Source organism: Clarias gariepinus, chromosome 5, assembly GCF_024256425.1.
Source record: "Clarias gariepinus isolate MV-2021 ecotype Netherlands chromosome 5, CGAR_prim_01v2, whole genome shotgun sequence".
Taxonomy (NCBI): Eukaryota; Metazoa; Chordata; class Actinopteri; order Siluriformes; family Clariidae; genus Clarias; species Clarias gariepinus.
In genome coordinates, this window is record NC_071104.1 from 20,615,767 (window position 1) to 20,759,945 (window position 144,179).

The following is a 144,179-nucleotide window of genomic DNA, read 5'->3' on the forward strand; positions in this document are numbered from 1 at the left end:
TAATAGGGATAGGGTCTGGACTCTGTGGTTGCCAATCCATGTATAAAAATTATGTCTCATGCTTCCTGAACCACTCTTTCACAATTTAAGCCAGAGGAATCCTTTCATTATCATCTTGGAATATGTCCGTGACATCAGGAAAGGAAAAAAATTCATTAATGAAAAAAAAACTGGTCTTTCAATATATTCAGGCAGTCAGCTCACCTTTTTTTTTGGGCACATAACATTGCTGAACCTAGACAAACAGGAGCAAATCCAGATCATAACACTGCCCCCCACATGCTTGTACAGTTGGCATCATTTCAGCCGCCTCTCTTCTTACCCTGGTGTGCCCACCACCATGGCAAATGGTAATATGGACTCATCAGACTACATGACCTTTTCTCACTGCTCCACAGTCTATTCCTTATGCTTCCCCGTGAACTGAAGCCTGTTTTAGAAATTAGCCTCACTGAAAAGGGGTTTTTGTGAAGCTACACAGCTGTTTAGTCCCAATCGACTGAGTTCTATTCGTACTGAAACATTCTTACTTTCACTATTAAACATAGCTGTTTTAAACATAACTATTTAGCACTATTTAGCATTTTTTCCTCAATGATGGTACACCACTGGTTCACCACTATCTTCTCAGGTTTTAATAATGTATTTTTCACTTCTTAACACAATTTTAGACAAATTTGAAATCTCCTTTCTTTGCTTAGGGCATGACAATAATTTTGCCCTTCTGACACAGAGTAACATCTTTGGCACGACCACAGGATATGTCCCCTGACATGGATTTTGTAATGTGTAATGATGTAAGAATTAAGAAACTACTCACTGCATCAGTTAGGTTTAAATAACTTGTTTGCCAGCTGAACCATATTAATCATTGTGGTAATAATTTAATGCAAGGCCCCTACCTATTTGCTTAATTAAATACAGGGGGTGACTTTTTTCTTTTGACACGGCAGTGTATATAACAAAAATACAACTACTGTACTATAAAGTAAAGAAATAGGTTTATGTTAATTCTTTAAACCTAATAAACAGTTAAACGTAGAAAATTGGTTAAAACATATTTAAATGTTAAGAGTTTAAAGAGCACTAAATAAAAAGACTTAAGCTCTGTTGAAATGATGATCTAATAGTACGTCTCTCTCTCCACCCAGCCTAAAAAGTAAAGGAGGAAGAATACAGAATTACTATTACTGTCTTTAGATGCTAACTATTATATTAAGGGATAAGACAGATAGGAAACTTTGGTACTTACCTCCAGGATAGCGTCTAAGAATAAGCTTTCTGATTTCATCATAGATAAAGATGAGGAGAGAGTATGGGAAAGCACAGAACCACCAGTTGGGTCTAAAAAAATAAATAAATAGCCAATCATTTAAAAATGAAAATCTTTACATGATCAAGAGATGTTGTCGTAACTCATTTAATACCAAATACATTATATTTAAAGAAATTATATATAACTTAGCTTACTTAAGAGGATACATTCTCAGCGCCACATCCATCCCTGGGCAGTAAGACAAGAAGGCTGCAAGGGCAGTTTCCTCAAACAGTCCAAATATGAGAATTTTATTTCTGTAAAAAAAAAAAAAGAAGCATATTTTAGCCAAGTAACCATATGGAAAATATCCCCTTTAAAACCATGGTCCGTGGATCTTATATTCTCAGATAACTATCTCTTTTTATTTTATGTAACTCACTTCATTCCTTGCTGGAAGACAGAGTTCCTTCTAGTCTTGCAGATGATCAAGTCAGCCCACTGCACAATCACAATGCTGGCAAAGAAAGCAGTGTGGCAGGTGAACTCCACAATCTTTCTCTGTTCGTACGTCTGTAATGATGCAAGAAAGGAGATGTGTTCACAACCAGTTAGAAAAAAGGGTGATATGAGGAAAAACTGTGTTCTCCTTACCCACTGCTGCCCATAGCTGTCCTCGAGGTCATTGACATTTTTATCATCCCAATGCACACGGATTCCAAGTAGTCTTGGTGGCAGGAACCCATTTTCAGCCAGGATCACAAAATATGCGAAAAAGCCAGCTAGCGCCTGTATCATACCTGAGAAGATGGAACCAATTTACATGATTGAATAAAAAAGAGACTTTAATCATATTATATGGCTGATTTGTCTTTCAGCTAAGTTGTGTGTATCATTTATTGTATCAAGGTGTGGCAAACTTATATTTCCCCAAAAATTATAAATGTATCGAATTTGCAGATCAGTACGGCTGAAAAAGAGTATGTTGACTAACATTAAAACATAATATACATGAAGTGCACTAAATCTTCCAGTAATGCAGCTCAGCCCCAGCAGCATATTGGCTACAGCAGCCACCCAATAAATCTTCCTTATATATGGAGGCATTTGAGTTTCATATTAATGATTCTCTTTATATGTACATTTACACATACTCATAAACTCTTATAGTATATAAATATTTTCCTGACCTAAGTATATTTCCTCAGAATATCATGTAAACAATAGGAATAAATGTGGTTATACACATTTTGAAAAATGAGTGTTTAAGTGTTCAGTTTTTAACATTTCCTGCACATAGACACACATCTCCAAAAATGATAATTGTGAAATTAACTAGGCACTAAAGCTTGCTTCGTAGGAAACCATTTCGAGTCATTTAATTTTACCAATAAAATCAGGAAAATTACAGCATCCTCACCTATTTGGCCATATGCAATGCTAATGAGTCTTTCATTTACTAGCTTGTCTGTTTTGGGGTTTCTCGGCTGTCTCTTCATGATATCACTTTCAGCAGCTTCATATGCCAGAGAAATAGCAGGAACCTTAATACAAAGACACAATGAATAGTATTAGCTGCAATCACAATTACAAGCATACAGTTAAAGCGAGGCTTTACACTGACCATGTCTGTTCCAAGGTCAATACACAGAATGGTGACAGTTCCCAGTGGCAGAGGGATATTAGCAATGATGAAGAGCAGAAAAGGGGTGATCTCAGGGATGTTACTGGTCAGAGTGTATGCAATGGACTTCTTCAGGTTGTCAAAGATCAGCCGACCTAAACGAAAGAAATGCATATACATTATCTATCTTTTATAATATATAAAACCTTGGCAGGTTTCAGCAAATACAATAATGTACCTTCTTCTACTCCAGTCACAATTGATGCAAAGTTGTCATCAAGAAGGATCATATCAGCAGCCTGCTTGGAGACATCTGAACCAGCAATGCCCATAGCAACACCAATATCAGCTTTCTTTAGTGCGGGGGAATCATTCACACCATCACCTGTAACTGCCACAATGGCTCCCTGTGGTACAAAGCAAATTATGTTTTAATGAGATTTAGTATGACAGATTTCTAGCCTACTGCAATAAGAAGTCAAAACCTATACAAATATCATGGTTGTTACTAAACAGCTCTTATATTTTCCTGTATGTTTATTATAATATGCCACATACTTTATTCTTGCATAGTACACAAGAAAGCAGAAATTGGGCCTAACATTTTCCAATCATAAGGTGTACCAACTTAACAGGGAAAAAAAAAGAATTACCTGCCGTTGACACCCTTCAACAATGATTAGTTTCTGCTGGGGCGAAGTTCTAGCAAACACAATCTCTGTATGGTATTTTAGGATGTCATCTAGCTGCTCCGCAGTAAGGTCTTTAAGATCTCCCCCATGGACCACGCATGCTTTAGCATCTCTAAAAAAATAAGAAAGAAAACTCTTTATTCATCCATAGTAAAAGATGTAGTGATGCATTTATAGCTTCCGCTTTTACAGTGCATAAGTAACTCCTACTTGAATTGTGGTGCCCTGCTCTTAGTAATCTAAGTGCATGTTAGTTATAGTAGAGTCTCTCAATATATATTGACGACAGCCCAAGTATATTTTCGCATCCTTTTTAAAAATCGGTTCAGCAGAATGACGGCATTTCACCAATTAACTAGAAGTACACCACCACTTGCAGAATAAACAGGTATATATGATGGGTAGCACAAGAGTGGTGTAATGTCCTAATAATGAATCGATTGCGGATGGTAAAATGTATAAGAAGGGCGTACTGACGGTTGCACATCCTCTGCAGAGACACACAGTTGCACACGGTGAACGGCTCCCCTTTATAAAACCCAAAAAGAGTAATAAAACGTCTCGGGTTACTTTGCTGTAACCCTGTTCCCTGAAAAGGCATGAACGAAATGCTGCGTGAAAACGCTATGGGAACATCTGTCCGTGTTGCCGGTTGTGAAGCATGTGTGTATCAAACACGCCAAATTTTGGCTTATATAACCTCGGTCAGATGACTTCGTCTGATCAGACGCACCTGCAGGTTATAAATAGGAGTAAACCGGAAACATTTCTCAGATTGATTTTGTCTGAAGGGACATCCGGTCACGTGGGCAGTGCGGCATTGGAGCGCAGCATCTCGTTCCCGCCTTTTCAGGGAACAGGGTTACAGTAAAGTAACCCGAGACGTTCCCTTTCAAAGGCTACACTCGATGCTGCGTGAAAACGCTATGGGAACGAGAATACCAACACCCGAGGAGGTCTCTGAACTATCTCTGGGAAGCTGACTCGAGGACCCGTGAACCCGGAGTAGCAGGCACATCCAGGCTATAAAATCTAACAAATGTGTGCAGAGGGCAATAGCATCCCTCACCCAGAGTCTGTGTAGTGGCGGCCGCCCCCCGGTTTCGGTCCCCATAGCATATATAGAGCTGCTCTGACTTATGCCACTGGCCGGTGCGGTGGACGTAAATTTGAAGAGCACGTACTGAACAACAGGGTGCATGGTTGAGAATGGAACTTTTGGAAGATAGTTCTGGTGAGGATGCAGAACAGTCCTGACTAGCCCAGGGGAAAAGTCTAGACAGGATGGGGAGACTGACAAGGCGTGCATGTCTCCAACTCTCTTCAGAGAGGTAATGGCCATAAGAAAAACCATCTTAAGGGTCAGAAACCTGACAGGCACTGACTCTAGAGGTTCGAAAGGGGTGTCAATTAGACCTTCGAGCACGACAGATAAATCCCATGAAGGGTCAGTGGCTCTAGTGGGTGGCCTCAACCATTTAGCTCCACGAATGAAACGGGCAACTGAAGGGTGCTTTCCCACCATTACCCAATCAGTCGGAACGTGGCAGGCTGAAATAGCGGCTACGTACGTCCTGAGAGTACTAGGGCACAAGCCCGAGGACAACTTTTCCTGCAGGAACTCCAGTACTGAAACAATTCGGCAGTGAACTAGGTCTACCTGCTTCGTCATGCACCAACTTCCAAATACATTCCATTTGAGGGCATAGGCTTTCCTAGTGGAGGGAGCCCTAATATTTAAAATAGTGTCAATAACGCTGGCTGAAAAAGCAGCTTGACTTAGTTGGTCACGTTCAGGAGCCAAACGTGAAGGTTCCAAAGCTCTGACCGGGGATGAAATATTGTCCCCTGCGCCTGAGACAGGAGATCCCTCCTCACTGAAATCACCCATGGTGAGCCGTCGAGGAAAGATATTAGGTCCAAGAACCACACTCTGGTCGGCCAACAGGGCGCTATCATAAGAGGCGTAAACGCTGTTGACGGACCCTCACCAGGACTCCCGGGAGCAGATCTATCGGAGGAAACGCATAAAGGCGTAATTTGGGCCACGTATGGGCCATGGCGTCCAGACCCAGGGGAGCTGGACAAGTCAGAGAGTAGTAGAGGGGACATTATGCTGTCTCTTGGGAGGCAAAGAGGTCCACCTCTGCTGTAAAGAATTTTTTCCAGATCTGACTGATTACTTCAGGATGGAGCTTCTATTCCCCATGTGTCACAGCTTGTCTGGACAATAAGTCTGCTCCCACATTCATGTGCGCTGGAATGTAAATCACCCTGAGGGACAGGAACTCCAAAGCAGAACCTGGTGTGCTAGCTTGTTCAAGCGGCGCGAGCACAGTCCGCCCTGGCGATTTATGTAGGAGACTACCGATGTGTTGTGCACCCGCACTAGAACATGGTAGCCCCTCAACTGCTGGAGGAAATTCTGTAGGGCCAAAAATAGAGCCATCATTTCGAGGCAATTGATGTGCCATGCGAGAATATGGCCTCTCCAGCTCCCTTGGGCTGGACGGCCATCCAAGAACGCACCCCAGCCGGTGAGGAAAAGCGTCTCTCGTTAGCATTTTGCGACGACAAGACGGGCCTAGAGTGGGACACAAAGTAGAAACCACATAGAAAGGGTACGAAGTCCTCTGCGCGTAACCCTCATTTACCCCGGGGATTGGCCCTTGCATGAAGTCCCCTGGCTCTTAGCCACAACTAAAAAGCTCTCATGTGCAGAAGGCCCAAAGTTATCATCGTGGATGCAGCTGCCATGAGGCCTAAACATTTTTGAAAGTGATGTACAGTCACTCTCCGGTCTAGCCTGATTTCCTTCAGGGCGTTAAGAATGGATTCGATATAAGCAGGAGACATCTGTGCCCGCATAACGTTATTATCCCAAATAACACCCAAGTATGTTGTCCTCTGAGCTGGAAAGAGAATGCTTTTCGCAGCATTGAGTCTCAATCCTAATGAATGAAGATGAGCAAGGACGACATCCCGATGTTGAAGCGCTAGCTCCTGAGACTGGGCCAGAATGAGCCAGTCGTCTATGTAATTTAAAATACGGATGCCCTGGAGTCGCAAGGGAGCCAGGACTACATCCATGCACTTTGTGTATGTGTGGGGTGATAGAGCTAGACCAAATGAAAGGACCCAATATTGGTAAGCTTTTCCCCTGGAAGCGAACCTCAGGAACTTCCTGTGTTGTGGCAAAATTTCTATGTGAAAATATGCATCCTTCAGATCTATTGTCACAAACCAATCCCTTGGTTGAATTTGTGAAACAATGCTTTTGACAGTCAACATCTTGAATCTGTACTTTTTGAGATAGCGGTTCAGTCCGCGAAGATCTAGGATTGAACGCAGCCCCCCGTCTTTCTTGGGAATCAGGAATAACGACTGTAGTAGCCTGACTATGTCTGGAAGGAGAACCTGTTCTATGGTCCCTTTTTCCAGCAATGCCTGCAGTTCGAGAGTCAACAGATGCGCCCTTTCCGGTATCACGGAGGTGGTAATCACGCCGTTAAAACGCGGAGGGCGATGTGCAAACTGAATCTTGTAGCCCATTTCTACAGTCTTTAACACCCAGGGAGATATGCTTGGCAGTAGCTTCCACTCTGCCAGCTTCTCCGAAAGGTGCACAAGTTTTAGCACTTCAGCTACGCTGGGTGTTAGTGGTTCGGCATCCTGGATTACAGCAGGATCGAAGGACTAACATACTGTTGGAGGTCGGTGTTGTCCGAAACATCAAAGGCAGCGGAAACTGAGAACCGACCCCCTGGGGGTGCCAGGGAGGGCGTCTTCCTATGTGAAATGGTGTTACGCGCCCCTCCCCGGGGGGGTCCACCCCCATGGTCCTGGGCACATAAGCTTTAGGACGACTTCTTTGAAAAGAAAACAGTGCGGCGATCTGACCTCTTTGAGGCGGCCTGTGAGGGGCGGCGAGCCGTACCCCAGTCTTTACGAGGGGGTGCCCGGCTGCTGACGGTTTCTTTCTGCGCCTCCCGACTGGCGAGAATCAGATCTAAACGAGACTGGGTGGCCGACAGTCCTTATGCCTGTCAAATTTAACCATAGGTGCTTTCCTGCGGACACCAGGGAGGCCGTGGAACGGCCGATAGCACGGGCCGTCTGTTTGGTCGCACGAAGGGACGAAGTCAGTCACCCGGTATAATTCTGTGAAGGCTAACACATTCACAGTGCTGCTTATGTTCAAATCCTTTAGCAGGTCGGCCTGATACAACTGCAAGACCGCCATGGTGTGCAAAGAAGCGCCAGCTTGACCTCCTGCTTAAAACGCCTTACCTACCAGGGTAGAAGAAGTTCTACACGGCTTGGAGGGAAATGTTGGCTTCTTTAATGAGGATGATGTCCCAGGAGAGAGAGCGTCTCCTCTATCTGAGTCATCACCATGTAACCACATGCTTTTGCATCAACAATATTCGCATAAAACGAAGTTGATGGTACAAAAATACGGGATGAATAAGGCTTGCTCCATGAACGAGTTAATTCTTTGTAGAGGTCGTCAAAAAAGGGGAGAGAGTGATGTTGTGGCTTCATCTCCTGGCCACCCGACAAAAATCTGTCATCTAATTTTGAGCGTTTGGGGAAGGCTTGCTCCTGTGGCCAATCAATGTGCAGCCGCTCGACTCCACGCATTATGACTTCAAGCAGCTCCTCATACTCTCTATCTTCTTTAGAGGAGCGTTCTGAGGTAGCTACTTCCATTTCCACAGAAGCAAGAGAGCAAGCCTCTTCTACACACTACACGCTCACAATGCTGACCGGAAGACAAAAGATCTGAGAAATGTTTCCGGTTTAGTCCTATTTATAATCTGCAGGTGCGTCTGATCAGACGACGTCACCTGACCGAGGTTATATACAGTAAGCCAAAATTTGGCGTGTTATGCTTCACAACCGGCAACACAAAAAGATGTTCCCATAGCGTTTACACGCAGCATCAAGTGTAGTCTTTGAAAGGGAACTGAAGCAGCACGGATCCCTGTGGCAACACAGCACTGGTCAATGAATGACCGGTTAAAAAAATAGCTTTTGTTTTGTCAGTGTGTAACTCAAGTGATTTTTATGAATCTGTGCTATATCTTTACTTTTCTTTATTATTATTTATGATTGCTTAGTTGGTTAAAATAAAATTAAATTTCTCATAATGCCTATGTTGTGCTTAAAGAAATTATATATCTAAAGAGAATATATTATCTGTATTGCACGATTCTGACCACATATATATTTATTAAATTATAGTAACGCAAATGGCTAAAACGCTAGTTTTTCAGGGCCGTGTGCTCTGACAAACCACCTCTATCTGAAGTGCCATCATTATTCACAAAAGAGTGCTTAGTTCCCACAGTAATTTTTTTTTTTTTTACATTGTGTTACTCTTCACATATGGGTAGATGGAAGGGAAGGTTTGTAGGTTTGATCTCTGAAATATAAAATTAATAGAAATATCAAATAAATAAAAAATTCTGTTAATGGTTTTATGTATTTGTTGCTTATTGTATGTAGTAGACCACTTTTGTGCTCGAGACCGGCTCTACGGGGAGGCAAGAGGGGGAATGTCTTGCCCCCTTAAATCAAAATTTTAAAATGTTGAGAAAGCACATGTTAATATACTCACAAAATTAATATATTACAACTTGATAAAATGATCTGCGGTAGCGGAAAAATCAGCTGAAAAAGGGACACTACACAATATGGTATTAGATTTCCCTCAAGTCTCTGTCTCTCTGCTGTGTGTATTCATCACACATACACGCGCGTGCGTGCACACATGATGCCCCCTTCACATTTCTGACAGGGGCTTATACAGGGGCTATACAGGGGCTTGCAAAAGTATTCGGTCCTCTTGAACTTTTCCACATTTTGTTACATTACAGCCACAAACATGAATCAATTTCATTGGAATTCCACGTGAAAGACCAATACAAAGTATTGTAGACGTGAGAAGTGGAACGAAAATCATACATGATTCCAAACATTTTTTACAAAAAAATAACTGCAAAGTGGGGTGTGCGTAATTATTCAGCCCCCTTTGGTCTGAGTGCAGTCAGTTGCCCATAGACATTGCCTGATGAGTGCTAATGACTAAATAGAGTGCATCTGTGTGTAAGCTAATGTCAGTACAAATGCAGCTGCTCTGTGACGGCCTCAGAGGTTGTCTAAGAGAATATTGGGAGCAACAACACCATGAAGTCCAAAGAACACACCAGACAGGTCAGGGATAAAGTTATTGAGAAATTTAAAGCAGGCTTAGGCTACAAAAAAGATTTCCAAAGCCTTGAACATCCCACGGAGCACTGTTCAAGCGATCATTCAGAAATAGAAGGAGTATGGCACAACTGTAAACCTATCAAGACAAGGCCGTCCACCTAAACTCACAGGCCGAACAAGTAGAGCGCTGATCAGAAATGCAGCCAAGAGGCCAATGGTGACTCTGGACGAGTTGCAGAGATCTACAGCTCAGGTGGGGGAATCTGTCCATAGGACCACTATTAGTCATGCACTGCACAAAGTTTATGGAAGAGTGGCAAGAAGAAAGCCATTGTTAACAGAAAACCATAAGAAGTCCCGTTTGCAGTTTGCCACAAGCCATGTGGGGGACACAGCAAACATGTGGAAGAAGGTGCTCTGGTCAGATGAGACCAAAATGGAACTTTTTGGCCAAAATGCAAAATGTGTGGCGGAAAACTAACACTGTACATCACTCTGAACACACCATCCCCACTGTCAAATATGGTGGTGGCAGCATCATGCTCTGGGGGTGCTTCTCTTCAGCAAGGACAGGGAAGCTGGTCGAAGTTAATGGGAAGATGGATGGAGCCAAATACAGGGCAATCTTGGAAGAAAACCTCCTGGAGTCTGCAAAAGACTTGAGACTGGGGCAGAGGTTCACCTTTCAGCAGGACAACGACCCTAAACATAAAGCCAGGGCAACAATAGAATGGTTTAAAACAAAACATATCCCTGTATTAGAATGGCCCAGTCAAAGTCCAGATCCAAATCCAATCGAGAATCTGTGGCAAGATCTAAAAACACTGTTCACAAACGCTGTCTATCTAATTTGATGCCTGTCTAGAACCGGCCCGTTTGTGCTCGCAGGTAATGACGGCCCATTCCGCTGGCAACTGTACCACCATAAGTATATTTCAGACCTGTGGAAAACATTGTCTGTACCCCTCCAGCTAGCACAAGATGCAGCCAGTTCACAGTTAAAAATGCTGAGAAAAAAAATACTAGCCAGGATTTAATATCTTATGTGCAATGATAACAAAAAACAACACAGCCTCTAGCCACAGGTTGGTCAACAGTTTTCTGACCTTTTACCAAGGGTGAAAAACTTGTGCTACTTCAAAAGATGTTCTTTATGCCGCAAACCTTTTCTCACACACTCTGCCCACTTCATTTTGACTTGAGACTGGCACTGAAAGTGCACTACATTTTTATCCTATCGCTGGGCAAACAAATCTCAATGTTCTTTGAGAAAGGTGGAATTATTGTACTAAAGAGTCAATGTGCTATCTGAAAATTTTACTTTCAAAAAGATAACTATTTTACCATTTGTCCCACTGTACCTAGATATTTTTAGTCTAGTTAAGTAGGTTTTTGAGAAAATATAATTTTGGACTGGGCATTAAAATGAACAATTATACCTTGGATTGACTTCATTGACAGGAATGTTCAAGCGAGCAGCAATGTCTTCAACAGTCTCATTGCCCTCAGAGATAATCCCAACACCTTTTGCAATAGCCTTAGCAGTAATTGGATGGTCACCGGTGACCATTATAACCTAAAAAAAAGCAAAATATTTAAACATTCAACAGTAACAAATAAAACACTAATTCACTACATGTGATAGCCACATCAAATGCAATGGTTGACACAGTCATTTGGCCATACCTTAATACCAGCACTCCTGCATTTTCCCACAGCATCTGGCACCGCTGCACGTGGGGGATCAATCATGGACATGAGACCAACAAAGCATAGATTCTCGGTAGGAAAGTTCACATCATCCGCATCAAACTGGAAGCCCTCCGGAAATTGTTCCTCAGGCAAGTACAAGTGGCAAAAGCCTGATAGCAAAAGTATCAATAGTCAATTGTTGGTTGCTAAATGACTAAATCTTAATTACAGGCTTAGTCCCTTTTCTTTTTCTATTTTCCCTTTATTACCTAATACTCTCTCTCCAAGCCCTCCCAGCTCCAGGTAAGCATTCTGAAATGACTCTTTCATGTCTTCATCCAGAGGCTGATCTTTTCCCTGTATCATTATGGTGCTGCAGCGATCCAGAATTCTCTCTGGTGCTCCTTTCATAACAAGCAAGTACTTTGAATCTGATGCAGAGTCTGGGTTCTTGTGCACTGAAAGCTGCATATTTAAATAAAAATGCATTAAATAAGAAATTAATTATTATTTTTCAGAAATGTCATTGTTTGCTTAGCTGTTTTGTACTGACACATACATCATGCATTATTCAACTAAGTGCTCATCCGTCTTGAAATAAGATCTGGCCTCATCATGAAAAATTAAGCCCCATGTAAGGAAGTTTGACGAAGGGTCCTTCTCAGTTTTGGATGATATAATACAACAAATTAAGCCACTTTGGGAACTGGTACTGCTAATAATTTGAAACAATAAAATGCTAAAAGATATCTTTTTAGGCGAACCTGGTATTTATTAGTTGAGTTGAAGGGAATTTCTGCCACTTTCATATATCTGTCCCTCATCTCTTTCACAGATCCACAACAAAGTTCGATACACTTCAGGAGGGCAGACTCTGAGGCATCTCCAGCAACATCTCTCTTTAAGAAAGATCAGAACATGATTGTGGTAATCACTACACATTTGCTAACAAAACTGAAACAGTATTTTTTTGGCAAATATCAAATTGCTATTGAATTGCTATATAGTTATGACAGGCTCAAGTCCAAACCTAAATACTTTCATTATTTTCCTATATGCACACACAGCAGAAGCAAGTATAACTGTATTAGCACTGTGCTATAATATGTGAATACCTTTAAAATAGGAACTTCGGTTTGCTCTGCTAAGAAAACAGCCCTATTGCAAAGACCAGCAATGCGTGCCAGGGAGGCCCAGGTGGGTGAGCTTCGATCAAAGCTGGTTCCACTCTGGTTTTCTGTGGTGTCAGCTTCGTGAATCTGGTTGTCAAACCACATGTGTGCAACAGTCATGCGGTTCTGGGTCAGAGTTCCAGTTTTGTCTGAGCAGATAGTCGAGGTTGAGCCTAAGGTTTCCACAGCCTCAAGGTTCTTCACCAGGCAATTTTTCTTTGCCATGCGTTTTGCTGTCAATGTTAGACACACCTAAAGAAACACACAAAAAACAAACAAATAAATAAATAGGAATGTCTTTTATTAAGGTTTACTTTAATTTAAGGTTTTAACACAGACCTAAAGCTAAAATTTCACAATTTTATTTTTACTTACAGTAACAGTAGCGAGAAGACCTTCAGGCACATTAGCAACAATGATTCCAATAAGGAATATGACTGCTTCAAGCCAGCTGTAGCCCAAGACAAGTGAGAGGATAAAAAAGGAAAGTCCAAGGAAGACAGCCACTCCTGTTATAATGTGGATGAAGTGCTCGATTTCTAGAGAGATTGGTGTCCTTCCCACCTCAAGGCCAGAAGCAAGTGTAGCAATTCGGCCCATGACAGTACGATCCCCAGTGCTGATGACAATACCACGAGCAGTACCTAAAGATAAATCACTACCATTAGCAGACTTGTCTCTACTGAATTGCAAAATGTATTATAAACATTGCAAAATCCGATGCACCTCATGCCTAAAATTACTGTGAAATACACCGTACCTTCCACACAATTGGTTGAGAAGAAAGCAATATTCCTAGTCTCCAGAGGGTTATCGTTGGAGAAATCTGGAGAACGGGTCTGAGGTTCTGACTCTCCAGTGAGAGATGAGTTGTCCACCTATACAATGGTTAAAAAGAGTGTTATGCACAAAGATGCAATGTAAACGTTTTGGTCTCAGAACTAAAAGGGGTTTTCTACAATAAACTTGTTAAACTGCTCTAAAAAAACCCTACCTTACAACCATGAGAGGAAATTATACGCAGGTCTGCTGGTATCCTGTCGCCACCTTTTACCTCCACCAGATCACCCACAACCACATCCTCAGCATTAATGTGGTTTTTCTCACCATCACGGATAACCAAAGCTTGCTGAAAAGATTTGTGTCAAATTAAAAGGTTTAAGGATTATTATGATATTTTCATCTACTGTATGTCTAACTACATTAGATGATTACATTACTTTATAATAACAATTATATGGTGTTAATCAATTGTGTTTGTTACACAATTCTTCAGAAATCGAGGAAATACTACTTATTGTGCAGGTTCTGATATGTTTCTGTTCATATTATTGTTTATCTTCAAAAAAACAATCTTAGAAAAATTTCTCTCTGTATGTGTCTGTATGTCCGTATATATGTGTGTTTCTCCAGACGATTTTGTTACAGGATCACGCAAAACTGGGTCAACAGAATTTGATGAAACTTTGCCAGTCCGTTGGTATTTGCATGAAGTTAAATCTGTGCCATATATAGTTATACTTTACTGTTTTATACTTTTACCACATAAAAGTCAATAAAATATCCATTTATATCTGTAATTCAGCAGTGGGAAAGTTACCTGAGGCACAAGGTTCTTGAAAGAGTCCATGATTTTTGAGCTCTTGGCCTCTTGGTAGTATGAGAAGCAACCAGTGACGATGACAACAGCTGAAAGCACAACTCCCAAATACAGCTGCATAGCAAAGCAAAAGGTAGAATGTGACAAAATATTTATTATAACAACATAAATCAAACTAAATCTAACGTTTGTTTATTTTTTTGCTCACATTATCATTTGCAGGTTCATCTTCCATTGCAGCTTGAATACCGTAAGCAAGGAAGCAGAGAACTGCGCCAGTCCACAGCAGCATGGAGAAGCCTCCAAACATCTGCTTACAGAACTTCACCCACTCCGGTGTGGTCGGTGGAGGAGTGAGGGCATTGGGGCCATCACGGGCAAGAATTTCTTGTGCACGTGGGTATGAGAGGCCCTGGGAGAGATTTCATTCCCTTTAACTATCTTGTTCTATGCCAAACAGATTACCTTAATTGCTAAAAATATTATTAATTCACTTACCTTGCTCAAGTCTGTACCATATTTACGATGAAGCTCATCTAAGCTCAGCTTGTGATCATCCTTAATGGAAATATCAATAAAAACTAATTTTCAAACTTTTGACTGATGTTCCAGTTTTAAGCGTTAATAAAACAAGATCAAATGCTTACCAAATTCACTTCTTTTTTCAGCTCATCCATATCTTTTCTGTTCTTGTTTTTTTTCTTCCCACTTTGCTCTGATGATGCTGCCGGGTCATACTGATCACGTCCTCCTCCCTGTGATGACACAGACCATGCAAAGATTTATTGTGGAATAAATGGTTATTTTATTATTTAATGACCCTCGTAAATTAAAATTACCCTCCATAGATTAAACTTGTTCTTCAATCAAGTCTGTTAATCAGACTGCATTTGGCAATTTTGGACACCAAGTCAAAAACCAAGACATTTAAGTCATGTTCCTTAAACCGTTTCTGAATATTTTTTTGCAGCATTGCAATGTGCATTATACTGATGAAAGAAGCAACTGACATTAGGCAACAATGTTGCCACAAAAGGATGTACTTAGTCTGCAACAAAGTTTAGTTAGATGGTATGTGTCAAAGTAACAGCCACATGATAGCCATGACCCAAGATTTCCCAGCAGAAAATTGTCTAGAACACTTTGACACTGCCTGATAGGCCTGTCAAGGGTCAGCTTTGGCACTCTGACCTTTTTGTGTGATGCACTATGTTTACTAACACCTTGCTATTATAGATTACAGTAGCTCTTCTGTGGGACTAGACCAGACAAGAAAGCATTTGTTCCCCAAGACAAACATCAACCCATCACCAGTTTACTGGTTGTTCTTCCTTGGATCACTTTTGGTAGGTACTGTTTTGGAGTTGCTTTAACCCAGTTACAGTGTTTCTCATCAAATTGTTTTTCAGGCACAGTGGCAAGATAATGATAGAGGTTTTGACACACAAGCTAATATTTTTGGTTCTTCATTTCTTGTACAACACAAGACTTTTGGGGGTTAATTCCATATGTGTACTCCAGAGTGCTAATTTGGACAGGCCAAACCCTTTCTTCAATAATTCTATTTTTAGCAGCCCTTATTATATGCTATAATTAGAATATACAAATCTAATATTTATGTAATTTTCTCTGTCCTCTTTTAAAACACACAGTGATATGTGAAATGAGTACACATTTAAAATGGATGAGTCTGGTTGGGAAATTACAACAGGATTAAACATTGTCTATACTGTACAAGCCAGTTGTCCATAATGTTACATGCGTTATGAACTGCAGCAATCATACCATACACCTCTTATTACTGAGGAAAACAAGTTTAGCAAAAGTCTAATCAGAGCGACAATGTAACTTAAATATTTTAAAATTCTGAAATTAATATGTTATTAGAAATTTACTATATTTAGAAATTTACTTTCTCAAAATTAACCCAGTTTAACAGGTCAAATAGCGATACAGTGCTTACAAGGCAAGCACTATAATAACATTTGAATTGTAGCAAAATGACCATCTGAACTATGCACACATGCAGCTATTACATTGAAATGGTGTAATTTTAAGTGGAACAAATGACTGGAAGCAGCACTAAAAATTGCACGTCAGGACATAAAAGTCATCCCTGTCTTTGATGAGTGTCTTGGTTAGGTATTTTAATACTCAATCATCACTAACTACTCTCTGGATACCTAAAACTGAGAGTTTCACAGTGGACAAAGACCCTCAGATGGCCTTTCTCCCTCACGCTTAACTCAAACGGCAACCACTGTTCACGGCTCAACCGCTGTTCACGGCTGAAGTGCTGAGGTAGTAAGGATGCTTGTTTTTGCAAAGGAAACTGAATCACCACCTTAAAATTGCCTTATAGTCAGATTACAATAATTGATAAAAAGCAGCAATTGGATAAAGAATCTGCGAGCAATGATTATCAAAGATGATATAAATAGCATGAACTACATGATTCTAATTTTGTTATCCATACATGACATAATACATTTATCATTTAAGTAAAAACCAATCCCAATACAATTAACAGAATACAAATACAATTAGCAGACTAATATCTTTTACTAATTCCTTACAACATTCCAGAATATTTCATCATTCTCATGAGTAAGTAAAAGCTACTATGGGGTGGAATAATTTTATTAAGTATAATCACAATGTTCCACTTTGAAGGAAATAACTCATTCAATCGTAACATACTGAGCACAATATGTCCCAAAGTGTAGCAGCAACAACAACCCGTAAGACTGCAGTAAGCTCTGTGATAGAGATCACACAACACTATTAGACAATGGCCAAAAGAGAGCCTCGGGGAGTTAAAAAAAAGGAGCTGCTGTGCATTTCAGAAACACGATGGAAGTTGTGTGAGCACTCAAGCAGCAGTCCTCTCACAGTAAGGGGTTGTTCAGTTGCCATGGATGATAAGACCATTTGTAAAGGCATTTGAGTGGACTACTAGATTAGTCAACACCACTTTTAAAAGCATGTTAGGCTAAATCCTACATGTATCTTTTCGATTTTTTTTTTTTTATCAGATTAGGTCTAGATCCCACCAGTTAACCCAAATAAAACTTTTACCCATAATATTAATACTAATTAATCCTAAAATAAATTAATGAATACACAAAAAAAAAATCACACAGTTTATAGTCATAACATAACAAGATTGTGAGGATAAAGACTACTGAAATACACACCTGCATGCATATAAAAAATTTCTTATAATATTATTTTATTATTTCTTTCCCCACATAAGTGGCTCTTAAAAAAGAAACTAACAATGATTTTTACGATAAAATATTTAAGTATATAGTAAATATTTACTTGGTATATAGGACCGATGGATGAGGATGGCACTTAGAATGCTTTTTTGTTTTACATTTGTTGTCTCTGAATAGTGTAGCCTGTGTCTATGCCAAATAATCCGTACATAGAGAGAAAACTATATTCCTTAACATGGAGACATTACATGGGCACTATTATTATACCATAGTATTTTTTTAACTAATACAATGATTTCCGATTCTCATGTATTTCTTCTAAGGCTGTTTGAAATGACAGTCATGTTGGCATAGTCAGTACACTCACTTTCAGCCATTTCAAAGTTTTGAACATTCTATCCACCATTATGCAAAAAAAAAAAAAAAAAAAAAAAACAGTAAAAGAAGATTCTTTCCACAGTGAAGCTTTTACATATTGATATTATGTCTATTTTAGTAAAAGAAATTACGTTGTAATGTAATAAGTTCTATTTAATTTGTTTGACCTAAACATACCGAACTTATCATTAAATATAAATGTTTGTTCAACTAACATATTAAACTTTAATTTGACTAATTCTGGTGTTAATTCAATTACTGTACGTTGATACATGAATCGGGTTTTTTTCGCTATATTTAATGAATTATTTGATTAAATGACAGCTGAATGTGTGAAGGAAACCGCAGACTGTCTCTTCTACACTGGCAGTAAGTAAGTTCCCCATGAACCCCCAGCTCTCCCTGCACACTCCATATCTTTCTCTTTAACGGCGTTAAAGCACCTCAGGTGGAACTGCTCACTAACACATATTTTGTCTCGTTCACTCCGAACACGTTTAGAACTAGTTGTCTAGTTTTACTCACTCCGCGTCCCATCTTTGCTAGCGAAGTTCCAACTTTCTCAGATGTATTTCTGTTGCTCCCAGAACTTGTTCCTGACGCCTTTAGACAGTTGAAATTCTGCACAGTACCAGAAACTCTTCGAAGTTTTATAGCTGAATCTGCTGCTCGGATGACGTGTGCTGTGGTTGCCGTAGTAACACAAAGGGGCGTGGTTTGGGTTCTCGCAAGGCTAACTTCATCCCAAGTGATAAACTGTCCCTGTTTCTGAGGATGGCCATGGAGCAGAATTATCGAAATAATGTATCAAATATAACAATGACATAACTTTTAAAACTTTTGTGTACTACATGTTAAGTAGTTGTGTTAGAACAGAGAAAGTTGGATACTGGCTGGTACGTAACATTGTCTATTTTGAGCACATGTTACTATCTGTGTGGAGTTTTCTATATTTATATCTGTACAGGGTGGGCCATAGGTTTCCATACATAGGAAAAATAAATATTTTTTATAAGAAACAATTTATTCATATAATATGCTCTATAAGGTTACCATTGTTTTGAAAACACATTGCCATGTGTGATGTTCATTCCATGTTTTCTGTTAAATTTTGTTGCAACCATGCAACTGACTCCTGGCCTGGCCATCAGTATGATTTTAACTTGTTGCTGTTTTGTCAAACACATCTTGTTGGGGTATCTAAAACATTTAAAAAAAACATGTTTTAAAAAATATATATATAATTTTTTCCTATGTTTGGAAACTTATGACCCATCCTGTATATATCCCCACATCTCTACACATTTCAACTGACTTAGCTCACTATAGATGAAGAAAAACGAATTAAATCCTTAACAACTCACTGCATAGGCCCAATATTATTTTAGCCAATCCTGTGTCAGTTGTTAACTTGGCCACAATATGGGTACACTGGATTGTTCAGGGTCCATTTAAAGATAACAAGATCAGCAGGTAAATTTATTACCTCCAGCCAAGTTGCATTAATCAAATAAATAATTATTGTAAAATTTACCCTTAAATATGTGTGGATGTGTGGATGACACAGTGGCTAAGTGGCTTGCACTGTTGACTTGCACCTTAAGGGTCCGGGTTCGATTCCCTCCTTGCGTTCGTATGCATGGACTTTACATGTTCTCCCCATGTTTCCTCTGGGTTCCTCTCACAGTCCAATGACATGCAGATTAGGTTAATTGACATTCCTAGAATGTGAATAAACGTTTAAGTGTGGGTATGTGTGTGCCTTGTGATGGATTGGCACCCCGTCCAGTGTGTACCCCTCCTTGTCCCCTAAGTCTCCTGGCATGTCCCCTAGGCTCCAGTATACAGGACAAAGCGGTGTAGGCAATGAGTGAGTGAATGCGATGTCTATAGGATCTTTCTTTTGCTTCTAAGTTGTCAGGTAAATTAAAAGAGCTCTTTTTTTTTGTTTCTCATAAAATGTAAAGCATACTTTAGAAAATTGAATATCTGTAGCTATGAAAGAAGCTTATATAAATATCAATTTATATTCTTACCTTTTCTGCTTTTTTCCCTCCTTTTCTATTCTACACTCGTTGTGCATCTATTAAATGTTTGTCAGTTCTCCTGTTTTAATCTGTTCCTATTCAACTGTAAGAACTGATACCCAAAGTGCATCTCAGTGCATTTTTGCTTTCTGTTCCAATAGAAATTGAAAAAGACACATATTATCTATGGCTTGATGCTGTGGAATGCACATTTCACAGGAATGTCAGCTTGGACAGCACTGAAATATCCAGAGATTTATCTTCTTAAGGCTCGTGTTGTATAGTTGTGAATGTTGTGGCATGCTGCAGACAGAACCTTAAGATAACAGCATGGTAAGAAAATGGCCTTTCAGAATGGCTACTTGAAAAAAAAAAAAACTTTTTGTAACAAAATGTTCTATCTGAGAATGGCTTTTGTTTGTAATACACTACAAAAATGTGTTAAACACCACAAGTAATATTGTGACAATGAAATTGAGTACAGGACATTATGGGGTCTAACTGACTCATTCATAAGCAATCTTATTAAGTTATTGTTTATAAAATAACCTAAAAGTGAAGTCATACCAGGCAATGGTAGAGACTTGCAAATTATATAATCTATCATTATTGCTAACAACAATATTTTCAATGATAACTTATATTTTGTGATTGGGGCATTATAATCCTGGAAAAGATCACTTCCATCAAGATAGAAATGTTTCATTACAAGATAAAGGTGAACAATCTGAATTACAATGCACTTTCAGTGTTCTCACACTCTAAAGGATTTAATGGACCCAAATCATGGCGGCAAAAGACACCCACAGCTGTGTCCCCACATGTGTTGTTTGTTTCTTTCTTTTTGGTTTAAAATGTGTCTATATGTATTTGAGGTTATAAACTGGCATGTGATAGTGTTGATTACAGTAGGTCAGATAAGCCTGGTGCAGGCATTGGGCAGGGTATGAGGATAAGCAGCTTTGCAAGTCTACAGCCGAAACAAAGCAGAAAGTTTAGTTTGCCATTCTTAAATACATTACACATAAAGTTTATAATGTCATTTAAAGTGACTGTGATATTTGATGAAGTGCTATGTCTAACTACTGTTGTTATTTCATTTCTACATCATATCAGTGGATAAGCATTTTAGTTTAAACTAGTTTATGGTATCCAGTACATATCTAAAAACATTGTCTAATGCAGAATTGACATATTTACTGATACAACAAGCCACACAATCAGATAAATAAAAACTAAAGCACTCAAGTTAAAAGACAAAATGTCTGGCCCAAATTTGCCAATTTTTTTTGCTTCATCTGAAGTTAGAGAGTTAGTACCCTAAACTCAAGAAACCAGCTTTATTTACTATTTTATCTTTTAAGCTCGTGCTTGCTGTGGTGTCTCCCATGGTTATTTTTTACCTTTGTGAATCAGTGCAACTGCAATGCCTCCTATATCACTTCTCTCTCAGTTCTGTTCCTTGCTATGACGTCTACATACAGTATCAGTAGATGTCAGTCAATACTTCATCTTTGAGTCATCTTTTTGTGTGGCATGCCAGCTGGCCCCGTCTCCATTTTTCTCCGTCTCTATTCCCTCATACTACTTCCTCTTGTTGCTGTCAGTAAATTGTTCGCTGCCTGACATCTCAGGCTGTTAAGGTCCTCACCTACCTTTTGTGAAGAAGTTATGTTCAGGATATGTTCAGTAAGATTTTTTATTTCATTTGTAGGACAGTAAAGTATTTTACCGTAGAAAATTACAGCTACTTCCTGAGTTTGTATAAGCATTCATTTATATAGCAGTCAAAATTCTGCAGCAGAAATGTTTAAAGGCATGACTGGAAGTAAAGACAAAGCGTCAGATGAAAGCAAAAATCTTTATATATGTAATGCTCCAAAGGATCAATCCAGGATTATATTTATCATTTATTCTGGCCGTGTGTAAAGACCTTCATATGCCTAAGTGCCTGTGGCTTACTGTATGTGTCAAAATTAATAGTGCTATTTCTGATGGGCTAAAAACACTACTTGTGAATATTGCTGGAGGGCAGAAATAATTTAATCTGTATGTGTTAAATAAATTGCAAATGTACATCAATAAATAAATACATACATTTACCCACACTTACTGGTGTTTCTGTTATATAAGGCTTTTTTAAGAGTTTACACCATACAATCACAAACTGTATATTTTCCAAATATGATTGAAGTATTAAAATTATTATAAAAAGACAAACCAATCAAGTGGAATTTAGTCCTGCAAAAGTAAATCTATTCTAAAATTCTTGATGACGAGACAAAAAGAATAAAAAATAAATGTGACTGTTAAGACTAATTTGGTCTACCAATGTAAAGACCTTAAATAAAAATAAGATAATAAATTCTTAAAATCCTTAGGATTGTTAAAATAAGTTCTTAAGTCTATTCAACCCATTGTTTTTGTTTTGTTTAGAGAAAATGAGAATGAGCATAGAGAAATGAGGAGGATAAGAATGTTTCACTTGGTGTGAATGTCCTTGAATCTGAACAAACACATTCACATGCACTTCTTGTTCTTAAGACGTAGAACTGATATGGACGTTTATGGAATGAGCATTTTTTTGTGTCTTTAAGAGAATCTTTGTTATAAATTGTGGTTTAAAGGAAACAGCAGCAGCAACAACAACAACAACAATAATAATAATAATAATAATAATTATTATTATTATTATTGTTGTTGTTGTTGTTATTGTTATTGTTATTATTATTATTATTATTATTATTATTATTATTATTATTATTATTATTATTATCATCATCATCATCATCATTATTATTATTATTAATATTATTGTTATTATTTGACTATAACAAATTGTAAGTGAACCCAGAGAAAACCATTCACCAAACACCAAAACACTAGCCGGATGTGAATCAGGGGTTGTGTTGAATTGCTTTTATTCTTTACTTAACATAAAAGGATGGGGCCCTATGTAACCATCCAAGAAAATGTTCCCTGCACCGTGTGTGTAACCAGGCAGTCACTATTCACTTCCATTACTTTCAGTTGCTCTTTTAACCACAGCATGCCATCAGTCTGTCAAGACACTGAAAAATTCAAGATTACATTAATCAGATTACAATAATCAGAGCAAGTGTGTGTGTGTGTGTGTGTGTGTGTGTGAGAGAGAGAGAGAGAGAGAGAGAAAGCAATACATTGCCTACTCTAAGCCCGGGACCTGAAACAAAGAGCAGCTTGTTTTTGGGCACTCAATTATGGGAGACAGCACAGCACTGAAAACACATCCACACACAAGCACACACACACACACACACACACACACACACACACACACACATAAATACAAATGCACATAATAAACAGTTAAATACTCTCTCGTGGCAACACTAATAATACTTTAAAGATTAGAGGGTCAGCTCTTTCCAGCAAAGGCACCTGGGAATTTTACATGGAGGAAGTTAAGCTCCTTTGGGACTGTGAGCATGACAAAATCAGTCACATTTTAATCACAAAGTCACAAATAAATATGCTTAGATATTTCTAAATAAATAATGTCTTAATAAATAACTGCACTTCTAAAACAAGTTAAATGTCTAAAGTGTGCTATATTTCTTCGTTTTGCCTGACCGCCACACTAAGTGTACTTAACAGTGAAAGTAAACGTTCAGCAGGGTTTTAGCTCATGAATCTCTATTATCTTTGGCATGGGTTACTGGCAATTGGGGAAGAGAATTTTGAAAGAAAGTGGTCGTTACTGTGAATCTGCTATACTGTTGCCAGGCAACATATACCTTAAGCCATGGATCGTTAAAATACATTCACACGGCTTTGTTATTTTAATAATCTCCTTGATGATTTGGACAGCCAAGAGTTGATTTACTGCTGGCAGTCAGAAAGCATTCTCAGAGCCTGCCAGCACCTTATTTACAACCTCTAAATCTGTTTTAAACACCTACAGCATTTAGAAGTAAATTATAGAATGGATGGACCAACAAAGGAGCTCAGCTCTTTTCATTTATTAGTAAATAGCAATAATATAATGTAACGTAATATAAAATCTGTGTGTATTATGTACATTGTACGTACATTAATATGTACATTATTATAAGCAATATGAGTCTGTAATGAGTTAAGTAATGGTATCCACTACAGGAACAGTTACACTTGTACAATACATTTCTAAGTATTTACCTTTTCATATATTTATATAATTTTTGATAAGTTAAATGATCATCAGAACTGGACCAGGTTGTTTTTAAATGTGAATTATTGAGCTATAGCGTTTAAATCAGGCTTTTTCATGTAATCTCCAAAAAGTGACTTGATATCATTGAATTATGTAACATACATGAGAGATAATTTCAATATTTTCTACAGATGTATTTGCTCATAAATTAGGTTTATTTTAAATAGGTGTGAACAATCTAGCATATACAGTACTAATGTGTACTAAATACAGTACTAATGTGCAGTATACAGTACTAATACAGTACTAATGTGTACAAAAATTATTTGTTGTTACAAAATAAGCTACACATCTTAACAGTGAATAATAAAATATTTTAAAAAAGAAGGCGGGAAAAGAAAGGAGGCAAAGAGACTATGGTAGCGGCGCTAGTCCAGACTGAGTTTTGGCATAACCTACTGCTGCATTTGTGGCAGGGTTAGCTTGGTGGTTAAGGTGTTGGACTGCTGATCTGAAGGTCTCGCGTTCAAGCCTCGATGCCACCGTGGACCTTCGAGCAAAGTCCTTCACCACAAAGTGGTCATAAACAATGCGGCACATGGACAGACCTTATACCACTTTATTACTTCATTTACTTCATAAAATACTACATATAAAGTATTTTACATAAACATGTTACCACCATAACCCTTACATTTACTGTATCTTTTTAGGGTTTATTAAAACTCAATCTAATGTAAATGGTTAAATTCTGATTTTTAGATTAGCCATCTCATCTAAAGCAGATGTTCGATTGGAGGTATACTTATACAGACTGTAAATGGCGAGAGAGAGAGAGAGAGAGAGAGAGAAAGAGAGAATAATATTTCAGAATAAACACATTACGCAATCATAGTTGTAAAGGCAGGCAAAATCAAAGAGACAAACAATAGGCAACCAAAACAAGAGAGAAAAGAAAAATACACCAATTAGTAAACAAATCCACCATTATCAAAAACCAGACAAATCGATTCAGAATATAATGGCTTTGTACGGTGATAATAAAGAGTGGCAGGATTTTGCAATGGGCTAATAAAAACCTGACTTTAGATATACAGCCCAGCAGGAATATTTGATTTGTCAAAATGTTGTGGCAGCAGTAATTTGGCAATTTTATAGACTTTGGAAAACCCTTGGTATCAGGTTGCTTTTGAAAGTTAGAATTACTTTGATGAAATGATGTTAAACCAGAATTGACTATATGACATTGAGAAAAAATAGAATGAAAGACCCCAAAACAAAGTTGCAGATACACATTCTGAAACACTCACTTACTCATTGCTAGGGGGCTGGAGGCTACCCCAAGAGAATTAGGGCACGGGGCGGGGTACACCCTGAACAAGGTGCAAATCCATTGCAGGGCACACGCACACATACACACACTCACTCACACACTACGGGCAATTTGGGATTGTGGGAGTACCCGGAGGAAACCCATCAAGCACGGGCAGAACATGTAAACTCCATGCACACAGAGGCAAGTATCGGACCCAGCTGGGAATTGAACCTGGACCCTGGAGGTACAAGGCGACAGTGCTAACCACTAAGTTACCTTGCTGTCCCAAACTGAAACAATATTTATTAGTACGATTTACTCCATATATAACTCTCATTTTAAAAAAATGCTAAAATGCTGGAACTAGTTTATTTTTGGTAACTAAAGCTGTTCCATGACCAGGAATTGAACCCAGATGGCAGTCGTGAAATGCTGAAAGTTAGCCACTGTTCACTATAAAACTGCCTCTGAGTTCACATATAATGCTTTGTCAAACAAACGAAACAAAACAATTGCAAGTCAACAATATGTGACTGATGCAATTTACTAAAACATTTAATCTTTAAGCAGCCAGAAAAAAAATCGGAAGAACAATGTAGATCTGTGAAAATGGACATTGTTTGAATGATGTTGGAGCCGTATCAAACTACAACAGTGTGGAGACTTATCGTATGTAATGTATGAGTGGGACATGGATAAATCATAAGGGATGGCCTTCACTGATTTTCCATCCTGTTGTTTTTTTTCCATTTACTTCCAATGATAGCAACCATGATATAGGTGACTCTATTATGTTCAAATTAAATTCAAACAGAAAAATAACTTAGGAGACGCTTTGTGTACAGGAGGCACATAATACAGGCACAGTGTGCAAGAAGCTGTTGTATTTGTTCTGTTTTCTACTTAGGGCTTCTGAACTCTGAACTTAAAAGATCAAAGGACCATAGATCAGTACTGTATGTTGGCAGACATAGTGCACTCACACTGTTTAGTACAATGCTGTTTGGTTGACACAATGCGCACCCAATTCAAAATCTTAAATTGACCCAACTTGTAATTAAATTATTTAGGTCAGCTCAAGTAGTATTGGTTGTGAGCTCAATTTATTATATTTCTCGAGAGTTGACATATCCTAACTTTTCATCTACTTAAAAAGGTAAGTTGTCTCCCATCGTAGCCCATTGATGTAATTGGTTTAGTATTTGTTTTTCCAATAAAAAACGAATTGGCCTAACAATACCCCAACAATTTAACCACACAAACATTACTTATAAACTGTATACTTCCAAAACTGGTCAAACTTAAAACAGTGATCTGCATAAAACAGATTTTTGTAAGGGTCAATTAAATACCTGAATAACACCCACTGCTTATCAGTATCTTACTGATTCTTTATATTACAATATCATAATCATTTTTGAAAACTAGCAAAGATGAACAGTTTTTTTTCCATTGTGTCAAACACACAACAAGGGTTGCAACAAGAGTTTGTTTCTTAACATCCAGTATGAATCTGAGGGGAACATGTCTCTCCAGATTGTTTGGATGGTTCAAAGGTGTACGTCTGCTCCTTTTGGGATTCAATGTTCAGAGCACAGACATGACCAGATATCACTCCTAAAGCTGGTGCATAGTCACCCAGGCACTGCTACAACCTCAACAGCTTGTTCATGCTCCTCCAGTATCTCCAAAAGGCCAGTCGTCACCCCTCTGACACAATCCTTTACAGCAGAGCTCTGGTTAAACAAGCACAAGAGAAGAATTGTAAAGGAAAAGATAAATACATTTTCTAAATGAATTCTAATAATAGGTTAGAGCTATGTGTTGTTTCATATTTAAAAGGGTTTGATATTTTTAAGGGTTTTACTTTGTCATTCTTAGGATTAAATGCATGTTTGGAGTGATGTTTCAAATTAACCGGGTATTTACTCAACTGGGTTTTCATACAAATAAGTTAACAGATATAACATTCATAGATGAGCGTTAGTAACTCTGGCAGTTTTCATATGCCTTAACTTACCCAATACTGAGGCATCACTACTCCTTAACTGTTAAGCATTTCTGGAGATTTCTCGGACTTTTGTTAGCTAAGCACCATGTGTGCTGGGGTGGAGCAGGACTCTATTGCTGGGCAAAAGTCAGGACAAAAGTGGGGGAAAAGATAGATACGGTTATCTGCGGTAACATGAAGCCTAACATAAGCTAAGCTAAATCATGTGATTGCATCTCAGTGAAGGTAAATTGCGAGCTCAAGTTGGTTTTTGATTTTTTTTTTTTAGGTTTATCTACTATGTGTCTTCTTGAACAAATTTCACAGTAAGAAGTTGGGCCAACAATACAATATTAATTCATTCAACATTTATCTGGTTGGAGTTTTTACAGTGCAGGCATTAAACAGCATTAATACTATAAGTAAATGTTGAAATGTTGAGCTTTAAGGTTGTACTTGAAATATTGTTTTTTGTGCTCATGGAGCATATATTATATTTTCCCAATGTTGGGTTTTGGTTGGATGACGTTTCAACCTACAGTAAGTTGTTGTTGAGGGGTCACAAAAGCGGACCAACTGATCCGCACAACAACTTGGCACAAGTTTTATGCCGGATGCCCTTCCTGATGCAACCCTCCCAGAACAGCTATGTAAAACTATTAAATAATATGATTATATAATATATTGTACAGTACATATAGTAGTATTCACATTTTACAGGACCATATGTACAGTATGTGGATAATTGAACAGATCAGTACAGAACAGATTTATCTTGGTTATTGATGTGTCATTATATTCTTAGTTTATGCACTAGAGAAAAAAAGGAAAGATGCTAATGCCAGTAATGCATACTATTACATAACTATATGTCCAGAAGTCTAAAACATACTGACTCTTCCCATATATCTGTAAATAGGTTGCAGCTGAAGATTAATGTCTTTTCGTTTCATATTTTGCTGCAACACAGAGCCAAGAATGACACTAAATGTTAAAATAACACTATATGATTTCATTATACACATAATATGATTATGACAAAGTGCTAATTGCCATAACATCATCTGGCAACCCAGTCACTTATATATGGTATAAAAAGGATATTAACCTCTTCTATGCTTACTTTAGGAGAACATCACATATTTATAAGCTCACAAAGCTGAGAAGAGTGTAGCAGAACAACCAAAATTGCTTTTGATGGTTTCAGCATAACTCTGTATGATGTGGATTAGTTAAAAAAGAAAATAAAGACTATGGGTGTTTTCATACCCATTTCATTTCAATTTAAGTTCCTTGGTATCTTTTGCTCAAACCTTTATCCAATATGCCACATTGTTCATGAATCCTTGCAAAATGTCCCAGTGTGTATATATGTAAATATACTTACTGATCTTAAGCAATTTTCTCCAAATGTTATGTTCATATGGCAATTTTCAGGGGCCTGCATGTGTTTAAATGATTGCGAAACATCTTCCCAAAATCACTCGATACCATCTCCATTGAACAAAACTCTGCCTTAAAAACACCTCCTTTCTCTCCTCGGGGACACTTTTCACTAATATAGTCATTATATTTCTGCTGCTTTGGAAGAATATGTTCTCATGAAGACTAGGTGTAACCCTTCTCTCACTCCTCTTTATATTTTTTTCATAAAGCTTCAAGTCATAAAAAGAACTAGTAGCCTTGAAGAAATCCAGCCATAATGTTCTATTATTGTAAGCTAATTCTGCATAAGGAACTGTCTAAAATGTAACTCAATGATTAACAGTGTTAGTTGAAAACCTAAAGTATTTTAGCTGCCATAAACACATCATATATTCCCAAGATGTTACTCCTTAAGCTCTTCTATGCTGTCTGGCTAATTTCTGCTTTCCTTTATTTAATTCATTAATCATTTTTAGTCCAGACTTTATCTATATATCCATATTATCTATTTGCAGTTTTCGTTCATAGCACTGTGTGCATCTTCATGTCTGCTTATATTTTTTTGTACTTTACATTTATTATTTCAGAAAGTATCTGCATCTCCCTTAATCACTGCTTCCCCTTCGCCATTTGATTATTCTTAGCCTAACCTCTAGCATTATTCCTTCTGAACTCAAATTCCTAGAAAATGCTGCCGCTCAGCTACAGTCTCATTTAGTTTCTTTCAGTCAATATATATTTTTTCAATATGATTTTTATCTATTCATCAGTACAGAAATAGGGTTGTTTCCTTTTTAGGTTTGCTCTTAATAAATTCAATAACAGACTTCTGATAAAGTCCTTGAGACATGTCCTGTCTTCCCCCTTAGCTCACTTCCTGTATAACTGACAAACACTCCTTTATAATTTATACCCTTTATTTTGGTTAGTTTACCCAGCATCACATCTAGTAACATGTTAATAAACGTTTTACAGATGCCTCCCTATATTTGACATCAGTTTTTTCCGTCTCTGTTTTTACTTAATAAATTGTACAGTGGACGTTGAGTAACAAGCATAAGATTCTTTAACATTATATTGTGTACAACCTGATTAGCCTTAACATTAAAATCACTGACGTGATGTAAATAACATTGATTATCTCTTTACTTTGGCTCATGTAAAGGGTGCGCAGCAAGTGAACATTCAGGTATTAAAGTTAATGTGATGGAATCAGGAAAAGTGGCCTAGTGTAAGGACCTAAGACACCACAAGGGCCAATTTTTGATAACTAGACAACTGGGTCAAAGCATCCATAAACAACAGGTCTTTTGAGTTGTATCCTGCACTATTTCACAGGAATTCAGGACTTCACAAATGATTTGAAAAACCAGACAAAGTGTTTTAGGTATTGACCTGGCTTCCAAATTCCCTAGATGTCAATCTGATGGAAGAGCTGTGAAATAGGCTGGACATACAAGTCTGATCAATAGATGCCTACCATTTAACTGCCAGATGGTGCCAGATACCACAGCACATCTTCATAATAACAGACACTTAGGCACTATTTAGATTAACTCTTAAACAAAATTCTTTTTTAAACAAAAAATTCTTTTTTTTTTTTTGCAAACAATAGTGATGTAACCCTAATTGACCAGCGCTTCTCTCAATTTTCCTCCTTACCAATTAACAATAAGCTGGACATCTTCAAACTATCTAGAATAAACTCAGGATGCAACCATTCACTTAGCCAGTTGTAAGGTTTTCTGAGTGTGTGCAAATTTTCCCATGCCTCTATGTCCAAAAACAACCCCCTTATTGTGCTTCCTGATTTCTTATATGGCTATTCTTACTATAGCCTATGTCCAGGAGAATATACATGAATACATTTTAGAAAATGCTAATGTGTTTTTTTTTTTTGTTTTGTTTTTTTACATCTGTTTGTTTCCAGGTCTCTCTATGACTTACATGATAATTATTATTATTATTATTATTGCTTATTATTGTTATTATTATTTTTAATGTACGAGACATAAGTGACTCAGGACATCTGGCCAAAAGCTTGAATATGCTCCCTTTGCTGTCTATGAGATGAGATTGGTATTTTGGTCTCTAAAAAGAGTGTACCATTGTGCTCATTGTTGCAGTGAATATTTCACCTGGTGCTAAGGCGAAGAATCTCTACGAGTTTATCAGTAACTTAAACACCTCAATAGATCTTTTTAATTTGTCCCATGGACTTGCAAGCATGCAAACTTAAAGTCATTGCTAACAGAATTCTACCAGCATATTACATTTGCAGCCTGGAAACACACACTTTAGAACTTGTTAACACCAACATCCCCAGTACTCACAAAGACAATCTTTAAACACAGAAAAAAATCGCGTAGTTCGAAGCAAAGATTCAAACCTCTAATTTCTATGTAATGGAACTGTTATGGAATTTCTCTCTCTTCTACATTATTATCTATACATATGATTTTATCATTGCGCATTCACTATGTATTTCTATCATGTGCTGAACTATTAATTTATTACACATTATTATATAATGCAATGTTGTATTGCAATGTTGTATGAGAAGCAAAAAGAGTTGCTAATGAATATAGGTGCTTGGATTGTTGAGAAACTCTGAGATCTTCTTGGCCATATCATCTAGCTCGTTTGTGTTGGTGTATTTCAGTAGGTTGTAGGCGCACACAAAATAGTGCCTGAGGTAGCGCTGTGACACACATTTATGCAGCTTCTGCACCAAACGTAGCACACACTCTCGTAAGTTGCACCAATCCTTGGTGCTTGGATACTTCTCACATGTCCAGAACAGCAGAGTCTAAAGCAGAACCAACAAAAAACATTAAAGTACACCAAATTGGAACTCCAGAAGAACAATTACATGTCAAAAGCTGTGTACATACACATACAAGCTGAAAAATTTGCATATATTTTATATCAGCCATAACATTAAAATCCAACTACAGTACCTAATATTGCATTGGCCACCAAAACAGCTGACTTTTTGAGCCATGGACTCCACGAGACCTCTGAAGGTGTGCTGTGGTATTTGGCACCAAGATCTTAGCAGTACATATTTGTCCAACGCATCCCACAGATGCTTGATTGGATTGATGTCTTGGGGCTAAGTCAACAGCTTAAACTTATGTTCATTAAACCATCCCTGAACAGTGTTTGCAATGTGTCAATACAAATTATCCTGCTGAAAGAGACCACAGTCATTAGGGAACACTGTTTCCCTGAAGGGGTGTCTTTGGTCAGCAACAGTAATTAGGTAGGTGGTATGTGTCAGGGCAACATCCACATGAATGCCAGGACCTATTGTCTTTTCTTCTTCCCATAGTGCACCATGGTGTTATCTTTTCCACAGGTGAGAGTAACACACATGCACACTCAGCTGTCTATATAATGTAAAAGAAAATGTGATTTATCGGACCAGACCACATTCTGCCATTGCTGCATGTTCCAGTTCTGACGCAAATGTGCAAACAATACATACCACCTGATCTGTGGGATCACAGCAGACAAGGACACCTACATGCAAATCACGCATTAATGAACCTTAAGTGCCCATAACCCTGTTACTGGTTCCCCTGGTTGTTCTTCCTTGGACCTCTTTTGATATGTAATAACCACAAACACACCACAAGACCTGTTGTTTTGATCAGATCTTGTCACATGCTCACCTTTTCTGCATTCACCAGATCAAACTATTAAAAAAAGATAATAAATGATGTTTACTTGTCAAGGGAGTTAATATTATGGCTGATCAGTGTATGTGCATACACTAGTAAACACACATAGATAGATAGATAGATAGATAGATAGATAGATAGATAGATAGCATCTTAAACAAAGTTCATAATAAAATGTCTCATTAAGTTATTAAAGTGAATGATATAACTAGCTGCAGAGTCAAGATGTTAATCAGAGCTAGAGCAACCTCTAGTGGAGTTCAGAGGTACTGTCTGAGTATGGGTTTTATGACTGCAGTCCATTTTTAACACATTTCATGCAGTCAGACTGCCAATTAGGAAGGTAGGTTGCACACAGCCAAGGTGGACAGAGCAATAATCTGGATAATAAGATACTTGTAAATGGTGGGTAGTGATGACAGGTTTGCTCCCTGGACACCATATATCCTCCTTCAGCTGTCGCACCACCCTATAACACTTGCGCCGACAGCCACCATCCTCATCTATACCAGCCAGCAGCACCTGCTCTGCCCGTGAGAATGAGAGCAGCCAGTGGTAATTAGAAGTTGCCATGAGGTTGAAGCCGAAAGACTGCAAATAAGGGACATGCATGTAGAAAGAAATTACAATTGTGACATTACATTTTCATTTATATTATTTATTATCTTTTTCTTGTTCAGTCTATTTAATTGAGCTCTTAGCATGGACAATGGCCAATCTCTTTTTTAAAGGGTTTATTGTCTAACTTTACTTCTTAAAGGAGACATTTTGGTAAAATGTCAGCCATCCAATTAGCTTTAGCTATAGCACTGTAGCTATACCCATAGTTGCAAGTTTTTTTTTTTTTTTTTAGGTATTGTTAGTCATGTTTGTTAAATAATATTAACTGGCTGTTACAATAATAGTGTTTGTTTATCTAGCATTATTATTATTTTTGCCATAAGTGTATGTATAAAAGTGTATGAAATAAAATTTGAATTTGAATGTATATTATTAACAATTTTTAAATTGTTGTCTATGTCTTTAGATATAGGCTTTCAACAGCAGGAAATGTTCACCATCTACACAATTTACCTACTTAACACTGTTTGATATGATGTCCACGATACCAAAAGGAAGAAAAGTAATTGACAAAGTCCCAGTTGCACAATAATGATGCAGTTCATCCTTAAAATTAATCGCTATACCACATTTCACAGGTCAAGAGTAGGGCAGAGAAAATCTCTGCAGACCCTTTTACAGGCCCTTAATTTAGACCCATATACAGAACACTGTATACAAGAACCAGCAGACCTGTTAACCATATGAACAGGTAGAACATTCAGTAAAATACACCTCCCCCCCTTCCAGGGCAATAACTGTAAATAAACCCCCCTTGTATATTCATATCTGTAGGCTGATTGTAGTTCTTATTTATCCTGCTGTATTTCACATGTATTTTTTTTCTTAAGTTATTCCTGAAAAAATTGGTGGCTCAGTGGCTCAAATAGGTTTCTAGCCTGTCATGCGGAAGGCCCGGGTTCAACTTCAACATAAACCCCAGCTGCTGGATTTAATGTGGGTCCCAGGACCGGATAAAATAGGAGGGTTGCATCAGGAAGAGCATCCAGCATAAAACCTGTGCCAAGCTGTTTGTGCAGATCAGATGGTCTGCTTTGGTGACCCTTCGACAGGAGCAGCTGAAATTAGTAGTTCTCCTAACAACTAGTAATTCATATATTATAGTTTGTTTCTATTTTAAATGGATATTTGTTTCTTTCTATGTTTACATTCATAAATAGATTCACATCCTTTTCCAGACATTGTCCCACTTTGCTGTAATTATAACCTCCACTGTTTGTGTTAGGATCACCATTAGATTTTGGTCTGCGGCTGTGGGGATTTATTTATTCGACCACAAGAGCATTAGTGAGGTCCTGCATTTACATTCAAGCATTTGGCAGATGCCCTCACCCAGAGCGACTTAAATTTCTTTCTCATTAAGAGCCTTGCTCAAGGGCTGGTCATGGGGTTTAAACCTGGGACCTTCAGAACCATAGTCCATTGCCTTAACCACTGACCCAGCCACGGAGATACCCCTGACCCCATGCATGGATCTCAAAGGTGGTCACAGGGGTTGAGGTCAGGGCTCTGTACAAGCCACCTGAGTTTTTCCATTCCTTCCTGGGCAAACAATGTGTTTTTGTGCATTGCCATGTTCCAATCGGTTTAGGCCCATTAGTCTCAGCAAAGGGAAAGTGAAGTGCTACAGCATACAGACAGTCTATACAATTGTGTGCTTGTGTGCTGAAAGTATAATATCCCCACTTTACTTTCTCACCTTAATACAGCGAGTGCACTCTGCAGAAGGCCACCTCTGTAGTAGACGAGGCCAGCGGGCTCTTTTGGGCCAGCAGTTCATCACCTCCACCGTGGGTACCAGCTCCACTTCAATCTGTCCATCTGATATCTCCACTACTACACGTACCACTGAGCCCAATGACTCCTGTATGCTCAATTTCTCTATCACAGCAAATGTAAGAAAACAGCCAAATCAAACCAAGAGGATGTAGAATTGATTTAAGGCCAGATTACAAAATGTATTTTTTTTTATAATAGTAAGGAAAGGTCATGGAGTATTGTGAAGTGATGATGCTAGACTTGTGTAACACCACAGTGGGAATCTGAAACCTTCTCTCTCTCTCTCTCTCTCTCTCTCTATATATATATATATATATATATATATAGAGAGAGAGAGGATATATATATATATATATATATATATATATATATATATATATATATATATATATATATATATATATGTCTTTCTCTGTATGTGTGCGTGCCTGAGGCCAGTGTAGGCAGCAATGCTAATCGTCAAAGCACAGACCTCCCATGGTATCCTTACTATAGATTTGCACTTTGCTATAGATTCCTGATTAGCATTACAGATTAACTGAGCACCAAGAAACTGTAATTATAGCCCATAAAACATTACTGAATACAACACTGAACATTGTACATAAGCACTATCTGTGTAATGTTTCAAATATATAAAACCAACAGCAAATTCAAACTGAAATGCAAAATTCAGTCAAGTGGCAGACAAAGCCCACTTGTTATTACAGGATTTTGACTTTTTTCCATCTGATTTTACAAGTTTCCATTTATTAGATTTGATACCTTAAGGTTATATCATATTATATATATATATATAAAAAAAAAGCTTACCTGTCAGACCACAGGTCTTAATAGCTGCCTCTAACTGCTCCTTAAAGACACTCACTACTTTTGTTGGCACAAGATCACCTTCAATTGCCACACGGGTATCATGCCACTCCTGAATGGGGTTAGTAAAACTTTCCAGTTCCAGCCACTGGTGCAACTTCTCTGGTTCTCGAACTGGTGAAAGAAGCTGTGAACCACTCAGCGTGTAATATCGCCACTGACGTGTCCGTCTCTCTTTATAACCTGTCAGGCCCCGTACTGGCACAGAAATCAGGAACAGAGTGGGAGTCAGCACCTGCAGGGACACATTCAGTAGCAAGGTCAACCTCACCTGTAATTTTTCTTCATTCTAAAGTGATTGGTAAATTGCCTAAAAAGCACATGCATATTTAATATTTACAAAATTCACATGTGATTTTTTTCTGAGAGATTAATAGCATTCACTTTAGTGGCTTTACCTGAATGGCAGGATTGAAAGTAGCCCTTCCCTGGAGTAATGCAGCCCATTTGGATGCTAGAGCAGGATGATCCTAGAGATAACACAAAGAAGTTACAATAAATCTGCCAACCTATAGTAATTACTGTATAGTAAATAATCATTACAATAATAAAAAAAATACTTTGAAGCTGTTATTGTGAACTCCTGTGTTGGTAATGGAATGAAAGCGTGTATCCTTTGAGCTGATCTCAGTAGTTAATTCTTTGACTATTTTTTGCACCTCCTCGACAGATTTTGAGACCTGACGATGTCTGAGGTCCACCTAAACAGAATGCATTAATGCCACCACTTTGCCACAAAATTATTTCAATTATGCTTTCCAAATCTCATTCAAATGCAAACCCACACCATTTCTTCTTATTTTTAATTTGTTACAATTCATCTAAAAAGCAAATACAATTCTATACATTATATACTCAAATTATATAAATTATTGCAAATCTTTTTAATTATTTGTATGACCTGATTCTGTAAATAATGGTCCAGGTCTTCGTCAGTAAAAGTCGTCATTTCCCAATCCTATAATGCCGTGGCTTCTTCCTTGCTGTTATATTCTCTTTGTGCTTCTGAGCTTGAGAGGTCTGTGTCCCAATCTGTGCCACTTTTCTTTTGTAGCCCAACATGGACACAACCAATGGAAAAGCACTCCAACAGATTGATCTAAGTGCATTGATCTTTTTTTTCAGATTGTAAAATGTCCCCGTGGTCCTCTGGGGAACCAAATGAACAATGATCCACTTACACGACCTACATTATACTGACCAGACATGTGAACACAGACAAATAATCAACATATGTCGATGTAAATTTGTTCTACAGATGTGCTAGATAAACTGTTCTTTTCATTTGAAATTAATACATAAATGCACTTCATGTTACAAAATTCTACACGATTAGTATTTTTAGAGAGATTATCTGAGAGTGTGTGGTGTGTATTTTATGCAAAAAAAAGTGTATGTGTGTGTGTCCTGATTAAGCTTTAATTGTATATAGGATGCATTTTAATAACGAGCAACGCATTCTAAATTAATTTAATAATTTGTAAAGTAACGGTATTCTTAATATTGCATTTTCAGTAGGTTTTATATACTGAATGCAAACATCCAACAATCCAACGTTGCTTTTTTATGCTTTTGAATATCACCATTTGACAGTACTCTAGCAGAGAAAATCAGGATTGATTCCAAAAGCCCTGATGGACAGGAATTCCAACTGATCCATGAAAAAGTGTTAAAAAAAAGAAAAAAAAAAAGAAATATATATAAATATATTTTTTAAATGTCTTTGGCAGAAAGCCCAGAGCATTTACCTGTCAGCAGGTCCAAGATGGTCCACTGGTACCACTGATCGTTGTTACTGGACCACCTGCTCCAAATCTGCTTTAAATATCTGCAGTCAGTGCATTTATGTTTGAATAGTCTTTCATTACATCAATATGTAAGCATAGATAACATGATTAGAGCCACTATATTTGTGAGTAATAGCCTACAAATTAACTATACTCAGCTATTTTATATAAAGTGAAAAGGCTTCTTGAAGCTTCATCGGTTTAATGGCTAATCACAATCCAGTGTTATTGGTCATTGTATGTGTAGAAGTGCATCAATTAAATTCATTGCACATTAACTTCTAAATTACTATGCACAAAGGGTAAGTTATCTGAGGCTCACTTACGCACTCATCATCTATACCGCTTTATTCTGTATACAGCCTTGCAGGGGCTTGGAGCATATGAGGTGGGGTGCTCATTCACACATTATGGGTAATTTGGGAAAGTCAGTTAGCCTAACCTGCATGTCTTTGACTGTGGGAGGAAACCGGAGTACTAGGAGGAAACCCACCAAGCACAGAGAAAACATGCAAACTCCATGCATATCGACATAGACATAATGTGAGGTTAAAATGATTAATAATTTAATATAACCACAACATTTCCCACTGCCGGTTCAAGTAGAGGTACGTGGTGTTTGGCTCCATCTAGAGGTTAGTTTGCGACACTGCAGCCTCTGGATGGTTCCGACTTTGAGTTTAACTACAAATCCCAGCAAGCATTTCTTCTTTTCACACGACAACAAAACGCGATTTCCGGGGCACAAGGTCGTTTCACTTGAGTTTCACTGTAAATAAGGGGATTTGGAAAGTCATCTGAGGTACGCCACAATACGCGAAACCTATCATAGGCTTGGTTTTTAGCAGGGGCTAAATATACACCAGCGGAGGTCAAATCAGGGTGTAAAGTCGCTCTTAAACCGAGTGCTGAGAGCGAGAGAGAGTTTCAATATGACTACAGTTAATAATAATAATAATAATAATAATAATGAACAAAATGAAGATGATTGAGAAAATGATGATGATGGAGGACAAGATAATTACGATAATGGTGGTGGTGACAGTGAAGCAGAAGATAAAGAAGGTGATTGAGAAAATAATTATGATGATGATGATGGTAAAGATGAAGATAATGATGGTGAAAAATGTGATCATGGTGAATGTGATGAAAAAGAAGAAGATGATGACTGTGATGGCATATATGATGATGATGATGAAGGTGATGTAAAAATGATGGTGATTAAGAAGATGATGGTGGTGAAGGTAATTGAGGAAAAGATTATGACGATGAAGAGAAAGGTGATGGAGAAAAAGATGATGATGATGATGATGATGGCGACCATGACACATCATACAATTTCAGTAGGGCTCATTAAGCATGTTCTGTGCTTGGCCCTGTAAAGTAATGCATTGCAGCACTGATTAATGTATACAGAAGGTCAAGGCAGAAAGATCGATGTGCTAAGTGTAAACAAATCTTTCTTTTTGTGTGTTTGATATAATTTGCACTCATAGAAGGAAAGTGTTCTTTAAGAGTCGAGGGTTCTTCAGAGAATTAACAGGGTCTTAGCTTTTTTTTACAGCCATTAGTACTACGTACTGTTTAAAGCTTCTCCTTGTTTGCGAAGGGTTTTCCAAGAGCACTCTAACAAATTAGAGACTTCTTCCCAAGAGCACTCTAACACCAACAAAGAAGAGACTTCTTCATCCTAACTAGAACTGCACGATTTAATTAAAAAAAATAAAAATCACATTGAGGTCATTTTAACACATATTGCGAGTTATACTGCGATATGTGACGATTAGTTAAATATTCCATTTTGTATTTAATTGTATTTTTCTAGGCTAACAGCAAATATATACCTTGAAAATTACAACTATGTGTAAATTGCAGCTTTTTGAGTTTAGAAAACTGCACTAGTAATATTGTGAGCATTTTGATTGTTAAGCACAAAGTTTTAAGCTCTATTCCTAACATTACAATCTTTTGACCATTTTAATGTCTGTGTCCTCTCCCAATGTTTGCATTTGTTCTTCTTTTCAGCACGATGAGCTGTTCTGCATTACTGCGACTTAACCCTGGAGACCGTCACAGACTGCCTTTTGTCTACAGCGCCATCACTTTTCGCCTGCTCACCTCTAGTCCTGGACATGGCCGTGGTTTAAAAGAAAGTCTGCGTTTACTGCAGTTGCCCAAGGACAAAGTCAGCAGCCATGCTGCAGTCAAAGAAGCCTACTTGCGCATGGCCAAACTCCACCACCCTGATTCTGGAGCCCCCACTGCTGACGCTGCTTTATTCTCACAAATAGAAGAAGCATATAGATTTGTACTAGCCCACCTAGCACAGCAAAAGTCTAGCTTCCAGAGCACTCAGGAAGAGGAGGAGGAGGAGGAGGAGGAAAAGGTTAAAAGGCATACACCACAGCACAGACACTACCTCAACTATGAAGGCGTGGGCTCTGGAACACCAAGCCAGCGTGAACGACAGTATCAGCAGTTCCGTATGGACAGAGCTACAGATGAGGTGTTGGAATATCGCTACAAATGCATGGAAAAAGCAGCGGCAGAAGAGGGAGCCATGGTTTTGAGGGATACACGTTTGCGAAGCAAGAAGATCAAGATAACACAGGCTGTAGAGAGGCTGGTCGAGGATCTTATCCAGGAGTCGATGGCGCGCGGTGACTTCCGTAACCTAAGCGGTGCTGGCAAACCACTAAGCAAGTTTGATTACAACCCCTATGCTGATCCCATGACCCACAACCTTAACCGCATCCTTATAGATAACGGTTACCAGCATGAATGGATAGTGGCTCAGAAAGAGATTAAAGAGACCATTGGGAAGATGCGCAAGAGATTGCTTGAAGTCCGGGCCAGACTAGGAAACCCTATGAAACACTCGGAGCAGATCAAGTGGCAAGAACACTGTGCTACTTTCTCTGACGAACTGGCCAAGCTTAACAAGAAAGTGGATGACTTCAACTTGATTGTGCCTCTAATTAGTTGGCAGATGGTTCATTTTAATATAAACAAAGAGATGGAGATAGTACTGAAAGCTGATCAACAACATCGAAAGGAAAAGGAGAAAGAGAATGAGAAAAAGCTCATGGAGGAGAAAGAAAATGCAGCTGCCTTTCAGCAAAACTCTTGGCAAAGATTAATTATGTGGATGAAAAATCTTCTCAAATGTAATGATGTCTGAATAACACTGTATTTTAAAACAAACTGAGGAGGCTGCACAAGACGGTTTACAATGATTATTATTTATTTATTGCATACATGGATATATGTGTATATAGAGTATATATTATTAAAAAATCTGTTTTAAAAAAGAATTTATATTAAATATGGCTCAGATGAATCACTATGATGTACATTACAATTATGTTTTAAATAATACTTAAATTAACCAAATCAACCAAACAGAGGAGATTGCACAAGACATTTAATTTATTGTTTATTATTATTTGTGTATATAAGAATATAGGATATATGGCTCAGACAAATCATTATAATGTAAATAAAACGTCTTTTTAAAATAATGCTTACACTGTTATATTTATAAGTAAGTAGGCCTTCTACTTTAGATATACAGTGTCATTGTGAATATTATATATTATATGATATTTTCTTGGGAAATGTACAATTTAATCTTTTGATTAGTTTGACCTTCTAATTACTTTAAAAGCATTTTTATTTTTCCACAGAGCAATAATCATCGGTTATCCATGTTTATTGCCCCAGTTTCTTTCCATGTCATCCTGGTAAGTGCTCCAGGGCTGCAGGGTTTCCAATAACCACAGATTCCTTTTTGAGAGCCCGTGTTATGACTGCAGATGGAGCCAACACACTCGCCCAGTCTCTGGCTATGTACTGGTGGTATGGATCCTGCGAATTCTCCAGCTTTTTAGAGCGGATGTAACTGAACATAATGCCGAAGGTGAAAAAGCTGAAGAGCCCGACCATCAGTAAAATGTAGATGAATCCTTGGTTTTGCGCTTGAATTGGCACTGCACTGAAAGGCTTAGCTGGCTGGTGAACAGAAGGAGGCAGAGCAACTGCTGGAAATTTCCAGGTTTCATTAAGATAATGCTGAAGCAAGGAGAGCAGGAGAGATTGCACATCTGAACGATTTTGTGGTAGCATATTCGCCCTTGCTATTTATAAAAAAAGAAAACCATGAGTTGATTTTGCTTTTGAATACAGCACTTAAATTATTTTCAGTTCAATGTCAGGAAACGTATCAAATGAAATTTCTGATTTAAACGCACAGATTTAAAAAATAGTCACACAGAAAACTAAAAAAATACATACAACATACCTTTAAATCTCCAGTGGGTTGATACTGTACATAAAACGATTTAATGAAGCAAAACCTGTAGGTTATAGTAACCTCCTTCAGACTCATAAATTATAGGAACAAGGCGACTCTTGAGCTTATACTAAGAGACTATGAGATCCACCCACATATATGAAAGTCTCACACACACACATATCCCTCAAGTCATCAGCACATTTAATGAGTCTAAAAAAGAGTGAAGGTCGGTGAGGGCAACGTCCTCATGTCATCACTACTGTTTAATGAGCAGACTCTGAACCAAAAACGTGCTAACATTTCCCCGAGCCATGAATTGAATTGCATGACCTTTAAAAAGTAGATGTGGGGAAAAATATTAATTTGAAATAATTTAAACCAGTATAACATTGGTAAAGCTAATATAGTGGCTTGATACACACAGTGTAAGTAATAAGCTTTCCTTAGATCTTATTATGTAGATGTAATAAAGAAGAAATGCCAGAAAGCAGACAGGGCTTATTGAGATCAGACAGAAAACAGAGTGTACAGACATCCATTTGACCTTGTGGATTAATAGCTCTACAGCAGAGGGAACAATGCTGCACATTGAGATAGGCATTGTTGATGACATGCGAGGTCTTTTTATCCTCATGGATTCTATTTCTAGATTAATCCACGCTTCACATTGAAAAGTCCTTTACATGCATCATTACCTCATTATAGAGATTTATACGTTTTTTTTTTATGAATGAGTGAAAAAAAATCATCTCACATGCGGCTTGGGCTCAAAATTATAAAGTTAAATGATGGAAAAAAAAAAAAACCCACAGGTTAAAATCCTAATTTATTATTTTGCTTGTTAAGGTACAAATCACAAGATGACATACATCCAAGCAAAAACTCAACAGTGTGGAAACTGACTCATACATTACGGAAACCAAGCTGGTCCTTTCGAATTTCTAAACAGTCAGACAATTAAGACATTACAACAAGATGAACATACATACAGTCAAACAACACAAATTGATTGCTTTATTCAAACACTTGATTTTTTACCATGTAACAAATGTAACCTGTGCAAATCCTAATAAAGGGCATAAAGGCTGTCCCTCATTACAACTGATTGTATTACAGTGTTATGGTCAAAGAGAATCAATGCAAATTTCAGTCATACAAATATTATCATCAGGATAATGTGTCAGGATGTCTGATAAACATTTCATTTCTACTGACCAAAAACATTTGTTAAATCAGTGGTAAACAAGCTGTTATTCCACACAACATGATTTTTTTTTAAAAAGGAAGCTTACTAAATTCAATTTGTATTTTAACTTCCTTGTGTTTTCTTACAACCAACATATAAAATAATGATTAAAAATACCCATTACCACAAATGTTTCAAGTCTAAGATTAACAAACAGTCATACTAAGGCTTTGTATTAATACCTCATATTTCCACTGATTAAAGGAAAACGTCTTGTGTAGAAAGGAGGCTATTGATAAAACAAAAAGAAAAGAAAAAACAGGACAACAAATTCCATCCTAAAAATGCACCTTGATCTGCCCTAAAACATGCTTCTCAAATGAAAGAAAATTAATAAAGCCACAATGGGAGGCTTTTGTTCTCTGTAGCCATAGACTTAATGGAAACATCCATAAAACCCCATTGACCTTTAGATGTAGGGAAATGAGCCACATTATCAACAAATGCATGCAATAAAACTCACTTTCCCCTGAAAGACACTGCAAATGTAGTGTGCCTTTCTCTCCAGACTGAGCTCTGACTGAACACTTCCTCTATGGAGACAGACTACCTGCACGTCCAACAGTCCAGAGACAAAAACGAACTTAACAGCATAAGGACGCACTCCTCATGCTCACTGGGTGATGGTGGAGCTGTAATCCGGACGCCGGGTCTGGATGATTTTGGGTCGTGGCCGTCTGAAGCTGTCCGTATCATCCTCAGCACCAGAGCTGTCCTGGTCACTCTCGCACACATGCACCACCACGCTGGGGGTAGTCGGGGTTCCAGAGTGTAGCTCGTATTTCTCCCCTAAAGGAGACAATGAGTAAGGCACGTGAAAGGATACTCTACTACTCTATAAAACCAAGTAGATTATTTTTATTGTATGCATAAAGGTACCTGGGCCAAGTCTGGCGATAGCACAAAGAAGGTCATAGTTAATAACAGGTGTGGAATCCTGAGCCTGTTCCCATCCCACAGGAGGAGATGGAGGTGGCGAGAGAAGGAACTGCTTATCTGGTTTCGGGGGCTCCAGTCGTGCACTTCCTATATGTACTGACTATAGAGAGAAAGATGACATTCAAAGAGAGGAAGCAACAATTCAGAGTAATCTGTGACTGAATGAATCTTTTGCTGCCTGTCAAAAAGAGAACAAAAGAAAGATTTGACAGATAAAAATTTGAATTTAAAATAGCATTAACATACTTGGGCAAAATAAAGTCGGAGCTCTGAGCCATTAAAGTCACTCTTGTGGAGTCTTGCTCTCGCCTCTGCAGCTGCCAGAGCATTGCTGAAATTAATTCTCACTCTCCTGAAGCTCTTAAAAAACTGAAAGGTAACTTCACCATCAAAGGCACGGAAGAGCTCTTCGAAACTAACCTGAGAGAAAGCACAAACAGAAATAAATACACAGATACTCGAAAAATACATTTCACATAGAAGCATAGCCAGGCCATCTGAAGCTGCAATTAGTAAGTTATTATTATTGTTGCTGTTTTCAATCAAGCTAAAAAAGACTGACATTTTGTTAGCCTGTCTATATTAATCCTCAGTGACGCACAAAATTCTACTGCTAAATAAGGCCTGTAATCGACTGGCTCTGGGAACATGCCACAAGATCCTGGTTTCCAAGGTAACAAGGGAGACTCACTGAAGGATGCAGGAGCACAGACAAATGATGGTGGTAAACTGGATCAGCCCCCATGCAAAAAGATTGCCTTATGAGCCAACCGCCTGAAAACCAGCCGTTTACCAACTGTATGTAAACGTGAGCGTTTGAGCATTACTCACGTCAGACTCAAGTCTGAATCGCTCCTCATTCGTCATTCCACCCCTGCTCATTTTCATAATTTTCCATTCTTTTCTTTTCTTTCTTTTTTTTTTTAGACAACATGACTAACCAGTAGTGATTGGACAAAAGTATTTTAAAGAAGCATAGCAGAACAGTCTCATAAATTAGCATAGTCCCAGACCAAGAAGAAATCAATTCTGACGTATTGACCATCATGTCTGTCTGAAATCCCTCAGGAAAGTCACTGAAACCTGACTACCGAATTTATGTTAAACTGGGTATTAAATAAATATTGCTTTACTAGCTTTTGTCATGTATTGAACAAAATCTTATGCTGTTAAACAGTTACACAATTGTTGTTTTCAGATGTTTCTGGATCATTAGCAATTCTGTGACTTAACCTCTGAAAAATTACATACATGTATAAACCTAGGATAGGTTTCTGTAATCACATTGGCAAATCGAAACTAGCTAAGTAATTTTAAGTCAGAAATTTGCGGTACAATTTTTATATCTGTACTAATCCCCCTAAAATGTTTATACAAAAGTGCTGAGCAAAAGCAGGTACATTTTACCAGTCTACTCTTACTAGACCAGTCAGTCACATTTAGGTGTTTTTTTGTTGCACAGAAAAGATGCTTGGCTGAAAGCACTAAAAGCACTACAGTACCCTGGCCTCAGGTCTGTTAAACAAATCCAGGTCCTCTAGAGATGCAATAAGGCAGAAGGGGTTGCACTTCATGGTTTTCAGGTGCATGATGGATGCTCGCTGAATCCTGCAGCGGACTTGAGAAGTGAGAAATCTCAAAGGGGTCCGTTTTGTCTTCCCCAGGGTGAGAGCGGAATAAGATCTGGATGAGAAATAAATGGTAGTCGTCTTTGGTTTTCCTGATAGGAAGACTTTTCTTTCTCTTCAATCTTCCTCTTATTGCGTGTTGAAGTCAAGGTTGTGGTTAAAACAAGAGTTCGATGCAGGAAATGGGTCGCAGGCGAAACGAGCAACACGTAAAACCAGATCAAAGGCTGAATTTACCAGAGCATGAGAAAGCTGTTATCCGAAAAAAGAATCTTCAAAGGGTCCGTGTTTCTACACCACTGATTAAACGTCTCTGAGGCTCAGCCAGACTGCAGACTTGTGTGTTTGCTGCTCTTTATGCAAGAGCGTCAGTAGCACAGTGACAGGCCCAGCCCCTTCAGGAAGGGAGGGAGTGAAACTACAGTCCTCCTTCCTCAATTGCTCTTTAACCTGACTGCTGTCTATGCTGACTCATCTCCAGTCAAACCAAGAGCACAAGGGCTGGAAAATGTGTGTCACTGCTGACTATAGCCTAAACTCAATTTTACCAACCTCAGTTTGCTCCGTTCTGACATATTCCTGTTGGGCATGTCGAGCTGGAAAACTGTAATCTATCACACACAACTGTGATCCTCTCTCTCTCTCTCACACTCCCTGAACACCCTCCCTTGATGAGCGGGATGGAAAATCCAAATCAGCTGAGCTGTGCAATGAGGCAGCTGTGTTATCGAGAGTTCCCTGCAGCATACTTTCCATGGGTGTTAATTCCCTTCATCTCTCTCATGCTCTCTGTTTCTGCTCTATCCATTTGCTCCCCCACCCTTTCTTTCTGACTCCAGAGCCAGTGGATTTGTCCCTTCATTGCGGCACAGTCAGCCCATCATTTTAAGTGGTGTTCAGCACGAAGACGTCAGACTTATTTTTACACTACATGACGTCTTTCTCTCTGTGTCTGCCAAGCCAAACAAATACAACCTAAAGCCTCTCAGGTAAAAATCCATTGTGTCAGTCACCGAGATGAGCGTAACTATATCTTAACACTCATTTGTGTGCGTTCGCTTAGCGAGACCATTATTCAAATGAAGCCAGTCCACTTGTGCAGTGGAAAGATAGAAATATGAAACCAACATTAAACAAAGGGAAAGAATGTAGGTGACGTGAGACAGGGTTATGAGGCTTTTAACAGAGTGGCATTTGACAAATCACCACACTTTCTGTTCAACTCAAACAGCTCATTTACAACGGCTTTAAAGGATTTCAAAAGCTTTAAAAAATGTGGAAATTTCTGTAAACAGAGGCTTTGGAGAAGGTACAGTGAAAACAGCATTTTAACCAAATGACAGATAATACACTCAACACCAACAACAAAGTCTGTTATTTATTGACCACCTGATTCTATATTATTATACACTGAGATCCTTTTTAACCACTTAGGAATTTGACTGTCAACACACCTTTTAGAAAACCTCACATTAGTAGAACACTAAATAATCACAGCTGGAAGGGGAGCTAAACAATAATAATAATAATAATAATAATAATAATACAGTAAGACCTCGACTGGAAATGTTTCACATAGGAAACACACATCACATAGGAAGACCACATCAAGTCCACCAGTACACAAGTCTTACAGTGACAATGTTAAATTGTTGAGCTCCTACACAAAACTTCCTGATAAGCAGTCTGGTCTCCTTCCAACTGTCCTTTACAGCACTTTCCTGATTGAGAACAGCAACGACTTGCACTTTCCACTGACTGAACAGTTTATGAGCTTTAAGGAATCATATCGCAATCCAACTGTGCATTTCCAGACTTTCCAGAGACACTAAAACCCAGTGGAATCTTCCGTCACACGACTATCAGCTGACCGAGTCCAGCTGCAGCCTGATTTATAACATTTCTTTTTATCTTAAGATGCCATGATAAGAATATCAGTCAACACATTCAGTATAACAAACAATGACACAGTTCTTTCTATTTAACCATGAAATCAATCGCATTACAAACCAGATAAGCCCCCTGGATTAATCAAAGCAGAATTTAGTATAATAATGAAAAGTGTTTTAAAGTCATCAGATGTTTTTATTATATAAAGACAATTATTATAAAATAAAAATAATGTTAAAGTTATCAAACAAACTAACTTATAAATACTGTATCAATCATCTTGTAAATTTATTTTTCATTTTTGCTTTATAAGCTTTGACCAAAACCCGGAGTGCTTTAATTTAAGCAACAATTTTTACAGGTCATAAAAGCTTACACATGGCTTACATACAATACAATACAATTACATACAATATTAGTATCAATACTATATGAAATATAAATAATTTGCATTTGAAAAATTGTTGTTTAAAGCGAGGCAGTATAACGCTGAAAATTGTTTTATTTTTGCGGCAAATATAAAATCATCTTTCCAAAAATTGCTGACGTTGGCAACATTTAGTTAGCAAGAAATTTTTAGGGAAGCAAGATTGAACAGTTCCATGTTACATAGACTTCTGAAGTTTCTTAGCTTCTTTGGCACACACATTTTCTGTGTTATATGTACAACATAAAAAATTTAATCAGCACTAATACATGTTTCGGCTGTCTGTATTAATTATACATTTTAAAATGCTAATGGATTTCTGTACAGAACATCACACTGTTTATGTTTTTCTTTATCTTTTTAACCTCTGCAATATAGAGACCTGCTGCTATAACCAGTGTATCTGGTGTAAGACTGAGTTACTATACTTCACCTATTTATCTGAAAAGAATAAAAATGCAATATGAAAATTGTGACATCAAATGTGCAATTAAGCCTTCAAGACAAAGTGCAATTTGTAAACCTAAAGTAGTACAATTGTTTAATATCTGGAGATCATGTCCAAAACATCCCACAGTGTACTAGATAGTTATTATAGAAGTATTATAGTATTTTTTTTTTTTTTACAGATTCAAAGGGGCCAGGGGTAGCTCAAACCCCACAACCACCAAGTTGCCACTGTTGGGCCCTTGAGCAAGGCCCTTAACCCTCAACTGCTCAGATGTGTAATGAGATAAAAATGTAAGTCGCTCTGGATAAGAGCATCTGCCAAATGCACAAATGTAAATGTTAAGTGTTTCTAAACCGAAAATTCCAATGGAATAATACTATTGGTATGTGTACAAATGGCAAACACAGTCTCCTCAATCTGGAAGCTAATTAGGTTTGGAAATTTCAGTTCCAGTTGTTTCAGGTACTGCAAAGTATGTCTTAAAGGTAAAGATTAAGACATAATGGCAGCTTTCGGCGTAGCGGCACACTGAACCACACAAACGGACAAGATGAATTTAAGAAACTTTAATAATATATGACATTTCCATTTTGTTTGTTCCACTCAACCACACCTCTTGTTTCCTCTTGGTTGGGGTATCTGTCTAACAAGCAAGCAAGCAAGCATGACTGCATTTTGTTGTTGTTAAATATGGCACTTTTAAAGGAAAACAATATCATAATTATTTTCTGTCACAAGCAATGTGTTTTGCAAAATAACAATGGACCAATAGAGGTCATTCACACTTAAACCACTCTTTGACTAATAATTTTAAACAATTTAAATCTATACAATTCAGCAACAATTTTACACAGTTATACACCAAAACAACCATCTACATTCTAGCAATGAATAGTTTTACCAAATTAACAACCTTGCTGCAAGATTTAGAAACTAATTAAGAAATTCAATGACTTTGTGTCAAATCTAGTAAGTTTTTTAGTTAAACTATTCTGCACTTGATATGTGACCCATTTTCCCCTCAACATTTAACCCCCCCCCCTCTAGTTTGAGTCGTTCGTTCTTTTGAATCTATTGCACCGCATAGCGTCTATGAGAGTCACGTGACAAGACCTAACGACCGGGACTTGAGGACTCATTGAGGAGAACCGTTCAATTCTGTTTTCTGTGTACTGTACTGCATATGGGAGTCACGTGACAAACGAACGAACGACTCGGAGTAGAAGAGTCATTAAGAAAGAATCGCTCAATTCTGTTTCCAGTACATACGCACAGTTAATCTCGTTCTTCTGAGTCACGTTAAAGATTCGTTTAAAGAGAACGAATCGTTTATGAACGACCCATTATGTGTACTGTCACCTCTTTGCACAGTTCCTTATAATTACATTCCTTAAATTAAATATCCTTTCTGTTGTTTCCAGACCACTTGTTGCCACAGCTACATTTTTCATGTTCTAGACAGTAATTTTAACAATACGTACATGTATAATTAGTCTATGAATTATAAAGAATTCTTTCTACAATAAACGTGAACATGTATCAATTTGGAACGCACGTTTTGCTATGCAAAAACAAGATTAGCTAAATTTGTACATTATGTGAGTCTGTGATGTCATCCGGTAATTGGTGACGTTTGTGCGTGCATTATATATCAAAAACATCAAAGCGAACAGAATACAAATAAAACTGAATCGAACTGAATTATAACAGGAACAAATGTGCAGGCTACACAGCCGTGAACTGCTCGCCCGGTTAACGCAAACAATGCCAATTAAACAAAGTGTAAGGATTAATTGATGTGCACCTGTGTTTAAGTAGATATTTATACAAAAGCCCTTCAGAAATCTCAGTTCCAGGGTGTCTTTCATTTTTCAGCTAACAAGTGAAGTTAGCATAAAGACAACGCTAGCTAGCAGGCTAAAGGTAATTTGGTCACTCACTCGCAGCTGTCCGTGTCGGAGCACGTCTTCATCAACTTTACACGCGATTAGAGAATCGGGAACGGCGGTGAAGTGCACATTAACCAGCTCCTCTTCCTCGGCCATGTCCACTTGCTGCATGTCAGGGGAAAGTAACGGGAAAGCTAGCTAATGTCAGCCCGCTAGCTTCACCCCGGCTTGCTGGTTAGCTAGCTGCTAAAGCCTGCCACTTACAGCACACTTCAAACGAGGGGGGGGGACAGATCGTATAACACTGGGTAATAATGTATCTAAATGCACAACATAAGCGTTTAACTTAAAGCAAAAAGTCGTTTTATTATGGAGACGATAAAGTTAAGCCATAACATCGCTCGTTTTATATGTGAACCGTATCGCGTTTTCAGACAACTACCGGCAGAGCGAATTTCAAAATTAAAGCCTCCGAACTAATTGTTTAATATACATTCTAATACTTCATATTTAATACGTAAAAAAGATAAGGTCCATCAGGGGAAAAAAAAAACTGTTATTCTGGGTTAGGGATTATATTCTGGAATTTCTATCGGAATCAATTAATCAATAAAGTAATTCAGTAATTAATCTTTCTTTCTATCTATCCATCCATCTTTTTCCTCAGGTATTTACCTACGCAGTAAATGTCATTATTTACAATTAAATGCACAGTAAAAACATTTATAGGGACCAAACACTTATTTGGAAGTCAGCCTGCTCCTTATGCGTCTGAGAGAAGACTCCACACAGCTCTGCGCACATAACCCTGATTCAAATTTGCACTTTAACACCCAGTAGTGCCATCTCTTCTCAGGAGAAAGTACCTAATGCAGCACTCCAAGTCCCCAAATGACATGACACTTTCCATAATTTGCATGTTGACTCCACATTATTTGCAAGCTAGTCTTGGAGAAAGGGCAGAATAGAATAGAAAACCTTTTATTGTTGAGGGAAGAAATCTTCATTAATGGGGTAACAAATCATGTACATATTAACAACATTAAATAATTAAGTCCACAGGTAAAAAAATAAAAAATAAGGAAGCAGGGTTAGTGAGTGTCTGAAAAATTAATACAACTGCTGGTAGAGCAGTACAGCCTCTGTCAGATCAACCAGATTAAGGAAATGAGCATTGAGACTTCTCAATTAATTACAATGTAAATATTTTATCAAGCAAGTTTTTAAGTGTACACATACACCCTTGTAGTTTATACTGCACATATATATATATTATATATATACACACACACACACACTATATCCTCACTCATTCATCACAAGTGCAGTGAAACAACAGTTAGAGTGTTTTGGATATTTAGTTACGAGCATTTCATGAGACGCAGCAGTGTGGGAATCTGGCACTAGCATTACATCAGACATGAGTGCACGTACCACACAGAGTGGAAAACGTGCTCAACTAAGATATTGCATTTGAACTTGAACACTGAGTAGGAGCGACACATTTGGCCATACTAAGCGCCAGAGAAACCAAAAATCGCTAAATCCAGAATAAATGTACCACACAGCACAGGTTCTAAAGTCCCTTTAAATTTCTAACCATTTGAAATGTCAGACCTTAGTAAATGGTTAAATGAGCATTAGAATTGAGCGTCAAGAGAAACAATAATCAGTGGTCATGGGCATTTATTTTAATAATCATATGGTGCATTATGTACAAAGCAGGCTTGTCTTACAGCAGAGGAAAATCCAAACCATACTGTGTAATCAAAAATGTGAATATGACACCATGATAGGAACATGGAACTTATACAAAGTGTACAATAACACACTGCATCACATAGGTCAAGTACCACTTATTTTAAATATTTCAAGTGGATTACATTCCTATTACAGAGTGGCTTATAAATGAGATGTTAAAAAACTGAAGAAAAAAAAAAGAGAGGGGGGGGGGGGGGTCATAGAGGAAGAGAAGTCCTGGTCAATAATTTGGGTAGTATGTTACTGGGCCTAGCTTTCTTGAAACCAAACTGTTAACCTGTACTAATCCTAACCACAAGTGAGAGTGTAATCTGTATAATTATTTGAAGTGAAAAAAGTGGCAAAAAGCTGTGTTTATTCCACACAGATTAATTGTACTAAGGGATTCTATTACAAGAAGCATTGCTTTAACTGTTTCAGAACTTCCAGTTACAAATCGGTCCTCATTTTAAGTGTTAAACCAAGTCTGTGTATCAGTTTTGTGTTTAATTTCAAAACTAGGGTAAAAAAAATAGGTCTGGATGGGGATAAGAAATTTAACCATCTTTTTAAAAAAAAAAAGTTTGCCAACACAAATATTTCCTAAGGAGTAGCCTGACTGGTGATGTCTCACCCACAAAATACTGAAACTGTACCAAGAGGGGAAAAAAGAGACACAAAGTGGGAGCAGGAGGGAGGGGTGGAATTAGAACAGAATAAATGCACCAAAATTAACTTGAACACCTAGAAAGTCAATGAAGATGTAGCAAGAAGTACAGGTGTCTCAACAGGAGCAGTTCTCTTCAGTACATTTTACGCACTCTTATTTTAATCTGATCATTCTGAGAATATTGAATAGCATAAACAAAGCACTCCGTCAACCTCTACTGGCCATATGCACATCTAATTCAAATAAGATAAAACAGCACTATACACCCATCAGGGTCTAAAATCCAGTAAGTGTGACCGTTTTTTTTTTTTATTCCCAGATTCCCTCAGATCACATACAACTGCAACCCTGCACAAATAAAATATCACCTATGAAGCATAGCATTTAGTGACGATTCATCCTTACATTTTAGTTTCTTAAAAAAAAAAAGAAGAAATTAGCACAAAAGAGTTAAGAACAAATAACAATGGAATCCTGATCACAAAAGTACTTTATAAATGAGATTTACATTTCTTATGGGATTTACATGTGAAGCGAGTCATGGTGCTTGCTGGTCTGAAATTGACACAGTTAATCAAAAAAATCCACAAGAGTGCAGCTTGAAAAAATGTTGATTCTTTCAACTGTCAAGAGACCATGTTGAAATTCAAACAATACTTCACTGTGAATCTGACCAAGCAGTGCATTTCTTTCATATACAAGGAAGTCCCTTAATCTTCCCGAAGACACATCTAGCAGATTAAGTCCTGTGTTTGAGAATAACTGCCACCTACAGTGGTGTCAGAAAATTAGACTGTTGAGTTATCCATGAGAATCAGTACGGTTTCCTAGATTGACAGTGTAAAATCCAGTGGTGTCTTCACTTCATCTTCTCATTTATCTTTACACTGGATTACTACCAAGGTACGTTACTGTTAACCAGGACATCACTTACTGGAAAATAAACAAAATGTGAGTGAGGTCAAGCAATTAACAGAAAAAGTAAATATAAAATTTAAGGACTGATACTACTATAACCGAGTGAATAACTTATTTTTAGGGATGCACCGAAATTTCGGCCGCCGAAAATTTTCGGCCGAAATAGCATTATCGGTTTCGGCCGAAACGTAAGAAAGCGCCGAAAATAAAAGCCGAAATTGTTGCCACGCCTCTCCCATCCTCCCGTCTCGTTCGCGCTGTCATTACGCATCAAACACGGAGTATGTCGGCGGTTTGGAAGCACTTGGAAGCAAGTTTTGTTATTGTTAAACAGCCTTATTACTGTTATTTATTATCAATAAATTTTAATTGCTTATTAATTGCTTAATAAAGTTTGATTGCTTAATTAATTTGTAGTTTTTTTAATACAAACAAAAAGAAAATATTTTAAACATGTTTTTTAATGAAGCCATTTTCGGTTTCGGTATCGGTTTTCGGCCAAGTGCATCCAAAAATTTCGGTTTCGTTTTCGGCCCAGAATTTTCATTTCGGTGCATCCCTACTTATTTTTAAACAATTCAGACAGGAAACACATATATTGCATCTCACAAAACTAGATTATTTCTTTATATTTTACAGACAGATCTCTACTTAAGAGATCATGAAAACCAAACACCATTAGCTCAGAATATTAGAATATTAATTTTGAGCTCAAGTAAATGACTATAATAAATTACTACTCATTCAGTATAAATACCAGGCATCTCTTGGTCTAGTTCAGTACATGCATGGAGGAGACTGCTGATTTGACAGTTATCCAGAAAATGAACAATGACACCCTTCATAAGCAAGGTGAGCCACAGGTCATCGCTGAAGGAGCTGAATGTTTAGAGAAAGCTATTTTAAAGCATATTTATGAAAAGATTCAAGTTTTCAAGGGAAAAGTATGAAAGAAAAAGGGATGACCGCAGCCTTAAGAGGATTGTCAAGGAAAGCCTATTCAAAAACATGGGGCAGCTCCACAAGGAATGGAGTGAGGCTGGATTTCCTGAACCAATGCTTTCTGCCTTTCAGATAAAAAAAACATTTGGCATTTCTTTTGGAAGTCAAGCTGAAGTCTACCAGAAAAACAACCTGGTCTTCAAAAACATCTCAACAGTGCCACAGGCTGGTCATCTCCATGCAAATGCTGCACTGATGCAGTAATACATTCTAAAGGAGCCCAGACCAAGTGCATCAATGAACATACTACTTTTCAGAATCACAACATTTCTATCTCTTTAATAATTTTATGATTGATCTTAGGAAGCATTTTGCGATGTTTAATAAATCAACTAAATTTAAACGAAAAAAAAGGCTTGAAATGTTTCACATGTAGGTATATATGTGCAACCATTTCTACTACTATATTTATTTATATGGATTTTTAAAATAATTTATCTGTGCCAACTGTTTTCCTGAGGTGGCAAAGATTATTTAATAATTGCCACCCAATTTATTTTATAAATAATGGAATATAGTATGCTTGCATAAAAAGAGAAAAATGGGGAGGGGGGGCACTATGGCTACATCTGCTTTTTCATTTAAATAGTTGTGTATAGATTGAGATTATTTATGTCAATTTTAGCATTATTTATTTACAAATAAATTTACACAGAAAAAAAACACTTTATATCTTTACATTTTTAAAGGCTTCATTGAGCATTTTTTTTTTTATGGTTATGTTTTTTTATGGTTAAGGCAACTTACCTGTTTTCCCATAGTCTTCATCATTAGAGACCCATCTCCTCTTTACTTTCTGCTATCTGCTTACATTTCTAAAAACACAGAAATGCCACATGAAACAGTACAGCATTTATTTGATAAATATATAACTTTACGGCATTTTTGACATAATCGCTATACAAGGAATACAAAAACTCCTGGGCATGCTGTAACAGGAAATCACAGCTCTCCAGTTTGAGTTTGTGTTTAATTAAGCCTCTTAGCCTTGTTATTTTCCTATATCAGCACTAGAGCTGGGCGATTTAATTGATCTTTTGTTATTGGCTCAATTAACTATTTCAATGGGTTGGTTTTTAATTCAGAATCAATCCATATTTAAAATTAAGTAAACTTGTCTATGTTAAACTGCCTAAAATTGAACAAATCCTTATAACTATACCACAGATCTTGCAAAAATGCAGTTTTATGAGCGTTTCACTTTTTAGCATTTGAGCTTATGGGCAGAACCACCACTTACTAGACTGGAGTGTGAAGCAGAAGACTGGTAAAAAGATTAAGGCTTTGTACAAGACATAATATAAACAACCACTAAACACAACTTAGCGTTTCACTGTTCATTAGATACTTTTAGTAGTTTTTTAAAATATTTTAAAACTTGTAGGAAACATAGGTGCTCGAGAGAAATTTAAACTGAATCAAAAATCGCAGTGCCCCTAAAGCTGAAAAACTAAATTATCAATAGTGTACCAATGATTTAAAGCTCAATTCAGCATAGCCGTTTTTTTTTCATTCTTTAAATTGTGCATACACATAGTCCAAGTTTACCTCTGTCAGCTCCTTAATACTGATGCTGTTAGCCTGCTGAGCCACTTTTCTCTTGACTTCTTCAATGTTTGCGAGATTTGGAGTAGGAGCTGGTGGAGGTTTGTTGGTAATGGTGGGCAGTGGAGGCATAGGGGGCATGGCTGCCAAGGCTCCCATGTTAGAAAGTGCTGCAGTCATGGTGGCAGCTGTCATACTAGCCATAGCAGCATTCATGGGCATGTTTGGTATTGCAGGCATACCAGGTATTCCCATCGGGATGTTCATGGGCATGTTAGGAACTGGAAGGGGCAGCGGCAAAGACAGAGGGGCTGGAGCAGGAGTTGGCAAAGGCAACTGGAGGATAGCCTTGGGTCTAAGGCTCTCTGGGATGGGCATCCCTGCTTTAGCACACATTGCTGCAGCATTAGCCTTAGCAATCTCCAACAGCTGATCCTTATCTGTGAAGAGAAAAGGTAACAATACAAATTAATTTTTAAGGCGCCTTAAACAAAGCTGAAGTATTATAGATACACAAACTGCACAGATGCAAATCTCAATGTTCATACCTAGCTCAGTGAGTCGTGGTGGTGTCTTGCTAACACTACGACGTGTTCTTGAGGCAGACCGTCTTTTACGGAGGATGAGAATAGGAGAATGGCTTGGCTCCCGTTTCCAGCGGTCCCGTCTATCAAAAGAATGACCTCGAAACACAGGTCTTCTCCTGCGAGATGCAGAGCGAGATCTTTTAGATCGTGAGTGACGGACCCTTGACCATGATCGTGACCTTCTCTTCCTGGTAGGGGAACGAGATTTTGACCGTTTGCTTTTTTCTGGAGTTTTTGACCTCTTTCTCCGAGCAGGAGAACGGGATTTAGACCGCCTTTTTCGTACTGGCGATCTAGACTTAGAGCGCTTTCTTTTGGGAGATTTAGACTTTGAACGCTTGGTCCTGGTACGAGATTTGGACCTCGATTTCCCTCTTTGTGTGACCGATCTTGAACGCGATTTTCTTCGCCGGGCAGGGGACCTAGATATCGACCTCTTTCTTGGGCTATGTGAGGAAGATCTAGATCTTCGTTTCCTTATCGATGGAGATTTCGACTTTTCCCTACCACTAACAGACTTTGATTTGGACCTTGCCTTATAGGTTGAAGAAGCAGACCTAGAGCGTTTCCTTCGAATGGGTGACTTAGACACCCTGCTGGTCTTTAAACCAGTTTTTTTCTTGGCTGGGCTTGGTGTTCGAGATCTTGAGTTGTCAGACTGCTCATCATCTGACGCAGAACTCTCATCCTGAGCTAATGGTTCTGATGAAGAAGACCTTGACCTGGATGCAGTTTGTCTCCCACTGCCCTCCTGGGTACTCTTAGACTCTTTACTGGAGTTTTTATTTTTTAATTCAAGTTTTTTTTGTTCCATGTCCTCATTTGAGGATATTTTCGGGGACTGATGTTTATCCGGGGACTGTTCTTTATCCATCAATGGTTTCCACCTTTCTGTGGTAGCTGTTTGTTCTACTTCTTGGGGAGCTTCTATTTTAGACTCTGATATTTCCTTATAATCACGTTGAACTGACGGGTCTTGGTCTTTGGCCAGTGACGAAGATCTAGACCTGATCTTAGCTGGAGACTGACTTCTATCTGAGGAAAGTCTTCCTCTGGAATTAGATCTAGACCTAGAGTTGTTTTTCGGCGAATTTGATCTTGATTGCTTGGTTTTGCTTTTTTTGGCTCCTCTACTAAATTTAGGCGAGGCAGTCTTTGAATTACGAGATCGTGATTTTGACCGCCTACTGCGCTTAGGAGATCTTGATTCTGACCTTGTCCTACGTGGAGACTTGGATCTCTTTTGCCGAACAGGGGATTTAGATTTAGAGCGCCTGGAGCGGAGTGGAGAGCTAGATCTGCTTCGTCTTCTTGGGTTTCTAGACCTTGATCTAGATCTTCTGTTTCTTCTCATTCTGGATTTAGATCGCCTGAGAATTACAATGGACCTTGAACGGGTTCTCCTTCTTCTCCTGATTGACCTGGACCGAGACCTTCGTGTACGAGATGGTGGTGTCCTCCTCCGTGAGCGTGATTGTGAGCGCCTGCCTCTCCGAACAGACCTTGAGCGGGACCTCGAACGATTCTTTCTGCGAGAAAGTGATTGTTTTGACCTTGACCGTGAACGGCGTAGCTTTACAACAGACCGAGATCTTGTTCGCCGACCACGTCGTGGGGACTTGGTTCTGGATCTTTTGGTTCTGGTATTGGACCTAGAGTTAGAGCGACGCCTTCTTTTTGCAGACAGGGACCTGGATTTGCGCTTTGGTGCTCTGACAGATCTTGACCGTGACCTGTGACTTTCTGATGGTGACCTCGAATATCTTTTTTTAGTACTACTGTTCCTTCTTGGGCTAGAAACAGACCTTTCTCTGGACTGTGATCTATCTTTTCGACGTGCTGATATAGCAGAGGATTGCTTTGGAGTTCTTGAACGACTGTGGCCAGATTTATCATCAGAATGCGATCGAGACCTTAATCTAGAGACTGTTACCTGATCTCCCTTTCCTTTCTGATTCTCATGTGGTTCTTTTTCTATGTTCTTTAATACAAGTTGCTCTTTGTGCACATTTTCCTGCTTAGGGATTATATCAGGGAGCTCCTGTGTTTTGCTAAAACCTCCATTCTTTTCAAGGTTCTCGGTTTTTATGCGATTTTCATTGTGCTCTTCTTGATGTACAGTCTGCAAATTCTGAGGAGACCCATCCTCCCTCCATGCTGGTTTTATACATTCCTCTTCAGTATGCTCAGATTTGCTAGTGATTTCTCCCTTCTTATCATCTGGAAGTGGCAGCTTATCCTTACATCTGTCATTTGAAAGCTTCAACACAGTCACTGGTGACTTTTGATCCAAGCTAGAGGTGTCCAATAGTTGTGGCAACTTTGACTCAGATTCCGATTCAGACTCGGATTCAGATGTACTCACTGAGCGTGAACAAGGAGAATTTTTCTGTTGCTTTTCTTCTTTTCGTTTCTTTTTTTTCTTCTTCTTGCTTGTATGACGCTTTGTTTTTCTGGCCTTATGGTCATCATCACGTGGTTCTGTTGGAAAAACAAAAATATGCGAGTCCACAAAACTCACAAGGAAGGAAACCCTGACATGCAATATTAGTTAAGGAAGGACACAGATAAACTCACCTGCATTTTTTGCTAGTTCTTTTTCTTCATCACGTTCACCAGACTCAAATTTGGAAAGGTCTCCTTTTTTTAAACTGGGATAAATAACATATCTAATTACCCAATTGTAAAATGTGTGTTTACTTTAATCGCACATCGCACAAACCCCTACCTTGACTTTAATTGAGATTCCTGGTCTGATTCCACTCCAGATTCAGAGCTGCTATCTTTTTCATCCTTCTTCTTCTTGCGCTTCTTTTTACTTTTGTGCTTTTTGTGCTTCTTGTTTTTCTTTCTTGGTGTTTCACTGCCATCCCTGAGGACATTATCTCCATGTCGAATAGGATCAGTTGGATCCCTGCTTTCTGTGGGGAATAAATATTCACAGCTTTATTTTGCATTGTATTTCTGCAACAGCACATGAAAGGTCAATCTGTTGTGCTAAATATCAGATAGTGTGATCTTGCTTTTATACAACAAACACGATTTATCATCAACAGATTATGATTTGTTGGTTTATTTAACAATTTTGCTCCTCAACAAAGATCCTTCCGTGACCAGTGGAAATGACTAAAGGCAATTGGCCAAGCTGGGGGTCAACACTTCCACATCAACACTTGGGGTCAACATGGTAAAAGTTTTAAATTTTAAAAGGATAAACCATGGAGTTAGTAGACAATCCTTAAAAAAAAAAATTTATAGTGGCACTGATTAGGTTAGTTTTTTTGGGTTCTGGGGCTGAATCCCCAATAGCTCTCAGGGTTGTATTAGCAGCTACTTAGCTTTGTAGCTTGTGTTAGCCATTAACAGAATAACACAGGCGGTTTAGAGACAATTCTGAATGACTTAAAAGTCATTACTAAGGAGACAAAGTTAGATGTGTCTTCTTGCTGAATGCGTTTCCACATCCGATTTTAAACATCAGTTTTGGAAGGCAAGTGCTCTCTTCTCTTAACTCATGCTGGCAACCAAGAGTCAGTGTAGCTTGTGCAATACTTGTGATGCGAAATGAAGCATGCAATTAAGTTAGTTGTGCTATGCTCTATTATCACCACTCGCGAAATGCCTCTCGTCCTATCACATTAATGAGTCAGCACTAAATTTTGTATATTAAAAGGTTTGTAAATGCTTAATCTAGTATACGCAAAGGTGAGCTCTGATAAGATATACTGAAAGCTTCAACACAGTCACTGGCGTCATTTTTACAGCACATTTTGATTCTGAAACGGTCAATGCAATAAAATTCACAATTTATATTTCACAGTTTTATATTTCAGAGTCTGTTACTTTTTGACCACCATGTACTTGTCAATCTTGGTCCCCAACTTACAATGCAGTTACATAAAAAGAATAATACCCCACAATAACCCATTACTAGCACTAGCCAACTTTTACTATGCTCAAAACACTTACCTTAAATTACATTTCGATAAAATAATTTACCAAAGCCTTACCACAAACATGCAAAAACAATTATCCAATTGTAAAATGCTATATATTTTTTTAAAAAACTAAAAAAAAACTTGGCATAAACAGTAAGAAATATACATGCAGTTTTTTAAAGTGTACATACCAAGACCTATAAACATGCTAAAACTATCTATTTTTAGCCTTGTTCATAAGCGCATTGTTTGCTTAAAGTTTGTGCCACGTGTGGTTTTGGAGACCATGAAAGGTTTATCTTCTGATTTTCGAATACTAATAAAAATACAGAAATGGAAAGATTGTGATGACAAAATGACATCATGCCTCTTATATAATTCTTTAGTACTTCAGATTTAAAAGCAATGACGCTGCTCAGACTCATGTATCATCTTAAACCCCAGCATTATACATACATATGAATTTTAAAATAAAGGAAAAATCAAACTGAATACCTATGAAAGCCTGGCCTGAAAAAAAAAAAACGTGCCCGCACTTGACTGTATAGAAGTTGCTTTCTTGCACCTCTCTCTCGGGACTTCTGAACTATATGACGAGTGCAACTTTTTAGAAATCTTTATTTTAAAGATTAACTTGGGGACATTTGTAAAAATTGTAAAATGCTTGATTGAATAAAAAAAACTTGATTGTTTCATTCCTTTGAGCGCAATAATTTGTTTATATAAAATTTCTCTCTATTCACACCATAGAAGGTTTGTCCATTGAGGAAAAAGAGAACCATCATTCGAAATATATGATTCGAAATTTAAAGAGATAATAATAAATTTAAATAATGTTGCTGTTTCACTGCCGAATTACCAACAACCTCCAACACACACGTGTGTATATCACACATGGGCAACCCAGATCATTAGCATCACAATAGAGTTTTAAAAATATAAATACATATATATACGCCTTTTCACCATCATAAAGTGGAATCATTATAAGTCAGCAACCATCTGTACATGAGTGCACTCCAGTTTCTCTGTATGACCCTGTATGCTGTCATAATGTCAGTTTGGCGACAAGCGCACAAATTCGAAGTAGACTACAGAATATGATATAAATACCACAGTCGCTGAGCAGAAAGAAAAAATACCTATAGACCATGATGGATTTTTTTTATGCCATACCAAACCCTAATTCATATACAGAAAAGATATTTTGTGAAACATACCAGCATTGGTCGTCACATCACATTCCATTCCTGTAGCTCTTTAGTCGTCCTCGCGAGTTTAGTAAAAAAGAGCTCCTTTGACTTGGATGTGAGAAATGTTAACCTTGTGGTTAATCCTGTTAAAAAAGAAGACAATGTTAATAATAATGCCAACACTGGACACAAACACTTCAAATATATGGGTTAGAGTACACGTGCAATAAACTAAATGATTCTGCTTTAGGACATCATCAAGCAAAATATTCTTAAAAACTTAATCGGAACATAAAAACAAAACAATCCTAATATCCACATTCGTGCAATCTGTTGAGTTTATGGATCACGCACATTGAAAGACATAAATGTACATGCTGTGATACTTTATTTCTATAGACAGAACCCATCCACAGCTAATCAGAATGGCAGACAATTTACTGTCTTGCAGCTCTAAAATTATAGAGAATTTGAATTAACTTGACTTGTGGATTTTCCACAATGTTAACTATAAACAGCTGAAATCTAAAACCTTCCCGTAACAAATATGTTAAGCCTTAAAGTCAATGTTATTTGTCTAGCACTTTTACCAATGCACACTGTCACAAAACAGCATTAAAGAATTAATAACACTGGATAGCAAAAAATTAAATAAATAAACATTTTAGCTATTTAAGTTTGTTCCTAATGAGCAAGTTGTAAGTGATGTTGGCAAAGAAAAACACCCAGAGAACCGGAGAATTAAAATGAACTCATTCTCTTTGGAGAGATATCAGACAGTGTGACAATAAAAATAAATGCTTTCTATAACTTTGTGCTAGAAGGTAGAAATGCAATTGTACAACAGGAAATCCCTTTCAGTACACAACATTGTAATCGTTGAGAAATCACTGCAAATTACACCACACCATTGTGGATTATTTTCTAACAAATGTACAGCCCGAAGTGATAAATTTCTTACAAATATTCATTTTAAAATAAAAAAGTGACATCAAATGTCACTTGATTAGAGACAAAGAACGTTACTATAACTCCGTAAGTAATACTTTGTACAGTAAATCAAAAGGTATAACTAACGGACAAAAATCAGCTTCAAAAGATACCAGACCGTTTTCTTAACATTAAATAGTAACTAACAGACTACACTAAACCACAAACACACACGGTTTAAAATCATGCGCATTATCTGAATTATTTTGAAAATATTTCTGGGTTCAGTCAGCAGAGTTTTGTAGGATAATTTGTGTAAATCTAATGAAAACTAGCTAATTTAAAACTAGCTAAATTAGCTGGTTTTCATAGCAGGTTAGAGTTTAGCGGCGGATAAATAGCGCCAAAACTTTGAGCCTGAGCGCGTCAACGCCATAAACTCACGTTCAGAGCTGCACCTGGTCCAGGAGCGTTAAAACGCAGCGATTAACATCTTCTTCTTCAAAAAGAAAAAAGGACTCTGTTTATATTGAAATAAATACAAACCCTCGAATACAAAAAAAATTCTTCACCACGCGGTTTCCAGCTGCGACAGTAGTGAAGGAGCCATGCTAACGACAGCCTCCACAAAAGAGCAGATACTTTGAGAATTAACCGTGCTAATCTCGTAGAGCTTTAGCTAACACCCGATTCGCTAGAAAGGGGTTTCCCCCAATTTTAAAACTCTTTTTTTAAACAGAAAACCTCTTAAGCAGTTTCAAAATGCTGGCAATGTGTTTGTGAGCGGCGTGGAAGCAAATGATTGTGCAGCAGAATGAACAAAACTGGCTAGCTTTGCCTGGCTAACCAGACTAAGCGTGCGGGAAGGTACATAAACAGGCTTGTTTTTAATAATTTGTAGTTAATCGATTGTGTTTATATCAACCTTGCAGCTACAATTAACAATAATTTCGTCTCGCCTGAAAAAAATCTGGCTAGGCCACGAGCATAACTAGCTTAAAGGCTCGGTAGCTAACAGCCGAACAAACGCGTGTGAGAAATGTCTGTCAGCTGATTCAGCCGAGAGCAAAAAAAAAAATCTAGTGGGATTACACCACTAAATTGAAGTAACTATAACCCAAAACAGCAGCTGCTGGACCAGGAGTAAACGACTCTCATTTTCCCCCACTGACTGGCTGAAGCGCTAACAAAAGGAGCAGGGCTGCTGAGTCCCACCGGCCTCCTAGCAGGCCAGCTAAACCCCGTTAGCACCTTACACAACGCAACAATGTGATTCTCCAGTAGCTACCCTAAAACATCTTTGCACGCAATACAATTACTGTAGAGTTTTTGTTTTTTACTAAACGAACAATGATGCAGATGTAAAATAAATGTACTAACCGCTAACGTTGATTTCCGGAATAGTCCTGTGTTAGGAAAGCACTATAAAGTTGCTCGGTGATGGTCGCCATGACATTGTGCGGCGGGGAAATTCTCCAGTATCCCGAGAGCACGTGCCCTCGCCTTACCTCCCACACACAGGCATGTAGCGCCACCTAGTGATCTATCTATCTATAAATATCTATCTATGTGGGCATACATAACCAGTATGACTAACACACATATTTCTCCTTCCCTGAATGTCGTATGTATGTATTTTCTATTACACAGCTTTTAAGCACCTGAATCTCACAACAAGCCACTATTTCTCATATTCACAAAATGTCTGGGACAACAGGTAAATTTTTATCTAGAATACATAACCATTGTCTGTCTTTCATAGTCCCATTGTAGCCCCCTTATCTTTCTCCCTACGAGCACGCTTTTCTTCTTTCCTTTTTTCACCAACAGTAGCCCAATTTTTATCAGCACCCTGTAGGTCGACAGCACAGATGGTAGTCGTTGTTAACCCAGGCCATGACAGATCAGGTATGGAAGTCCTGTTATCTATCTATATATAGACTCTATAAATCAGAAATTCCATACTGTGAGCAGCATCATCGTCAACTTTTATGTTTTGAATGTCGGTAACAGTAGGCAGCGACATCTATGACAAAACCGTTTACGTCAAGCTAAGCTCTGCGCTACTGAAACTCTGGGTACAGCAACGGTGCATATGCAGTGTGAACGCAGGTAATGGAGGTAATGGGGCTGTGGGTAAACGTCTAGAATATGCAGCGTCAGCCAAAAAAGTGGAACCCTAGATTGCGAGTAGCTTGGTCTGCGAGTGTTTTGCAAGAGGAGCAAAATGTTTTAATAAATCCTAATTTGATAAATGAGTGAGGCCTTGATATACATTTACTGTAGTATGTATACACTTTGTCTGCCAAGCATCACATGATCACAACTGAGCTAATGGTTCTCTTTTACGCGCTGTGGGATTGTGGGCAATCGTCTCCCATGCTCAGTCTCAGTGCACATGCGTCACTCGTATAGTCAAATTCCGTACGCACGTATACAGTTTACTATAACAATGTAAACGTGCGTGTGCACGTAAAGCATTTTTTTAAATCTTGTGTCCAAGTGTAGTGACTGTTCTTCAGTAACTGTACTGAAACAACAGCCCCCATGAAGAAAAAAAAGTTTTAAAGGCTGTAGAAGTACACGAGATGAATTTGATTAACAACGATGCAATAAAACATTTCTGCGAAATCCTCAAAAGGAAGCAAAATCAAGTGTCATTCGAGAGGTTCTTGGTTAAAGTCACACAAAAAGAAGAAATTCTAGTAACCAGAGACTCTGTCAGAGAGGAGTGATTCCATTTGTGTACATGTGTGTGCATGCGTGTGTGTGTGAAAGTTATCCTACTCAGTAGCCCCCCTGCTCCTGCTTCTTCTGTCATCTAACACAAGTCATGATTCTTATCAAAGGTAAAGTGCCGGTTAGTCTTTTTATTTTAACTTTATATTTTGTATTCATTATTTTTAGATGACTGTTTTGGGCTGTAAAATAAATCATCTGAGTTTCCATTATTTCTTATAGGGAAATTTGCTTACTAAATTTTAGGCTTTTGCATTTGGCTAAAGTGCAGGTGAGGAGGTCAAAGGGGGAAAGACTAAAGATGGTAGCAATTGAAGAAGTAGGGCTCTCCTATTTTCAAAATCATTATGTAACATCTTGTGCAGTATGTTAGTATGTTAGAAATGGTTCTCTACTGCTTTCATCTTTGGGGTCACACACAGGACTAGGTTCTTCTGTCTTAAATGTGACAGTCTTGTTGTTAACCTTTGACTTCTGTGTAGTTTTGTTTTTAAACTCTGCTATTTCCCCATTTCCCTTTATTGCATCATTTAGCTCTTACTATGACTTGGGCTTGTCACCCTATTACCACTGCTATATTCTCTCACTTTTATTACTGTGTCAGAATGGTTTATTATTTGTCTGGGTCTGGAGGTCTCACAGGATCTTAGATTTTTTTGTGATTTTGTTTTTTACTACTATCCTTGAAGACAGTCCTGTATGCAGCCCTTGCCACTTGATTGTGTCTGTAAATTTATACTTATTCCTGCTCCCAGAATCTTGCTACTTTTGTTTTGATTTAAGTTAGGAACTTCTGAGTGGTCCTGTTCAATCATTTCTAAGATTCTCTGTCCACCTAATGTTTGTAGTAATGTGAGTGTCCATTTTGTTTTCACATTTCGACTTTAAAGCACCACTCGGGAAATCAGACCATCCACGTGAATGCAAGGTGTGTTCTGTTGCACTAATTACACTTGCTCTTACAGCAGCAAGTGGTGTCAGCTCGCTAAGATAAACACGCTTAAATTAAAATGCCTAAAGCTAACCGTTTTAAAGTGTGGCTGTATTTCACAACAAAGGATTGCAATTCCAATACTATAACATGAAACAAACAAAGGGGGAAACACATCAAACATGAAACATTTGAGGACGCATGGGATGAGGTTAAAAGCAGAGAGATGCACCGTGTTTAACAGGTTGTGGACATCAGCTGGCAGTGACTCCCTCCATCTCTGCTCCCTCTCCCCTCTCTCCTCTTGTCTAACACAGTAGCTCCCTCCCTCCTCTCTTGTTTGAGGACAACTTTCAGGCACGCACGCACGCGCACACACACACACACACACACACACTGTTCTGTTGCGATTCTTTACAAGGGTAAAGTGCAAGTTAATTGGTTTTATTTTTACTTTACAGCAGTGATTCTGTTAGTGTGTGTGCACGCAAGAGTGTCATGGAACCCCTCTAATGACACTCTCGCATGCGCACACACAGGATCAGAATCTCTGCTTTCTGACAGGGAGAGAGACTCTAGATCTTTAACAAAGAATCTTTGTAATAACACTTGCTTTTGCTTTACACGCGCACACACATGCACATGGTCACAATGTTATAGTAAACAGTACATATGCGCATGGATGCTTACACATAGTGCAGTGTGAAAGAGAAGAACCATTGGCTTAGTTTTAAACATGTGACGCTGGGCAAACAAAGCGCATGCATACTACTCGTATGTCAAGACCTTGCTCGTTTATTAAGTTAAAAGTTATAAATTTATACCACTTTATTGTTTCTTTTTTTTTGGTTGAAAGTATCGGCTCAGGCATTGGTACCGTCCATTTAAAAATGATCAATTTGTCACCAATATCATAAAAAACAAACGATACCCAACCCTGCTTATTCTTGGCAACCACTGCACCGGTATTCTCATAGATGTTTCATGTCTTATACACGATATAGTTAGGAATTTTAGGCTGATGCATAGTTTCAGATGTTGGAGTTTTTTTCTCTGTTCATTGTGAGCAGTATTTTGGTCTTTACAGTACAGTAAAAAAGTATTTAAATTTTTATTTTTGCATATTTGTCACAATTAAACGATACTGTCCACAAGGTGAAGCAAGCTAAAAGCCACACTTCATACTAAAATATAAAGAAATTTAAAAACAAATGAGAAACAAAGTCATTAACTTGAATCAGTCTGGATAGGGTTATAAAGCCATTTCTAAGGCTTTAGTATTTAGGCGAACCATGGTTTATTATCCACAAATGGAGAAAACTTGGAACAATGGTAAAACCTCCAGGAGTAGCAGACTTGCCAAAATCACTCCAAGGGCACAATGACAACTCATCCATAAGCTTATAAAATAACTAAAAAAACATCTAAAGAACTGCAGGCTCACTTGCCTCAGTTAAGGTCAGCTTTCATGATTCACCAATAAGAAAGAGGCTGGGCAAAAATGTCATCCTTAAGAGAGTTTCAAGGTGAAAGAACACAAAGGCTTGATGCACATTTGGCAAAAAACGTCTTGATTATCCTTGAGACTTCTGGGCAAATATTCTGTGTTTGACCAGTTTACAGATAGAGGCGCATACACGCAACACACACACACACACACACACACACACACCAGCTTGTGACAGAGCCTTTCACATACACCAGTTGTGCGCACACATGTGGTCACAGTGTAATAATAAACCATATATATACAAGTGACGCACTGAGACCGAGCATGGAAGACGTTTACCCACAATACTGCTCAGATTTCAAGACCTCACTCGTTTACCGGGTGCAAATTTATAAAAAAAAAATTTCCTCGTCTTGCGAAACACTTGCAGAGCAAGTTATTTGCAATTCAAGGTTCCACTGTATTAGATTTAGGGGCAATTACTTTTTCACATAGGGCCAGGTATATTTGGACAGCTTTTTCTCCTTGATAAATCCAGAAAACTGGATTTCTAAATGATGTCCAATATTAAAATTTGTTTGATGATTGCAATCATATTAGTGTGACAAATATGCAAAAAAAAAAAAAAACTACAGTAATTTAGGATAATAAAAATAAATATGCCTACTTTTTTAGGGGATTGTACTGTATATAAACTGTGTCTGGATCTACCTTTAGCCAGTTTATTGTGCCATCTGGATATTTTATGACTGACAGGAGATTTATTTTTCTAATGCTTAGAGCTATGCTTTATTACAGTTTAATTGCCAATGCTGCCACTCAAAAGTTACACAACAGAGGTAAATTGGAAAAAGTCATTGTCATATTCTGGTGCATTGTTAGCAAGTTACATATATGAGTCAGTCAATCTTACAAACCAAAAATATTTTTCATAAACTTAAATCATAAAAAAAGAAATAAAAATATTACCATTATTATATTTTGAGCATGAAACAGAAACGTCCAGTATTTAAGGTACTACAGATACCATCCCCCCCCCGCCACCTTCAACGCGCGCGTGCACACACCCAAACACTGCTTTAATATACACATATAAATAAAATAAAAACACTTAATACGCTACAGTGCGTAATACTAATTACTGTACTCTTTATTTATTAGATTGCAGGGATTATGCAAAAAGAAAAAAAGTTATCCAGCAGAGGGCAGTGCGAGATCACATTAGTTCAGCAGTTTTAAATTCCTCATGTTGTCTTTTGCCATTTAAACCTCAAAGTTTTTTCTTAGCATCTAAGCAATGATTCTCTCAGTCATATTTAAAAAATCATAATTTAAAAATTATTTATTTTAAGATATTTATTTACCATTGAAGAACAGGTTCAATGTGGTGTGTTAATCAATATTCATCATGTATGAACATGAGGTAGTAAAGGATGAAGTGTGCATACCCTTCACATCTTATATTAATCTCCACATATATATAAAAGTAGGTGACATGGTGTATGATGTAAAGGCAAATCACCTCTTTATTTCCCCAACACAATGCCTGCAAGACTGAATCAAATTACCTGTACTCTCAGAGGTTGGCCACTGTGTATCTCTCTGCTTAGGTGAAAGTAGAAGATTGCATGCCCAGAACACTGCAGATACATTTCACACTCATGAAGATCGAAAACAGCACAAACTTTTTAGCTGGTCAACTAACATCAAGCATATTTCTGTCAACAATATATATACAGAATACTCTAAAGGTCTGGAAGAAAAAAGGGACCACTGCAAAAATAATTAGTTTCTAATATTTTTTTCCCCTTACAGGTGCATGTATTGAACGGTTTTGTTTCTTTTTTTTTTGTGAACTGCTGACAATATTTCTCCTGAATTCAAAATATAACTACTCTTATTTAGAGTGTATATTTAAAAGAAATGACATCTCAACACGTCAACATAAAATAAAACAAAATGCAAATAATTTGTAAACAAATTGTGTTAATGCTTTGACTAAATAACATTAAGAAATCAGGATTTGGTGGAATAACCCAAATTTGCATTTACAGCTTCCATGTGTTAAGGCATGCTTTCCACCAGTTTGTCACATTGCTGTTGGGTAATTTCATACCACTCTTTTTGCAAAAAATGAAACAGCTAAGGTTTGCTTGATGGTTTGTGACCATCTATCTTCCTCTTGATGACATTCCAGAAATTCTCTGGAGTAAATTGCAGTGGTCTCTTTTTCCCCCAGAGCTATATAATGCATACAAAGACACTGTAAAATATCACTTACAGTATTTGTGTTTCCAAGTTAAAACCTTTAACACTCCAACCTGCTTTACAAATTCAAACCATGTTTTACACTTTTCAGTTCTCTAGGGCTATAAATTAATTCATTTTTTATTTAATTATTTATTTAACTTAACTTAATTACTATTGCAATATGTACTGTACACGTGGCTTTATGCTAGTGTACATGTTTAAACAGTACTTTGGGATATGGTATGATGATATGTATCATATCTGTATATTAGTGAAAATCATAACAAGAGTTAATTAAATAGCATTTAATGAGCATACTCATTAACTAGAGTAAATTAAATAGTGTGTTCTGTGGCAATTTACATCCAGATATTGTTTTTTTATCTTTCACATTAAACTATCTCTCTATTCATCTTCAATTTCACATAATCGAATAAACACAAATGTTTATAAAAAGTGATGACATGAGAATGTGATGACTTTAATGCTTGCCTCGTCACCCATGAAAATGGTAATGGGAAGCCCCATAACGTTTCCCTGATAACTTTGCATTAGCATTTATTAGTCTTCTCAGCACCCAGATGCTAACAAATGATAATGACCATCTTTTAATTACTGTGACAACTGATTTAAGCTGTTAGTTCCTCTGAATTTGTGCTAGCAAAGATGAGAGCTTTCATTTTCTCTTATTTGATTAAACATAAGGCATGGAACAGAATGACTTGATGAAGCAAGCCTGGAAGTGCACTTTCATGTGGAACACAAGAAAGCCAGTTCTGTCTTGTTTGCTCCTGTATTACTTTGTAATATATTGCACTTCATGTGGTCTGGATATTTGCTGTAGGCTGCGCATCCTCTTCAAAATTACTTTAACTTAGACCGAACACTTCTTTAGGATAATGCTAGTTCATCTGAAAACACGGTTTGTGATAACTCCAGGAGTCTGACAGACATTTAATCCAGACAGGTTCAAAGCTCGAGCTCTGCATTAGATTGAGTTACCCCGTCCTCAAAAGGGAAGCTGCAATTATGCAATGTAAGAAAAGAGGTGATGTGGGCCCTGGCTATAATGGTAAGGGGTTAATGGTGTATTATTACTAATCAGTGCAATAGTGAGACCAATTCAGACAATCACAGCTTCAATTAAATGTGACATCAAGGCTATTACATTGTATTAAATGCCATTTGTCCTTTCTACTTTTACCATGGGGGTTAAAGTTACATGTAGATCGACAGTGGTGTTGTGTTACATAATTAGCAGAAACAAACCTGTAAAGTGCTCCATTTTTACCCCCCTCGGTGGATTACCAAGCCGTGAATGTCCTGCACCATGCCATCATTGTGATCAGATGAAGGGATGTGTTGCGTCTTGTTCAGTTTTGCACAGCATGCTTTGATTTCCAGCATGATTTTGTATGCATAAACAAACAACTTTAATTAATTTATGCTTTATTGCATACAATTACTAACCCCCATATAATTATCATATAAGGAATTAAATGAAAATCCTGAAGATAGACAAAAGAACTAACTGAAATCAAGCATCAATTATTGCAAAATATTTCCCCCCATGGTGCTGCTGCATAAGTATTAGGAGTAACATACGTGCACGTTCACTGATGATATCGGCAGTGGCAAAGAGGCTCCTGTTTATGACCTCCACCTCCATGTAGCCAGTTCCATCCTGCTGCACTCATGAAGATAACAACGAGAGACAGATTTCATTCAGACATTCTTTATATATGGTCTATAAAATTGAATAACCTTTGGTTGTACAGAAAGAGTTCAGAACGGTAAGATGGAGATTGTTCAGGTAATCGTAGTAGACAGCCCACTGATGTGGATACACACATTCATTCGCTTTAAAGTTTGGAGGACATAGCAGAGGGCACCATAACCCTGATTCAACCCTCGTTTAAAACTCAGTGAAAATAAATGTGAATATAATGTATAATTATTCAAATAAATTTCTTTTATTTTTTACTTTGCATCGTGACATTTCCTGTGCAGCTAAACGTGATGTAATTAGGGCAATCATTTATTCATGTGGAGAAAATAGCATGGATCTCACCCCGACTGTTTTAGGTTTGTGAAAGATAAAATCATAACCACCAAAAACTACATGGATGCACTGGTCAAGTGTAAGAGCCTACAGGCAAATTGGGTTCAAAAACAAAAGGTCAGTTCATTTCATTATTACAATATAAGAAAATCAGCCTAACAAGACTCTACAGAACACAATATCTTGGAGGTATTATTGTTTCTTTTGTTGTTGTTTGTTTAATCTTCCAAGGCTTAATTTCTGATTATTCTAATATTTGTTTGTACTATTTATTTGGCAACAAACGCTCCTGTCAGTTTCAGAGACTGAAGGATAGAAATAATCAGGGTCATTAATCATAATCATAATCATTAGTATTTGTTGTTGCATTTATGTGTGTCTGTGTGTGAAGGTTTTTCTGATTGCTAGCAGTTTTTCTGTACAGTGTGAAACTGAAAAATTACTTATGGTTTCAAAATAATTAAATATATGCTAAGGCTATAACTTGACCATAGTCATGATACAATATATTAGTTGTAGGAGACGAGAAACATATGGACACGCACAATGGCAAGGCTCTGTGATTGTAGCATTAACCCCCTAAATATCTAACCTCCTTGGACTTGGACTCCACTTTAATGTGGCACCCAATAACTATGAACTTAATCAATGTCTTTAGATAGAAAGAAGTTTGGCAAAGGAATTCCACCATATGGTGCTTTTAGGATCATACAATAATTTATAGACAATGTAGTTAAGAGAAAATGTCAGGTAACGTTATATAAGGATGTTTGGGTCTAAAGAGATTAAGGCAACCATTTTATCATCATTGTTCATGTCAGCCGTAACTTTGAGTTAAACATTGGGTGGTTGAGATCGCCACCCATGTACAGTACGGGGTGTCCAAAGACAATGACGGCCCAACCCAAGGAGACATATCAAAACAACATGCTCTACATATTATAACTAGTACAAGTGAATAGCACAAAGTCATTCACTTTGTAAAAAAAAAGAAACAAACTTGTTCCAGTATTAAGAGCATACCTCCTGTTGGGGAGAGCATACCTCCTGTTTTTTCTGTTGACAAACCAACAACTTTAAATTGTTGGTTGGTCTTTTACTTTTCCTATTTTTGTTATTTATGTGCTTGCTATTGCTTGTGCTTGCAGTTACTGCTGCATGAGGATGGTTTGGACACAGCCAAGACTCATGCACCTGGAGAATATTATTAACTATAGTGTAAGTACCCGTTGTTGGCAGTAAAGAGTTTTTAAAAATGGTTAAAAGGTTAAAGCTAAAAATAAGCTGATCCGCTTTACCATATTCAGTGATATTATTTCATAACCGCCAAATACACTTCCTGTTTAAAGTAAATTATTAAATATGGCACATACTGTAACGGCTCATAACATTCCTCCTACTTAACATTTTGATTTAACAGATTTAGCAGATTTCATTAAGTTTATGTTCTATGCTGTGACAAAATCAACTGGACAGACATACAGAGAGACATACATAGAGAAATTTTTCTGAAACTGGTTTTTGGTTCTTCAATGTATGAAATGTAAATATATCATTCAAAGAGTGGATTTTGACCAATGTATAGACAAAACCTTTCTTCTATACACATCGATCGATTGCTTGACGATTACAATGAATTGAGAAAGTCAACCACATTATCATGTTTTATCACAGATAGTAATTTAATTCATCATGATAATATTTTGGGGCTTGAACTGACCCCCAAAACTGATGCTTGCATGATCTAAGTTTTTCTCAGCATTACAGAAATACTGTGACTGACACCACAGTATATACAGTATAATCAGTTGTATTATAAACTTGAGTTTATACAGTGTAAATAAGTATTTATAAGTTGTATTATAAATTTAAGTTTATACAGTATAAGAATTACACAGTATAATAAGTTGCATTATAATTTTGTACACATGGAGGGCACATGGATGCCATAGAGTTGTTGCCATGATTTAAAATGTGGTTTCTGTATTACTGTGTTTAATTCTGTGTTACTGAAAATAGCAGTACATACAGTATACTAGTGATAGGAAGTTTGAATCATTTTAGTGACTCGTTTTTTTGAATCCTGTTCATCAAAATAAATGAATCTTTTTTGAGTCATGTAGTTAATTTTGTTCTTTTAATCAGAAATAAATAAAATGTTGCATTTTCAATAAAAAAGACCCCCAGTACATCTACATACACTTTGGCTATAGGTCCAGTAATCAAAATATTAAAATGCCGCTAAGGACATATTATAATAAACAGAATGAGTAGCTCACCATCATATCTTCCAGACTGAGTTGTTCATTCTTTTGAATCTATTGCATCGTATAGCGTCTATGGGAGTCACATGACAAAAGAACGAACAACTCGGGACTTAAAGACTCATTGAGGAGAACCGTTCAATTCTGTTTCCTGTGTGCTGCACTGCATAGCATCTATGGGTGTCATGTGACAAAATATCAAACGACTCAGAGTAAAAGAGTCATTAAGAAAGAATCGCTCAATTCAGTTTCGTGTACATAACCTATAGAGTTCTTCTGAGTCACGTTAAAGATTCGTTCAAAAAGAACGAATTGTTCATGAACGACCCATCACTACAGTATACCTTTTCTTGTTTGTAAATATTAATTTTTCTTCCTTTTTTAAATTATTATTTATTAATCACACTGTCGCCTTGCACTTCCAGGGCCTGGGTTCGATTCCTGGCCAGGCTCGATTCCTGTCTCTGTTTGCTTGTTCTCCCCGTGCTTGGTGGGTTTCCTCTGGGTACTCTGGTTTCCTCCCACAGTCCAAAGACCTGCAGATTGGGATAGGCAACAGGCTCCCGTGACCCTAAATGCAGGATAAAGCGGTATAGATAATGAGTGAGTGAATGAGTGATTTATTAATCATATATCGTTCACATTCTAATGTTCTAATTGCCATTTATTCTATTCTCTGTTTTTATATAATTGTCATTTTGTAAAATGACATACAGGGAATGTACTATATAAATAAAAAAATATTATGCTTATTATAAATATGATCACTTTTAAAATACAGAAAAGTGATTCTTTTTCATTTTGTGTAAAGTTCCACTAAAACCATTTCTGACTTTTGGCACATTTATAACAAGATTAAAGACCCTGTAATCAAAGCTGTAATTTCGGGTTTTGCTTAAACGATGAGAAGATGTATACACTTGAGAAAGTAATGTTTTGTAAATCTGTCTCATGGTGCAGTGGACAATTACAGGGTGTCAAAGAAGTAAACAGTGTTAATGAAGAAGATAGAAAAATAAGCTGGAGGTTTTCTTGTAAAAGCGTGGAAAGCACTTCTTATAAATTATCCTCAGGGTCATGTTACAAATTATCTTATTTTTCCAAGAAATAATAATATATATAGCAATAATAAGAACTTTATACTGTTGTTTTGTAGCCAAAGTAACAAATAACAGGACATTTATGATTTCTAAATTTATTCAGACCTTAGTAACAATGCCTACTCTGATTTAATCACTGGGGAAAAGGGCAATTAAGTTATATCAGACAGGAGAGAGGGCTGTTGTGCTGGATATTGAATAGCTGTGATGCAGTCGCAAGCATGAGTGCGCAGCCAGAGTGTCAAAGACATCAAGCCGTGAAGATAAACCAGCCCAACAGCGTGATATTGGTTACATTTAACAGTTCCACAACACATAATTTGTTTACAACACTTTATTTATAAAAAAAAAAAAGTAAAAATAAATCCTGACAGATAAGTGTTTCTGTTTGTGCGCGCAGGCGCTTATAGATTATACCAGTAAGAGCACTAAGCACTAAGACCCAGCAGGGGAGACGATTGCGCACAATTCTGCAGCGCAAGAGAGAGAAAAAACGTTGGCTCGGTTGTAATCACATGAGGCTCGGAAACAATCAAAACAAGAAGTGCATGCGTGATACATAATACTCGGTACTCGTAAACCAAGACTTGGTAATTTTCCAAGTCAAAATTCATTTAAAATCTTTGCTCGTCTTGCGAAACACTCACAAACCACGTTACTTGCATTCCAAGGTTTTACTGTAGATTAGATTAAGTGGTAGAGAAGATGACTTAATCAATAAATGAATTAGTGAGACCAGTACTATGTAGCCAGAAGGTGATGAGAAAAAAACATGGACATTGTGGACAGTCATATAAATTTTATAATAAATAGAAATTCACATTTTCCACAAAACAAGGGAAGGATGTACTAAAACTAAAAAAGTCTACATTAATAAAACGAAATGATACAAGTTTGGTGCTATCCATTTCTAAAATACTGTTGCTGATTTATTATAACACCAAGCGTGCAGGGTTGTGCTTTTTCCAGTATATCACTTCAGCATAAATATGCTAATTTATCCAAATACTAAATAAATACAAATTTAATTGTCTAATTCACAGATCAACCATAACATCAACACTAATGTAAGGTGAACAGAACAATATTCATTTTTAACTATACATCAGAAAACTGCTGACAGGATCATGACCACCAAAGACTACATGCCCATGGAGAAGCAATGGCCAACCCATCCAGTCGGATCCCACAGAAAAGACAGTACAGCACAACTGACAGAGAGATACCAGAAAGGCAGAGTTCAATGTTACTGACATGGGCCCTAAACTCCCCAGATCCCAATCTGATAGATCATTCATAGGATGTGCGTGACAAACAATTCTAATCCACAGAGGCCCCACCCCACAAACCATAGGACCTAGTCTGCTCCCAACGTTCTTGTGCCAGACACCACAGAACACCTTCAGATGCCCCGTGGAGCCACTGCCCAAGGGGCCTGAGCCCCCAGTAGCACAAGGGGAACCTCAAATCAAGATTAATGTTAATGGGTTTAATGTTATGGACGATTCGTGTAAATTACGGAAAAACACCATCACAGCTATGCCTACTAAAGGCCAGTTTATACCGAACGCTTTTATAAAGCACAGAAACCAGCCTTTGTTTTAACTAGTGCTCCTATTTAAATGTGTATCCATCTGTCCTACTGCATTTTAGATGCATGTGTAGTGTTTTAACCCTATACTAATAAATAAAAAGCCATTTAAATCCAATACACTACTGAATTTACATAATATCCAGCAATATCAGTGCTGTTAGAATATGAATATCATTATGGACACTTCACATCAGGCCAAAATTTTTGCTGCATTTTCATTTTGTCTCCTGGGATACACTAACACTAAAATATTACCATAAAATTCAAAGACAAAGAAAGAAAATCTATTTACTATAATTCTTTGAGCAAGGCGGTTATTTATAACACTAAAATGTGCAGCCAGGTTCATAAGTATTTGGGCAGTGACAGGTGTCTGCATCTGTATTTCACCACACTGCATTTAAAATAAAGCAATCAATATGTCATTGAAGCAAAGACTTTAAGCATTAATTCAAGGTGTTTACATACATATTGCAGGAATTACAGCCATTTTTTAACATAGTCTCTTTATTTTCACAGGCTCAAAAATTGGACAACCGACTGATAAGCAATTTTACTGTATGACTAGGTGTGGGCTGTTTCTTAGTTATTTCAAGAAAATGAGAAAAAAGATCTGAAGTTGTTGAATTTGCTTTTGATAGCTGCTCTTGGAAATGCTCAACGTGCAGTCCAAAGCAGTGTCAATGCAAGTGAAGGTGGCCATCATTAGGCTGGTAAAACAAAACAGACCTATTATAGAAAAAGCAGAATTTTTCACTAAAGAGCTCAAGAACACTAAAAGTCCTGGAAGACTATGAAAGACAACAAAAGTGTATGATTACAGAATTCTTGGTAAAGAAAATATGACTCAATGCATTCCACATTATTATTAAACTTGGTGAAGGCTGCATTGAGTTATATTATCTGCTCATAATCAAAATGAAAGCAATGAAAGAGCTTCTTAAAGCAACAAAAGTAAACGTTAACTGCTAAGTCCATCACCTTACCTAAATGCAACAGGCAGCAATTAACTGCTGCAGTAAATGTTTGATAAAGCATCTTAAATGGAGGAAATTCAGCATTTGTTAATATCCATTAGCCTTTGCATTAAAGCATTACAAATAATGGTATAATACAATCTTTATTATATTTATAATTATGTTACTTCATCTAATTCCTTTTGAGCTTGTAAAATGGAGGCACAATGGATTTAATTCCTAAGCATTTGAAAGCAATATTTTTGTAATCCCCTTACATTAAAGCCCACATGGCAATCAAACTATAAAGGCTTCATTTCATTCTAATGGTCCACAGTGACAAAATTATGAAAATTCTGTCACTGTCCAAACACCTATGGCCCTGGCTGTATGTAAAGTTGAATACATGCCATTATGAAAACATTACTGTGTTACAGTATGTGTCCTCTCAGAGACTGAGAAGAGCTGATAGGAGTAGATATAGAAAAGCACACTTACAGTAGACCTCTTAATGAATTCATCCCATTAATATTCCTTGTCAATTTTTGCCACTCACCACCTGCACCAGTGGTCATGAAGATTCAATGCACAAGTTCACATCTTGTTTTTGCTCTTTTGTCCCAGAATTATGTGCCCCAAACATAACGGCTAATGAGCTTTTTGTTGCAAGTGTTTAGACGCCTATAAATATGCAAATTACTGTTCAGAAAACATATTAAAAAAAAGATACTAACCCCACCTAACAGTGAAATCTTTTCTCTGTTTCATAATATCCAGATTCAAGAGTGTGACCTATGACCTATAATGATTTAACTATGTGACCTATGTAAACTATTTATTTTTTGTTAACTGTCCTGGTGTTTCCATTAAACTACAGCTAATGTAAAATGTGACAGATCACATCCTTATAGGCAAAGTCAGCACATTGGCAAAAGTGAATCACCAAACATAAAGCTAACAAAATTTTATTCCATCAATATTCGTATTTGATCACATAGTTTCACATTCCACAGTATCACACACAGACACTGAAGTTAATCCAGTTCATGGATGTAATCACATTTATGCACCTACTGATTGTCACATGCACCTACTAATTACCTACTTAACATATTTTGTTGATGATTGTTTTCAATAGCTAACGAGAGACACTCAATTGAATTGGAGTCATAAAAATGTGACAGAGGATGTATGGTTATAATAAATTATTTGCTTACTGTAAGAACAAAGAGGACATATAGGCCTGCAAAAGACAACACACATAATGAGTTAATTGGTCAATGTTATACAAATTTACAATAAAAAGCTCTCATGGTTTGATAAAGAATGATAAAATGTTACCATGAATCTCTGGTAGTTTGGAAAATAGATGAATCTATTTTCTTCATTGATCATGTTTTATCCTAGCTTCTTCTGTCACCGCAGGTTGCCTGTGGGTGCTACTAAAGTCATATCCATGTTATCTTTCTTGTGATGTTTAAAACAGTTAATATGATATGATCTGATATTTATGCTAAAATGATATAACCTGTATAGTAAATAATATTAATGTTAATATATACAGTCCACATAGTATTAGGCATGCATCCTCTATAAAATTTTACCCAAGCACTCCTCTGATTTATTGCTCTGATTGCCTGTGTCCATGGGTCCACTGTGTCAACTCTCTCTCTCTCTCTATATATATATATATATATATATATACTTTACCATATAACAAATGTATGTGGTCCCTTGGAAGCACACAATTGTATATAATATACAAATACAGTATTACACTAGGCATATGCTGCATGATAACAATTTCCCTTTACTCACACTAAGGGGACCAAACCTGCTCGAGCATAACAATGCCCTAATGTAATGCAAGTAAAATCTATAAAGACAAAGTTTGCCAAGGCTGATGTAGAAGAACTTGAGTCTTACCCCCATCAGCGAAAAAACAAAACAAAACGTAAATGCTTATCATGCACTAGACTGTCTGATGTCACTGCTGCTCTTGTGTCTGAACTGATCACCACAACCATGATACAAAGAATCTTTTCGAAAATTTCAAACATACATCTCAACATTTTAAACCAAAGTCTTACTTTAGGTTACATATCTCCTGAACATGGTGGGTTAACACAGCTGCAACATACCCAAACATCAGGTTGCATGAAACACAATCTCACAATTGTTTGGTTTTCACTCTTTTCTTATCTGTTTAAATGCCATGATCTTCCGTCTTTCTTTACTTTCAGCAAAATATCAAGAAGGCATAGAAATTAGTCAAAATAATGAGAATAGACTTATCTTGACAAGCGTATAAATTATGCATTTTCCAGTTTCTGAAGATTGCCATCATGTGGGTCATTAGTATTCATGGATTGGAGGGAGAAAAAACAAACAAAGTCTTGGTGAATAATAAATATATCACCAATAAAGACTGGTACTGTGCCAAGCAAAGTCATCTATTTTTTGGCTTTACATCACCTGCCTTAGTGGGTGACTAAACATTAAATTGCCTTCAGTAAATATTCACCAAAGTCTGCCAAGATCTCCCTTTTTTTATTTTATATTTTTTTTTTACATTTGATCAGAGTGTTCACAGCAAAATTATACCCTTGAGCTCAGAGCTACAGATAAAAATCAAGTATACTCACCCAAGAAACAGCAGATCAGCTTTATATCAAAGTGTTTTTGACAGCCATAATTTAAATTCTTATTTATTAATGTTTTAGTATACCATTCTTAATTCATATAAATCATATTTAATAGTTACAGTAATGCTGATTTTCTTTTCTTGTGCTTTTGTTAATAAATCCTAATCCTAATAAATTATCAGGTTTTGTGATGCCCATGACCTTCATAAAAGCTCACAGAGAGCTGAAAAACAACTGATGAATACACTGCAGCTGAAAGTCTTCTAAGCATGGCTTGCACTACATCATGCAGTAATGCAGCTCAGATATTGCAGCATCCCAGCTAGCACACACACTCACTACCCAACTAAAGTGAGCAGATTTTGACATTTTGGTCTGCTTCCTTTCAAGTTCCTAATATGAAAAATAACTAAAGTTTCACAAAATGTTTATTATTTTGTGTATAAAAAATAAATACAATTATCAAAGTGTACAAAATACAACACAAGCTCTTTATAAAAAATGCAGTATCTCCAGTGAATGAAATTATTTAGAAACAATCACTACTATAGATCATATTAGTTATATTGTATACTGTATGTACAGTAAATGTTCACCAACATGCTTTCTGGACTAACGGAATGTCCACAGATATAATGAATTTTTTATCTATTATTTGATCAATTTCCAGTTTGATAAATGAGGCCCCAAAATGGATCATTAATACAATATTGTACCATTCGCTTCTATTCTTAATATAAAAGTTCTCGCTTTAGTTGAAATGGTACACCAGATGCAAATGTACTTGCTGACATTTATACCTATATTTAGCCCTAAATAAATGAGGCATAAAATGTACGAGTTGCAGTGCTTTAGGTTCATGTTACACGACACAAGTCACATTTCAGTGAATTTTTCATTTTAATCCCTTGTTCATCATATAGGGGAAAATATCCTCCTATCTATTCTCCTTTTTTCTCTTTTTCTCTTATTTGTCCTTGTTTTCTCATCTCCTTTTCCCAGTGTGAATATTGATATTCTAAAAATCTCCATTGAGAAAAGGGTAGAATGTATTTCTGTAATGCAATCTAGAGTTATGGAGATACTATTTTCAATCCTATTTGGATACAAAATAATAGCATAGGATGTAGTTGGAAACCAATCTCATGCTTTCAAAGTGGAAAGTACTGCCTTTCAGAGAATCCATCAGTGTGTGTGTGTGTGTGTGTGTGTGTGTGTGTGTGTGTGTGTGTGTGTGCGTGTGTGTGCGTGTGTGTGCGTCTGTGTGTGTGCTGCCAGTCTGTGTCATGACTGAGCAGTCACTTAAGAAGCTCTGGAGTAAGGTTTCTGTGTCAGCTCGGTTTATGTTTTGTATTTCTGTGTAGTGTCACATTGTGTTATGCAGAACTTAGTAGAACTTGCAATAATTTTAGAGTTTCTGTTTTTCATCAGGGAAATGTTTAATGCCTCTGATTTTGATAAAGGACTGTTAGTAGAGTTTATAAATTTGAATACAGAGCAGCTGCATCTGTTTTTCTCCCATAGGATCCTTAGATCCTTTCTATATTATCCACAGAAATTACACCAGGCCTACAGTTTGTGAAACAGGGAAAGAGAAATAACTAAAACAGTTAAATGCTGCCACACTTCAATGATATATCCAGGGAATAATATGGCAGGCTCTTATTGTCGAGAACCATATTTATATAGTTTATGTAATCATTACGTTTAAGCGATTACACAATCCTTAAGTAACCCAATACGTGAAATCCTTTGGGGCTGAACACCATTGAAAATTGATGACAAGGAGAGTTTGATTAAAACAAGGGCCATTGTTAATAAACTCATCAGCAGTACCACTTTTAGTGCATGACTAATGAACATCTACATCAGTTTGACACTCTCTTGAAAATTACTCTTAGTCACAATCAGAGCTTTAATATGACTTAATGGAGTTTTTCCATTTAGTCATGCTGTGGTCATTTTGTAATGATAAGAAACAGTGGTGAACACATCAGCACATCTAAAAGCATCTTTTGGATTCTTAGGTAAGCCTCATTCATTAATGAGTTCATTCATTAAAAAAAAAGTAGTAGTGTAAAAAATGGCTGTAATGGTCTTGAGCATGATCAATTATCTTATTGTACAACTCTCAGGTAAATTCATAAACCTGGCAGGCTTTGCATTATTGTTGGAACACTAAAATGGCATAAAATTAATTCTTTATTGGACCTAATAAGAACAGCTTTCACAATTCATCTTTTCCTGTTTACATCAATGTATTTTGGCTAAGTATTTTATCAAATAGAAGTCACTGGGTACAAAGAGTAACTCAGGTTTATTTTTAGTGAAGCAGCACAAAGACAACACAAGAGAGGGCAATTTCTGCTACTGTTGGCTGATGATGCTCCCCATGCTGAAGAAACTACGCACTTATAATCATGTATCACTTATCGGATAAAGAAATATTGCACCTAAAAGAATGAAAAAAAAAAAAAAAAACAGAGAGCTTGTATTACGTATATGTCTTAAAGATGGTATCCTGTTCATACAGCAAATTACGTGGGGTATGTGCAGTGGTGTCTAAAAGTATTAAGACAACATGCACCTTATATTATAATTATTTCTGTGTACAATAGTGGGGTGTGTCAATAATTAGTTTAAGCATATCTGGCGGAAGAGGTGTGCTAATTAGAATCAGATAGTTTAGTTAATAAAAGGAACAAAAATGTGGCAAGACTTTTACTTTCCGCAGCGGGGGTGTCGACCTCTGCGCACACACAAAGAAAATGCTAATAGTAGAAAACCTAAATCTCAAATGAATTGCAAATTTTTGAGGCAAATGTCTGTATGTGATCTTCAGGAAGCAATCAAGCAGGCATGGATTGAGCAAGTGACACCAGAGATCTCTTTTTGACTCTATGCCCAGCCAGATATAGCAGTTTTTTTATTTTAAAAGAATAAAGGACTTCACACTAAATATCGATTGTTGTATAGCAATTTCATTGCATAAAATAACAAATTATTATTATATTGATTGTTATTATTTATTTATTTTTTAAATGAGAATGTCATTAAAACATCGAATTTCACTTTTGGCACAATAGTCTTTTGGCCATCACTCTCCTAGCACAGTTATAAAAGTCACAAGGGAACTAGATGTAGTTAGATATCTCTCCTTGTCATTAAATGAATGAATGCTTTTTGCAACTCCCGCTCATGAAAAATTCATATGAATTGTAATGAGCAATGCTGATGTGTAGAATTAAAAATCATTGTCACTGCCGCACCCAACACTTTGCTATCAACTTACCCAGCCATATCTTTTTAAATGTAGACAAATAGCTAGAGAGAGAGTAAGAAAGGATGTCAACAAGAGAATATGAGTGTATCTATGGATACACTAGAAATAATCTTGTACACGTTCTCATCAGACTCATTGACTTAGTAGTTCTAGTATTACCATTTCTTTTTAGCCATGCTGACTCAAAATGCAGTTCTTATCCTTGGCTGTAATCATTAAAGGAAACATTTTCTCTGAGATGACAGATGTTCAGGTCTCTATGCAGTCTTTTGATTGATAGCTGAGCTGATTAGCTTGTGCCACTCACATGGTCACTGGTGTGTGTGAGAGAGAGATCACAAATAAAGCACCTACTGGAGAGACAGAATGTAACAGCTTCATGACTCTCAAGTCATTAGCTGTTGGATAGAGCGTATACTTGACTTCCTTGCACAGCAAATATCTCTAGAGAGTTTGAGCAGAAGCAAGGGGTCACCTTCACAGAGCAGGTATTGATCTACCTATGCGGTTTTTTTGAGCTGCTAAGGCAAGACTGGAACAAAGTGACCCTCCACTGGAAGAAGTGTACATGTCTGTGTCAGAGTTCTGAGGACTGCACTAGGGTCAGTACAAGAAGGATAAAATCACACCAGTGACTATGCCAATCTCACTTTGACAGTTTATTTGGTTCACCTGAATAACCAATAGCTATTTCAGTCTACAGTCACAAGCCTTTTAAATGAATGGGAAGAAAAATCTGAATCAATAATACAAAATAGCTTAAAGCATCTATAGCAGAGAGAAAAAAAATCCTATGAAATCATTTAAACTCTTGTTCACTATGACTTGCAACAGGAGTATAAATCAACCAGATAATCTCCAGCAATGTTCCAACCTATCAGGAACATTGCCTGGCAAGGCATTAGACCAGAGTGCAAGAGGGACAAAAGCAGCAAAAAAACACTCAATACTTTTGTACAATATACAACACCACCCAATTTCACTCACAGAAGCCAGACAGAATCCACACCATGTACTGACCACAGCAACAAGTAATAAAATCCTTCACCACTATTGTTACAGATCCTGTATATGCATTGCAGACTGGATCCCTCTACATCAGTGATAAAATCCTGATGAGTACAGTAAGTCCCCTACATACGAACATTCGAGATATGAACTTTCGAATATACAAACATGTGTTGGCGTTCAGCATGAGCTGTCATGTGCGTGCTGCATCCATCCCATTTTCGGAAGCATGCGTAAAAGCAGAGAAAATAATTGAGAAAATGGAGCATTGTCGAAAAATGGCAGACATTGCTTGTTCTTTAAAACAAATCTTTAAACCCTTGGCACAGTTATAAAGTACAAAGACAAGATCACAGAACATGTTGGTTTTATATGTTGTTAGTGTTCCTGTACCTAATGTTTGTTGGACTTACAAACAAACTTTCAGAATGGAACTCGTTCGTATGTTGGGGACTTACCTTTACTAATTAGAATACCCAAAAGAAACAGGAACAGCAACAAAACAAAATGACAATTGACATTTTTTATTTTGGTAGACTCATCTAATATATTTAAAATTTGAAATTGGTAGGTTATGAATATTGACCTTTTGCAAATGATAACATGACATCTGTCTGCCATGGTCAAGTTCACTTCTGGATGACAAAAGGGATGTTACATATCAAAGGCAGTGCCAAAATCCACATACAAAATCAGTCACGTTAGCACTTACAAAACATTGGTAACATTATGTCATCTTAAACATCACTTTGTCTTCTTAGTAATCCAAATTGCCTCTGAGCCATCCATGCTGTGTTTCATGGGTAACTATCTTCTAACAATGTTGTACCAAAACTTTCTCTCTAACCCCAGATCCAGGGCACTATTTGGTGTGTGAAATTGTACACCAGTGCAATATCTTTCCATTTAACACTATTTTCCAAAACTCCAGAACAGTTAGTTGGCTATTATTTAGGAAGCTTGAAATGTCAGTATTAGTTAACATTACCTGTACATCTTTTTATAAAGCGTAAAGCACAGCGTATTAAATTTTATCATCTTATTTTCAGAAGTACTAAATGAGCTAACACTAATGCTAATAAAAGCTGGTAAATCCAGAATGAATTACATATTTTGTATCCTGTTTGAGGTAATCACGATATGACAACAAATTAAACCTCTGCAAAATAATATCCTTTTTACATACTTCATCCATTTTCACAAGTTTATTTTTGTAACTGTTTGCAAGAAACAGTTATTAGCCCCATATGCCACTCCTCTTGTAAGGCTCCTAGCTAATGGTTTTTCACTTAAATGAGCAGCCTAGGAAATTTTTCCTCTAGCTAAATTCTCTGATACATTACCTAAATAACCACAGATAAAACTGTGGTGCAACACTACAACAATTGTAAATTCTAGATGAAGAACAAAACCATAAACCTATACTAAAGATGCAGGAAAAAGGTTGAGTGCAATGGCAAAGCACACAAAACAGTACCATGAAATAACCTATGATTATGTCTCTAAGCATCATTATACAAAAGTTAGTTCTGACCAAGTAATCTGAATGCACAAGAGGTGACATTTAACTTTATGTATCACCCCACGTCCCCATTTTACCGCAGGATGAAAAAAAAGTTTTGCTATGGAATTAAAGGTATTTTAGGCATGTCTTGGCATGTTGGTGTTCTTTGGAGATCCATAAGTTATGGTCCGGCCTTTTTGACATATGCTTCAGAGCATTTATTTAAACATATACAGCATGTGTGTATGTATAAATGTATGGCTTTAAAAAAAATAAAAAATAAATACATGTCTGTGTGTGGTTCTCAGGAGAATGAGAAATGGTAGCGCAGATATTAGATGACATGAGAAAAGTCAATAAGTGAAGTGATGAGGCTATAATTCATGATGACTTTAAGAAGACTAGCCCCCAGGGAAAGGCCCAGGATGACATCTTAATATTCATAATTTTGTTAGAACCAGGCTGATTGAATTCTTGAGGGTTTATAGACACTGAGAGATCCATAAAAGCAATCCACAGCTGCCCTGAAATCAAAGAACTGCAGATGAAATGTAGAATCAGAAATGTGTCATCTGGTGTGATTGCACAGTAGAAAAAGGAAAGTGGTAACTCTGTTGTTCTGAAGCAACTTGCTGCATTTGATGAAATGCTGACCATAGTGCAAGGAGTATTTTCACTCAATACCGATGTTTTTTTTTTTCCATTTCAAACCCTTTGTCCTTGCAATGTCCTTTAGATTAAATGTTAACATCCACACATCTTGGCCTTGAAATGAACAAATCCTTGTCCAATATTAAAAAAAAAACATTCAGAAAGTTGTGCATAGGCCATTTTCATGGGACAGATTCAGTAATCACGCAATCACTATTGCACAGCATTAAGAAAATGTGTCCATTTTGCCCTGATCGTTTTGAGTGGTAGCATGTTGGGGTCCACAGTTATTTATTAATGCCTCTGTCTGGGAACCATTTCAAAAAGCCTTTGTCGTCTCCATTTGTAGAGACAAGAGCTGATCTATGTACCTCAGAAATTGCTCTGATGCACACCCAAAGTCAGGAGCATGAAATAACATCTCATTTAGAGTTACAGACTCAGCACAGCATAAACTTGTGTCGTCAGAAAGAGTCTTCTCAAAGACACTAAGGTTTTTTTTTTATGGCATATGCGCTGTCAGTGGTGCTTGACATAGTCGATTGGCCTTGAGGTCCTCTCTTCCTGCCTATATAGTTTATAGGGACTTTGTAGTGGGTATTTAGAAAAGCTTTTGCACTGTTGAAAAGGAGGATTATGGAAAGCAGACTTGATCTAAGTATTGAAGTTTTCAGAGTGTTCTTTACCTGAATAATTGCTGATGTCTGTTACAGGCAAGGGCAGATGAGAGCAACAATTAGGCTGTGAATTTGCTTTAAAGTGGCACTAGTTATTTCTTACCAGTCATTTCTCTTCAATTAGCTTAGTAAAGATTATGAAAGAGTAAACAACAAAAACTGTAAGATTCTAGCAACAAACCAGTCCTACATAAAAAACCCTCATACAAGAATGCTTATCATTCCTTAGCCCTATTTAGCTAACATGGCTAAGCCACTACCTGCTTTCTTTCTTCTCAATCATCACAATCACCAGCAGGCCATTATGTTTAGCACAGCTGCTGCACCTGCTAATAAAATTAATCATTTCTTTTTGTGTGCTTTTCCATTTTGCCCCCTAATACATAAATAAATAAGCTCATGTGAATGCATACAGTTTCATAGTGGAAATGTAAAAATCAGAAAACTATACAAAGCAACCTCACCATTAAAAGCTGCAGCAAAGAATTCCTAAAAAGTAGGCGATTTGCATGAGGAAACAATGAAGCATATGAAAATTATTATTATTATTATTATTATTATTATCATTATTATTAACACTACTACTACTACTTCTACTACTACTACTACTACTAATAATAATAATAATAGAGGTGTCAAACATTGGCAGCAATAGAGGTGGAAACTAGTATATTTCTGTTGATTTAACCAAAATCATTCATTTAGTTTTATTTTTATTACATTTTTAGTCCTTTCACCAAACCAATCCCAGCTTATGAATGCCAGTATAAGTCTATTACAAATTGTTTAGAAGTTGCTACATGGTAATAGTATCGATATATTTACAAACTAGCATAAGTACCTGTAAATCATGGAAAATGATTTTATCAAAAATAGTTAAAAATAAGCTGATCAGCTTTAATGCGATCAATGATTATTATTTCAGGTTGAAGTCCATAGACTGTCTTTCTGTAAACTTATTATTACAAAGAAAATTTTGTAAGGTAAGTATCTTATGACTTGTTTACACTAAGTTGTGCCTCTTTTGTCATGAGCCAAATACAATGCAATACAATACAAATGTTTGGTAACCGAATCACAGGTTAGAAATCTAAAGTTTTGTCTTAAAATTACTCCAGCGCGTTAAACTTATTTGTTCTTCAGCACTGTTATATCAGCAGTGAAAATATTAAGTAATCCAGGAAAAATATTTAGTTTAGCATTTCTAATTAATATTTATTGGTGCAGGTGTACCAAGTAATTTGTAGTAGCTTATTTTAAAGTAGATTTTTTAATCTGGCACATAGCTGTTCATAACATCACTTTTACTCAACATTTTGATTTCAGTTATGATGCAGGTTTAACTTCAGGCAAATACTTAAGTACTGCCAAAGTTTCATGAAATTCGGTCCAAGCTATTTTGTATGATAACATTACGTTTTCATAGGAATTTTTTAAAGATTTTGTAGGGGCAATCCGTGCTCCCTACATAATCTCGCTGGAAATACAGTACATACATACATACAGTACACACACACACACACACACACACACACACACACACACACACACACACACAGAGACAGACAGACAGACAGACAATTTCTTCTGATATCAGTTTCTGGTCCTTCACTATATGAAATAAAAGGATGTCATTGAAAGACTGAATTCTGACCTAATTTACCAATGAAACCATTCTTTTATTTATATGGATACAAACAAGCAAACCATAACATAAATAATTTAGAAAAAGTCACATACAATGTTAATGCTTTTGAGTGGGGGTACAACAACATGCTTTTTGCCTTAGTTCTACTTTATTTCTCATTGTATGCCTATTGTTTAAAGAAACATCTAGTGGGTATTTTTAGCATAGCATACCTTAACCAAATAGTAGAGATGGCTCAACTATATTAAATTTAACACAACTTACAATATGAAATAGGTGCCCGAAATGTGTTCTAACAGAAAGTGAAGCAGAACGCTAAAGGGTATTTGTCACAGTACATAGTATTTCATTGCTTGAGATTGTATCACTTACTGTTTATTTTTTGTTGTATTCCTTTTTTTACTCATCTAAGAAGCAAACACTACAATCCCTTGTCTATAATACTTCAGTATGTGTTACATCATTGGAATTCCTACTGATCAATCAACCTGGACCTCTGAGTGAGACACATCACTTTGATGTCTCACTCTAATATGATGTAGGAAATAAAATATGGTTTTGGTAATGTTGTAACAATCTGGAAAAAATATACTGATTTATTATGTGAATGTATGTATTTTCTAAAATGTTGTGTTTTACATACCATCAACCTGTGCATGTTTCCATGTGGCACAACCTGCAAATGATCTGGTGTTTGTTATTCTGCATTTACATGTGTTTGTGTTTTTTAAATAAAATTTAAAGTCAGATTTATTGTTGTGGAATATCTACGAGACATATTAGGTCATGTTATCACCTACAAAAGCTCAAGTCATTCCTTTACCATTCTCTCTCTCTCTCTCTCTCTCTCTCTCTCTCTCTTTTTCTCTCTTCCTCACACACACACACACACACACATGCACACATGCACACACACATTCTACTCTACACAGAAACATTGCTCTGTCGCAATTCTTTTTAGAGGTATATTTTTTTTATTAGAGTTGTTAGCGATGTTCCTTGCAATTGTTTTCTGATAAAACAACCTTTCCATTTGTGTGTAATAATAATAATAATAATAATACATTTTATTTGATGGCGCCTTTCAAGACACCCAAGGACACCTTACAGTAGAAACAGATGCAATAAAACACCAATACATAAAAATTAAGGAGAAAAAAACTAAATAAAATAATAATAATAATAAAAATAATAATAATAAATAAAATTACAATGAATAAGCAGATTTGAAGAGGTAAGTTTTAAGTTGTGATTTAAAAATGTTAATAGAATCCAACTGACGAATATGAATGGGTAGTGCGTTCCAGAGTTTAGGGGCAGTGTAACTAAAGGCCCTGGCTCCCATTTTAACCAATTTAACTAAAGGAATAGACAAAAGACCAGAAGAAGAGGAACGGAGAGGACGAGAAGGAGTGTATGGGTGAAGCAAATCAGACAGATATGTGGGAGCAAGGTTACGAAGTGACTTAAAGGTAAGAAGAAGGAGTTTGTATTGAATTCTTTGGGTTATTGGGAGCCAGTGAAGTTGAATGAGAATTGGTGTAATATGTTCAGTTGATTTTGTGAGAGTAATGATTCTTGCAGCACAGTTATGGACATTTTGAAGTCGTTGGAGAAGCTTTTGGGGTAAACCGAGAAGAAGGGCATTACAATAGTCAAGGCGTGAGGTAACAAGGGCATGAACAAGAACTTGGGTTGAATGCTGAGTGAGTGATGGGCGGAGTCTAGAAATATTGCGTAAATGAAAAAAAGCTATGCGAACTGTATTGTTAATATGTGAGGAAAAAGAAAGAGTAGAGTCCAGTATTACACCTAAACTTTTGACCTGAGAGGAAACGGGGACTAGACAATTTTCAATGCTTATACTGATAGGTGGAGATTTGGAAAGTGTAGAATTGGAACCAATAAGAAGAACTTCACTTTTATTGCCATTTAATTTGAGTTTGTTGTTTGTCATCCAAGATGTAATAGCCTGTAAACAATCAATAAGTGCAGCCACTTATTGATTGCTTAATCAATAAGCGAATTCCAAAATGCCGGAAAATATTACCAAGGGGAAGGATGTAAATAATAAACAAAAGAGGACCTAACACTGAGCCTTGAGGAACTCCATGATGTAATGGAGATGAGAATGACTTGATATTTTTCATTTGTACAAATTGTTTCCTGTCGCTGAGATATGAAGTAAACCATTTTAAGGCAGTACCAGTGACCCCTGGTGTGTGTGTAATAAATAACTTAAATAATTTGAGTTGCCATTATTTCTTATGGGAAAATTCACTTTGATTTACAAGTGTAAAATATGAGCCTGCTTCCGGAATGAATTATGTTCATAATCCAAGGTTTGCAGCTGACTTCATTTTTATTGCCACATAACATTGCTGAGCCTAGACATGACCAACTGAACAACAGATCACTGCCCCCAGAGGCTCATACAGTGTGCAATATACATGATGGGTGTATCGCTTCCCTTTTTACCCTAAAATCTAGATTTGTTACTTCCTGAAATATTTTAATTACTGCAGTAATTATTCAATCAATTGGTTATAAATACTTAATAATTTAAATACAAATGGTGACTTTTTTGGTTCGTCCAGGCAGTGTATACTGTGCATGTCTGGAGCGGTCATGTATAGCTACAGTGCTGATCATAATGAAGATACTGTATATTTTTTTATTCAATATTTTTAATCTATTAATTGTTTTTCATTATTTTATATGAATCAATTAGCAAATATACAAGCACAGATAAAGCTGATGAACAGTAAAAAACCAGATAAAGTTACACAAGCTTTGTATTGTTGGTATATTAGATCACATATTCTTATAGAGAAAAAATATTTTATATTATTATTATATCATATTATTATCACACTTATATTGCCGCTTTTACTTTAACATCACTTATCTGAAGCATCTGTTGCTATGCACAGATGCTCCAATCACACTAAAAAGGTATTTATACTGTGATCAATAGGTAAATCATTTGGGAGCCTATGCTCATATATACTTTCATGTCTATCTATTCTTAGATACAATGTACTATACTGAAATATGTACTTAATATTACAGTGTGTTGGACTGACCTGAATGCATATGCATATATAAACAGATGTTTCCAAGGTTACCATGTAGTATTTCTAAGCAGATCCTGTTCCCCAGTCCCCTGGAACAGAAACCATGCAACTTGAACAAACTGCAGCTCTCTCAATTATGTATATGAGTTAGAATAATTAATTATTCAGATGCTTCAAGATTAACTGCCCATAACTTATATGCTAATATACTTTGTGCTGATATATTTTCAGGTTGTGAAATAACCTAGAGGCTGCATCTTGTGAACAGTGGGGGGAAAATAAGAACTCCATAGAGACACAGTGACATGTGTAATATAGTACAGGGTCACCTTGGTCTAGGTAATGTTTGAAACAGGTCAGCAACCACTGCCCAGAATGAGGATAACTATAACACAATAAGCTGTGGAACTGCATTTAGAGGTCAAGATAATGTTAAATTTTAACATCAACCCTGTCCTGTTTCCACCAGTAATTTTAAAATTGAACTAATTTCACTGCTTTCCTGATTATATCATTACCTGTCCCCCAGTCTGTCCTTTCATCCCTCTGCTCACAATGCTGAGTCGGTAGGAGGGCAAAATTGGATAAGTCCATAATCGTCTTTGTGCATTAGAAGCTTCTGCTCTTTACTTGACTGAGTGCGTGATCTACTGCTCAGACCTGGGAGAAGATCAGGATTTTGAGCAGACTTTTATGAGAAGCTTATAAGTTAGGTCACAATCTGTAACCACAGTGAACTGCATTTTGCTCAGTGCTAAAGCAAAATCCTGTATTTAGAGATATAACCACTTGCCGTGACATACGTAGTATACTTGCCGTGACATACGTAGTATCTTAGAATCTTGCCATTCACTGAGGTACCGTATTTCCAAACACTGGATATTCTTATATATGTCATTATACAATAATATATTTGCACCTCTGTATTACCTCAGACACCTACCACAAGTTCTCTTCATTAAAAAAAAACTAATAAAATACCTTATACTTTATTATTACATACCCTTATCTGTACTCATTTATATAATGTGGGTATAGTGTGTAAGTCCGGACTGAATGTGGGGGTTGCTGACCTGAATATTTATAGTTGTGGTAATTAAAGCCTTTCACCCCTGCTGTTAACAGAAGTAAAAAAAGTGAAATAAGTATAATGTGTCACTTGGGGTACAGAAAGGCATATTATGTTCAAAAGTAATTTTTGCCTGACCTAGGCATTTCTGAGTTGCTTATAACAACAAAATCTGTTGTAATTTTCGGCCAAATTAAGAGGAAACATTAAGGGGCTTAAGTCCAAAACCTATGTCAATATTTATGTGGAAAAATTTACTTGTATTTTAAGATAAGTTAAGTATGCATGTACTGTAAGTCGTTATGGTGCTCCATTCATATTATACATCGTAGTAGGCTTTTATCGTCATTCCAACCATATACAGTTCAGTACACAGTAAAACGAAACAACGTTCCTTCAGAACCAAGGTGCTACATGCATGCAACAACATAAATGAACACAACATAAATTAACAACATTATTTAAGATATATACTTCAGGCACCTCTAAGGTTGCCAGATTTTTCTTTTTCTTATGTCCGAAACAAGAATTGCATCTAAACCGCTTTTGTTACCTGACATCTTTTAACACACACTTGGCTTGAAGCGCTCAAAAATCAGAGATCAAAAATGCAGATTAAAGAAGGGAAATAATTTTGGCAAATGTAATACGTTGTGTCATAAAAGCAACAAAATTTTGCCTCCTTCTTATATCCTTATAATATAAGTTTAACCAATATCTCAGTTCAACCTGCTGTCTCCATTAATGTCTTTTTTATTTAAATAATCTTTAATTAATAAAGTCTTGGATTAATGCACTTAAAATTTATCTTAAATAGACAGTGGACCATAGACCATAAATTCCATAGACAGTGGAAACTGCACAATTGATGACATAAAGAAAAAAATCTTTTTTTACATTTTTTTTCCATGTCTAACACCACCATATATGGAATGTCTCAGATTCCTGTTTCTGATTGACAGAAGTTAAGCTTGTGCATGCTGAGATTATTATTATTTTTTCTTCTCACTAGGATGACTTCTTACTATAGTCATCCTGGAAGCTTGAAGCAATCTGACCTTTCCTCTCTTACCTTCCTTTAATCCAGGGAAGAGCTACATAGAAAACCAGCCAACACCCCTGACTTGATTACAGTCACAGAGATCACACTTTTTTCCTAATTCTGATATTTGATGTGAATATTATCTGTGTAGCTTTTCTCTGTATCTGCCTCTGTATCTGTACCCCCCCCCCCCCCCCCCCCACACACACACAGCCCTTGGTAATTAAAATGTTTTTCATCTAAAAGATCACTGTCCTCTTTCACTGCAGTATTCTTCATCTTTTCATTTTGACTACTACTGAAAACTTTTGCAGTTCCCATCCCGTTCATGGCGGGACTTCTGTTTCTCAGACAGGTAGGTAGGGGATGCTACTAGATGCTTAATTAAACCCCCTACCATGACTTCATCTCCCTAACTTTGTGGAAGAACGTTTCTGGACTGGCACAGCAGTGTCTCGGCTCTTACTCCCCAATTAATTACAGGCTTTTCATGTAAAATATGAAATCTGTTGGCTGATTACATTAGTACGTCAATCCCATTCTGAGCCTGTCGGCTCTCTGAATTATTCACATGAGTTTAGCCATGTGACCAGCTGCCTTTTGGCTGTTTAAATTCAGTGCCGGCCAGTCTCCCCAGAGAGAACAACAAATTGAGGATGGCAGCAGCCTGAAAGCTCTACACTAGTGAAAGTTCTGATAATATGCTGCAGCAAGTTGAAAAGGAAAAAAAGAAGGGTAGAATATGTATGCTGGGGCCACAAACCATGGCCAATTAACAAAAAAGGCTCCTGAGGGTTTTGTGAATTTGTTTCGTGACAAAGTTTTCTGCAGCAGTGCAGTATAAGAGAATACACAGAGGGCTTCAGGACTCACTTCTTCTTTCATTATAGGTACAAACATTATCAATTAGATACACCTCTAGTCTGAAATTCTACAATGGCATAAGTTGGAAACTTTTGTATATATAAAAATTAACATTACAAGTAGCATCTTCATGAAAGTCTCTGTTATCTTGTAACATAAAATAATGTTTTTCATTACACTCAATTGCTTCGCAGCATTTATCCTCCGAAGAGATTCCCTTCATTTCGTTGTGAGCAACAGAGGTGAATTTTTTTAAGCACAGCCACTGATAAAAAGGTTTTTGACCTTTACAAATGTCAGTGCTACATGTAGTGCACTGGTCTGGGTGGAAAGCATAATGAAATAAGTACTTTCTGCTATTAAATTGCCTGTCTGCTCTATTGAATTACAACAAATTCAAACTCTTTAGAGGTACAAAAGCATCTGCTTGCACAGAAAGGATGCCTGACTTTCAAACACTCGCTTTTGTCAAACATCACTCGTTATCGGCTACTGCACCTGTGAAGATGAGTAAAGAGCCAATAAAAGCAGGGTAGAGGATTCTGTTTATAGTCATGCATGCTCACACAGGTTGAACACGATTGTTGAATAAAGAGACAGAATTCTTTCTGTTACTGGCTACAAAAATAAATGTATTAATGTAAAGATGTACACAACTTTTATTGTAATATGCATGCATATTTATTTAATGTACACACATTAGGATAATTGTTTATAAATACCATCTAACCAATATCCTATGTAGGGTCATGGGGATGCATGGAACCTATTCCAGGAGACTTTGGCCACAAGGTAGGGTACACCCTAGACAGGGTGGCAATTCATCGCAGGGCACACACACATACACACACACAAACACACACTACAGGCAATTTGGGAATGCCAATTAATCTGCATGTTTTTGGACTGTGGGAGGAAATCAGAGTACCAGAAGGAAACCCACTAAGCATGGCGAGAACATGAAAACTCCACACACAGACCTGAAAGCAAGACTTGAATCCACAAAAAGTTTTTTTTTTTTTTTGTTAAGTGTGTTTAAGAGCAAAGGAAAACATCCCTGGCAACCTTCTAAATACTTTCTTTTAAAAAGAGTGATCTTTGCTAATGTGTAAAAAAAACAAAAAAAAACATTTGCAAACAATATATTTTAAACAGTTTAGTTATGTGTTTATGATACCTAATTTATTTTTTGACAAGCATATTTAAATTAGGCATATGTAAACAACAGTAAACAACGGGTTAACTCATCAGGCAAACTTGAAGGTACAATGCTACAAACACTTAATTCTACATAATGTCTGCCAAATGCCTAAATGTTAATAAAAATAATGGTAATTTCGCAGAAAATAAATTATTAATTAAAACAATTGATATTTATAAATGTACTTTATCATTTTTTGCCATGTTTTATTTTTCCATAGCATTAATAAAAAAAAACACTGTTATATTCAAACAGAACTAAAAACAATTTCCACACAATAACTTACTAATTACTTAATTACTTACTAATGTTAAAGACATTTTATAAAATATTAATTATCAAAACTGCATACTCTCTATTACTGTATATGTCTTTCTGGAAAAGAGCCTTTTACCAAAACATGACACAAAGGACATCTTTATTCTGGTCTACTACATCTCTGGACTTGTCTAATTCATCCTAATGCTTAATTCCTGCTTTGTTGTTGGTGGTGGTGTTGCTGTTTAAAACTTTTTATACAGTAAGACAACCTGGTCAGTTTCCAAAAAGGCAGGAAAGTAACTCTACAGTAAATAAGTCTAAATATGCATGTAATATATTTCATTCTTAATCTGGTACACAGTATGTTGTATTTACTAGGACAAATTATTGTTCAAAATATAAAAGAAAAACAAAGTTGGGACTTTGATAAAGTTTCTCATAAACAAAGGCATAAAACATTAATATTTACAAAGATCTGAGAAAGTTTGGTATGTCTCCTAAGGTCCTCACAAACTTCTAGAGCTGCATGATCGAGAGCATCTGACTAACTGCATCACTGTGTGGTATGGCAATACTACTATTATGGACCACAAACGCCTGCAGAGAGTGGGGAAGACTGCTGAAAAGATCACAAGGACTTCGCTGCCATCCCCGCAGAGTCTGCAGGAGAACTGCCTCCATCCTCAAGGACACCATACATCCTAATTAGCCGACAGGATTGTACAATCAAGGACTACAAACTGGACTACCAATTGTATCCAACTGTTGGCACAGATCTTAGAACATTCATTGAGGCATTTGTTTAAATCATATGCACAATAACAATCATCGAACAATCATATCATAACAATCATGTTTCTATCAATCATGTGTATATGACAATAAAACTTTTACTTTTAGTTTTACTGTTAACTGCAAAGCTATTTCTGGGAATTTCATCCCTAGCTGTACTGTACTTTCACAGTATGTACACAAACAAATGGAGGTCACTCTGAATGGCTTGGACAAGATGGACACTACCCCATGCTCCAGTAAATTGCGTTAGTGTCAAAATAAATAAATAAAAGGTGGGGGGGGAGGGGGTTCTTTGGGATTCCTAAAAATAGTACGAAGTTCTTACTTTTTAAATTAAATTACTGTATGGACCTGTACATAACTAAAGTACTTTCAACATTAGCTCCTTTTACATCTTAATGCAGTTAGTAAGAGAAGGGGACCAGTGCTTCCTGAATGGCAAGTGAGAGAAGAGATTGTTTATTGGTAAAATAAACACCTTCAAAAAGAGATGGCAAAAAGATCACAGTCCTTTAGAATGCACTATGCACACATACGCATGCACACACGTGCACACACACCTTCGCAATATTATTACTGTACATTTCATGTAGACTGTATGTTTACCAGCATGTTTTTTTGAAGTAGGAGGAAATTGGAGGACTTTGGAGAAAAAGCACACAAACATTGAGATAACATATTCAGAAACTGAGAGTAAGCAGAACTCAAAATTGTTTTGGGGACCCTTAATATTTGAGGTGCCAACATCTGCTCAAATGACAAACAACACAGCCTCAAAATTATAATCATCTACAGTATATTGGCTGCAAATAGATATGCACACAATATTCTTCTTGTTCTGATTCTATAACCTTTCTCCTTATGTTAATGAGAAATATTATTCTACATAAAAGAGCACATGATTTGTTGAGTTTTGTTAAATGTCTTGGGATTAAGGTCAGAGCAGTTTAAAACAGGAATACTAATTCTCAGAACTATTGCTATTTTCACAAAGATAATCCTCATGGCACAAGAGCAAAACACCATTTCATTATGCTAACCTAATGCAATACAAATCAATAAAAAGTGCTAAAACAGATCTTTATACCTAAATGTTACAGACACCCAAAGATAAGATAAACTTGTGCATGAAATGCATGAAAGACCTGTATGACATTTGGCATGGCTTATCATTGCAAGGAAATGATTCAAAAGACATTCAATCATGAAACAGAATGCAAATGAAGAAGGTTTAATACATTACATCCAGAAAAAAACAAGGAAGAAAGAGGCAATTAAATAAGTGACAGCAATTATATAAACAATAAATCAATGTGGGACCAGAGAGCTAGGCTAGAAAGGCAAAAGACTCATAATGATTAACAAGCTTCAGGTATTAGTACTCTGGGGGCATGGAGCAAGTTGCCTTGGGTGGATCTAACGATAACTATAAAAATATTCCCTCCCGCCATTGTACTTGATGTAGTAGTATATGCCTGGGGCAAAGTGTGAACATGCCAACATGATCAAATTAAGTCTTAAAGGATTTTTTCCCTCCCTGAACAATGAAGGGTCCGTGAAAGTGAAGAGGTGTAAGGGGATGCTGAAAGGACAGGATTGGTGATTTTCATTCCTAGAAACAGGTTCTTTGATAAATGCTTAGCTAAATGACAGGTTTCCTCATGGGAAACTATGGGGTAATGGTAAGAGTTTATGTACAGACTAAAGCATCCACTGATTCATGTCTCCTTTTATGCAGCTGCAAGCTCTCTCATGCTTTCTCTTACAAGCTGCCAGCCAAGAGTGATTATAACCCTAATCTAGAATTGGAAATTTTTCTCCTGCACTGCCTCTTGTACACATGAAATTGTTGTTGTATTGTGTATTGTTCAGGTGCTGCTTGAGTTGCTGGCCACGGTGACAATGGTACTTGTGTGAAATTTTTGGCACCAAGCATTTTTTTAATATTTCTGTTTTGTGTGCTTCACCGATAACAATAACAACAACAACAAGAACAACAATCATAATAATAACAACAACAACAACAATAATAATAATAATAATAATAATAATAATAATAAGTGCAGGTAACTTTACAGTCAAAATTTGGTGTGGCTGCAAAATAGTATGAAAAGAATGCAAAGAGAATTCATGAATTGTAAAATGCAGAGTAATAGAAACAATAATGAGCCATGTGGCATGATGTCAGAGAACTTGCAAATGAGACATTTTTGGGGGAAAAAGGAAGAACAGATGGAAGGATAAAAGAATGCCTTGAGGCCAGATGTGCAAGGGAATGAACTGAAGGGAACATCTAACTTTGCAGAAATCGCACTGAGAGAGAAGAACAATTAAATTATCTTTTGGCATAAAAGCACATTTGTATCATTATTTGAATGGAGTGCATTTCTATTCTTAAGATTTTTCTTATAAGCAGATCACATATAAAGGGTGCTCGGAGAGTAGAGACTGTTATGAAAAAAAAATGCATTTTTGTTAATATGTTTAAAATAGTGATGAAGTAGGTTCAACCTTCTGTAGCGATTTATTTCAGAAATTTAGGAAATATGAGAGGCACTTTATGTGCAACTCAATTTTCTGTTATGTTTCCTGCAGTGAACTGTCTGAGAATTTACAAGCTGTGTGTAGCCTTTGCCTTCCAATACAATACTGCTGTGGCACTTTTACACCTTAATGAGCTCTATACAGAGAGAAGAACCATAGACAGATAACAGATAAATGTTTATACTCTCTGCATTTGCATTTTACGATTTAAATGCTTAATTTTGTAATATTTGTGGGCTGAGTGGGCCCACATGGCACAGTCTCCTGCGTCTTCATGAGCACTCTTCCCGCTGACCACGCCAAACAGCCCCTCCCACTTCTCCAATTCTCCCAGCGCCAGGATCCTGAAGTCTCTACATGGAATTATAAGTGCCGCAGGAGCTCGTGCAGTGTTCTCGCAGTTGTCCTTCACACGACAATCAAACGGTTACTTTTAGTTTTGTTCCTTTAAAGTACGTGCGGTGCGTTACATCACCCTGCTTGCATGCCACTTTACCATGTTTTTAGCAGCCACCGTGCAACTCTGCTACATGGATCTACAGCGCCAGACACGACCCCGAGCTACACTAAACTCCTTGTTTTTCTAATGCACCTGAGCACACATGCAAAAGGAGAGGCCGCCTATTAGTGAACCTATGGAGTGAGTAAGGTGCAATAACAGACTGAGGTGCACACCCATCACTTTGAACCTTTGCACACTGATGTTGGATGAAAAAGCTTGGCTCACAGTCAGGGAGGAGGGGGGGTATGATGAAACACCTAGGATTATGGTGCATCAAATTAAATTTAATTATGTCAATAAATAGGCCAAAACAACTGATATACATATACACACATTATATATATTACATTATATTGCCAAGAATATTGGCACACCTGCCTTCACATGCATACAGTATAAACTTGAGTAACGTCCATTTCTTAATCCATAGGGTTTAATATGATGTTGGCCTTTTGCAGCTTTAACAGCTTCAGCTCTTCTGTGAAGTCTTTCCACAAGGTTTAGGAGCATGTATGTAACTAATGTTAATCCATACTATGATTTTTTTTTGTTTATGTTGTAACGGTTGTGCTGCAGCTGTTAATGCCAATGACCTCATATTTGTGAATATGAAGGGGCAGAGGTAGTTGTGTGGTTTTTGGATGTTGGTATACTGATTGGAAGCTCACAGGTTCAAACCCCAGCACCACTAAGCTGCCACCTGGACCTTTGAGCAAGGCTAATTCATCAATTCAGTAACATTTTTCAGTCCTAAGTTTGAAATGCTTCGTGAACAAATGCTCACCAGTGCTTAATCAGTTGGTCCAAATCTTCCACTCAAATACACCATAAGACATTTCAGGAGATACTCTCTTCATACATTCAGCTCGAGGCTCCAGGCATGTAAAAACAAACATAGTATTGTTGGTTATGTTAGGCTTATGAAGCGTGATAAAATGAACATGGCAGACGTTGAAACCGGTATTCAGACAGCATACACTAACCTGTGAACAAGTTAAACTAAAATGTTTTATTCTGCGAGTTATGTGTTAATATAGTGCGTCACAGCCAACTTGATTTAGAAGCCTTGCTCAGCTCCTGTGGCTTCCATTCACAATATTACATTTGACACCAAGCAAATTTCTGCTTTTTGAGCAAGTATATACCAGATCAAGAACTTGAAGATGAAGATTATATCTCTGTCATTTTAATAAATTCATGGCAATTCTATTGTATCATTTCCATTTCAAAATTTATTCACATAATGTTTTTATTTGTGCATTCTGGGACTTAATTTCTGCAGCGTGAGTAAAATAATTCCCTTTCAGAAAAGCTAACAGACCTTTAAACACAAAAGTGAATAAAGATTTCATGTTTACTTATAAACTTCATTCATGCCATAGTAATAGCTAACCTCAGCTTCTTCTGGTATTTGTTGAGACAACAGGTAGCATTGTGTTCTTAAAAACTTTGGAGACGCAGACTGGATGAACTAAAAAAAAATCAAGTTGAACCAACAATTTACCTTCCCTGAGATGCAATCACAGCCAGACTGACACTATTTAATTGCACTAGAAAGGTTTTGTGGAATCTTCTGGGTAAGTGTTTATTTATTTACATAAAATATGTTTCAGTTGTCCTACAGGTATTTTGGACATTAAGCATTATATACGTGAGGCTGGGGTTTTTGCTTATCGTTATACTGAGGCACCCTGACATTATTGAAGTAACCTTAGCTAACGTGAGGCTACAGAAGGATGTTGGAGAGACAAATGAGCTTACTTGATGCCCAATGCAATGGCTGGGAGTACTTTATTTTATACACGCAGTCAAACAAGAGCATGAGCAACACATTCACACGAAACCTACCTCTAATTTAGCCTAAGCATGAACCGAAGCACATTCCACATGTCACACACACACCACACACAAACAGGGCCGAAGCCACTAACCCAAACACCCTTTCCCAACATGGTGAACACACCGACATCCCTGAAAGGCGTGCTGGCCGCCAGCCGCCGCCCCGCCCACGCCACAATATCTATTCCTTTTCCCACTTTGCCCTGACTTTTGCTCAGCAACAGCGTCCTGCTCCACCCCATCACACACGCCCACACATTAATTAATAATTTAATTCCAGAATTATGCTTGTATATCAAAACACTTGTACATCAAATTTTCCCATAAGAAATAATGGAAACTCTGCTGATTCATTCCACAAGCCAAAAATATTTGTATAAAAATAATTAATACAAATTATTTAAAAAAAATAAAATAAATTAACCTGCACTTTATCTTTGAAAAGAACCCAGACAGAGCAGTCTTCCCGTTAGTGTGTGTGTCTGTATGTGTGAGTGTGTGTGTGTTTGTGTAGCCCCCTCCCTCCAGCACACTTATTTTCATTTGCGCACAAACACACACACACATATTCTAACGAAAACACTGCTGCATGCATACATACTAATAGAGTCATGGCTTTCTGACAAAGAAACTCTGGATCTTTAACAAGGAACCTCTTTAATGACACTTGCTTTTGCTTTATACATGTGCACACACAGGTCACAATCTTATAATGAACAGTATATGCACGCTAAGATGTTGACTAGACGCACTGAGACTGAGCATGAAAGACGATCCTGTAACGTGTGAGAGAGAAGAACCATTGACTTAGCTGTGATCACATGATGCTCAACAGACCAAACGCATGCGTACTACTCTTATATCAAGACCTCGCTTGTTTATTACGTTAAGATTAATTAACAAAAATTTGCTCATCTTGCAGACTTTGTTCGCCATCCAAGGTTCCACAGTACAGGTCCTTCTCAAAAAATTAGCATATTGTGATAAAGTTCATTATGTTCTGTAATGTACTGATAAACATTAGACTTTTATATATTTTAGATTCATTACACACAACTGAAGTAGTTCAAGCCTTTTAATTATTTTAATATTGATGATTTTGGCATACAGCTCATGAAAACCCAAAATTCCTATCTCAAAGAATTAGCATATCATGAAAAGGTTCTCTAAACGAGCTATTAACCTAATCATCTGAATCAACTAATTAACTCTAAACACCTGCAAAAGATTCCTGAGGCTTTTAAAAACTCCCAGCCTGGTTCATTACTCAAAGCCGCAATCATGGGTAAGACTGCCGACCTGACTGCTGTCCAGTAGGCCATCATTGACACCCTCAAACAAGAGGGTAAGACACAGAAAGAAATTTCTGAACAAATAGGCTGTTCCCAGAGTGCTGTATCAAGGCACCTCAGTGGGAAGTCTGTGAGAAGGAAAAAGTGTGGCAGAAAACGCTGCACAACGAGAAGAGGTGACCGGACCCTGAGGAAGATTGTGGAGAAGGACCGATTCCAGACCTTGGGGGACCTGCGGAAGCAGTGGACTGAGTCTGGAGTAGAAACATCCAGAGCCACCGTGTACAGGCGTGTGTAGGAAATGGGCTACAGGTGCCGCATTCCCCAGGTCAAGCCACTTTTGAAGCAGAAACAGTGGCAGAAGCGCCTGACCTGGGCTACAGAAAAGCAGCACTGGACTGTTGCTCAGTGGTCCAAAGTACTTTTTTCGGATGAAAGCAAATTTTGCATGTCATTCGGAAATCAAGGTGCCAGAGTCTGGAGGAAGACTGGGGAGAGGGAAATGCCTAAATGCCTGAAGTCCAGTGTCAAGTACCCACAGTCAGTGATGGTCTGGGGTGCCATGTCAGCTGCTGGTGTTGGTCCACTGTGTTTTATCAAGGGCAGGGTCATTGCAGCTAGCTATCAGGAGATTTTGGAGCACTTCATGCTTCCATCTGCTGAAAAGCTTTATGGAGATGTAGATTTCATTTTTCAGCACGACCTGGCACCTGCTCACAGTGCCAAATCCACTGGTAAATGGTTTACTGACCATGGTATTACTGTGCTCAATTGGCCTGCCAACTCTCCTGACCTGAACCCCATAGAGAATCTGTGGGATACTGTAAAGTGAAAGTTGAGAGAAGCAAGACCCAACACTCTGGATGAGCTTAAGGCGAAGCATCCTGGGCCTCCATAACACCTCAGCAGTGCCACAGGCTGATTGCCTCCATGCCACGCTGCATTGAAGCAGTCATTTCTGCAAAAGGATTCCCGACCAAGTATTGAGTGCATAACTGAACATAAGTATTTGAAGGTTGACTTTTTTTGTATTAAACCACTTTTCTTTTATTGGTCGGATGAAATATGCTAATTTTTTGATATAGGAATTTGGGGTTTTCATGAGCTGTATGCCAAAATCATCAATATTAAAACAATTAAAAGGCTTGAACTACTTCAGTTGTGTGTAATGAATTTAAAATATATGAAAGTCTAATGTTTATCAGTACATTACAGAAAATAATGAACTTTATCACTATATGCTAATTTTTTTTAGAAGGACCTGTATATATATGTTTTTAATATACGTATATAGAATTAGGCTCCAGATTTGGCTCAAAGCATAAATAATGAATGAGGACAGGGCATCAAGGGAGGTTTATTCTATTGCTATTAATAATTCATAATTATAATGATATAAAGTTTATGTAAGGGTAGGAATCCTCAAGATCTAGCAAAAGTAGCTCTTTGAATGTCTCATGAAGTGAAAAAGTGAAATCTTTGAATAAATGACATGCATTTGGCAGAATTTTAGTGACATTTAAAATTATAGTCATGTTGTCACAAACCTGACAGATAAAGAATATGATACCTGTTCCCAAGACAAAATTTCAACTCAATCTTAGGTATGAGTGTGTTCCTAAATTATTGTTGTTATTTCACTTAGTGAAGCCGAGAGAAATACCTTATATTTAAACATGGGGTATGCTTAGAGCTTTTACCTGCCACTGGTTAGAATTCCCAATTTCCACTGTTTCATGTAGTGGGGCTGGCACTACATAGACATGCTTCGGTGCAAAATGGCTTGACTGGAAATACATTTAACTAGTCAAGCTTAAAAGGAACTATTTAAATTGAAGGGTTTTTTTTGTTGTTAAATAATGATTATTGAGTCTGATGATAAAAAATACTTTTGATGTTCTTAAGCCTGTCATATACACTCACCTAAAGGATTATTAGGAACACCTGTTCAATTTCTCATTAATGCAATTATTTAATCAATCAATCACATGGCAGTTGCTTCAATGCATTTAGGGGTGTGGTCCTGGTCAAGACAATCTCCTGAACTCCAAACTGAATGTCAGAATGGGAAAGAAAGGTGACGTTTGATGTAAACATTAACTGAAACTCTGCATGATTTTAAGCTGCTGCCACATGATCACTTAATGGGTAACTGCACGAATTAGTAGGTACTGTATATAGGCATAGATGCACAAAGAGCAGAGCTATTGCTGTTTGCCCATTTTGGCTGCCCTCAGCAAGAAAAAGAAATAATAATAATAATAATTGTAATAATAGTGTTATATTTGATGTTGTGTCTGCATAAATAGCCTGTTATTACAAATTATATACCAGCTTAATTTGCAATATAATCCAGAATTTTATTGCTTTTTGATAGACATGCGTATCATCATAATGAAAATGCTAGCATTTGTACTTTCAGGTTTATTTATTTTTTTTGTGCGTGCGTGTGTGTGTATGTGTGTGTGTGTGTGTGTGTTTGTTGGTGTGTGTGTGTGTGTGGGTGTGTGTGTGTGTGTGTGTGTGTGTGTGTGTGTGTGTGTGTGTTTTCAAGTGTTTATGGTGCACTAAATCAACCAAATGTAACAACATACTTTAAGAATTTATGGAGAGACCTGAATGATCAAGAGTAGCTTGTGCTTCTTGATTGTTTAGGGAGAGGATACAGTGAGACAGCTGTTTCCTGTTATGGCATCCATAAACCTAGCACTGCCCTGCCTTAGTCCATTGCTTTTATAAAGCACTTAGTGTTGCTAACAACAAATTATGAGCTTCATTAATGAAATGTAGATTGCAGTGTAGTTTTTGCTTGATTGTAGTGTTAATAAGTGTCAGTGTCAGTGGGATTAATGGGGTTAAAGTAATTGCATATCCCTTTATTTGCATAAAAATGTGGTCCAAATCAAAATAATGATTATTTGGTGTTTGGAAAAAGATGTATGTGTATACAGTATGTACCAACAAATTTTTTTCGGGGGTAGGTAAGTGTTCTTTACATCCTCTAGTTTCCACAAAGGACAAAACTGAAGAACACTTGCGCTGGAATAAACAATATTTGCATATGATGTTGTGGGTCTCTGACACCTAGATATATAGTATAATACAGTATTTACAGCTTTTAACTCACACCTTTCCTTTGTACATTCTAAAAAAGGGCCAGTTCTAAGCACAATATTGTACCCACTAGAGGCTTTCCTTTATGGAATGTAACATGGTCAAGTGATTAATTTAAAAACTGTCTATGACCTTGGCCTAAAATTATGGGCACAAAGTCATAAAGATATGAATGCATGCAAGGTGAAATTTTAACAGAGGCATGGGGTTCTCTCTCGCTTGAAAACAAATTTACTTTGAAACTTAATTTCCTGCACTGATAGAAGTGACCAACATCAATCATGAACAACATATTCTCTTACTTATATATATATATATTCACTCACCTAAAGGATTATTAGGAACACCATACTAATGCGGTGTTTGACCCCCCGGTGTTTCATGGCATTGATTTAACAAGATGCTGAAAGCATTCCTTAAAAATGTTGGCCCATATTGGTAGGATAGCATCTTGCAGTTGATGGAGATTTGTGGGATGCACATCCAGGGCATGAAGCTCCTGTTCCACCACATTCCAAAGATGCTCTATTGGGTTGAGATCTGGTGACTGTGGGGGCCATTTTAGTACAGTGAACTCATTGTCAAGTTCAAGAAACCAATTTGAAATGATTCGAGCTTTGTGACATGGTGCATTGTCCTGTTGGAAGTAGCCATTTGAGGATGGGTACATGGTGGTCATAAAGGGATGGACATGGTCAGAAACAATGCTCAGGTAGCCCGTGGCATTTAAACGAGGCCCAATTGGCACAAAGGGGCCTAAAGTATGCCAAGAAAACATCCCCCACACCATTACACCACCACCACCAGCCTGCACAGTGATAACAAGGCATGATGGATGCATGTTCTCATTCAGCCCGTGCAAATTGTAGCCTCTTTTTCCTATTTGTAGTGGAGATGAGTGGTACCCGGTGGGGTCTTCTGCTGTTGTAGCTCATCCGCCTTAAGGTTGTGTGTGTTGTGGCTTCACAAATGCTCTGCTGCATACCTTGGTTGTAACAAGTGGTTATTTCAGTCAAAGTTGCTCTTCTATCAGCTTGAAACAGTCGGCCCATTCTCCTCTGACCTCTAGCATCAACAAGGCATTTTCGCCCCCACAGGACTGCTGCATACTGTATGTTTTTCCCTTTACACACATTTTTTGTAAACCCTAGAAATGGTTGTGCGTGAAAATTCCAGTAACTGATCAGATTGTGAAATACTCGGTCCGGCGCGTCTGGCACCAGCAACCACACTCAAAATTGCTTAAATTACCTTTCTTTCCCATTCAGACATTCAGTTTGGAGTTCAGGAGATTGTCTTGACCAGGACCACAGCCGTAAATGCATTGAAGCAACTGCCATGTGATTGGGTGATTAGATAATTGCATTAATGAGAAATTGAACAGGTGTTTCTAATAATCCTTTAGGTAAGTGTATATATATATATATATATATATATATATATATATATATATATATATATTCAACCTTGGCTTGTGAGTAACTTGATCTGCGAGCATTTTGCAAGATGAGCAATATTTAAAAAATAAATTTTAACTTAATAAATGAGTGAGGTCTTGATATACGAGTAGTATGCATGCGCTTTGTCTGCCCAGTGTCATGTGATCACAACTCAGCCAATGGTTCTTCTCTCTTACACTCATATAGTCAACATTAGAACACATGTGTACTGTTTATTATAACAATGTGACCACGTGTGTGCGTGTGCGTAAAGAATCATAACAGAGCAGTGTTTCCGTTAGAGTGTGTGTGTGTGTGTGTGTGTGTGTGTGTGTGTGTGTGTGAGAAAGAGAGAGAGAGAGGCAGAGACAGTAGCTCCCTCTCTCCTCCCAAATAAGAGAGGAGGGAGGGAGCTACCTTGTAAGACGAGGCGGGCGGGAGTCATTCTATACACACACATACACACTCAGTGCATGCACAAACACACACTCTGTCGGGATACTTTTCAAAAGTAAAGTGTATTTAAATTGTATTAATTATTTTTATATAAATATTTTTGGGTTGTGGAGCAAATCATCAGAGTTGCCATTATTTTCTATAAGGAAATAGTATTTGATATACAAAAGAGTATTTCCCCATAATACAATTTACTGTATATACACTCACCTAAAGGATTATTAGGAAAACCTGTTCAATTTCTCATTAATGCATTTATCTAATCAACCAATCACATGGCAGTTGCTTCAATGCATTTAGGGGTGTGGTCCTGGTCAAGACAATCTCCTGAACTCCAAACTGAATGTCAGGATGGGAAAGAAAGGTGATTTAAGCAATTTTGAGCGTGGCATGGTTGTTGGTGCCAGACGGGCTGGTCTGAATATTTCACAATCTGCTCAGTTACTGGGATTTTCACGCACAACCATTTCTAGGGTTTACAAAGAATGGTGTGAAAAGGCAAAAAACATCCAGTATGTGGCAGTCCTGTGGGCAAAAATGCCTTGTTAATGCTAGGGTCAGAGGAGAATGGGCCGACTGATTATATTTAACCTGAATTCTGGAAAAGTTTTAGATGTTTTTTAAATTTAAATAATTTTATATATGTAGCATTATAAGTGCATTAGGAACATTATACATTTTATTATACATTTTAGTTTGCTTCATTATTTAATCATTATTTATCCTTAGTAAGAATTCACTATTTCAGTTTAGATAAGCATACTGTTTATCCAAATATAATAAAATAGCTTTAATTTGTACCTCTGTTGAAAAATCCAGTGATTACAACCAGCCACTAGCCATTTAGACACAAGTTGCACAAGCTTGTGGACATTAGATGCCACCTGGTAAATGCTGGTAGAGTGGAATCAATGTCTGAATCATAGTTACTAATGCCACATTGCAGACAAGTTATTTGTACCTTAATAATTTATTCAATTAATAAAGAGGTAATAAAGTAAATAAAGATTTTAAAGAGTAATTTAACAGCTTAATTTAACTTTCCTTACAAATAAATACCAGGATATATTTTTAAACTACATACCATAACTATGTTAGTTATATATTTAACATAGCTACTGTAACCTAACTACAGTAACTAACTAGCTAATAATGTCCATGTGTCATTATCTTGAATAATGCACAAATAAAATTTCACATTAGCCTGGTTACACTGTACATTTTCTTAATACTAACATAAGCTATCTTCAGCTAATTTAAGCTTACCTTACTAAAACTAGACTGCTGGCAAGTGAGCTAACATTAACTAGATGACATATTACCCAGCTAGCTGGCACTGTTTTAATTTGCCAGGGAGTAGCTACTGAGTTGCTTTCATGAATCCTCAGCTTTAAGTTAACATAAGCCACATGTGTTATCACAAATAACCTTTTTAGGAACTATGCAAGGGGTTAAATACAACCCAATTTTAATAGTAGTAAACATTAGCTCCAAATACACTTAAAAATATGATTCAGAACATTTTTAAATATCAGTTTACATAGACATTTAATTAATTATAGTTGTTATTGTCAGATTTAACAGATTAATATAATATTTTTTTGTCACCTTGAAAGTCTCATGCAACCCCAGGCTTACAGTATATTTCTACTGTGGCACTAGGGTTAAGTAAATTAATTAGTAGTCGTTAGCAAATTGTTTGACTGCGGTTATAGCTGCAAAGTTGTGTGGAACATGAATATGTGGAATATCAACTTTGAACAAACTCAACCTTTTTTCCCTGTTCTCTATTCATGAAAGGGATCCCAACAACACAATGCCCCTACCACTAGGCTTCACTGTAAAAAGTTTTTAGATTTTCATAAAATATGGCTCTTTATGCCAAGCAAAATGTTCCATTTGATTTTCATTTAATCTTTGAAGACTTTGCAAAATGTCTTTTGGCAACTCCAAGCAGGAAGTCACACGGTGTTTTTCAGTAATGGCTTTATTCTCCTCACTCTTACACCAAAAAGCCAGCTTTAAAGAGTGTCATAAAAAGCTTCTTTCATTTTTGCCCTTTTTTCCTGGTTATGCGTGTTTGGTAGAAAGCCTCCTTGTGTGATTTTGGTGATATGGATGTGCCATATCTGATGACTATTCAGCACTCTCCTTGTTTTGTTTTGTCATGTTTTAATAGCTCATTGGTTTTTATAATGCTGCTTGTCTAGGTTGATCTATAAGGGACATGTATATTTACAGTATATTGAACTCATGATGCATTTTAACTCCAAAGAGGTAAACTCCATTTAAATAATTATGTGTCTTCTTATGGTAATTGGTTGCAGCAGAGCTACAATATTAATAGATTCTAGTTTAGTGATAATGAGTAATTAACTGAAAAACTAGTAATTAAAAGCAAAATGTAAAAAAGTTTTACTTTTTAATTAATTAATCGCAATGAATGAGATTAGCACCCACTGATACTGTAGCTAATTAGTATCAAGTCCAAAATTTGTGCCAGTTGATGAAATTTGTCATAACTGTTCTAAAAATATTTATTAGGCATGGTGTTTTAAGGCCTTTGTAAAGAACAACTGAATTATGAACAGCTACAGTATAAGAGTTCTTGTTTCCAAAACTGAATCCATGAGGTTTTACCTGGCTTTAAATAGAGATAATGCAAAAATGTTGCAGGGACACAAAAACACTATTTCCCAGTAGATAACTGATACAATCTTCAAATTCTAATCTGTGCTTTTAATTAAAACAATCTACTTTAAAAAAATGTAAATAAGGATTGTATGATGTTGTAAGAAAATCTTAACCCTCAGCTTCATTTTGGCCAGGATTTCCCCTAAAAATAACCTTTTATAGCAAAAGAAAACACATGTTTTTATTATAAATAGAGTAAACAGCTTTATTAGTGTTCATTAAAGTGCATACAAGAATGATTAAACCTTTTAGGTCTGTTGAAGCATCAGGAAGGTAAAGTATTTATCAACCAATATTTGCATTTTACCTACTACTAGTGAACATAGTGCAGAACCAACTTGTGTGACTTATTACCTGACTTGATATAACAAGCCATATATAGAAAACACACAGAAAGGGTACGTTCCTATTAGGCAGCAAAGTGAAAGGATCAGTGTTAATATTGTTACAGGAGAAGCTATATCCAATATTAAAAAAGATGCAATTCAATAGAAATATTGGTAAATAACTAAGAAAGGAATAATGAAACTGCAAAATTTCAGTATTTTTATTTATTCAATTTTGCACATTTATAAAGATAGTTCTGCGTTGCACAGTATATTCACATTAATCAATAGCTCTGGTGTAACAGCTATCCAGAAGTAGTGCATACATTTATTATTTCAGCTCTTGGAAACATATTGAGCATCTTCAGTTATTATTACTCACTGGATGTGTTTACATTTACTTTTAGGCATTTGGTAGACGAGCGACTACATTTTTATCTCATTGATAAACTTGAGGGTTAAGGGCCTTGCTCAAGAGCCCAACAGTGGCAACTTGGTGGTTGTGGGGTTTGAACCTGGGATCTTCCGAACCGTAGTCCAATGCCTTAACCACTGAGCTACCCCTGACCCACTACTGTTTAAGTACCTACTGTACAGTACTGACACTATATGTATAAAATCATATCTCTTTGTTAAGAAACTCATCACGCAAATGCTCTGCTTGATTGTGAGTTGAGTTTGGCTGGTTTTGCTCCTCTATATTTCATATACAAACAGTCAAGAAAATGTAATACAAAGAAATGTAATACTTCAAATTTACAATGAAATGAGTGTGTACTGTATGCAACAAATTGCAATCAGCCACAAATACTACACAGCTGACACACACACACACACACACACACACACACACACACACACACACACACACAGAGAGAGAGAGAGAGAGAGAGAGAGAGAGAGAGAAAGAGCGAGTTAAAAGATATAAGGATATATTTAAATCATTAGTCATATTAATAAGAAATGTACTAATAAAACATACAGTACATGCCTTATGCCTGTAACAGGCAATCTGACTATGAGTCCTGTGGGTTACAGTTAATGTTAACAATTAAATAAATGTCTGCATTTATATTATATATGATATTCTTTTTACTACATTCTGTAGATGCTGAATTAGCTCATGGATATCTTTTCAGGAATTCTATCAGTCTTCCAGACTCAACCCTTTTCCCCATGTACATGCAGTGACCTTCACAAACATTCTGACAGTCATTAAGCACAATTAAGTAGGAGTGATTAACCTTTTGATCTTCTCAAACACAGAGGGAAGTTACAAATTACTGTATGTGTGCAACATCCATATATAGTTAAGAGTGTGTATTTCTGTCTGTGATTGTAAAATGAGTCAGTATAATTTAGAGACATCTTAAAGAAATGGATTGAAAATATGTGTAAATATAGGAAAATATATCACTTAGCATTAAGCTTCTGCTACACAAGAATCACCACTAAGAAAAGACAGTGAGGATGCCCCTTTTCAGCAGGGTTCAGCAGTCTACTGAGGTGATACAATCTCCAGACATGGGCAGATAAAGTGGCAGAGAACTGAACAAAAGAAGAAAATACACTGGTGAAGCATCATCGTTAATCTTTATGGCACATCGTGTTGCTGTAAACTTTCCACAAAAAGACCTCATTTAATGCAGTTTTTGGTAACTAGAATGTAATTACAATTTTCTGACCTTCATTTGGTATTTAATGGTCTCATTAAAACACAGCCAGTGCTCACAAATAGCTATTGCTGCATAATATGTAAATAAAATATTAATGTTTTCTTGACCTATCTAGTCACTTGTAGCAACCTGCAGATGCAATTACACGATTCCTAACCCCATTCATTGGCAGTAAAGCCTACTAAAGTCCTAGCAAATGTTTTTCTTGAATGCTTAAATGCTGTAAAACACACAAACAAACAAACAAACAAACAAAAAAACAAACAGACAAACTGAAAATCAACTGAGGCAGATGTGTAACATGAGTTTGAATACATGTAACTTTCCCAGAATTGAATGTATACTTTGAATTTACATCACAGATGTAATTTACAAACTTGCAGCACAGAAATATGAAATTAGGTCAAAACATTTTTTCCAGATAATATTGTTCCAGATAACAATTTATGTTTTTAGAATGCTTTCAGAACACTAATGTTCTATTTTTATAAATTTTTTATGTTTTCATTTTTAGGTGATGTTTAACATTGTGATTTATTATTTATTCCAATTTTTATTTTATTATTATTATGCTTACAATAAACAAGTGATTTTAAACCAAGTTACACATTACATTTTGTGTTTGTGTGGGTGTGTGTACTGTACATATTTCTGATGTTTTTATTCATGTATTATTTTACTTACACCATCTACAACATTGCATCTGCAGAAGGCCTGTGGTGAAATCAATGGTCCCCACTAAAGACACAGGTTTATCTTGGGCATACCATGGGAATATCCTGCCCCTTATGTGCTCTTAGGACTGGTAGATTGAGGCCAAGCTTGATACTGGATGCCTTTGAAATCAGCAGGAACTGCCAAGGTATTGGTAAGATTCGTTTTTTTTTTTTTTTTTTAAGATGCTGTTTTAAAAATCCATGAGGACAGCAGAAATTTTGGGTAGTCTGGTCAGTCTGACTTTTTCTTAAATCTAAACAGTGCAGAAAATGGGCCGAGATGGAAGCATGAAAAGTGAGCCATTAATAATATAACTGCTTTAAATATAGATGTCATCAATTTATATTCAAGGGCAGAGGTCTCAGTGGAATGCTAGGAGACTTTTAAGACTTCCAGCTAGTGGCAGCATACTGTATAATAGGATAGGGAATTAAGGCTATACTGAAGCAGTGTTCCTTTCTTATCCTGTCACTATTTTACACTGGCTATCTGTAAATCGGTATATTTAAATGTTAGCTTCTTTAGGACCATGGAGACCAATTTCCTAGTAGATGTGTTTGATAACAAAATTAAAAGGCAATATTGGAAACCAAATAGGAGAAATCTTTCTAACAAGTGACTTTATATTATTAATATTATAAGCAGTTTGGCTAACATTAAATCTACCAATCACACTCAAATTAAAATTGACCAGGAATATTCAAAACTCCTTTGGCCATTCTCTGAGTTTGCATATTAAGAATTTAGAATAAAGAAAATACTTATTAAGAATTTAAGCCAAACTTGTGTTGAGTAATGTATACAAGGTTAGTATCCAGAAACTGAATACATACCTAACACATAATAATAATAATAATAATAATAATAATAATAATAATAATAAATAAAAATTATAATAATAAAGGACAATCTACATACAAAGCAGTGTTAAAAGTATGTCTGCCTGAAGAGATGTGTTTTTAAACGGGATTTGAAAACAGAAATAGAGTTACTATTACAGATGTCAAGAGGTAGAAGGTTCCACAGAGTAGCTAAAAGCAGCGTAGGGGCAGCGTAGCTAAAAGCTCGAGATCCCATGGTTGCCAAACGCATACGAGGAAGAACCAGATTTAGTGACGATGATGATCTCAGGTTTCTGGAAGGAGTATAAGTTAGGAGAAGATCTGTTAAATATGACGGAGCCAGGTTATGTAATGCCTGATAAACAAAAAACAGAATTTTATAATGTATGCGCTGTTGGACAGGAAGCCAGTAACTGTTGAAGAACAGGAGTTATGTGGTCCATCGTAGAAGTTCTAGTTAGTATTCTAGCGGCTGAGTTCTGTACTTACTGTAACTCATGTAGGAGTTTGAGGGGAAGACCAAAAAAAAAAGAGCATTGCAATAGTCTATGCGTGTGGTGACGAGAGCGTGTACCAAAATAGCAGCGCTCCTCATTGAGAGGGCCGGACAGAGACGGTTAATGTTTCGGATGTGGTAGTACGCTGTCCTAGTGATTTTATTAATGTGTGCTTCAAAGGATAGGGTACTGTCAAGGATAACACCCAAGCTTTTAACTGAGGGAGAGACTGTAGAGCCATCAATACATAATGAAAAACCACTGGTCTTCGATAGAGTATTTTTAGTGCCCACAAGGAGTATTTCAGTTTTACTACTGTTGAGTTTAAGAAGATTATTTGAAAACCAGGATTTAATTTCAGCTAAACATTTTGAAAGAGAAGATGGAGGAAGGTCTGAAGTAGGTTTGGAGGAAACGTAGAGCTGGGTGTCATCAGCATAGCAATGAAATTGGACACCCTATTTCCGGAAAATGTTCCCCGAGGGAAATAAGTAGATGATAAAGAGCAAGGGCCCCAACACTGACCCTTGAGGGACTCCTGCAGTGATGGGTAGAGATATAGATTAAATCTGGCCTAGCTGAACAAATTAAGTGCGGTGAAAGAGATATGAAGAAAACCAAGCCAAGGAAGTATCTACAATTCCAATGGACTTCAGTCTTTCTAAAAAAATATTATGGGAGATGGTGTCAAATGCTGAGGTTAAATCAAGAAGTATTAAAATAGTCAGAAGTCCTGAATCAGCTGCTACCAGAAGATCATTTGATATTTTGACAAGGGCAGTCTCTGTACTATGCTGAGGACGGAAACCTGATTGAAATTGTTCATATAAGTTATTAATTGACAGGTGATTATGTACCTGTGCTGACACATGCTTCTCTAGGATTTTAGATAGAAAAGGCAGATTTGAAATTGGATGAAAATATCAAAGTTGTTTGGATCAGCACCTGGTTTCTTGAGTATAGGAGTTATTAATGCAGTTTTAAAGAAATTTGGGCGATGCCAGAAGTCAGAGAAGAGTGATGAATAGTAAGAGAACCGGTAGACAAACTTTGACTAATTGAGTTGGAAGAGGGTCTAATTGACAGGTAGTGGGTTGGTTAACAGGCATTAATTACATATATTTAAAAGTATATGCTTTTTGTTATTATTAGTTTGTTGAAATCTGATAAATTGAATAATTTTAATACTGGGCATTACTTGTTCACAATGATTTCCTTAAACCTACAAGTAAACTTCCACATGATGTCTCGCAAAAGCATGAATATATGAACAAAACGTATCTGAATTTGTCCTTATTTTTTAGATTTTCTAATTTCCTTTGGAAAGTTTACTATTATTTAAACTTTTGTACATTGTATTGTTATTTTTATCATTTCTTTTTGTACATTTTCTTTTGTGTGGATTAATTACATAAAACTATGATGAAATAATGAATTACACAGTTATTGTAATTAATAGTGTTAAATTCTTACCACTACTATGTAGACATTAGGGGTGGTGGACAGTCCAGTGAATCTCATTTGTTTCTGTTTATATTTTCACTAATTTTGCTTAAGAATATTAGCTAGCTTTCAAGGGTTTGCACTCTTGGTACAGTTTTGTACCAATGAAGGTACAAACTGTTAGGACATTATCTCTACCATGGACAACAAAAACGTACCTTTTGTTTTATAAACTTGCTGGTACATTATTGTACCTTAATCAAAGGTACACAGCTTGTCCTTGAAACTAACACCTCAGTGACAAGCCCTTTTGTACCTTAATTGTGTCTAATGTGTTCCTTTGGGAACTATAAAAAAGTCATTTTCCTATCAAATAAGACATTCAATCAATTTATTATCAGCGACTTTGAAAATATATCAAATGCATATGTTTGAACACTGCCTTAGATTACAGTAAATTTTCTGTCAAAATACATATTTCAGGTTTACAATAAACAAATATTTTAAAACACTTATATTAGCTGAAAAAATATTTCCCAAAATACAATGTCATGCACACTCAATCGGCGACCGGCACTAGGACCCGGAAGTAGAGCAGTCGCAAATCAGGAAGTATAAGAGGAGTAAACAAACCACGATTCAGCGCTCAGTCATTGAGTTCAGCCCATGTCGGTTCTGGTTGTCCATCATCGGTTCGTGAGTACTCACTTTATTTGGGTTTTGCTTTCTGATCTTGAGTGTGTGTTTATAGGACGCGGGTTAAATTTGTGTTTTTCCCTTGCTCCCCTTTTGTGAGAGTCCTTAGACTAACAAGCGTGGTTATCCTACCTACTCGCTCTCTTCCGCGTTTGGGTTCACCATCCACGCTACATTGGGCTAATCGCTAAAGCTAAGTCATCTGGTCGCCTAGGTTAGTTCATCCTGACAGAATGACTGAGCCAAAAGCGGTGAACCCAGCGGATTACGCGCATCTCTGCGACGTGGTTGACCAGCATGCCGAGCTAATCAATAAGCTAACCGGGGATATCGCTACTCTGCGCCAGAGCGTCCAAGATGTCGCGGCCTTGCGCCGCGAGGTCGCGGAGCTCAGGCGGGAGAACGCGGATCTCCGGGCGGCTGTTGACAGCGCGGCGAGCCGGCCTCCCGTCGCGGCGGTCGCGGCTCCGCATCACCCCGCCCCCCCCCCCTTCTACTGACGTCTTTCTTGCTTTACCAGAAAAATGGAATGGCACGGACGGGAAATGTAGTGTGTTCTTAACAGCGCTCGATCTGGTGTTTGAGTTTAATTCCACCAAATACTCCACCGATCGGCTACGCATTGCTCTTCTCGTTTCGTTGCTAACTGGGCAGGCAGCAGAGTGGGCCACGGCAGTGATTAAATCAGACTCAGACACCGCCCATTCTTATAATGAATTTACACGCCAGCTTCGACTCACCTTCGAACACCCTGCGGGCGAGGTGGAGACCGACACCAAGCTCTATCACCTGCGGCAGGGTGGATTGTCCGTGAGCCGCTACACCGCGGAATTCAGAACTCTCGCCGTGCAGACATCTTGGGGAGACGCCGCGCTCCGGACATCCTACTACGAGGGGCTGGCGTCGCGCATAAAGGACGAGCTTGCCGGACGAGAGCTTCCAGCCACGCTGGAGGGACTAATCCAGCTAGCCCTCCGCATCGACCAGCGCCTTCTCTCTCGTCCGAAGCCAGCCCCGAGGACCCTGCCGCCTGCTTTCACCTCTCACCATCCTACACCTCCATCACCGACCATTTTCACTGCTGCCACCACTGGACCTGTCGGATCTCCACCTCCTGCCGTGGTTGACACCGGAGCCGGGGAACCCATGCAATTAGGACGCGCCTCCCTGACTACAGCAGAACGCGCACGCCGGTATCGAGAGGGGTTGTGTGCTTATTGTGGGTCCGCGGCACACCACCGGGCGATCTGCCCTCTCCGTCCGGGAAACGCGCAGCCCCGGTGAGCCGGAGGAGAAACTCACCGGGCTCCCTCCAAATCTCCAGCACCATCAACACAACCACCTCTCGTCTTACTATTCAGGTAATCCTCCAATTTGGCCACAAACGAGTCAGAAGTGCAGCGTTCATCGACTCCGGTGCCGCCGGCAACTTCATTGACTCCACTTATGCCAAAGAACTGGGGGTAAAAATTGAGGCGTTATCCCAGCCAGTGCAAATCACCTCCGTCGACGGTCGGCCTCTGTCATCCAGCCCCATCACCCACCAGACTCAGACCATCACCCTCATCATCAACCAACACCACGAACCCATCCAATTCCACCTCACCTCCATTTCCTCACCTCCCATCATTCTCGGATACCCCTGGCTGCTACAACATGACCCTCTCATCTCATGGACAAAAAATAAAATCCTTCAGTGGGGGCCGACCTGCACTGAGCTGTGCCTACGGGACCCAGCTGGGACGTGTTCCACGGAGTCCGAGGCCCCCGATGTCGACACCAACGCTATTCCTTCCACCTACCGTGACCTGGCTGCAGTCTTTTGTAAACGAAAAGCTACTCACCTTCCACCACATCGCCCTTACGACCTGGCGATAGAGCTGCAGCCAGGTTCTGTTCCCCCCCGTGGCCACCTGTACTCACTGTCGGCGGCTGAGACACAGGCGATGGAGGAGTACGTCGCCAGTGCCCTTCGCCATGGAACCATCCGGCCCTCTTCGTCACCAGCGGCCGCCGGCTTCTTCTTCGTGAAGAAGAAAGGAGGAGAACTTCGCCCATGTGTCGACTATCGGGGGTTGAATAAAATCACCATCAAAAACCGACATCCGTTGCCGCTCACCAACTCAGCCCTGGACGCCCTCTCTGGTGCCACCGTGTTCACAAAGTTGGACCTCCGGAGCGCCTACAACTTGGTGCGCATCAGAGAGGGTGATGAGTGGAAAACGGCCTTCATCACTCCCACAGGACATTATGAGAGCCTGGTCATCCCCTTTGGACTATGCAATGCACCCTCGGCCTTCCAACAATTCATAAACGATGTCCTGAGAGACATGTTAGGCCGATGGGTGTTTGTATATTTAGACGACATCCTCATCTACTCTCGCACCACCGAAGAACATATCTAACATGTACGGGCAGTTCTTAAGAGATTGCTCGCTCACCAGCTGTACTGTAAGTTGGAAAAGTGTGCTTTTCACCAGCACTCCACCACGTTCCTGGGTTTTGTCATCTCGTCCCAGGGTGTGGCCATGGATCCGCAGAAACTGGAAGCTGTCCGTCATTGGCCCCTACCCAGGACGCTCAAACAGCTCCAACGGTTTCTGGGGTTTGCGAACTTCTATCGTCGCTTTATCCGGGGCTACAGTACAGTTGCAGCACCACTAACCAGTCTGACCAGGCCCTCCTCCCATCCCTTCCATCTCACTTCTGAAGCCATCTCCGCCTTCCAAGAACTCTGTCATCGCTTCACCACGGCACCCATTCTTCTTCACCCAGATGCCAACCAACCGTTCGTTGTAGAGGTGGACGCGTCAGATGTGGGCGCTGGCGCTGTTCTCTCTCAGCGAGGTCCAGACCAGAAGCTACACCCCTGTGGCTTCTTCTCCAAGAAATTCGACCCCACTCAGCAGCGATACGGAGTAGGGGACCGCGAGCTGTTGGCCATAAAGTGGGCCTTGGAGGAATGGCGTCACTGGCTCCAGGGCGCCAGTGAGCCGCTCATGGTCTGGACGGATCATCAGAACCTCATCACCATCCGGAATCTAAAACAACTCAACCCACGACAGGCACGGTGGGCATTGTTTTTTGAACACTTCAATTTCCATCTGTCATACCGCCCGGGCTCCAAGAACACCAAGGCCGACGCCCTCTCTCGTCAACAAGAAGAGGAGATGCCCCGGGCGGACCCCGTGCCTGTCATCCCCACCTCACGGATCATTGCACCCATCCACTGGGACATAGAGACAAGGGTTCGCCAGGCTCAGGCTGCGGAGACTGGGCCGGCAGGTGCGCCGCCTGGACGACTCTTTGTTCCTCAGCATCTGGTCCCCGAAGTTCTCCAGTGGGGCCACTCCTCGCCCGTCGCAGGACACCCAGGGACTCGGCGCACACTACAGTTTGTGAGACGGGCATTCTGGTGGCCCACCATGAGAAGGGACGTTGAAGAGTTCGTTCAGGCGTGCCCGGTGTGCGCCAGGGCCAAGGACTCCAACCAGCCTACTTCCGGAGAGCTCCAGCCTTTGCCCGTTCCCCGACGGCCCTGGACGCACATCGCCTTAGACTTCATCACGGGCCTGCCGGTTTCCGAAGGAAAAGACACCATCCTAACCATCATCGACCGGTTCTCCAAAGCTGTACACCTGGTGGCCCTCACCGGACTCCCATCAGCCAAAAACACTGCTGAGCTGATTTTGGAACACGTAGTCCGCCTGCATGGGTTCCCCAAGGACATCGTCTCGGACAGGGGGCCTCAGTTCACCGCCCGGTTCTGGAAGGCCTTCTGCCGTCTGATCAATTCCACCTGCAGTTTGTCCTCCGGTTACCACCCCCAGACTAACGGTCAGACGGAACGGGCCAACCAACAACTGGAGCGCTACCTGAGGTGTTTTGTTTTCGGATCGCCAGCGCTCCTGGGCCCGCTACCTCAAATGGGCCGAGCTATCCCACAACCTCCACGTCTCCTCAGCCACCAACCTAAGTCCATTTGAGGTATGTTATGGTTTCCAACCTCCGATGTTCGACCATCAAGAACCGGAGGTTGATGTACCATCGGCCCAACAGTTGGTCCGTAGGTGTCGGCGGTTATGGAACCAAGCCAACCTCGCCATCCAACGTGCCAATACCACCTACGTCGCCCAGCATCGCCGCCGACACCCTCCGGGACGATTGTACCACGTAGGTGACAAGGTATGGCTCTCCACAAGGAATCTGCACCTGCACACAGAATCCCGCAAACTATCTCCCAGGTTCATCGGCCCATACCGCATCACCCACCGGATAAACCCTGTCACCTACCGGCTCCAGCTGCCTGCGGCGCTCCGGATCTACCCAGTTTTTCACACCTCCCAACTAAAGCACTTCACCACCTCTCCAATGAATCCACCCACCCCCCCTGCTCCTCCTCCCCGGATTATCGACAGTGGTCCCGCTTACACTGTGCGCCGGATCCTCGACTCACGCCCTCGGGGCAGGGGCACCCAGTACCTGGTCGATTGGGAAGGCTACGGCCCCGAGGAACGATCCTGGATTCCGTCCCGGTTCATTCTCGACCCCGAATTAATCCGGGACTACCGTCGTCGGGTATCCTCCACCCCAGGACCGTCAGGAGCCGGCCCTGGACAGGGGGGTACTGTCATGCACACTCAATCGGCGACCGGCACTAGGACCCGGAAGTAGAGCAGTCGCAAATCAGGAAGTATAAGAGGAGTAAACAAACCACGATTCAGCGCTCAGTCATTGAGTTCAGCCCATGTCGGTTCTGGTTGTCCATCATCAGTTCGTGAGTACTCACTTTATTTGGGTTTTGCTTTCTGATCTTGAGTGTGTGTTTATAGGACGCGGGTTAAATTTGTGTTTTTCCCTTGCTCCCCTTTTGTGAGAGTCCTTAGACTAACAAGCGTGGTTATCCTACCTACTCGCTCTCTTCCGCGTTTGGGTTCACCATCCACGCTACATTGGGCTAATCGCTAAAGCTAAGTCATCTGGTCGCCTAGGTTAGTTCATCCTGACATACAATCATACTTAAATGATACAGTATAATAAAAAAATATTTTAAAGGATAAAGCCATTATTATGTGTTGTGGTCTTAATCTGCTTTCCGCACTTCGTTCTGACAGAATTGACTTCAGCAAATCATAGCTGTTGTTATTCCCAGCTAAAAGTTATTTTGGGCAATGGATAGTAAACACTACCTGTACAGTATACTTAATGTCACGGTCATTAGTTGCTTTACATAAATTAAAAGTGTCTAAATGGCTAACATCACTGGATGCAAAGCAAAATAAGGTAATTTAACTCGCTGTTTTTAGGATGGGAGGGGAAAACATAAATTTTTTAACTTGCAAACTAAATATACAGTGGAGCAAAATTTACATTGTAATTTAATTTAATTATATTGTAGGAATTTAAAAGAATTTATTTGCAAATAATGTTGAAAAATAAGTATTTGGTTAATGTTTGGTCAATGTTTTGGGGCTGTCGCTGGGCAATACAGAATATGGGAAGCCATACACATCAAAAGTGGGACGAAACCGTGGCACCGGATTGAGCCGCTCTGGGCCGACCAAATATCTGCGCGGCCCAGTGGACAGCGCAGCGTTACAATCTGGATAGCGCAGATCTGGTTTATTTGCGCAGCCCGGTGGATCGCGCAGCGCGGACCAGTTTTAGTCGCGCAGCACGGACCAACTTGAGCAGCGCTGCTCGAATCACAAACCTGCGCGACCCACTGGGCAGCGTTCCACAAGATGAAGACGACTGTATTGTAGGTCATTAAAATTTCTGCTTTGAACAGCCCCTTCTGTTGCAAGTAGAAATTCGTGTAATTCCATGAAATACCGTTGAACACTGCAGTTTCCATAAAGAAAAAAAAAACATAACAAATTTAAGAAGTTCAACTTCATTATGTCTGCCAATAATGTTATAACCTAAAGCTTCCACTTTGTGCACTCTAAACTACAGCTGATAGTGGATAAAATGTAATATGATGGTGGGCGGGGCCTATTTCTATCAGAGTCGCGCAGCTCAAGTTGGTCCGTGCTGCACGACTGAAACTGGTCCGCGCTGCGCGATCCACCGGGCCGCGCAAATAAACCAGATCATCTCTGCGCTATCCAGATTTTCGCGCTGCGCTGTCCACTGGGCCACGCAGATATTTGGTCGGCCCAGAGCGGCTCAATCGGGTGCCACGGTTTCGTCCCACTTTTGATGTGTTTGGCTTCCCATAATAGACTTTCAACTCCCTCCAAAGATTTTCTATGAGGTTTAGATCTGGAGACTGGCTAGGCCTCTCCAGGATCTTGAAATGCTTCTAACGAAGCCACTCCTTCGTTGCCTGGGTGGTGTGTTTGGGGTCATTGTCATGCTGAAAGACTCATTACATTTTCAGCACCCTTGCTGATGGAAGGAGGTTTTCACTCAAAATCTCACGATACATGGACCCATTCCTTCTTTACTTTACACGGATCAGTCGTCCTGGTCCCTTTGCAGAAAAAACAGCCCCAAAGCATGATGTCTCCCCCCCCATGCTTCACAGTAGGTATGGTGTTCTTTGGATGCAACTCAGCATTCTTTTTCCTCCAAACACGACAAGTTGTGTTTTTACCAAAAAAGTTCTTTTTTGGTTTCATCTGACCATATGACATTTTCCCAATTTTCTTCTGGATTATCCAAATGCTCCTAGCAAACTTCAGACAGGCCTGGACATGTACTGACTTAAGCAGGGGGACACGTCTGGCGTAGTTACTGCTGGTAGCCTTTGTTATTTTTGTTCCAGCTCTCTGCAGGTCATTGATTGGGTCCCCCTGTCTGATTGGGATTTTTGCTCACAGTTCTTGTGATCATTTTGACCCCACAGGGTGAGATCTTGCGTGGAGCCCCAGATTGAGGGAGATTATCAGTGGTCTTTTATGTCTTTCATTTTCTAATAATTTTTCCCACAGTTGATTTCTTCACATCAAGCTGCTTACCTATTGCAGATTCAGCCTGGTGCAGGTCTACAATTTTGTTTCTAGTGTCCTTCTGTTCTCTTTGGTCTTGACCATAGTGGAGTTTGGAGTGTGACAGTTTGAGGTTGTGGACAGGTGTCTTTTATACTGATAACGAGTTCAAACAGATGCCATCAATACAGCTAATGAGTGGAGGACGGAGGAGCCTCTTAAGGAATGAAGTAAGGTCTGTGAGTGTCAAAAATCTTGCTTGTTTGTAGGAGACCAAATACTTATTTTACTGAGAAATTTACCAATTAATTCATAAAAAATCCTACAATGTGATTTTTTGAATTCATGATTTTTTTTCTTAATTTTTACTTTTTGTCTCTCATCTTTTTAAGTGGGAGAACTTGCACAATTGGTGGCTGACTAAATACTCTTTTCCCCACTGTAGATATAAATAATTACAAAATAATAAAACTCATATTGAATCATGAATTATATATATACTGTATATACAGTGAGGTCTTAGAAATCATGGAGGGGTCTACAATTTTCAGCATAGGTGCATTTCCACTGTGAGAGACAGAATCTAAAATGAAAAATCCGAAAAATCACATTGTATGATTTTTTACCAATTTATTTGTGAATTACTGTCAAATAAGTATTTAATCACTTGCTTGTCAGCCAGATTTCTGACCCTGAAAGACCAGTTATTTTGCTTTTAAATAGTCCATATGCTTATTACGGAGCTACTCCTTGGTTTTCCTGGCTGTGTGTGTATATATTTTTGGAGAGTGTGGGGTTTAATTCCAAATAGTGTAAAATAGAAAGATAAAGAGATAAAGTCAGAGAGGCCAGATTAGAAAGATGCTGAGGTTGGAACTGCCAGGCAGGAGGTCTAGAGGAAGACCAAAGAGGAGATTTATGGATGCAGTAAGAGAGGACATGAAGTTAGTTGGTGTGAGAGAAGAGGATGCAGAGGATAGGGTTAGATGGAGGCAGATGATTCGCTGTGGCGACCCCTGAAAGGGAACAGCCGAAAGACAAAGAAGAGTGTAAAATAGAAAGCTAATCCAGTAATCATTTGTTCTGCACAACAAGTATCTTTTCTGCTTATTTAAACTATAAACAACACAACACAGACTGTATAGAGGCAATATAGAATGACAAACAGTTGTTTTAGATGACATAACATAATCAAATGTGAATTATCACATAATCAAATGTGAATTATCAGCCACTGTGACTGCTGCGTTTTCATTGGTTTAATCAGCATCCAACTTAAGTCTGGAGTATATCAGGATTTAAAATCTGGAGCCCTGAATGTGCTAAAGTATTTTTTTTTTTGTAAAAACTACCAGTCGTCTAGGAAGAATTTCCACTAGATTTTGACGTGAGGCTATAGGGGGATTTGTCGTTTCAGCCAAAAGAAATTAGGCACAGTTGCCTGAGGTGGCTGGGTGTACAATCGGTTTAGTGGGGTTAAGGTCAAGGCCATTTGCTTTCTGCAGGCCACCCAATTTCTTCTACACCACCTAGATACATGGATGTTTGGGACCCAATGAAATTCCAATGAAGTGCAATAGTAGTTATACAGCATACAAGGATAATCTATTCAAAAGTGTTTTTTCAACCTAACCTATTGGTGTGGTGACAGTTAGTTTGTATACCTGTACTTTATCTTTGAAAAGAATCCCAACAGAGCAGTGTTTCTGTTATTGTGTGTGTGTGTGTGTGTGTGTGTGTGTGTGTGTGTGTGTGTGTGTGTGTGTGTGTACTGTATGTGTGTGTGTCTAAAAACAAGAGAAGAGGAGGACGAAGGGGGCTACTGTTTAGGACGACTTTCACACACAAACACACGCACATGCATGCGTGCACAAACACACACACACTTCTTTAACAAAGAACCTCTCTAACAACATTCGCAAACGCACACACACGAACAGAATCACTGCTATCTGACAGAGACTCTAGAAACTGGATCTTTAACATGGAACATCTCTAATGACACTTGCTTTTGCTTTACATGTGTACACACACACGGTCACAATGTTATAATAAACAGTACATGAGCATGGATGTTGACTATACAAGTGATGCAAGCACACTAAAGCCCAATCCCAATTCTACCCCTTACCCCTTCCCCTACCCCTACCCCTCGCCCCTTCCCCTTGTCCCTTAAAACGAAGTGGAAAGGGGAAGGGTTAAAATATTTACCCTAAGAAATGGGACACCACTACAACACTGTTATACGTCATCATACGTATCCGTTCATTTACATGTACACATACAGTATGGCCGTAAGCAAAATAAACAATGCGTTATCAAAAGCTCGGCAAACTGCCGTGCTACTGAACTTTCATATTTGTTTGTAGCATGTAGTAAAGTGTATATGACATAAAAATATATTTTTGTAATATTGCGCAATCGGCGCTATCCGCTAGCAAACTTTAGCGTTTTTTTTGCAAACGTTTTTTTACAAAACATCACCATAAACACAAACACAAGACTAAAATTAATATACATATAATAAAAACTTAAAAACTTATTAATGGCAAAAAATCGTTAAATTTACGGGTCTGCTTGCTCGAGTGAGCGGCCATCTTGAAAATTTCGTTAGCCCTTCGTTTGAAGTAAGGTCCCGAAAAATCTTCGTTTGGAGGGCTATCTGGCCCTTCCCATTACCCCTACCCCTCCAACCAAAAGAGAAATGAGACACCCCTACCCCTTCACGTGAACGCGCCAAACGGAGGGGTAGGGCTAAGTGTAGGGGTAAGGGGTAGAATTGGGATTCACCTTAAGACTGAGTATGGGATATGATTACTCATAATCCCATAATGAGCAAGAGAGAAGAACCATTGGCTCAGCTGTGATCATGTGATGCTCAGCAAACAAAGCGCATTTTATATATCAAGACCTCATTTATATCAAGACGTCACTTGTTTATTAAGTTGACATTTATTTACAATTTTTGCTCGTCTTGAAAAACGTTTTGGAAACTTTTAGTATTCCTTGTTTGATTTTGCAATCAAGTATAAATGAGTAACAAAGCATAACAAAATATAAAGATTTGTTAATGCTCATATATGTTGACAAGGCAGTTATACATTGGCCCAAATGATTTATTTTATTAGTAATTAATTTTATCAGTTAATTTGCAATTAAAATCTTTCACTATTCAGGAATGTCAAACTCCATTAGATCATAATTTTTACCTCATAGTTAAAACATTAATTGGTTACATTTTTGCTGCTAAGGTTTGAAAATGCAGCAGTACCCATGCCTTCATTGTATAATACATTTACTCACTTTTATTGACATTCATCCTGGTCAGGGTCTTAGTGAAGCAGAGCCCTACTCCAGAAGTAGGGTTGGGAACACACCTCATTGTAAATGTAAGTCCATCACAGGGCACTATGCACAACTATTTACACCAAGGATAAATCTGTTATAACAAATACGCCTGTGTTTTAAAACAGGGCCAAATGAACTAAGAACCAGAAAGAAGCCCACAGACTTGGGGAGAACATGGAAATAAACTCCACACAGACATTAACCCAAGAGAGGCACGGATAAGCACAAATTTGTGTAGTACCTTTGACTTCTTTTCTGTTTTACAGTAATTCTCATAAATATCTTTTCCGTTATGCAACAAACTTAGCCCTGCTACTGCTGAGTCCTGCTGATAAAGGAAGATTCAGTGGCTTTTATAATAAATGCAGTTTATAATAAATCTTTAGATTTTTTTCTTAAACATATGCGTCCCCTCTATTCTTCAGCTACCATTTCGTACCTGTCAGTATAGCCCGTATCTCCTGCTAAAAGTCCTTCATTATATTTTATTCTAGCTCTGTGGCAGCCCTCATCACTTGCCTTGTCCATACCTCACATTTTTCTCAGCAGTGCCACACTTAATAAGACTGCTTTTCTTATTATAGTGTCATTGCATGTGCCTGGTATCTATTTAGCTGTTGGTCATCTTTTTGGATATTTGTTTGTCTTACTTCTGATATTTTGACACTCAATTATGATGGATAATATTGCATATCCTTGCCTTAATTGGGTGATACTGAGATTCTGAGATTGAATCAATTTAAAAGCATTAGACATACTGTATCTCTTAGCACTGAGAACTAATTCAAATAGCTAAGTCAGTACCTTCGCCTCATGATCCTCCCATCTTTCTGAATGACACTTGACCAGCATGGAGCTTGCATTTTGGCTCTTTTTATCAGGATGTTGTATCAGCCAGAAAGACCTGCGGTTCTTCACACATGCTGATCCATTTATTCATTTTAGTGTCTTCTATAATGGTTGAATGGTTTGCCAGCTCTGGTCTCTTAAATTCACTCTTGTACACTCTTTAGTGCTAGAAGCCATGAATACACTGGCACTTCCACTCAATTTGTGTAAACATCAATTCTCTATGACTCTCACACCTCACTACTGGACCCTTAATAACTACTGTAGTTCAAAGTAGAAATCACCACAACTTCAGCATGTTTGCTTCTTTTTCTCCTCACTTAAGCTACGATCAATAAATAGAAGGTCTTGCAAGATCCCTATTGCATATCTTCTTTTCAGTCAGAATCCATGCTTAGATGGCCTACATGGGTTTTCAGTACTTGCTTATCTCATAAGATTTAATAAATTATAGCTTGTTCAGTCAAACGACATACCATCAAATACATTTCCTTACTAGCACTACTTCATACAGTTTCCAAAAATGTATTCTTCATAAGTAGAGTAACTGTTTATAACCCTTCCATACCACTATAGCCCAATGTCTAGTTTTCATTTAATGTTAATGTATTTCGTTAATTTCTCCATCCATATAAAGTGACACTTAAAAATCAATATGGAATTTGCAAAAAGCTAATGTTTGTACATCTGCCAAATGCACCATTACAGAAATATACTTGTCCTTAAATAAAACAATATAACGAGCGGCTTTAGATCCTAAACAAGAGCATTAACTGCATATTATGCCATTGCATTGCCTTCAAAGGTGTCACTTTAAACTGAGATTGCATATCTTTCTCAGTGACTGGAGACAGTAACTTTCCACAGCTCCTATCACCCTGAACCAAGACATCTGATGTCACTGTTTGGGTGTCTTGGTAATATATCACTCAGTGTAACTATGGTAATGCAGGCACTGAACCATTTCTAAATCAGAGTCCTTAGTGTCATTGGCAATATCAACAGCACAGATGAATGGTTCAATCAGAACTTATCAAAATCTACTAATGGATCCAGGCTTGAAAACTCTTAGGAGTAGAGGAGAATTTAAATAAGAACACAACTGTTCAAAGCAGAATTAACAAGGAATTAATTGAAATAATTTGAAACAATTGAAATTAATTAATTAATTAAAATTAAATATTAAAATACATCTGCCACTTTTGCCCAATCATATTTTTTGAAAGTTCAGTAAAAAGTGAAGTAATTGCAAATTTCTAGACTTTATTCCTGGACTGGAGTGCACACAGTGGTACAACTCTGGACTCTCCTCAATACACTCTGCCCCAAGTCTCAGATCTAGATGCCAAATGGACAATCAATAATAATGTTCTCAATTACAGGAACACTCAAGGCTCACCCAGTACTCAGATGAGCTTTTTCTGCCAAAAGGACAGGTATAACAGGAAAGGAGAAGGGGGAAAGTGAGCGTCAGAGCGTCAGAAAGTGAGTGAGCTAGGGAGTGAGGCAAGAGAGAAATTAATTTATCATGTCATTATTACATAAAGTGTACAATACTGACATGCTCTTTTCTCTCTCTGGAGAGAGTCTCCTGGGATAGGCTCCCTGCGACCATGTGTGTGTGTGTGTGTGTGTGTGTGAGAAGTAGAATTTTTCTTTGATGCCGAGAACTTCTTATGAATTCACAAAAAGTAGAGCTTAATGAATTTATACTATTTTTATACCGTTATTTAAAGAAATCCATGTGCTGTCTAATCTAAGCAACATTAAATGTTTATAAATATATTTTCGCACATTACAACCTTGATATTTAGTTAAAAGCAGAGTAGAGGAATAATAAGACCAAAAGGTTACTTAATTATTTATATATTTTTAAATACAATGGCAATTTTTAAATACCACCATATAAACTTGCACTTTGTAACCAACAATAATTAAATAATTTTTTAAACAAAAATCTTAATATTATCTCTAAAATAATAATCATTAGTTACATAACCAATCAACTAAAAAATTATTTTCTACTTTTTACAAAAAAATACATTTAAACTTTTACAATACTGTAGAAACATATTGTAACTCCAGTGATTGTGAAACACCAATGATGAGCAGATCATCTTTAATATTTCACTTTTTTTTGGTTGGGGGTCAGACTTAAAACTGCTTGCTCTCCTCTCATCTTGTGTGTGTGTGTGTCTTGGTTGGGTAACTTGTCATGCCTTTGCATGACCTGCATCTTTTCTTTGCCATTACAATTTTTGCTTTTAACCATCACTAAATTTTGCCATACCTGAGGAAAAAAACAGCAGTAAATGATAACAATCGTCAGAAAATTAAATGTAGACATCTTTTTAATATTTAAACATTTCTTCTAATAATATTATTATTATTATCTAGTATTTATCCAGGGAATGACATTGTCACTTATGTCACTTTTCCTTTAGGTAACACCAATGACATTTTATAGAAAATTTTAAGTATCTACAAAACAGGCTTCCATATGTATAACCACATGGTTTTCAGTTATGTCGAAATCAATTAATTATTAGATTTTATAAATATTTATGTACAACTTTAAACAATTGTAACCCACAATAATCAAAACTATTTAGTACCACCCCACCAAAAAACACATTGTAATGGTAAATCAAAATTACTAACCGTTATAAAACATGATAAAGTCATTAAATGTTATTGACAAGCAAAAAATAATAAAAAATATCCTGGTAAGGTGCAAATGATCAGACACCCCCTCACCCCCTAAATGGGCAGCAAACCCCAATGCTGAACCCAAAGTTAGACTCTTGCATAACATAAAACTACTGTGGTACAGACTAAAGTGAAATTATATAAAGTCCTATGGTGGCTACCCTGGTAAAGTCTGAAGTATCACAGTAATAATATGTTGTATTAGTAATATGGTGTATTACAAAACAAAACTTGAATATAAACTGCTTGTATACTCAAAGCTTATTACTCTTACCTAAAGTATAAGTGAATTTACTGGTACTAGTTTTGTATGTATTTTAAGCACTTTACAATAGTATATTTTGAACAGTGCTTAAAATACATACAAAACTAGTACCAGTAAATTCACTTATAATATACATTAATGTACATTTTCAATACAAAAAAAACCTTAAATATGAAATACTTGTTAGTAGTTACTTTTACTTAAAGTTTATTACTCTTACACCTGAAGTATGCTTTAAATATACATTTATCAACTAAAAAAGTGGCCTAATTTAGTCCCAAGAGATATGAAAATATTACATATTATTTACATCTAGTCCGCTAATGTCAGCATACTTACAGTAAGAAATAGACTTGAAGTTTATTTAAGTTTATTTAACAAAATGCACATTAAGTATACTTTTTATGGTAAGGGCAGTCAGACAGAGAGAGACACAGAGAGAGAGAGAGAGAGAGAGAGAGAGAGACACACACACACACACACACACACACACATTGAATAAGACTTTAAAAAAAAGTGTAGATTGCACAAGAGTCTATCAATGTTCACTTCACTAGGCTGCAATTTGATTAATCACATGGAAGCTATAATTTAAGTTGAACCATTCTGAACCATGAAAATGACAGCTTGTCACTCAGTAGGGTAATGTGCAAGAAGGCTATGGGTCTACTCTTGAGTAGATAATGTAGGCTATTTCCAGATATATCGAGTCAAACTCTTTTTAATGCCATAAATTACAGAAATAATGCAATGCTATTAAATAATATCCTGCTTTGTTTAAAAGGTCATTGATGAAATGGAAGCCTAAATAGATGGATGCAAGTCTAGTGTTTAATGACGTTCTCTTAATCTTGGACTTTTGAAAGGACTACACTATGTTGGAAGTACATGTTTTTTTATTTCCTTCTGGAGGATCAAATGTTAGTGCATGAATCTGTGACAGTTTTGATATCACAAGAACATATGAATGAGCAATATAAGGACATCTTCTTTTTTAAGCTTACATAAAAAAAACCCTAATAACACAAAAGGTTTACATAAGCCCAAAGTCTGGTGTAGACACAAAATTAATCATCTGCATTAATAATCATGTCAGTATAAGAAGAGAAACATGTACCATACATTCATACTGAGTGCTTTATACAGTAAAATGGGTGTATTCATAGGATGGACTATTAAATTTTGTCTTTAGCCTAATCAGCCCAAATGTGATGTGTTTATGATCTTTTTAGTGTCCACTTCATTGTATTTCCACTCTACATCATCCAGTTGAATTGATTTTCAAATGATTATACCACTCCTTCCCTTTTTTACCTTTTCATCTTCTCTTTCTTTCTCTTTCTATTGTCTCACCCTCTGCACATTTTTGAGCAAACCCTCCCCCTTATTGAAAATGAGATTCTGTGAACATTGTGTTTGTAACAAAAGGCAAGTGGCTGCTTAATAATGTAGGTGGTGACCTCCGTGTTATTGGAAACACAATGATTGGATATTACAGCTAGTGGAGAAAATGTCAGGATCGAGACTTTCTCAGTGAGGTGTGTGACCTCAGTTATTAGCAACAGCTGCACAAAATGACACAAATGTCACAGGATGGAGAACTAGAGTCTAGAGGGCTAGTGGAGAATTGATAAAGAGGAGGGAAGGAGGTGGTAGTGACACTAACAGATGCATCAAATTTCACCTATGGTAATGGGAGGTCATTGACGAATGGCAGCAGGAGGAAGCTATTGTGCACTGACATTTTTCCAGTTGACCTGCTGAATAGGAATAACTGGCCTTTATATGCTGTCATAATGGAGATATATTACAGTCACTTTAACTGAAAAGTATATTCATGTACATCTGTAATTTAAACCATAACTTAATTACTTACTCATGATTCTTATCAACTATGAGAGGAGTTCTAGTCAATCAGAGGTAATGAATTGTGCAGAATCACATAAAACAACTATGAGAGTAAAAACTATCTCTATATAATCCCCTTCTACACCAAATCACTTATCCCAGTGCTTTACTAGTGCTGGAATACCATCAAGGTAGAAAATTTTCTCAGCACGAAAGAAATGCTAGCCTCACAGGAACTCCATTAGTGGCTTCAACATGTGGAAATGTAGGGGATGTGGCAATAACTCACAGTATAGTGTCTGTAATGTGCAAGTGGTGGTGGTGAATGATTGTGTGTATAGTTCCCAGTGCATCTCAATTGCAAGTTGGCAGCAAGTTATCCATCAATCTTCAAGGATCATACACATTACTTGCTGAATTTTTACAGGAACGACTTTAATGGGCTTCGAGCTGCCATGGCCGGGATTGTCCAAGGGGGCTCAAAGCCCACTGCAGTCATTTCCGTGAACATTCTGTGGCTAAGAGTGTAGCACTGTAATGTGCTTGACACCATCGGCAAATGTCAATCGGTTTTATAACCTCATTGATAAATAATTTCATCACAAGGTTTGATTTAAACACCCCTAATACATTTAAGCAAAAAACTTGTATAATATTTACACAGTAATTTACATAGTGTGATTACTGCTTTATACATATCTAAAAAAAATTATAATAATGGCAATTTACATCCAAGCTCTATTAGGATGGTCCACTGTAGACATTCTACAAATAATCAGCAATCCATAATGATATTAACCACACTTTCAACTACTACTAAGAACCTTAGTTTATTAGGTAAAATTTCCTGCTTTTTTCTGTGGTTCATTTAGGGATGAGAGAATTTTACAATTACACTCAGTTACAGAGCAGGACAGCTGGACCGAGACCATCGGAGCAAGTCCAGTTCCAAGTGAACTCAAGGGGAGTTTAATCACAGAGAGAAAGCAACTCAACCATGAATCAACCAAACAGCACGAAGCGAACCAAACATATTTGTATTTTTAGTCATGTGCAGTATTCTTCTGTAGATATGAGCTGCTAAGCTGAGCCTGAGAGGCACAAACAGAGACGAGAACAGAACCAAAGTGCTGCAAAGATGTGAGGATCTTTTGGATATGCACAGAAAAGTAAACAAATAGGGAAAAATAAATGGTAAGTGCATTCACTAAAATGTTTAAAAATAGTTATTTATAAAATTGCCTAGCGATTTCTAGAGCTTAGGGCCATCTTTGTGCATTCCATATCTCCATATCGCATTTAGTTCTGAATTCCAGTATCCCAGTGTGTTCCTTCAGGAGGAGATAAAAACCTTTCTTTATAGCAGGGGTCAATTAATAATTCAATGTCAGCTAAATAACTTACTTTGGTTAATTTAAGTAATACTTGCTGCTGAGGTTAACTTCCCAGCTGTGCTTAAATGCGGTTAAATAGACAACATAACATGATATAGGCAGCGTGAAAAGGAGGTCTTTCATACTCTTGCTTGTCAAAGATGCATTGTATGTAGTCAAGTGTATTAGGGCAGTCAATTAACAGTGTAAATGAAAATGAATCTTTTTAATGAAGCGTTAACTCTATAACATTGATCCAGTCAGTCCACTTTTTGGTCCTCAGAATGGTAATGATTATACAGTACGACATTAAGTGCTAGAATATAAAATTTATTCATTGGCCATAGAATATTTCATTTGATATATAGGTGCGAGATCTTTGAGAATGTTTAGAATGTGTGTACAGAAGTGCACAGAAGACATTATCAATATTTTCAGGGCATGATGACCTCCTTTAGCAATGACTAAGACACCCATCTCCACCTCCTTCATCAAACAACAATGGAGGCGATATCCCTAGAAACAATAGAGTTCATTCATGCCAGAACAGTTCCAAGGACTATGCAAAGGGCTGCTGAAAATTTTATGGTGGCTTGTTGTGGCCAAAACCTTACTAAAGCACTTTTATGTTAATGTTTCCTTTGTCACCATTCTGTGTAAGACAAATGGGCATGAGTTGAGTAATGATCACACACATGTGAGATTTGTTTCTTCAGGCTTGTGTCACATGCAACACATGGGATCGACAAAGGACATGGGCTCCTGTGCATACTTGGACGTGGCTGAGAAAGTTTGCATATGTCTTTCAACTCAAGCATTTTTAATACTTTATTAGAAAAAAAGATTTGTTCATGGTCAGCTTACCAATTAAAACATTTTATGCTCCTTATAGATAATACGAGTGAAACAGATATCAGTGTATTAAAGATTTCATAATACTTATAAATTCAACGCACAAACGCATAAATGTAAACTACAGAAAAAAAGTATTCAAAAATGTGAGGATGTGCAGATGAACTGATGAAGATGGATTGGTGGTAACTGTGTTTCGCGTGGTGCCCTGTGAAGGACTGGCATTCCATCCAAGTGTATTCCCACCCACCTGTGTTCCCAGGATAGACCATGAAGCCATAGTCCACAAAACATTAATGCTTAAAATCCCTAGAGATGCTGCTGCACCTGATACCCATGAGTCAGCAACACACACACACACACACACACACACACACACACACACACACACACACACACACACACCTACACACACACACACACACACACACACACACACACACTATGCTATATGTGAAGTATTAATGTGGGGCAAAATTCTTTTATCTAAGCAGTGCACGGGCAACACCTCATGTGCCCACCCGAAATTAGAGCAAGTCATTATGGAGGTCAGCAGCCAGCAGTGCAGATTTACATCTGTTACGGTATCTCCATCACAAGAAACAGAATACAGATTAGGAGTAATGTGTCCACAACAGGCGAAATCATTCTGCAAAGATTTAATAAGTAATGCTGGACGGAACCATGTTATGTAAATGCTAATAGCAGGCCATCATGTTAATACATGGAAATCCTGCCTCCCCTTGATAGAATCACCAAATGTCATGAAAACATTTTTGAGAGTCATTAGATCTTGATTACAGTATGTATTATTGTGTTAAATGTGTTCTCAAATTATGTCTAGTGTTGTAGGGGATCAGCTCTTCATCTACTATGACACTTGAGAATTTTGAACAACTGAGCATAGCTATTAAAGATGAATAAATGCATGAATGAATGAATAAATTAATGAATGAATGAAAAGAGGAATAACCAAGGCGGGATAGACGAATGGATAGACAATCAGTGATCTCTATTTTGACTTTGTCTCCAAAACATGCAGTGACTCAATTGTGGGATAAATACACTTGCAAAATGATCAGATAATTTGCTCTAATAACAACAGACCTGCATCACTGACCTTATGTTTAAAATGTTATAGCCTTACCTTCCGTAAAAAAAAAAAAACTATTTGAGCAAAAATAGATACTTAACACAAAAAAAACATAGCAGACAATAGTTCAGTAGTTCAAAAATAATTTATTCTATGTGAGAGCTAGCTGTGATCACAGAACAGCTTATGTGCTTTAGAAATCAAAAGCCTACAAGCACACTCAGGCTGTGAACAGCTGTGGACAATAAGAAACCATAATCAATCAAACTCCTAGGCTCAATTCCCTATGAGATTAGCCCTCTTCCTCTCAGAGTCCCCTAAGGACAAGCACAAGCATTAGCTTTGCTTTAGCTGAGAGAGAAGACGGTTGTACACATTCATGATGTATACTTAAGGGTTGGTAATAGACTGAACCTTCCAGGCAAACTAAAGATCTAAAACAGTTTGTTCTTTAACAACTGCATGTTCTCATGGGAGAAACATGAGCTTGGTACAAAGCTCGAGGGAGTCACTATGCTTCTACCTTAAAGAAATTCACACATACTCCTTATGTGCAGTGGACTACAGATCAACAACAAGTGTAACCTTAAGATTCATGCTTTTGATAATGTAGTCGAAATGAACTGCTATTGTGTGACATGCTTTTGGAATGGCAAATATTTGTTTAAGGTTTTGTATTTAATTGCACAAATTAAATCTTGCCCTTTTCATTTGATACAGAACTTGTTGTGTCTATGCCTAAATTAGATTAGTAGGCGGACTGTCAGCCTCATAATCGTAAGTTCATTCTCTGATGATGCTCCAGCCACCCATGTCTAAGGGAGCAAATTGGCCATGCCTCTTGGGTGGGTGGGATGTCATACATTCTTTTCCGTGTCAATCATAACAGCACTAACCAATTGTGTTCATCTGGAAACTTGTGTATGCAGAAGAGGGCTTTTTTTTTTTAAAGTTGATATTAGACGATAAAAGCGCTGAGTTTAACGTAATGCATCATCCCTCACGGGTGTTATTAACCATTAATTACAGTACACTAACTGTCAGTCCCCTGCATGGGGGATAGTCTGTCAGTACAGTCCGCATAACTTAGGAGAGAGCGGCTGCCTGCCAAAACCTACTTTCTAAACCAATCATGAAAGTATTTTCAGGAAGAAAACACATCTGAGACTAATCTTTACATCTTAGTAATTATTTCTATCCTCTCAAGCATCTGTGTTGTTCTATTTACTCCTAATACAAGTTACAAAGCGGACTAGCTTTAAACACAAGGCTGAATCCCAAATCCATGTCTAACCCCTAATCAAGGGCATTAGTTGCTGTTTGGAAAAGTGATTGCATACCCTATTTCCATTTAACACTATTTGGGATTTAACCCAGGAACCCAAAAGTTAATGGAGCTTATATTCTAAAGAGAAATTTATAACAATATAAAAATAAACCTAATTTACAGATATACAAAACTATCGACCATCTCCTTGGTTTATTTTCCTCACCATTTGGCTTTCACGCCTGTTAACCACACTAAATCAGTCACTAGCTGGTCGTTGCCAGCTCAGCCAGATGAAGTTAGTTAGTAGAAGGATGTATACCTGGTTAAATAAACAAACAATCTGTTCTAACTATCTTTTTATAATAAGTGGTGTTTGTGTAACTGCTGTATAAAAGCAATAACACACTCAAGGTTGCGCTGTTATACTCTGATATCCAGCACATCTGGTTGACCTTAGGCATGATATTGACCAATCTCTGTTCACCATTGTTCCTGTTTCACACTTATTCTGTAACCAATTACTGGTCACCATTATTCCAAGAAACAAATAACTAATCACCATTTTCCATGTTACAAGCAACTGATTACCAACATCTATGTTCCCCCGGACCGGGCGCTGATCAGGATTTAGTTTTTATGTTTTTTTTTAGTTTTTTTTTTAGGTTTTTAATATGGTTTTATTCTTTGTACATTATTTTAAAGTTTATTCTTGCTGATATTTATTGGTAAAATATGTGAATTATTTCATGCATGACCATTTCCCCCATATCTTTTTTTTTATAACTGCTTATTTACCACAATTTGAAAAGAAGAACTACTATTATCAATGTCTACTAATATCAAAATGCTTAATAGGTTAATTGATATCCTGGCAAACAAGAAACACCTCATGATATAGTGTTTTCTATTATAAAATAACTTTTCTATTATGTTAATTTAAATCACATTCTATTCCAATTGTCTTTAGATGTTTTTTCTTTCATGTACATTAATTTGTAACTTGATACCCACATCATAATGAATCATTGAATGTGCAAATTAGTCTACAGCATGGGTAACATCTGGAGCCCTTTTTAGCATGATTTAGGCTTTTTTATTTTTTTATTTTTTTTTACTTTTGAATAAATGTTAGCATCTTGTTAGGGATAGTAGTGTTCAGCAAAAACAGCTTCAAAAAAAGATTCAGTTTGACCTTCATGCGTTGCAAAGAAGGAAAGAGCTAGCTCTTAATCTACCCGGTTTTTAAATGGGTTTTAGCAGGGGAAGGGTTGTTCAATGTGAAATCTTCTCAGTTTAATAAATTGTGTTAGAATTGTATAGATCATGTATTGTGTGAACACCTTTTAGCAGTTCCCTTTGACAGGCTTCCATACTCCATACAGATTCATCTATGTAGAGATTGATTTTATCCAGTTGTCCTGTGGATGGCAGCACAGTCTCCTCTGATTGTGCCAAAACACTTTGTACTTAATGCCCCTTTTCAGTGTCTCACTATACTGTTTCAAAATAGCACATTACTGAAACAACAAAGAGCAGACAATGTTTTCAAGCATGCTAAATTATTGAGGCTCATCAATGCTTGCAGCTTGCTGTTAAGGAAAAAACTGAAAAAAGCAGTTGGAGATGGAGATTGCGTATCTTTGTCTCCTGTTCAATCTCTCCGTGCTAACAAAAACAGTAATTATCACCAAAATTTTGAACATTAACCAATATTAACATTTTTTTTTTAAGAATTATATATTTGCTTAGTTGCACTGCAGCAGTTACAGTACTCTATATAAATCAGTTTGGGCAGTTTACAGTTAAAATCAGTTTTACATACTGTATGGCGCTTTGTAATAAAATGTTATAGTATAGGGCTTTGTTTAAGAAACCTGGCAACATCTTCAGGCTATACACTCATTCAGTATGCTTTGAATTTTGGCTTATGTTAGCCGAGACGAGCTTGATGGATAGACTGGTTGCAAATTATTTTAAAAGCTTTAATTGAGTCACATTCTCAAAAAGGTTACAGCATAAATAATCCCTGTGTTTATTCTTATTACCATTTAAATATCTGTCACTAAACTGGCAGAATTATTACCTGCCCATTCCCATGGACAGTGATGTAGCGCCAGAGCAATAAACCTCCGTTTAATTGGATCTGTTTTTTATTTATATGTAAATATATTCTTGTATTGCTGATTTTATCAGCTGGCAGTTGGACGTAAACACACATAATGGTGTTTGGGTCTTACATTTGCATGGAAATATTTATGGCAGACCTGATGATATAATTAGGCCAGGAAGACTTCAACCTGAATAATAACTTTATCTCTGCCAGTGGAATGAGGCCTTAATGGATTTCCCTCCCCGTGAACTTGGTTAAATTAAAAACGATTATGTAAATAAAATACAAATCTAAGGCAGATTAACTTTTAAGGTTTAATTAAGCTGTAAAAAAAAAAATCCCTGATGGTTTCCATTTCGAATGTTCCCATAAATGTAATTGGGAAAATGTTCCGCAGTAACCGACTGTGTAACACAGGTTCACCTTATCACCATGAGTTCTAACTGGGTGGTTCAGTACTGATTTGCAATCAGCAGGTTCAGAGTTTAAACACACAAACTGCACTCACTTAATAGCTAAGACTCCCAGAGGAAGCCATGTCAGTTCAGATGGTGTGTGTAATATTGATTATGCTAAATAATGAGTCTAATGGGCTGTAATTTAAGCACGTATGGAACCAGTATATGTATTGACACTACGTTTGAAATTTGAGTCAGTAATCCAAACCCTATTATGCACGTAGGTATGAAGTTGTGAAGCGCACATACTATCTAGAATTATGCACCATTGCAACTGCCAAAGAAACAAGCTCAGTACTTATCTGAATCATGTGTAATATGAGTGGGATAAAGGGTATGTGTCATGTTGGAAGTATTACTAAGCAGTCCTACTCAGAATTGGATTAAGTTTAAGGACATTGCCTGGCTTAACACACCGACAGACACTTTTCAGTCTCTTAACAGTATTGAGACATATAGGTATCCAAAATGAGCAAAAACAGGTGTGAGATAGAGAGGGTAATCTTCCATGTGGTGCTTGATTTTAAGATCTTGACACTTGCTGGGATGTCCTCTTAGTAGTTGTTTGAAGTAGAGACAAAAACAGGTGGTAACTCTGCATGCTCTTACAATAAAGATGCATCCCTTTCTTTTCAACATTTCTTTTGTTCATCAATCAATCTTATGATAATAAAAGCAGTCACAATTTAACTACAGAAATAATTATGGGACATGTTCTTTTAATTCCTTTCATATTGAAAAGAATTGACAATGATTATTGATACATTTTCTTTTGTCTCTTTGCGCTTCATTGTTGCCAGAATGAAAGATATGTTAACATGCATAAGGCTGTACTTGTATTGTGTTTGCTGTACAAACGCAGCTACAGTATATACTGTACAGTATAGTGCAGCATTACAGGGAATATGCCGTAATGATATTACAAGCGACCAGTGTCCAGATCTCAGAGGAAACAAGTACTGTAAATGCAAAATCCAGATTTACATTTAGGCATTTGGCAGACGCTCTTATCCAGAGCGACTTACATTTTTATCTCATTACACATCTGAGCAGTTGAGGGTTAAGGGCCCAACAGTGGCAACTTGGTGGTTGTGGGGTTTGAACCTAGGACCTTCCAAACCGTAGTGCAATGCTTAACCACTGAGCTACCCCTGGCCCCCTGGGTTTGAGATAAAACACTTAAATGGAAATGCTAAACATCTCATCTCATCCATCTTCTATACCGCTTTATCCAGTATTCAGGGCCGCAGGGACCTGGAGCCTATCCCAGGAGGCTTAGGGCACGAGGCAGGGTACACCATGGACAGGGTGCCAATCCATCGCAGGGCAAATGTTAAACATACACTAGAAATTTAAGCACAGCTCAGACCTACTAGAAAGGGGATTTAAGTTACTGTAATAACTGTTTTACTTCATGAACACATGTGATGGTGTTCTGAAATCTGCTAAATCATGAATATTCACAGGTTGTAAAAAAGGGCAAGGTGTCTAGCAGTGTCTTGTTGTGTGTTGATTTAATTATAGGAGCAAGAGGAATCAATGCCAAATGTATTTACCAAATGAGACTCACTGAAGCGAAGCCTTATTTTAATGTGGTATCACTTACTGTAATGACCAATTGTTTTACAGCTGCATCACCTGTCACTGAGGATAATGGTATATAAGTACATAACAAGATGTTCTATACAAAAACATTTTTGTGTTTTAAGACATACAAAATGACTGCATGTACACTCTTACAAATTTCCATGCAGCATGTTTTCCAGCATGGCACCACCTAGCTCTTTTGTTTTAAGTTCACGGCATGGCCTTGTGTCTCGCCATGTGCATTTGCTATGATTCTAGTCCGGTACTCTTGCCGATCCTGTCATTGGTATGAATCACAATTGTGTCTCAATGTCAAATTAGACCGCCTTACATGGTCTTGTATTAAAAACCTTTATTTAATTTTTTTAATTTTATGCATTGTTTCATCTTTAATTAATAATATTATATTTATATTTATTGCAAAAAATTAATTTGTATTGTGTAGCAAGCATTTTTAGGGAAATTTATACCACTAGGTAAGAGCTTATGTTTAGTGACAGTATATAGGGGTGAATGGCATAACAGGGCTGAAAGTGAAGCCAAACTGTCCCTGCGGCTCCCCAGTGGCTGTCTGCAGTACAATTTTTAACCCTGCCAGTTCTTATTTTGGAGGATGGAGAACTAGACACATCTACAGAAAATATTTTGCCAACATGTTTTTGTCGTTTGTACAAGTTCAGTTGCCCTTGATAGTGTTTTATTTAATGAGAAATGCAGTTTAAAGGATTTGTTTGATAATTAAAGGGTGTGGTTGATGAAATGATTGACAGGTTTGGGGTGAGCTTGAAAGATAGTCGAGTCTTACACACCTTTAAAAAGAAAAAAAAAATCTTCCATTATTTGGCCAATTTTAACCCCCAGGCATCCTTCTCCTGTCAGATAATTTTTCTGATTTTGCATGTCACACCTTTGCACAGCCATGCTGATTTTTTCTCTATTGTCAAATGATTAGTTTGTGTGTTTAGCATACAGTTTAGTATGTTTCAAAATTCTTTTAAGCGTTTTTCAAGGTCATGCAATGTCAAAAGGTGGTATAACTCAGAGAAAAGTGCTATCCACATATGCATGAGCTTGCAGACACCCATGAGTGGTTAGTCACACTGTGATTGATAGGGGAGAAAGAGTATGCCACTCCTCCCTTTTTCCACTTTTGGCCTAGCAGCCCTGAATGCCTAATTCAAATATACAGTCGCCACATAATTGGGCGAACACTTTTCTTGTGTGCCACTTTGCACTTCAAAACAAGACCTGACCCCCATACTTAGATTACAGTCCAGAGACATGTTTAACACTGTATCAAGGATTTCTATTTTTGTTCATTGTTATATAATGATGCTTAAGAGAAAAAAGATGTCCCTACCTGGCCATATGTGAAAAATAATTCTTTGACCAGAGTAAAAATAAAAAATATATATTTTTGAAAATTTAAAGTTTTGAATGGCCTGGTCAACATCCGAATTGAGATTCTTAAATAAGCCATTCTGGCTTGAAAAACCTCCAATGTGGTTGAATTAAAACAATTCTGC

At 37.6% G+C, this 144,179-nt stretch overlaps 6 protein-coding genes across 9 annotated transcripts; 1 reads left to right on the plus strand and 5 right to left on the minus strand.

The window, feature by feature from the left end:
- Positions 1 to 440: 440 nt before the first annotated feature.
- On the minus strand, positions 441 to 18,460 carry atp1a1b (ATPase Na+/K+ transporting subunit alpha 1b). Its single transcript, XM_053497031.1, has 22 exons — positions 18,376 to 18,460; positions 14,899 to 15,006; positions 14,750 to 14,809; positions 14,460 to 14,663; positions 14,252 to 14,365; positions 13,646 to 13,780; positions 13,412 to 13,529; positions 13,027 to 13,295; positions 12,595 to 12,903; positions 12,244 to 12,378; positions 11,749 to 11,944; positions 11,474 to 11,649; positions 11,227 to 11,363; positions 3,533 to 3,683; positions 3,118 to 3,286; positions 2,880 to 3,034; positions 2,676 to 2,799; positions 1,910 to 2,055; positions 1,698 to 1,828; positions 1,471 to 1,572; positions 1,253 to 1,344; positions 441 to 1,152 (listed from the first exon to the last, which is right to left on the minus strand). Exons 1-22 carry the CDS (start codon positions 18,385 to 18,387, stop codon positions 1,124 to 1,126), a joined length of 3,072 nt encoding a protein of 1,023 aa, XP_053353006.1. The 5' UTR covers positions 18,388 to 18,460; the 3' UTR covers positions 441 to 1,123.
- A 12,869-nt stretch (positions 18,461 to 31,329) lies between these two features.
- On the minus strand, positions 31,330 to 36,683 carry mab21l3 (mab-21-like 3). The gene is made up of 7 exons (XM_053497424.1): positions 36,636 to 36,683; positions 36,295 to 36,435; positions 36,133 to 36,204; positions 35,678 to 35,969; positions 34,785 to 34,966; positions 32,861 to 33,055; positions 31,330 to 31,587 (listed from the first exon to the last, which is right to left on the minus strand). The coding sequence occupies exons 1-7, from the start codon at positions 36,681 to 36,683 to the stop codon at positions 31,354 to 31,356; spliced, it is 1,164 nt and encodes a 387-aa protein (XP_053353399.1). The 3' UTR covers positions 31,330 to 31,353.
- Positions 36,684 to 38,251: 1,568 nt separating this feature from the next.
- dnajc28 (DnaJ (Hsp40) homolog, subfamily C, member 28) lies at positions 38,252 to 41,021 on the plus strand. 3 transcript variants are annotated; one of them, XM_053496581.1, is made up of 2 exons: positions 38,252 to 38,323; positions 39,547 to 41,021. In XM_053496581.1, exon 2 carries the CDS (start codon positions 39,551 to 39,553, stop codon positions 40,700 to 40,702), a length of 1,152 nt encoding a protein of 383 aa, XP_053352556.1. In that variant the 5' UTR covers positions 38,252 to 38,323; positions 39,547 to 39,550; the 3' UTR covers positions 40,703 to 41,021. The 3 variants fall into 3 exon arrangements, with proteins under 3 accessions (XP_053352556.1, XP_053352557.1, XP_053352558.1); XM_053496582.1 differs by lacking the exon at positions 38,252 to 38,323 and adding an exon at positions 38,377 to 38,586; XM_053496583.1 differs by lacking the exon at positions 38,252 to 38,323 and adding an exon at positions 38,720 to 38,765.
- A 115-nt stretch (positions 41,022 to 41,136) lies between these two features.
- On the minus strand, positions 41,137 to 41,760 carry LOC128524179 (potassium voltage-gated channel subfamily E member 1). The gene has a single exon (XM_053496587.1). The coding sequence runs from the start codon at positions 41,644 to 41,646 to the stop codon at positions 41,257 to 41,259; it is 390 nt and encodes a 129-aa protein (XP_053352562.1). The 5' UTR covers positions 41,647 to 41,760; the 3' UTR covers positions 41,137 to 41,256.
- An 864-nt stretch (positions 41,761 to 42,624) lies between these two features.
- On the minus strand, positions 42,625 to 50,718 carry rcan1a (regulator of calcineurin 1a). 2 transcript variants are annotated; one of them, XM_053496584.1, is made up of 4 exons: positions 50,337 to 50,718; positions 44,247 to 44,420; positions 43,941 to 44,100; positions 42,625 to 43,850 (listed from the first exon to the last, which is right to left on the minus strand). In XM_053496584.1, the coding sequence occupies exons 1-4, from the start codon at positions 50,454 to 50,456 to the stop codon at positions 43,675 to 43,677; spliced, it is 630 nt and encodes a 209-aa protein (XP_053352559.1). In that variant the 5' UTR covers positions 50,457 to 50,718; the 3' UTR covers positions 42,625 to 43,674. The 2 variants fall into 2 exon arrangements, with proteins under 2 accessions (XP_053352559.1, XP_053352561.1); XM_053496586.1 differs by lacking the exon at positions 50,337 to 50,718 and adding an exon at positions 45,503 to 46,961.
- A 1,236-nt stretch (positions 50,719 to 51,954) lies between these two features.
- On the minus strand, positions 51,955 to 64,312 carry sona (SON DNA and RNA binding protein a). The gene is made up of 8 exons (XM_053496677.1): positions 64,189 to 64,312; positions 61,906 to 62,021; positions 59,476 to 59,668; positions 59,325 to 59,398; positions 56,709 to 59,228; positions 56,164 to 56,600; positions 55,363 to 55,430; positions 51,955 to 53,628 (listed from the first exon to the last, which is right to left on the minus strand). Exons 2-7 carry the CDS (start codon positions 61,931 to 61,933, stop codon positions 55,386 to 55,388), a joined length of 3,297 nt encoding a protein of 1,098 aa, XP_053352652.1. The 5' UTR covers positions 61,934 to 62,021; positions 64,189 to 64,312; the 3' UTR covers positions 51,955 to 53,628; positions 55,363 to 55,385.
- Between the last annotated feature and the right edge of the window lie 79,867 nt (positions 64,313 to 144,179).

Bases quoted from the DNA above. Each gene is read 5' to 3' on its own strand.
- atp1a1b (XM_053497031.1), bottom strand. The intron at 11,945-12,243 runs GTTCGCCTAAAA...TTAAATATGCAG, and splicing joins ACTCAACTAATAAATACCAG to CTTTCAGTGCACAAGAACCC. The intron at 2,056-2,675 runs GTGAGGATGCTG...CCATCTTCTCAG, and splicing joins CATTGCATATGGCCAAATAG to GTATGATACAGGCGCTAGCT.
- mab21l3 (XM_053497424.1), bottom strand. From the start codon at position 36,683: ATGACGACTTTTACTGACGAAGACCTGGACCATTATTTACAGAATCAG. The intron at 34,967-35,677 runs GTAAGCTTTTTT...TTGCTGTGATAG, and splicing joins TAAGACCTGTGGTCTGACAG to AGAAATTGAGCATACAGGAG. The intron at 31,588-32,860 runs GTATCTTATTAT...GTTCTGCTTTAG, and splicing joins TCACTACCCACCATTTACAA to ACTCTGCTGTTCTGGACATG.
- dnajc28 (XM_053496581.1), top strand. From the start codon at position 39,551: ATGAGCTGTTCTGCATTACTGCGACTTAACCCTGGAGACCGTCACAGA.
- LOC128524179 (XM_053496587.1), bottom strand. From the start codon at position 41,646: ATGCTACCACAAAATCGTTCAGATGTGCAATCTCTCCTGCTCTCCTTG.
- rcan1a (XM_053496584.1), bottom strand. From the start codon at position 50,456: ATGCAGCAAGTGGACATGGCCGAGGAAGAGGAGCTGGTTAATGTGCAC. The intron at 44,101-44,246 runs GTATGTTAATGC...TTCTCTCTATAG, and splicing joins TCCGACTTTATTTTGCCCAA to TCAGTACATATAGGAAGTGC. The intron at 43,851-43,940 runs GTACCTTTATGC...TGTCTCCTTTAG, and splicing joins TATCGCCAGACTTGGCCCAG to GGGAGAAATACGAGCTACAC.
- sona (XM_053496677.1), bottom strand. From the start codon at position 61,933: ATGGAATGTGATGTGACGACCAATGCTG. The intron at 59,399-59,475 runs GTAGGGGTTTGT...TATTTATCCCAG, and splicing joins GAATCTCAATTAAAGTCAAG to TTTAAAAAAAGGAGACCTTT. The intron at 55,431-56,163 runs GTAAACTTGGAC...CTGTGTTTTTAG, and splicing joins GTATTAAGGAGCTGACAGAG to AAATGTAAGCAGATAGCAGA.